At 41.1% G+C, this 143,919-nt stretch overlaps 1 protein-coding gene and 1 long non-coding RNA gene across 2 annotated transcripts in view; both read left to right on the top strand.

Annotated features, from left to right (window-relative positions):
- The first annotated feature begins 983 nt into the window (after nucleotides 1-983).
- Nucleotides 984-65,554, top strand: LOC122780063. The gene is made up of 3 exons (XR_006361647.1): nucleotides 984-1,077; nucleotides 9,752-9,899; nucleotides 65,031-65,554. It is a non-coding gene; the product is annotated as an uncharacterized LOC122780063 (long non-coding RNA).
- A 59,430-nt stretch (nucleotides 65,555-124,984) lies between these two features.
- fstl4 (follistatin-like 4) overlaps nucleotides 124,985-143,919 on the top strand; it is a 178,005-nt gene continuing 159,070 nt past the window's right edge. The window contains exons 1-2 of the mRNA XM_044042396.1: nucleotides 124,985-125,340; nucleotides 142,000-142,144. Coding sequence (XP_043898331.1) covers nucleotides 142,010-142,144 — 135 coding nt within the window. The 5' untranslated portion in view covers nucleotides 124,985-125,340; nucleotides 142,000-142,009. The remainder of the gene's footprint in view (nucleotides 125,341-141,999; nucleotides 142,145-143,919) is intronic.

Below are 143,919 nucleotides of genomic sequence, written 5' to 3' on the forward strand. Positions count from 1 at the left end.
TTAACCTTCACTGTGCCAATGTCAGTCTATTAAACCTCCCCAAAAAATAAGTGAAATCAAGCCTAATTAAATTAAATCTATGTTTCTACAAAAACGCCATTGTCCTAAAGCAGTCAGCTGTTTCCCCATCAAGCACAGCCATGCGCAAAATTAAGGATGGTGTCATTATACGGCCACGGGTGGGATAAGCATCTACCTTTTAATTAGCCAGTGATTTAATGCACCGCCCGGCGAGCATGCCGAGTGACATAAATCAAACATATTAACGACGCCGCGTGACCAACGTGCGCACGTGTGTGTGTGTGTGTGTGCTGGGTCTGGTGGTTAAAGAGCGAATGCATAAAAGCCCCACAAGGTTGCCAGGTCTGTGTGACAAAACCAGCACTAAACAAAAACATAAACGTTTAGTGTGCCGGCATTAAAAGCATTTTATTAAAATAGAACGCTTGTAATTATAGACACAGTGTATTATCATATATAAAACAGAGTTGTGTGGCCATAATGATCTATTCACTGACGTACAAGTTTGCTTTTTCTTCCTCCATCCTGCTTTAAAATGGTTCATGTATGAGTTATGTACAGTATCAGCTGAAATATTTGATTGATTGATTTATTTTTAATGGCGACCCCTAAAGGGAGAAGAAAAAAATTGTGTCATGCTTAGTTTGTGTTCACTAACTATTAATATACTGTAAATCAGAAGTGTCTACTCTACAGTATAAGAGAAATTTCAAATTAAAAGTCCTATATTTGAACTTTTTAATCAAACGTCAAATTTGCTTCAAGATACTTTACTATAGTATTTAAAATGATTAATTTAAGTTCACAATGTCGTCTCAGTTGTCTCCAGAAATGTTTTTTGGGGACAATTTTATTGACGGGTGGTCACGCAACACCCCCGTCCCCGTCACCCGGGATTTACGCCCGTGTCAGTGAGTCAGGCACGTGTGTGTGCGCCACCTTCCGGTTGCGGTTGACGCTGTAACTGCTGAACCTGTGTGGAAAGTTTGTTGAGCACAGACACAGAGAAAAAACCCGAGGTTTAACCTGGAGTTTCACTGTGAACTACACTCGCAGGTGAGTAACATTATTTTAGTGTGTGTGTGTGTGTGCGTGCGCGTGCGTGCGCGAGACACCGATGTTTATACAGTTTATATACAACACAGCAGCTTTGTGACGGTTTATTATCTACTAACGTTAATCTCGTGTATTGTAAACACATATTATTCAGAATATAGGCCACGGGTTATACCTGACGCTGAATTTTAGCGCCCTCCTTACAAAGGTGTTTACGGTAAAAACGCTTGCGATTCAATGGCTGATTTGTGAGGACATTAACGTCAAACGTTCAAAATAAAACTCGGAGAGCACAGTGTCTCTTCGAATTGGATAAAAAACCCTCACAGCTATGTTTTAGAGACCTCATAAATGGACTTTGAGCAAGAGTTCTCTCAAAAGTTCTGAATAAAAATGAAAAGGTTGTGTTGACCACATTGATATCTACTAGTGTTCTGGATATTAGACATGTTTACTATACAGTTTTAGATCAATTTCAAGTTAAAAATCCCATATTTGCAATTTTAAATCGATAAACAAATCTCAACTTTGAGATGTAAACCCCCTCACAATTTTTCATAAGTTCTGGACAAGACTGACAATGTTGTGGTCAGGACATCTATGACTACTAATATACTGCAAATCAGACATTTTTAAAATTAAACGTCCCATATTTGCACTTTTTAATTGAAAAAACAATCTCAACTCTGAGATGTAATAAAAACAAAAATCTACGCAAGTAAAATTATGACTTTATTCTCGTAAAATTATGACTTTTTGTCTCGTTATGTGATGACTTTTTTAACATTACGACTTTATTCTCATAATATTATGACTTTATGACTCGAAAGATGAAATATTTTTTCCTCTTCAGTTTGGCCCTAAAACTCTGTCGTACTCTTTGCCGTGAACCTCCATCTTTTAAAATCAAAATGCGAAAGAGAAGAAGCTTTGCCAGAGGTAATGAGACGGTAATGACTCCTTTTAGTGGAAAAACACAACAATTCATTCAGCACTTCACTGTGGCTGTGTTAATCTTACTTAATCACAGCTAAAAAAAAATAAACTTGACTCAAAAACTGTTATTTGTCATGATTAAAAAATGCATTATTACCAATAGATGTATAGTAAATTAATGAAAGAGTACAATCTACGAGTAAAACTTAATGTATTACAGCAACTCACTTGCCAATTGCTGCAAAGTAACTGTAGATTTCACAGTAATCTCATTGCCCACAGCTCTCCTCTTTACCTTTTATCCCTCCAGCACTGCAGATGCTCTAAAATGTCAAGGGAATGCTCATGAGATGGATAAAAGGCAAAGAGACGACTTTAAAAAAAAAGAAAGAAGAAGAAGATGAGAGCACGGGGTGGAACACTGGGATTGTTCAGGGGCGGAACGTCTGCTGCAGGATGATACAGCAGATTATCTGCTTACATAAAAGAACGCGAGAGTCAGTTGTACTCATAATTGTATAACATGATGCAATTAGTAAACATCAGACACTTTTATAGACAAATTCAGAGGAAGTGTATGACACAAAAGTAGCAAAATCAAAGCTGCAGTGTGTCATATTTGTTTTATTCTAGTTTAATAAAACGCTTTTAATGCCGGCACATTAAACATTTATGTTTTAGTTTAGTGCAGGTTTTGTCACGCAGACCTGGCAACCTTGTGGTTTATTAGCACTTGAACCACGCGGCCCGGCATACACACACATGTTGGTCATGCGGCGCCGTTAATATGTTTGATTTATGTCACTCGGCGTGCTCACGGGGTGGTGCATTAAATCAGCGGCTAATTAAAGACCAAAGTGAAAAATGGGCTCTGTCAAGCGATACTGTCAGACTCTGAGAGAGGCGGTGCTTGTGTGTACACAGTGGCAGCGCAGGGGCGGGAGTTTATCCTGTTAAAATGTGGAACAATCACATTTCTGAGCTGTAGAATTCACTCATGAAACATTGTTTTCAGAGTTTCTTTGTGTTTTCTGTCATCTGACTCCAACCTGCTTGCAGCCATCTTGCTTAACTCGCCGCTTTTCCACTACACGGTCCCAGCACGGCTCGACTCGACCCGTGCATGACACAGCACTTTTTTGCTTTTCCATTAGCGATAGTACCTGGTACTTTTTTTAGTACCTGCTTCCAAGCGAGCTGAGGCGATGCTATGCGTGACGAGACTGCCGGTCACTGATTGGTCATAGAGTGTCTTCAGGAAGAGGCGTGCGTGCGATGTGCGATGTGCGATGTCGGACACAAGAATCAAGCCGAACAATGCCGAACGGTAGGTCACTTAAAAAAGACTTAAAAATCCTGTTAATCTCCAACATTTATCATAGGAGATGTCAAAAATGTCAATATTTATATGTATTTCAGTCCAGTGACTGCGTCAGACGGAGTCTGTGTTCCGTACTGAACAAATCTTTTTAATGAACTGATTCTAATGATTCAGTTACACTGAGAACAACGACTTTACAAGTCACTGGTTACTCGTTTGTGTGTTTGTTTCGCATGTAAAAAGAAACAAAGTCACGGCAGCCGGACTCCGCCCACGTTGAGGAGGTACTATAATAATGGAAAACCAACTAAACCGTGTCGAGTCATGCCGTGCCGGGACTGTGTAGTGGAAAAGTGCCATTATTGTGTGCAGCAATGTAACCGGGAGACATGAGATCTAAACAAAAAACAGAGAGTTGTTGTGTGTCGCTGATAGATTTAGAATCAGCATTGTGTGAACTCATTTGACAACGGCTTAAATCTAATCTTTAAAAGTTTTGAAGCCCCTTTAGACAAGAAGATTAGAATCTGGATCAGATATCGGACAGATAAAAATGTCAAATCTGATACAATCCCATACATCTCGTGCTTCAATTTGCACAGACTGTAAAAATATAAAATAGAAATCAGCAAAGGCGTTTTAGTCGAGTCATGTTTAGGCTGTTTATTTCTTTTTGGGAGATAAAATATTTGTTACACAGTTGCAGAATTATTATTCTCAGCTTCATACGTTCATAAATGGTCTAAAATGACCGTATGCGACTAATATCTGTATGGGTAGATACTCCAGTTTGTGGTGCTGCACCTCGGTCCCTGTAGTTTAAATGTCTGTGTTTGTACAGGAAATGATGAATAACACCAGGCCATGTATTAAACTGTTGGCAAAGCTCCACGGTGCCAGCTGTGGTCGCTGGGAAATCTTTAAAAAAGAAAAAATCCACTCCACAGAAGTCGGTGTCATATTGAGAGCGCAGTAAACCCCCGGAGAGTTTCACTACCTCGGGTCTCTCTCCACTTTAATACTGCAGCTGCGGCGGTGTCATCACATCTCAGTGCCAGCGTGCCTCGCAATTGGTGACCAACAGATGCTAATGAGGGGGAAAAAAAATCAACAGTGGGAGGGGGGTGGAGGGCGTTTGGACGTTTTTTGGGAGATGCGGTGAACGCAGTGGCACAGACACCCAAAGCAGGAACCGAGCCAGTCATTAGATTCATGATGATGGCTATATTAGAGGCAGGCGGCTCGATGGCAGTGCATGAAAGCATTCAGACAGTGGCTGTGACATCAAGGTATTAATGTTTTATTGCTTAACAGCCAAGTGTTCCTGCGTTGGGGGGCTGGAGCTCACATGTGGCGAGTGGGTTTGTTTTATATTGTTCTTTTATAAATATGATGAGCATTTTTAACGCCAGGGGAAATCAAATTTGATCGTGCTTAGTGGCTGAAATCTAAGGGAAATGTCGCTGAAATAGCAATATTCACAGTGTTTTGAGAAAGGGTCAAAGTTCATCGTTAGTGGTTGTGTGGTTATTTTCCTGCGATGATGTTTTGATACGCATCAATACGTGTATAGGCCGCAAGACAATTCAGGGAAAGGTGCATTTATAGTGGAATAATTCACTCTGATAATAATCCTCCATAAAATCCTGGTATAATTTCACCTTTCACTGTATTTACTTTGGTTAGTTAGAAAAAAAATAGAAGCCTAATACATGTTTTAAGCAACCTTTTTGACATTTGTTGTCAATGCTAAGTTAAATCTGTATGGCGCATCCACACCAAGATGCCAAATTGTATAACTGGCCCCAATGTTCAACATTCCCGTGTTGTCTTTTGGTCATGTCTGGATTGAAAATACTTTAATAAAGTATAAAGATCACGTTAAAAGTTGCTGCTATCGCATATTTGCTAATGAATGCATGATTCCGCCTTAATTAATGGCCTCATTAGGATAACTGGTTATGTTTTAATGGTGATTATGGCAGCACATTTGTCAGTTTGTTTGTGGCTGTGCAGGAAACTGACCTACAGGAACGTTGAGGACAAACTTTTGAAGAAACTCTGGTTTCCGGTCAACTTCTGCGTCTTTGAGGTAGCAACTGCAAGATTGAAGCGTGTAGAAATATTGAAACATAAGTACATCCTAGCTCATGATAAAATAGGACAAGTGAAATGTAAATAATTGATGAGTATTGTGTGTAATATTGGCAAAAACTGTAATATTGGCGAGCACCAATACTGGCAGATAGAGTATTTCCCTCACGAGTCCTCCAGTCTTCGGCTGTATCTACATACGTACTGTATAGTGATGTAGGGTAAAACGCAAGATGACAGATAAATTATAAACGTGAGAAGAACAAGAGATGGAAGAAGAGAGGAAAAGGAAAGGGGAGAAGTTGGGAGCGACTGTCAAACGGGTACAAAGATGCAACTGTGGAGAAACATGAGGATGAGAAATGGCTGGAGCTCGAGAGAGAGAGGAAGAGAGAGAGAGAGAGAGAGGGGGAGGAAAAATATAGATGCTATGGCAGTACGTGATGAAGATGAAGTGTGTGTGTGTGTGTGTGTGTGCTGTGACTCTCTGTGGTATTTGAAACACCAGGCGACTGCATGTTCCCATGTTCCAGTCTGCTGCTGTCAAACCCTGCTGGGGCAGAGAAAGTTGTGTTCGAGGCTGTAGCTGTGACTCTACACTGTGTATGTGTGTGTGTATACTGGGCAAATGTAATATTAATGTAACACTTTCATAATTATAATAATATATATATATGATATAATATAATAAATAGTTTGACTAAGATAACGTACAAGCGCAGTATAAGAGAGGAACAATGTGGAGAAAATAATGGTGCTTTTCCACACAGTCCCAGCACGACTCGACTCTACACGGTTTGGTATGGTTTTCCATTGCTATAGTACCTCCCCAACGTGGGCCCAAACTAGGGACTTGTGAAGTCCGTTATTGTCGGTGTAACTGAATCGTTAGAGTCAGTTAATTGTGAAGATTTGTTCACAGAGCTGAAATACAGCAGCAGGGGTTGCGATGCGGCTCGCTGTCTTTGCTAAAAACACATGTTTTCTGTTTTTTTTAAGTCTTTTTTAACTGATCTGCAGTTCAGCATTGTTCAGTTTGGTACTATCACTGATGGAAAAGCAAAAGAAACAACAATTTTTTTTTAATTATTTGAACTTGTCCTTTCTGCATGGAGTTTGCATGTGTGTGTGTTTGTGTGTTTTCTCCAGTTTCCTCCCACAGTCACCTGCACACACATGCAGATTTGGGGTTTTGGCAAATGGGACATATGTGTGAATGTGGTTGTCTCTGACTGGTGACACCTTTCACCCCATACATGGGCTGCGATTGGCACCAGCGACCCTCATGTGAAGGATGAATGAAGAAGAATGAATGAATGGATGAATGAACGAGTTGAATTTCCTAATGATGACAAAGCTGCTGGTGTCAGGCAGTTACGTTTAATGCATTATTTACTCTCCACTCATCACGGCAGAAATAAAAGTGCTTAAAAGTCTGGACACACTCTGCTGGCAGGCGGCTTATGTCACAGCGCTGTCGCCAAGTTAATTGTTAAAGATCTGCAGCTCCTTTGCGACAGTAATGGTTTAAAGAGAAGACCCTGCTCTCTGGTTTTGGTGCAGGAACAGGTACAGGACGGGTCTCTATCACCTGCCTCTGCTCTGTTTTCATTATCTTAACGATAACCTATAAGGGAAAGATGAGGAATGCTGTAGACGCATCTCATATGAAGCTTTTTATGACTCTTTAAACACATTTAATAAACAATGTGGAGTCATTTTGTGTCATTTTGACACAAGTTGCAAACACTCACCGTCAGCCTCATACCACAGCATGACCGTGTTTGGTCAAACGCACCGGGAATGAAATCAGCTTTTGGACAAATGTCCTGTAGAGCGAGGTTTACCCTGACAGTGAGAACATGCATCATACATGTGCTCGTGACACATCGCTGCGAGTACTCTGTGTTTTTTGGTGTCTGGAGGCAGAGAGAGAGAGAGAGAGAGGGAGAGAGTGAGAGAGAGAGAGACAGAGAGACGTGTCCCTTCAGTGGCTCATCCAGGCAGATCCAACTCGCCCGGTGTTGACAGTCGTCTTTCTGTCATCATCTCGCTGCTGTCTGCCGTTTCTGACAGCTGCTCCCATTCACACACCTTTCTGTCATTCGTTTTTTTTCCCCCATCAATTCTTTCTATGTATCATTATCCAACCATTGTATTTGCTTCTTTTGTTAATTTCTTATCTTTTTATCATCCATCCTCACCCTTTTATTTATAGAAACCTCTCTCTCTTCTTTTGTGAAGGACCTGAAGTCCTTCCTCTCGTTATCTCTTCCCTCCCTCAACTCTATGGTCTCGGTTGTCCCTTTGTCACACTATTCTCTCACATCGTGTTGCATGTTCATCATCTTCGCTCATTAGGTGCCCGTACTCCATCTCTCTGTCCCCGTCTTGTTTCCGATTGTGTTCATTTTTCCTTTATTATTATCCCGTCTTTCTCCTCGGCCTCGTTTCTCTTCTTCCTCCCTCTCTGTGGACTTCCCTTCGTCGTCTTCTTCTTCTTCTTCCATCTTCCGTTGTCCTTTTTATATTTCACTTCTTTTTCCCTGCCACTTCTCTTGGGCACTGCTTTGTGTTTCCCCTTTCTCCTCCTCCCTCCCTCTTGCTCCTGTCATCTTCATCAAACGGGAGAAACTGGGTGTAGAGGCAGGTGGGGAGAGCTGTAGGGAGGGTAAATGAGGAGGAGGGGGGGTGGGGATAGAGATGTGACTGTGATTAAGACATTAAAACAGTTGGCTAATTGAATTGACAAGCTGTTAAGTAATTCTCCCTACTTGTTCCCATCCATTATTCAGCTGGTGACGGCTGTTATGACAGCAGCCGGATGCTCATTATAAGTCAGTTTCATGTGATGGCCGTGGTGGTATTTTTTTATTTTTGGCTGGGGATTACAAATGAAGTGATTCAGATATTCCACTGAAACGATAGTTGTTGCTTGTGAACACGTGGCCCGGGAGCAACTTCTCTCCTGGGACCTGACCTGTGGACAAGAGGAGGAACCGGAGATCGAAACGTTGAACGTACGACGCTCTCTCCCTCCTCCTGAGCCACAGCCGCGCTTCCCCTGTATAACATGACCGCAATTTTCCCCTCCCTGATCTTAACTGCACCGCTTTAATTGCCTGAACACGCCTTGAATCAATACACTGCTATAAGTAAACATTAGATCATATGATTACTTATTCACAGTTGTTTGTCACCGCTTTCCGGACAAAAATCTTTCAATTCCTCGACCAAGCACAAAGCGATATGGAAACCAGTTGGTACAGAGTGTTTTGCTGCTCGAGGAGAGTTGACCAGAAACATGGGTTGTATCTGGTCAACTGAGAAAGTATATAATTGCCTTTTATAATGTAGTGTGTAACTATTAAAAATAAATAAATGTAACATTCGAACCAAGTCCACTCTCCAAACACTCGCTGTGTTTCTCAATAATAGCGTGTACAGTACAGTAGATCTGCACACAGGAAGTTATTAAAGCAACATGGCTGCAAACAAGTGGACATGGACAAGTTTGTGCTGCTCAAAAATCCTCTGCAGTTTGATGTGAAGCCAGTTTCCACATGAATGTTCGATTCTTCCTGTTCAACCAGCAGCAACACAAATGTGTGCATTGCAGCTTTAAGTTTTGCCAGAGTTTGAAAAAAAATGTGAAAATTGTGTACCCAAATAGTACGACAGACCTCGAAAATAAGGTCTTAATTTATGAGATTAAAGTCATAAAGGACTTTATTCTCGTAAAAGAAGACTTTATTCTCGTAAATTAAGACTTTATTCTAGTAAATTTAGACTTTATTCTAGTAAATTTATGACTTTATTCTTGTAAATTTACGACTATATTCCTGTAAATTTACAACTATATTCTTGTAAATTAAGACTTTATTCTCGTAAAATTACGACTTTATTCTTGCAAATGTACAACTTTTTTCTTGTAAATTAAATCTTTATTCTCATAAATGTATGACTTTAACCTCGTAAATGTATAACTTTATTCTTGTGAATGACGAATTTATTCTCGTAAATTTACGATGTTATTCTCGTAAATTATGACTGTCTCATAAATTAAGACTTTATTCTCGTATATTTACGACTTTATTCTCGCAAATTTACTAATCTCGTATATTTACAAGAATAAAGTTGTGAATTTAGACTTAAAGGCAAGAAAATTGTTTTTAATACTCCGTCGTACAAATAGATTTTTGTTTTTTTCATTTTTACGAATGTAAATATTACCATTTTGGATGGTTTTCATTGTGAATAACAGCATGTGCTATATGTTGACCATCACCTGTAAAAACGATCCTTTTCTCTTTTTCTCTTAAGATTCCAGTCACTCACACAATCCTAGTGTGGACAGACAATCATGAAAGCTCTGCTTCTTCTACTTCCAGCTGACAATAATGATTGGATGGCTTCCTCTGCAAACTCATCGGCCCCCTCACTGCTCAGCTGTGTGCGACGGCCAAGGCTGGTAAGAACACCAACAACAATAGCTCGCAGGTGTTAAAACACACACACACACACACACACACACACACACACGTCCTTCAGATTTCATGTGCCTGTGTTTGTAGGAACAGGAATTCTGTATTGTGCGTACATACACATTGCAAACACAACAATCTTGCTACAGTTTATTACACTTGCTGACTCTTCATCAACCAAATAAGTGCATTTCTTTTTTCTTTTTTCTTGTATGACTCACAAAAACACTTGGAAAGGTTGATGTGAGTCCGTGTCAGCGCTCACTCCAGATACTCGTCTCTGCTCTAATACAATTATTTTAAATTCAGTGGTGCGTATTCAGCTGTTCCCGAGGTTAAAAGTGAGCGCTTTCACTTTTGCTTTATTACTCGGGATGGGGTTATTAACTGAGGCACATCAGTAAGGGGACGTGTAGTAGAGAGAAGGAAACTGTCTGACTCATTTTAGTTTTTTTTTTCTCTTTGTTTTACATTTAATGAAGGTTTTTTTTTACAAAAACAAGTGCAATTTCAACAATATTATACATACATTTACCACATTACAACTTACAGATCACAGTGGATCTACAAAGGCACAACACATTTAGTCACAGGTATCTGGAGCGGAAAAATGTCGTATTTCACATTATAATTAGATTCTAATCATGTGCAATTTTCACAAATTCATCCTGGGGGCCGGATTTGACCCACTGGTGGGCCGATTCTGGCCCACGGGCCATACATTTGAGTATTCTACAATTCCATTCCATTATAATCTAAGGATTGAAAAAGTGTGTTCACAAGCAGAGTAAAGGATGTGGTGCAAAGTATTGTAAAAAAAAGAAAAGAATATACAGTGAAACTGACTGCGCTTTGTAGAGGGAAGAAAAATCTGTGTTTGAAAATAGTTGAAATAAGTTTGCACATATAAATAATCACATTATTAGGGGCAGTAGTATTTGCAGTAGTCATTTGTGTCAGTGTTTACAAATGAGACGTAGTTGAGACTGTAATGATGCAACACTGTTCAGGTTTATTTTTTATGTATTTGCATCTAAAATGGATCACTTTAAATTGTAAATACTCTTTATTTGAGGCCTTTAAGATGAGGACATTTGTCCTAAACCCCCTGAAATAATGATGTCCCTGCTCTGGGAGATCAGACAGTGAAGCTGTCCATCTGTGAACAGCAGTTGTCATAGATTATTTTGATAAAACATTTGTTCCTCTTGTAGTGTAACCATATTTGTGTGTGTGTGTGTGTGTGTGTTGCTGCCTCCTTTTCTTATACAGAGATTCAGAGAGAGTTTGGGATTAAAAGTTCATGTTTTATGAATAATTTCATTCCAGGAAATCTATTTTTCTAATTTCTCTCGTACGACGAGCAGCAGTAATCAATACTTTGATCATTTAGCCCAAGGACCATTTCAATAGGAGGTGTTGGTCTCTGTTCCAAATACGAAGTTGAGTTCAACATTCACAGTAAATAACTTTTATAACACTTTCACACATTTATATGAGGGATTGAAGAGGAACTATTACAGATTCTCTGTTTCAGCTTATTCACTCCACTGTAGTTTACAATTGAGTTCTCACTCTGTGATTCACTGCCTCAGCGCAGGTCAGAGGTCGCAGGGACTCCGAAGTTACACTCAAGGACACATCAGCAGAATGGATGTGTGTGTGTGTCACTGGGTCATGTGATGAATGATGATCTCTACTCTGGCCCTGATGTTCACAGTTGTCTTCACACGTTTGACCACAGTCGCTGCGAACTGTGGAATACTGTGGAGCTTTTTTTTTTCCACCCACTGTTCAAACACATGTAGGTTAATGGTTGTTTTTTTTTCTACACATGTTGACCCTGTGGTGACCTCTAGATTGAAAAGTTTTGATATTTCAATCAATTCTGATTCTTGAATGGTAGATATTTCTTTAAATCAATTATAAACAAAAAATGACGGGTAAAGTACTTTACTTTATTTTTTTTAAAACACAGAGCAACTTATTTATACACTTATTTATCGTATTTATTCCAAGCACTAGAATAACTCAGAGTCAAAAAGTAAAAAACCCTGTTTTAACTTTGAAATAAAACAAACGAGGCAAATAAAACTGTTAAAATACAAAGCAGGGTGGAATAAAATTAGAAATGGCTAAGGTCGAGAGGTTAAAACCCTGTTTTTAACTTTAAAATAAGCTAAAAATGCAAATAAAACTGTTAAAATACAACGCAGGCTGGAATAAAATAGGAAAAGGCTCGGGTCGAGAGGTTAAAACCCTGTTTTTAACTTTAAAATAAGCTAAAAATGCAAATAAAACACAACACAGGGTGGAATAAAAAGGAGCTAGTTAAAGGCGAGAGTAAAAAGACAAGTTTTAAGTCTTCTTTTAAAAATATCTAGTTAGCTTTAGATCCTTTTGACATTATATTCGTGAACCGAGCGCCGGGCTCTCAAAACACACGTATCTTAATCCACGTCTTCCTCGAGCATCATCACCTCTTGTTGTAACTTCCTGCTCGCACTGTTAGATCACGGTTAAACAGCATGCTGCGTTCTTATTGGCTCAGTGACGCGGAGGAGATTAACATTTGATAGTGAATGGGCAACACATTTTCAATAAATGTTGATACAGAGGAAGAAGTTTGATGCAGGTGATGACCTTGATGATGATACACGGTGTAGATAATGGGTGTTACATACACGGTTAGTTTTTTATTTGTGAGTTTCCCCCTCAACCACTAGTTCTTATAGTTTGCCTGATGCTGACACTGACCCATGGTCATGCTGGGTTAATTGAGATCACCTGTCACTTTTACTCAGGTGTTGATGATTGAGAGGCAAGATAAATAAGTGGACATGGGAAGAAAGTAAATGGCTGACATGATTTCAGACACGAAGGAAGATCCTGGTCGTGAAATAAAAATGTTCTTCTTCTTTCCTTCTTTGCCAGCACATTGCTATGTTTTATGGTGTCATTTTAAGGTTCAGCCAACACAAATAAACATAAAAAACTGAAACATTACATTCTATTTAAGTTTGGAACCCTTTGCTTTTATATACCATTAATGCTGAGCAGCAGACGCGGGTCGGATTTTCTGCTTATGCTTCAGTAAAAAAAAAAAAAAAATCACATCCCTAATTAGCTCTGGACTTTAGCCAAACTCTGTTTGCCATCTGTAGTCTCATCACAAAATACACGGCGCTGAATGTTTCCTGACCCTCTCCCGCTCGGACTGAGTGGTACCCCCCACGCGCTTCAGATTTATGGCTGCATCAGTACTTTTGGCCCACGTGGTTAAGCGCCGCCGCCGTGATAAACGACCGCCTTTCCGTGTCCCAGGGTTTGGTTAAAAAAGAAAAAGAAAAAGGGAGAAGAAATCACAGGAGGGAAAGGACACGTTTTTGGTGTGAGGTGAATGCAGAGATGGAAGGGCGGCAGAAACCACTGAAAGATAGAGAGGGGGACGATGTAATGAGAAGGCAGAAAGCTATACTGTTTGAATAGAAATTGAATGTGGATGGAGACGAAAGGAAAAGAAGCACAATGGAAGTTTGAAAACATTTGAGAGAAAAATAGGAGGCAGAAAAGAGGGAATTACATGTGGTGGTTGACATGTCATGAACGGCTATTGAGGCAGAAATGGAAATATAGGTAGAAGAATATGAAGAAAGGGAGTTTTGGAGCTGTGGAAAGTTAAGCACGATACAGAAAAATACTTGGAGGGGGGAAAAAAAAATGACTTACAGAACAATGGGAAAAAAGTGCTGTATCATTACCCGGCTTTGATTTGATTATCCGCCGTCCGCGGCACCGCGAGCTCGCACAAAGGCGGCGGACATGACTCGGATTTGGGGCTCCTGTGATGTGGGAATCTAAATGTAAATTCAGGGGGAAGAAGTCCATATATTTCACTGAATAAAAGACATGCAAAGTAAAGAGGCAGACAAAGACATGCCACCCCCCCCGTGGAGCAGCACGCTTTTTTATTTTGGGAGGAAATTCACTTTTTCCTGGGATTAGGTGTCCTTAAAAAAAAAAATCCTGTCAGAATAAGCTTTGAGGGTGCAGCTTCTCCGCCGCTGTTAAGACACGAGATTAAGTTGATCTTTGACGTGGTAATGCAGTGGCAGCGTGGGGTTGATCGTTTTTCTATATGTGGCGCTCTCCATGGCTGTCGCGCTAATTCCATATGCTGGGCGCAAAACAGCGTGGGGTCCCTGCCACGGGCGACTCAGTTGTGGACAGATAGTGGAGCTGCAAATAATCTTGTTTCAGTGTAAACAAAGTTTGCAGAGCTAATGGGATTAGATGTTACGCACACCGGTGGACGAACACAGCTCAGTGCATGTGTGACACGACATCACGGAGCAGCAAATCCATCTTTATACTGCGTATTCTCACCCAGGGTTCGAATTATAATCTAGATCTTTGTGGGGGGGGGGTCTCTAAGAGCTGACGTCAAACTAAGACTGAGATGAAAAAATACATGACAAAATGTAGTCAGAATGTTTTTCTCGTTCATGCAAATTATACTCTTTACTTTGAAGTCTAATAAAATAATAATAATTAAAATAGTGTCTTTTTGTCAAGGGAGTATAAGTTTGGACTGGTGGAGACACAATAACATTTGTGTTAAGCAGTAAAGGCCAGGGAGGAATAGATTTACCTGTGTGCTTTAGGTTCGGACCTAAAAACTTAAAAACAATAACGCGATTATTAATCGATTACTAAATGAATCGTCGACCATTTTGATCATCGATTCGTCGGTTTGAAGCTTTTTTCATGATTAAAACAAGATTTCCGATTGTTTCCGCTTCTTAAATCTAAATATTTTCTTCATTTCTTTGCTCCATATATAAACAAAGAAATCCTTAAAAGTGAAAGGTGACTTCATTAATGGAGAAAATAATCGTCAGATTAATCAAGTATGAAAATAATCGTTAGTTGCAGCTCATCACCTGCGCTCTCTTCTCCTCTGTGACTTGCAGCGATATTTCTGCTCGGCTGTGATGCATTCATTGACGCTCGTAAAAAGCTGCTGGCTTACAGCGTCTGCACACACGTACACGTTGCAATATTGTCTCTAACGTCGGCATGGGGACAATCTGGCTTTCTCCAAACATCAGTGGGGACGTGCCACGTCCCATTGGCTCCCACGTAATTCAAATACAGGTTTTACCCACAGACATTTGCATGCATTTAAACTCCATGCACTTGTATGTGAAGACCACCATAGTTTCCTGGAGCACTTAGGGGGGGAAAGTGAGGGTGAGCAAGAGATTCCTCCTTTTGTTATAATCAATTGGTACCTGGTATAAAGTCCAGTTCTCTGCGGCGTGTTCATGAATTATTCTAACAACACTTTTAAATGTAAAAGTCCATTAACTCCCGGCCCTGACATTTTATTCAAATGCACATCATAGTATTTTACAAGGGAACATTTTTTGTCTTTTCTCTCTCTCTTCTCACAGAGGACACTTTGACTTTCAACACAGGTGCAGCTAATAATGTTAGTAATGCCATCCTGGTTCACTGACAAAGCTTAATTGAACTAAATCGTCCCTAATGTCGTTAGTCACACCTGTGCTTGTTCTGCAGCGACACGTCAAAACATCAGCTGCTGCATCGGTTGTCCTCGACTCTTTTCAGATTCTGATTTTTTTTTTTAAATATTAGAAATACCACAAAACGTATTTCTAGTAACAGGAATAAAAATATTTAGCCACCAGTGTCATTATATTTGCGTTTGTTGCAGCGACAGTTCTCGGAGCTCGACTCAGCTGTTGTTATTTAAGCGTTCCTTCAAGAAAAATGTCACGATTTGAAGCCCTAAAAACTGCATTTTTAATTTTTTTTTATGAAATTGCCTCGTATGTCCTTCCCTTTTCCAAGCGCCAACGCTTTGATGTGCTTATGTTAAATATTGAATGTACAGTACATCCATATTTCACTCACTAGGCTCCTGAGAGCAGGGTAATACACATCACTTCTCTGATTGCAGTAATGGAGCTGTTGGATTCTCTCAGGAGGAAAAGATGCACAACGTTGTAAAATATTTCAAGGATATTGACTGTTTCTGTCATCACTTGTATTTTTTCCATGTTTTCTTCTCCAAACATTCATTTTTTTTCTTAAAATATGTTGAATTGTGTTCTGAGTTTGAAGAAATTGGACAAAATTGACTTTAAAAGGTACTTGACTTTGATCAAATGACGCTTACGACACATGAAGCCTGTCCCTAAAACGTTTTCCATTTATAATATTTAAAGATTTCTTTTGGGCAGCCCATAGACGAGCGGAAAGAGAACTTGGTTTGCTGGTTCAATTCCCTGCCAGGTGGAGGGCTGGCCAAATCGAATATGTGTATAATGTGCTGTGGCGACCCCTAGAGAGGGAGAGGACAACACAAATAGAGTTTGTTTTCCTTCCAAAATCATTATTGGAAACCAAAGGATCCTTTTTTACATCATTTTTCATAAATGCAAATGAGCAGATACTTTTCAGGACTTTTAAAATGTGCAGAGCTCATGTAGAATCAGAGAATTCAGATTCAGACTGAAGTACGAGTTAATTAGTTGTTGACATTTTTTTTTTTTTGCAATCTATCGCATCTGTGTGTTAGGACCGGCACAATTTGGCTGCGGTTCAGCGGCGCCCTCATGTATATTCATCTGTAAAAGCTTTAAAGATTTAAAATGATGAATAATATTCTTCTGAATAATAACGACTGACGCCCTCGCTGGTGCCTCGATTCAGAAAAGGAGGAAAAGCATTGCACTGTCCAGCAGATGAATGATGTTTGAGCCTATAACGGGTTAATGACAAACACATTTTTGACGAGCTCTGCTCTGACAGAAAGATCAAGGACGCGGGAATATTCATTTTTCCTGTGGTGATTTATGTTTAAATGATGATATTCAAATAAAGACGTGATGGGATTCAGTTTTTTTGTGCCCACAGTGAGCTCCGAGGTCGGTAGTGATGCACTTTGAAATCTTTCGATCCCTGGCACGGACAAGAGATTGCTGTAAATCTGAATTACAATGTGGAATATTTAGTGTTAATCTGGATTTGTGTTCATTATTCAGCCTGAGTGACACGATGTTTGACTTCATTTGTCTTCCTTGGACTTCAGTTGAAAGTTTAATGAGGGACAAGGCCGTAGAGGCAAGTCGTCAGATGGAAGTTGCAGTTCTCGTACACTAGGAAGAGACTTTGAATGAAGGTCTATGGGAAAATGTGTTTAATGTATAACGCCAATGCACATCTTTCAATTTTGTAAATAATGCTCATTTAGAGGACACTGAGCGGACACTGTCGTTGCACGTGATCCCGTCTTGAACCACCGCTGCTCCCTGCAGCGATGTTGTCCGAGAAGTACTTTCTCGACGTATCCGATGCTTTGGGAAAACCAGCTGTTTTCCCCGAGGAGATTAAAAAGAAATACCCGGCTGTTCTGTAGCCGTACTCTCAGTTCAGCTTTTGTTTACATCTGTGCATGCCGTGGAAAATATAGCCTACAAATATACCAGTTGATACTCATGAGCATGGAACGTCTCTGCTGCATGTACACACTGGCATGATGCTGACAGCAACAACATGCTTGGGTGGATTTCATGTGGTTTGTACAGTCAAATATTGTTATTCTAATGTGCTTGGTACTTACAGTATGTAGTTCTGTTGTAGTTATGGCACAATTATGCAATTACTCGATTATTAATCGATCACTAAATGAATCGTCAGCTATTTTGATAATCGATTCATCGGTTTGAAGCTTTTAAGTTAAGTTAAAACAAGATTTCTGATTGTTTCAGCTTCTTAAATGTGAATATTTTCTAGTTTCTGTCATTTTTCAGCTTCTTAAATGTGAATATTTTCTAGTTTCTGTCATTTTTCAGCTTCTTAAATGTGAATATTTTCTAGTTTCTGTCATTTTTAGTCATCAGTTCACATTAATGTTGTTATGGAGATTTTTGATTATCAGGTGACCACAGATGACCTATGATGGAGTCAAGTTGAAAGATTTTTTTATTGTAAACAGCTCAGATACAGATCAGTCTGATATGTACTGTATAGTTAATAAGCCTTGAGATGGTGTGGACCTTGAAAGATGCCTATTTTATATCTTATCGTAAGTTATGGCTGTTTATATTGAACACCAGGTCTGGTTATAAGACTATGTGAGTAATTAAACTTAAAAAGTTGGACATTTGCAAGTTGTTGGGTGTGTGTGATGTCATGTAAACTGTCTGCCAGCTGATTTGAGTGTTCAGACCTTCAGATTCTTACCTCTCCTCCCCTCATCTCTGTATCTTTTGCTGCTTACATCACGTGAGAAGAGAGAAGAAGAAGCCTTTCAGTGACAATCCTCCCTCCCTCCCTCTCTCAGCACTGCTGCTTGGGGATTCAGCAGGATGGAGGGCAGTTTGCAGCTGACAGCTGCTTGCACTGCCATTCACCTCCAGCTGGATGGATTTGCACAGCTTAGACTGTAAGTTAGTTAAATGAAGCCCTAAAGGAGCGCGGATGAGCCCACCCGCAGCAGCAGCAGCAGCAGCAGCAGCAGCAGCAGCAGCAGCAGCAGCAGCAGCAGCAGCAGCAGCAGCAACTCAAAGGCAGCCAACAGGGGAAACTTATCTTCCATTCAGAGAGTAAAAACCGACAGAGATACTTTCTGCTGTCACCTTTAGGGACAGGGATAGTGCAGTGCCGGAGTGGGGTGGCACAGTGACGGGGACCTGTATGCACAATTAAACAAGCCATTTCTTCAGCAGCACTTTGTGGCCACTAAAGGAGACTTATCTCCAATTGAGAATCTCACAGAAATAGATTCCACTTGTCAGTTTTGGGACAGGGTTGCAGGGTTGGGGCGGAGGGACTTGTACACGCACAATTACACAAAATGTTTCAGACCCGCCGCTCCTCAGATCGCTGCGTTTTCGGGCGTCGAGGAGAATACCAAGCAACAACAAAGGAGTAGCAAAGAAAGACGACATAAAAATGTGATTGATGACATATCACAAATATATCATCCATGCATATATAATGATAAAGATAAAGGTTATGGAATATCCAGAAGGTCATGACGTCTATAGCCTCTTTTTTGAAACAGTGAAGGCCTTTTTTTTTCATCTTTGGCTGAATTTCCCCCAGAAAGCTGCGTTGAGTGATAGCCATAATGGCAGCCGGTGATAATGTTGACATAACAACCGAACAGTAATCATTAGGGCATCATCCTGAGAGGACTAAATCAGCTGTCACTCGTCCTCATTCCACAACTTTAAACAGAAGTGTCACTTTATTGACATAATTTATATGGATAGGGAGCCCCGTACAGTTGGCTGCTGGCTGCAATGAATCAACTAATCTTACACACACACATGCATGCACACACACACACACACACAGTCTCACCTCTAATATCCATTATCATCCTGCGACGCTTTTGAATTATTCATCGGATGCCCTCGCTGTATAGGGAGGAAGTGAAAAGAGGTTGAAAAATGGAAATTAAGTGGGAGGGCGAGCGGGAAAAAGAGATAAAAAAAAAAGAAGAAGAAGAGAATTAGAGGCGATAAAGACAGTAGAAACTAATGAGGAATTAAAAGAAAGAAATGCAAGCAACGGAAGCGCAGACAGGAGGGAGAATCAAAGAGGTGAGGGGATAAAGAGGAGATGGTGAGGACACAGAGGGCGACAGGTAGATCAAAATGTCCCTGTAAATGGATGAATGAAGCAGATGTCTGTCTGTCATCGTGTCAATTGTTCCAAATTAGTAGAGCTTTCATTTAGCATATGCTCGCTCACACTGGAAAATAAAGGATGGGGAGACGGAGAGCACGGTTACAAAGATTTACTTCCCCGTTTTTTTGTTTTTTTATTTCTCTCCTCCTCCACCTCGTCCCCACTGGTCCATGAGATTCTCTCTCTCTCTCTCTCTCTCTCTCTCTCTCTCTCTCTCTCTCTCTCCACCAACTGTAAGCAAGTGCCTCTAAATCTCTAATCTCCAAACAGAGTCCTGTCTGAATATTCATTGGCTTCTCTTTGCGTCGCGCACAGATGGTGAAAACAGATGCTCGTTACGGCAAGTGTCAATTTTCAAAAATTTGCTTTCATGACAAAACAAATAAAGCTATACAGGAGGATGGAGCGGCTCAAAGCCTCCTGGCAGAGCTGCCTCTCTATCTGTGTGTGTGTGTGTGTGTGTGTGTGTGTCACAAAAGAAACTTTGAAGCGTGTCAGTGTGTTCCTGGTGCATACGTCCATGTCTAAATGTGTGCACATTGTTGTATGTCATCACTTTGTTTTCATCCGCATCCGTCAGGGCTGCAGCTAACGATTATTTTCATTATCAATGATTTTCTCTCGTCCCGAAAATGTCAGAAAATGTTGACGTTCACCAAACGTGGAAATGACGATGGCCTCAAATGTCTCGTTTTTTGTCCGCAGAAAAAAATGATTCTGTTGTAATGATTTCTTTGTTATGTGGAGCCAAGAAACCAGGAAATATTCACATTGAAGTTTAAGTTGTGGTAATTCTTTAAAAACACAATAGTTGATTTAGTAATTGATTAATAATCGAATAATCGAGCATCCATTACACATAATAACATTCATGCTGTTCTTTCATAAAACTCTTACTCTGAATGAGTATCAACTATTCTTCTTTGTCATTTTAATCCCATGAAGCTTTGTTTTATGATAATGACAAAAGGATATTTTGTAATATATAAATTGCACGTATTGACCTGCAGACAGTTGTATCTGCACTATACCAGAGACAAAAGATACAGGCAGAAACAAAGCAATAGCAAATCTAAATGGATTAAGACTCCTTTCAGCACTACAGAGTCATCCCTACAGCTGGAATTTATATAATAGATTAATTCTGATTCATCCAGAAGCCTCTGAGATATTTAAAACAAGTGTAAAACAAGTTTTATAGTCAGAGTTGGAATGAAAGTTAGGGAAACACAAGTTATTATGACAAGCTTAAAGTAGGAAGCATAAAAGTTGGTTGTTCCATCCCCCCCAAAAATGGTGAAAAGACATTTCACTAAAACCCCAAAATGTCAACCATGCGTCTGCATTACAGGTAAAATCGTGCAATAACGCAAGGTCAGTGAGATTTATCCTCTGTGGACTATGAAATAAGAAACCCTGTGGTTTTTACCTTGGATTATTACATTTGGTGGGACACATAACTTAGTAATATTCACCTTAATGTATAATCTACAGAATGTGTTATTAGTATCCACTAAATCACTTTACTGAGGCTTGAAACTGTATGTACCCAATGGCACAAAGGAATCATCAATCACATGCAAACATTATTGAGCTTTGTACCTGCTATAACTCTCGACTCATTGTTTCCCTGAGTTTGTTCAGGTTGTTTTTGTGCAATTCATCATATTATATCAGCTTCAAAGATTATAAAAGCTGGCCCCAGGTGGCCAAAAAAAATGGACATTCGGAGAGTTGAATTCAATCTTTTGTGCTGTCGTTTCTCCCGGGCCCGTCCCGTTCCTGTGACATTGCCACAGTTTGTATATTTTCTTTTGAATATTAATCACACAGACGTATGTGTCACTGACCCCTCTGGCGATCCTGCTTAATTAGACCTGAAGAACGCCGGGGGAAGAAAGACACTTGATTGGTTTGTGAAGCACAGATGTGTCATAGGCTGGGAACAACATTGTTGTGCATCTATGTAGTTTGTAGACTTTATCTCTCGTGTGTGTGTGCGTGTGTGTGTGTGTGTGTGTGAGAGCTGTGTTTAAAGTGTCCTCAGGTCTGAGGGAACATCAACAGACTTGACATTAAGGATGTGAATCTGCATCGGTCCGATAAAATCCTTCATATGCACAGAATAACGATCGGCAAAAGCATTTTTCGCTGAGTCGTGTTTCCGCAGTTTGTTTCTTCCTTTTGGGGAGAACAATATTTGTTGCACGGTTGGAGAATTATGTCTTTGGAATGACTCGGCACAAACGTGTTGTTAACGCGCCGTCTCCTCCCTACTTATTTCCTTTACTCGCAGGTGAGAGGCAGACAGGAAACATGGCGATGCTTGTGAAACGTCACACCCTTAATTTACCTACTGTTGAGTTATAATTCCAGACAGATGTGCCAGTGTCTGAAACCTTGGAGTCAAATTTAACAGCAAGTGAATCGACGTGTGAGAACCTGGTGCATCACTTCTACTTTTAAGAACAACTGATGAGCCTCAAATTGCACAAAAAGTGAAATTTTGAGACCGTGCTTAAATGTCACAGCAGCTTCACCAGCTGTCCCCATCTGTTCAGTTCAAACAGGCCACGTCTGTAAAATGCACAGTAATTAGAAACTTCCATTAAGAGGTGAAATCTTGAAATAGAGTCACGAGTGAGCAATAATGTAAAAGTTGTATGCAGTATTTGAAAGCGGCGTCTCTTCATCAGTCAGTGCTACCATCTGTTGAGTTACACCTCCATTTAAAAAAAGAAATAAATGCAAACCTAAACTTTCTAAACATCTGTTTCCTGTGAAAATCACCCAGGACACGACAACACAGTCAAAGAGAGAAGTTTTAACTCAGTTTTTTGTGTGTTTTTAGGGTTTTTTTGTCCGTTAGTCATGAACGTGATATCTCAATCTTGAGGACATCCTTTTAGCGTCCATGAGGACTCAGAGATGGACTGATTAGAGATGGACGGTGACCTCAGACATAATGTAGGGACATTTACATGACGTGAGGGGGAAAAAAAGTCTGACTTTTAATGCTTTAGTCCGCCTGAAATCGTACGTTTCTCACGAAAGTCAGACTAAAGTAACGCAGTTGTGAGTTTAACTGGACTCAAACTGTTCTGCACATGTTCCATAGTTCCCTCTCCAGGGGCTTTGACCTGGTGATAGAAGAAGAAGAAGAAGAAGAAGAAGAAGGTACACAGATGAAGACAACAGTGAGAAAAACATGGCCAAATCCAGACCGAGTTTATTATGCTCTGCCAACTCAAACAATTCAATATTTGATGGATAGAGAGAGAAACATCCAAGCAACTAGTCCCCAGTGGAATTGTCTTGGTTTGTGATTACCAGATCCCAACTAGGTGAATGAGGGACAGAGAGAATTGTTAGGTGGGACAATGTGGGAGCTATTCAAAGAGAACAGCCACTTTTGATATTCTACCTCACAAAACATGTTTTTGGCCTCTTAAACTTTAAATATGAAGTCAATATGTTTGTTTGTACTGTTTATTCCGAATATGCAAATAGTACAAATAGACTTCCCGATTATTACTACTAAACAAATTCTTTGTACGACATAATATAGAGATGAAATTGAGGACGCAGATATTAAAACACAGGAGAAAGAATATAAATGACAGTGAGAAGAAGCATAGCTTGATTTTTTCGTGTGTGTCGTGTAGGTAGTCAGGCCTTTCTTTTTTTCTGGGTTATGGGATTTTGGCTGTCCTTCATTTCACAACAGCCAACTTAACTTCAGAGACAGAGGCAGCAGCGTGAAGCCCAGAGTTCAACTTTTGCCAAAATTTCCTCCACCAGTAGCTCTATTTTCCTCATGTAATCCTCCTCTCCTTTCATTTCCTGCAAGAGGACCACGCCAGCATTTTGGGCACATTTCATATGTTCCCGTGCTGCACCCACCACTTCTTCATTAGAGGAGTTTCTCTGCTCCGATGTGAGGACAGAAGATTTCAGTGCCTATATTTTAAGGCTGTGACAACAGACTCTCGGAATTAACGGAATATTTTTCACAAGACACGAGTTATTAATTAACAGTGTGAAACGTGTGCAAATTGTCAGTGAGAGATGTGTGCAATATCTCCTAAATACAGTCATGTCACAGGTGTGTGCAGGGTTTATATGCACAGGACCAACTGTTTTCATTTTCACCTCCACAGTCGCCGTAGTATTGGCAGACGTAGGTGTAGTGTCGCAGAGAATGGGAGCACCTCGAGTCACGCGGGAGAGGTTTTCTTTAAAACAAAGCAGACTTGAAGATTTGTGCCTCTTTTCAAAGAAAGAAAACGCTCTGTTTGCACAACCTGCCCCAAGTAGATAACGGCGATCATGGGATTTTGGGAGTTTCATAAATAATCTGCACATACTGCACCTTTAACAGCTGCTGAGGTTTTTATCTCTTGTTGTCTTTGTCTTTGAAGTCTTTGAATCCAAATGACAGATGGAATCTACAGTGTAGTGTTGTAATGTAACAAAGCACAAATACTTTGCAACTGTGTTTAAGTACAACATTCAAGTATCTGTACTTTACTATGTATATTTCTAGCAACTTTTACTCCACTTCATTTCCTCAAACTATCTTTGTTGCTCATTACTAAGAGTTAGTATTATGGTCTGTAGTTATATAGAGCTTTTCTAGTCTGGATGAGCTGCTTTATACTACAGTTTTCACCCATTCACATGCTTCATCATGGGGTTAAGTGTCTTTGCTTAGGGATTGAACCCACAAACTTCCAGTTGAAAGACAACTCATCCTACCACTGAGCCACTTTTTTAATACTTTTACTTTTAAAAAAAGTACATTTTATATCAGAAGATTGTTTTGATACTTAAGTACTGTAAATGTCATATACTTTAAGACTTTATTTAAGTAATATTATAATACCAAAGTCACATTTACATACTCAAGTATCCCTTTAAGGTTCTTTATACAAGACTGGGAATTGTGCGTCATGCATTCATGCATCTTTTGTCGGCAACCAGGTAGATTAAGATTAAGATTAAGATCCATCCAGGCAGATAAAATAAACCCCTCCCTTTTGTCGTTTACCGGGCCTTCCCTCTTTAAAATAACAACATGGTGGTGAGATGATGGTGCAGGAAGAGACTCTGCTGACACAAGCCGAGCATCAGGATCAAGCACTGCAGTTTCAGCCGAGACATCTGACATCATCGTCCTATACATGACATTGGTCCTCTCTCTGTCTCCCGTTTTCTATAGGGGCCACGTTACTGGAAAAACAAGTTACTGTAGTGAATTAAAACCTATCCTATACGTTCTTGTGATCGTAAATATTCGACGCACAATAACAGGTTTGACATGGGTTAGTCCAAACAAGCAATGTCCAGGACTGGCCTACAGTCAATGAAATGCACATCTTTAACATATTCAAGACAGAAATTAGCCGTGTTAATGTCTTCATCTAAGTCCGATACTTTACTTTCAATTTAGGTAAAGGTTTCATCAGATTTATGTCATTCTTAATTTTTGGTTTATGATGCAGTGACAGGGGTGGGAGGCCTCGCCAGCTTCTCTATTGCACAGCTGTCTATATCTATTATGCACTGAGTTTAGGAAACATCTGTTAAGTGTGGATACAGGGAAAATAACCTCCCTTTTTCCTGAACTGTAAACTCTCAACTTGTGAAAAACAAGGTGGAAAATCAGTTTTTTCTGCAGTGTGGTTGTGACGCAGGTAAAAAAAACAAAAACAACCTGCGACGCCGCGCCTCCTGTTTTGTGCCTCGAGAGTCTCACATCTTTTTGCTTCCTGTCACACACTCTCCCCTTTGTGAAATGTCACTTTTTCGCATAACTGTGAACAAAAGAGGTATAACTGAAAGCAACACAAGCACTAATGTTGCCTCAGTGGAAAGGCATGACATTTTTTTATTTCTTATTGGCATTTAAGAATGTCGTGAGGGAGCTGGAGACACAGAAAAAAAACCCTTGCTGTTTGTTTAAAGTGATTAAATACTTTTATTTTTTTCCAAATGTAGTCAATCAATATTAGATGAGGGATCTGAAAACCAGTAGTAACACATTTATTTATCTAAAGAAAAATGGGAGCATTGGTAATTGGCTTTTTTAGACTCGTTGCAATAATAGCACGGGGACTGATTTTTCAATACGCGGCCACATTTTCTGACAATGCAAAAACAATTATCCGCCGCTGCAGCGTGGGTGTTGATTTGTCATTATCATCTGTGTGGGGATGGTGCGGAGACGAGTGCAGAGTGTTATTCAGCCTCTCGTGGAGCTGAAGTGCCTTCAAGGTTCAGCTGTTGAAACCTATCAGAAGCTCGGAGAGGGTGCAAACGCACGCGGAGACCGACGCGGTGTTGACTTTTGTGTGGTTTGTGTGGCGCTAAATCAACACTGATTATTCTGCAGAAAAATGCAGAGCGAGAGAAGGAGGCGAAATGTCACACAGAGATCCGAAATAATTCAAAACAATTGAGTGAAATCATTTATCTCTGCGGCGTCTCATGTTTAACGTAATGTTAGACGCAATGTCGTTAAAGCGTTAAAGAACGACAGCTTTGAAGATCCCTGTTTAGCAGAGAATGAGATGACAGCAGCGGAGACAAAACAAACTTTTTGTTTGAAAAGTGTTACTGTGTGTGTGTGTGTGTGTGTGCAGTGTCAGCAGCACATCTGGCAGAGCTGGAGACAACATGTCACCTCTGCGTCCTCAGCTCACCCTGACAGTCAGGGGCTAATGACCTGGAAGGAAACACAGTCCCATTACATATGGATCTGACTGCCTGGGACTCTGTGTTGTGTGTATGATGCATATGTGTGTGTGTGTGTGTGTGTGTGTGTTTGTGTTTGTATGCATAGCTCTGTGAGGACACAACAAACCACACATTTTGCTCGGTCCTCATAACTCTACAGGCCTTTTGGAGGATTAAGACTTGGTTTTAGGGTTAGAATAGGGTTCAGATTAAGGCGCTAGAGAATTCATTATATCTATGAGTGTCCATGCAAGGACTGCTGTACCAGAATGTGTGTGTGTGTGTGTGTGTGTGTGTGTGTGGGCAGTGGCCTGGGACCTTTTCTCCAGCACTCGAGTCCCGGTGCATCTGGGCCAGTGGTCTTCCCTGCTAGCCGAGTAATTAGGACAGGCCATGTTGACGAGTAACACGCTCACCTGGGAGCACCTGGCAGAACAAGGACAAATGAAATAATTATTATATATATATATATTTTTTTTTTTTTCCTTCACGGTGATTTAGTAATTGAAGAGCGAAAGTTTGACCCATTTAAAAGGACAAAATTAGTGTCACAACTCGCCCACGTGGAGTTTTTCCCCCTCAAAAGTGTTTGGTTCAGCTGTGTGAGTGTGGGACTCGGAGGCGACCGTCAATAATGCAGCACGGGGGAAAACTGGTCACTAATGTTACCACAAGCTGTGTTGGGAGGGTCTGACGTCTCAGAACTGAACCCATGCAGAACATTTTGCTACCATAAACCTGAATAAATACTATTATTTATTATTATCTATTCAAGTTTGCTATTAAATAAGCTTAAAACAATTACTAATCATTACTAATGTTACATCCATTTATTGTGGACATAATTAGACCATTAGACCTCAAATCACAGCCATACGACGTGTTTTAATGTCAATACATTTGGGAATGAAATGTGACAGTTTAAAAAGGCCTTCAACAGAAACGGGTTTTTTTGTGCCACTAAGTAACAAACGAGGAATTTAATAAAAAGAAAACTTGATTATTTAGATAGAAATCTGCTTACGTACAGGTCGGTGCAAGGGTTGCGTGTAGGAGTGCAATTATTACACTTTATATTCATCAGTTCTGCAGGATTGTAGCGTTTGTTGCTGTCAATTACGTCTATGAACTTATTTACATTGTTAAATATTCCAATGGATTATATATGTTAATGGAGTCCAACGTGAACACTCATTTATATTTGTTATTGTCAGTCATGCCGGCGCCGCTCATTTGCTAATTCACTGAACAGATGTGCACCATTAGAGTCATTAAGGATCAAGTGAATGAACTTGTGTCGAAAAGGAAGTGCGTGACTTTAGATAACTTTCTATTTCTGTCTTGTCTTGTGTCATCGCTGCTGTTGGTTAAATAAGGTCAAATCTATATTAAAATTAAGAATTCTGTTCATTTTTGTATAATATTTTAGTTTTCCCTTCCTGTCTGCAGAAGTTCTCTTGCCCTAGTATTGCTACTGAGTGTTTTTATGTGCCTTAAGCCGTGTTTCCATCATGGTATGGTTCAAGCCCGAGTTCAGGCTTGAATTTAGACTGAGAACACTACTTTTACTTGGTCTGTGGCTGTTTGTCTCAATGAGACGTCAAGCTTTGTATGAGAATAGACTCACGGGCGCTGAAGAAACACCGGTCGCGAGAGAGTGACGCTTTCCTGTCGCCCAATCACATGACTGTCTTAGGTCAGGCTCCACCCATATACGTACTGTGCCATTACGCTGGTATTCTAAGGGACAAATGGTTGTTTCTTCATGTTGGTGTGGTGGACAGTCAAGCTGTAAGCACTGAAACTTCATGTTTGTATTACACCGTGTGACATCACACGTGTATATTTACGACAGAAATGGGTCATGTAAAGTACCACACTTGACTTAAGCCTATTATGCTAATGTATAGCCACATCAGTAAACTATGCATAAACCAATTAAGGCTCATGACAAAGAAAACACTGTTGTTGTGTTGTGTGTAAGGTGGTGGTGGTGGTGGTGTTCGGCTCCTCGAGGCCTCGGCTGGCTTATCTCAGTGTTCACGTCACGGAGTCCGATGAAGGATCCCAGTGAAGCTCGCCCACTTGACTTAAAACCAGTGATGTGATGATGATCTTGTGCAGAACCAATGTTGGAAGTGGAGAAATCACATCGTAAATGTTGATTATAAGTCATTTTATGATGAGACAACATTTCAGTGTCACTCAGGTGAAATATTAACAATATTTCCATTTACAATTACCCCCTAAAATTGAAATTAAACACGATAAAGTGCTTTATTTTGTGACGTGTGATAATCATAATATGGTGCTACATTCACAACATTCATTCTACCTTATCTCCTTCTTTCTTTCTTTCCTTCTACTGCTTTATTTTCTGCGTATACCACCTTGTTTTGACTCTTCATCAACTCCTATCATCAGAATCAACATTAGGGTTTCCTGTCTCCCAAGTGTGAAGAAGCTTTTGTAATCTGCAGGCTATAATACACTGTATGATGTGGCAAGTGCAACAGTAATCACGGCAGTAACCCCGGAGCATCTACGCAACACCCACAAAGAAAACAAGCGCCGCGCAGACTCCTCTCACGAGCTTTACGTAATTGCTGATGAATCTCGAGTGAGTGTTTTACATCTACCCGGCACGAAATCCCCCCCCCTCCTTGATCTAATATTCATGAGAATTAATCTTGGATTAACACAAAAGCCAGTTTATTGCTTTGCTGCCTTTATTGAATGCCAAGTAAGTAATTGCACATAACCAACGCTAAATTCTCCAGACGATCCCAAATCAACAGAGACCTTTGCTGATGAAGAACAGACATGTTGCTGAAAATTAGAAGTTATTATTATTATTATTATTTTTTTCTTCACCCTTTCTCGCTTTAATGATGTGACAAGTTTGCAGTCGTCCTATTTCCGTCTTCCCCCGCCATGTTTTGATAACCCGCTCTCACCTCGTCCGCGAGTCGGGGTGAAGTGGTAACGAGGAGGCATCGAGCTGACATTTGCGTCGGCCCACTTTCTAAATCTATAAGCGCTATACTGACTGATTTATTGATTTATTTAAGGTGCGTATCAATTGCAGTGTCAGTATAAATGAGGATATTGAAAGTGCACGCTTGCCAGTAAAATGTGGTTGGGATTTTTGGGAAGTTACAGATGGAAGTTACTGTGTGGATACAATACGATTATGATCCTGAGCTTGGTGTCGTCGCGTGATGTCCATGTGACATACACGTATACATAAAAGTGGGAGCGATCATCTTTCAAACCCGTGTCCTTGGACGAGACACTTAACCCCACGTTGCTCCCGACGGCCGTGCCGACAGCATGTGAATGGGAATGAAAGATGAGTGATGGATTATAAAACTGTGCTCCACATACAGTAGATGCACTGTATGAATGGGTGAATGGCAAAACTGTTAGTGTAAAGCAGCTTCCAGAGGTCATCAATACAAACCAGTTTACCAAGAGTGGACTATTCATCATTGTTTTATTATTATAATGATAATAATATGAAGAATAAACTAACTTTGCGCTATTCTTAACAGTTTTTCCATAATTTCAGGTTTAAATCCGGATCGATACGTTATTTGCTGTTTTCTTTAATTGCTTGTTTTGCCCACTCACTCACTCTCTCTCACCCACCCCATTTCCCCTCAAGTTGAGCTCGGCCCCCCCTTCTTACACGTCGTTCCTGAAAAGTTAGCATTTCCAATTCACTGGAGATAATCCGCTCGTCCATTAGCAGCGTCAGGTATTAAAGCATTCCCTTTTATCACTTCCAACGCGCGTGCATCTCGCCTCTGCCTCAGTCTTGTGTTTCTGAGCAGATGTAGTTAACCACCGGGCGCCTATTTTCTCCCGTGTCGTGGTGAAGAAGTGCTTCACACCGCCGAGAGCATGCTTTCCTTGAGTGCTAAGTATGATAAATTGCGGTTTCCGCGGTCTGTACCATATGCGGCATACGGCACACAGGAGAAGCAAATGAACCGTATTTTTCCATTGTTTGCTTCTTCCATGCGATGGTCCTTCTTCTTCTTCTTCTTCTTCTGCTACAGTGAGAGAATAATCTGTGATTAAATATGTGCACATATCTCACGAGTGTGTAGAGTGTGAAGCCCTCTGGATTAAGTCCATTCCTTTCAACTGGGATTTGTTTAAAGAGATGCTGTGATGGAGGATTAGCATTAACGCACGTCCATATATCCTCTTCTCTGAGATGAGACCCCCCACTTTGCTGCACTTGATGAAGTTGCAGACCTGTTTCCCATCTTTCATGTGACTCTATATGAGATCTCGCTTTAGTGAAGTTGAACGCACCGTCAGTGAGGAGGTCATGCTGTACGTACACTCGCACCAGTTTTTCAAGAGCACGCGGCAATGAAATAAAGACGGGATTAGTATTATTTCTTCCATACACTTAAGCTGAATTAGATTGGACTGACATGTAACGTCTTGCTGGCAGTCGTGGAATATTTTTGCAGCGCTGCACTTACTTTTACGGCTTCGTATACATTTGTACATCATTCTCTTAATCCTTCAAAACCGAGCGTATCGCTGACGACACGTTTGCACAACTGCACTTTGCGTTACCGTAATTCCAACGGTTTCTGAGAGCTGAGAAGTTGATGTGTGGTTATTACGGTAATTTCAGCGTAAAATCAGCGTCTTTGTCGCCAGAGAGGAGAGCGTTGGAAAATCACCTGCACATAAATTCTGTTTTTTTGGCCTGTTTTTTTGCACATTGATTGAGAGACAAAGAAAAATCTATTTTAAATGTGTTAGACTGTTCAAATTTCAAACTTTAACACACAGTCTGTTGTTCGTGCACAACTGCAGTGCTTTTCTAAATAAACCATTTTGTTTTTCTTCATTTTAATTTTTTAATACGCTACTTTAACATGCAGTGAATTGTAAATAACTGCCAGATATTGGAAGTTATTCTGGAAAAAACCCTTTTATGGTTAAAATAAGCCAAAAAAAAATTATTTTGAGGCTAATGTTAAATAAAAATTGTTTCATACATGTCATGAACACTGATAAATTGGTGTACTCTAGTTTTTATCCAATCCAATCCAACTTTATTTACAAAGCACTTTAAAAAACAGCAACAGCTGAATCAAAGTGCTGTACATCAGAGATAAATAAAACTAACAAAATATAAAAATGTGTGACCTAATAGACCTAAGAACAAACAATAAAACAATAAAATTAGTATTAAAGTATAAAAACAACACATCTAAACATGTCATACAATAAATGTAGTTTATTTAGTTGCAGTAAACCTAAAGCCCTTCAACGTCTTTGGACTTAATAGACTTTAAAGCGGGATGGTTAATTTGGTTGACAATGGAAATGGAATAAATTGTGTGACATACCAAACTGAACTAAACTGTATTGTGTGGTGGAATCAGGCTCTCTATCATGTCACTCCAACCCATTTAAATATAAACACTCGACAAGACCACAGAGTATTGGTTTGGGTAGAAAAACGAGGTTTAACGTAATGTTCACTATGTAGTAGATTTAAAATGTGACCACACATCACAATCAAAACACAATCCACAGCTAATTGCATTGTTTCAAATTCAATTTCAATTTGAAAGTGATTCATTGTTCATTCCTGAGTGAAAACATCGACGTTACTTCAGTTGGAAGCTGGATTTGTCCAAGTTTAAATAATGAACTTTTCAACCGTACATCTGTCGTGGATTTTGGACAGTGCCAGATCAAATCATTGGCTTTGTAATCATTGCCTTTGAATTTGGAGATAGTAACTAAAACACACACAAACACACACACACAAGGACAAAATAAAATAACACACTCAATGGCTGAGAAAAACAAACAGTTTTATTGACACCGGGGATGGAAATTGCTCATCGGAGGAAACCACAGCTACAGGAACTCTGATGAGTCATCGCTGTAAATGATAAACACACTGGGTTTGACTCAGTCTGAGGTTAATCTGACCCAGACTGTACTAAAGGTACACTAAAACGTTATAAAATGATATTTTACCGCCGAACCTTCTGTAGAATTACAAGGAGATACTTCATTAAGCCACTGTTTAATAGGCACATCATTCTAATTCATACATGTGGTTTAACGGTTATTATTCATATTTGATATGGAGGGTTTAAATGTGCGCGGTCGCTGACCTGTGCTAAATGTGACGAGGTGGCCTTTGAAATAAAACGCTCACCGCTCTCTGTCTGCGGTTTTAGTGGAGATTATTAAAATTTAATCATCGCTGCTGCAGAGATTTTTTTCATTTTCACCTAATCAGGAACCAACATTGATTGTGAGATTTAAGATTTAAGATTTAAGTGTGTGTGTGTGTGTGTGTGGGTGGGGGTGCAAGTGGTTCATGTTTGACTGCTTTCCCCGAACGTCGTTGCCAAATTATTCTCCACACATCTCTTTTAATAGAACGATGTCAGAGACTTTTAAGGTGGAAAATTGCATCTTTCTTTTTCCTTACTTCAAAAGCCAACTTTTGTCAAGTTGGCACGAGTAACTAGGTAAGGAAAAAAAATTGGCCGACTTATTTTTTAAGGTTGGTGCTATTTCTGCTCTAATAGTGATCGTGGAAAAAAAAAAAGTTTTTATTTTATTATTTTTGTCTCGACTTCCGCTGACAGATAAAACAAGTTTGTTCAGCGACTTCCTACATTTGTTTAGGAGTTTCCTATTTATAGCCATAAAAACCCCTGTTATTATTGCTGCTTTTCCCACACATATCTGGTGTTGCTGCCAACAGTTTTCCTCCGTTCTTTTCTCATCTCACTTTTTTCCCTTTGGGGACACTTTTTTTTTTTTTTCTTTTGTACATTTCAGCTTTGATTTTCCTCATTTAGACTTAATTTTTTTTAAGTTGATTGCTTGATTGCATTTCATAATCCACAATACAGTGATTGCAATTAGAGGTCCTGCTCGATTATAAGAATAGCCAGTGATTGAAAGTTTTAATCTATTAATTTCATCTCATACAGTAGATTTTGTCTCAAGATCATAAACTGCATTGTTGTTTGCTTATTAGAAACATTTGTACTACAATCAATGACATTTCAATAAAAGTGTAATTAAACTACAGCAATTATAATTATTGTTATTATTTACAGTGCTGTAGCTTTTTTAAATGTCAAATTATGTGATCGTTACTGTTTGGATTGGAATTCACAGCTGGTGTTGACATGAAATAATTGGACAAACACAGGTTTTCCAGTAACGTTAATTTGTTTTGAGAGAGTCAGAGCTGTGCAATTGTCCAAGTGTAAGGAAAAAGTATTTCTGGAGTGTGATGGCTTGTGGGTATAGGAGGGAAGAGAAGCTCGGCGGCGGCGGCGGCTGAGATTGCTGTGGGTCAGAGAGGCTCTTCCTCTCCTGTGCTGGCTGTAAACGTCCTGAAGGGTGGGCGCCTCGCGATGTGCCGTCCTTATTTTAACCACCCTCTGCAGTGCTTTTGCTTTGTGTTCCATCCAGACAGTAAAAAGTTCTTTTTGAGAGTATCCGTCTCAGCCAAACCTTCTCAGTTTGCCGCAGTCTTGCAGTCTTTGTGATGACATCAGTGCTGGCAGAGCCACCTGAGACCCTCGCTGATGTTGATTCCCCTGCGATGTGTTTTGGGGCTTTGTCCTCCACCCCGAAGCCTCCACAATCATCTCCTTTTGTCTTGCTGACACTGAATAGGAGGTGGTGGTGTCTGACTCCTAGGATTCCACGACATCAGCTCTGTAAGAATTGAGTTAATAGCTTTTAGACTAAATTTGCACATGTCATTGTCCAGTCCATGAAAAGGTCAGAGCACGTGCAACAGTTCAACAGTCTCACTCTCCCTGACAATCAATAGCAAAGTGACTCTGTGTTAAATGAACCTCCCTCTCTGACCGGTGAAATGCCACAGCCATCACCGTATGTATCACAGATGAATTCATAATTGTTCATTCATTTGCATTCCGTGGCGTCATTTATCGGCGAAATAAATAAACTTCAAAGATCCAGGTTCTGAAGGGCAGTGGCAGCTCTCCATTCATCACTGCAACAGGAGCACGGCGGCGTTACACCGAGGGATTTCTCCCTTACATTTCCTGCAAATTATTTCCTGTCCGCGGCCGCGATTTATTGCCGCGCACCAGAAAGATCACATTCCGCCTCCATCTTCATCAATTCTGACCTGACATCGATTTAGTTTGCCTCCAATATGTGTCAGTGTGTGTCTCCAAAATGTACAGCGGTGATGGCACGAGCACCGATACTGCAGTGTATTGATTCTTCCTCACCTTAGCGCCAACAGGACATTGCATGTGTCATGCATGTATTTTAACTGCAGTGTTTTTTTATTGACAAAACTAGTATTATTATTATTATTATTAGTAGTACTACTACTGTAAGCGGTAATGCTTGTTCAAATGCTACAGAAAAAGCTGAATTTTCCAGTGTTCATATGAATATTAACACTTTTTCTTACACTAATGAGAAGTTTTGCTCAAACAGTGTTAATTGGGGCAAAAAAATGTACCCAGAAAATCTGTTCTCAGCGTGACAGAGACGAGGCCAATTATCTGTGTGCAGCTTTCACAGAACACTTGTCACGTTCCTTAATTCAAATAATGGAAGTTGTTAACGTCCTACGTCACATGATGTGTTTAAAACTTACAGCAGCAGAGGTGGGATTTCTGATCACCAAAATAATTGGTAATGTTAAATCTGTTGTTCAAATCACACAAATAAATCACATTTTGTTCTTTGCAGTAATTATATATAATTTTATAAGATCTCAGACTAGCAGTGGGTTAATAATTGGACTGAGACCATGTAGAAATGCAGATAAATGATGTTTATTAGTGGGAAACTGCAGAGAACTGAATCAGTGGATGAATTATAATGCAGATATTTAAAACAAAGTGTGATAACATTTCCTCCAGTTGTGTTTGTAAAAGCTGTGCTGACAGGTTTACACTTCTCCCGTTTGTCTGTTTCTTTTTCTCTGACCTGTAATCAAACTAAAATCTCTCCACTGTGTTCACCAGCCGCTGATTAACTTTGCCGTTTGGTCCTTTTGGCGTCAAGCTTTCTCACTTCATTACTGCTTGAAAAAACAAAAACAAACAAAAAAAACGCAGTGTTTTACTTGACATTTTAGTAAATCTGTAATTTCCTGATATTAGATTTAACCGCAGTTTGGCTGTCTGGTAGATAAAGCTTCTCAACACAGGGAATTGAGTCCGAATTCCCTGAAAGATGAAGATTGTAGGTGGTAATTTAGCAGCTTTTGTTCCCACAGTGCGACGAGTGTTGTGTCATATGCAGTTTTTGTGTGGCGAGGCTATTTTCAGTCTGGAACAACTCTCTGAAGTGAAGCCGGTGAAGTTTTTTAAACGTCAACATATTTTTTAATGCCCCCTGAAATCATAAAAGACGTTAAAACGCGGCCGTATAATTCTATTAATTCATTAATATAACATTATGGCGTGGTGAAGTAGGTGTGTACAAGTGATAAAAGTGTAGATTCATCGCCATCTAATCTGTGTTTAAGAGCCCGTTTTATGCACGACCATCTGTTTCAGGGCAGGAGTTACGGCCCGGCGCTCTAAAAAAAGTTATTCCACTGACCTCAGACGCTATAGAGACGCTTTTAAAAGACAGTTCAGAAAGTCAAAAATGTCGAGTCCTTTCTCCTGAACTCGTCTCTCCTTGTTTTTCACGTGCAGCAGCAGCAGCAGCAGCAGCAGCAGCAGCAGCAGTGATTCACGTTTGCGTTTGTGACGTGGAGTCTGCCGCCCTGAAGGCGTGTTACATCAACGTGCTGACAGAAATAACCCAGAGTTTATCAAACTGAAGTGACTCGCTCGTGTCCCGGCTCGCACATAAAAGAGTCTGTGTTTTACTTCCCTGCACTTCTGTGTGTGTGTGTGTGTGTGTGTGTGTGTGTGTGTGTGTGTGTGTGTGTGCGGGACTCTTGTTAAATGGAAAAACCCACGTTTGGCTCAGCAGTGCAGTGCAGAAAGCTTCTCAGGTCTTTTTTCCAGGTGCAACTTGCCCCCATTCATATACTCTGTATATAGATTAGCTGAATGCAGCACTTAGATATCTGTGGCTCGCTCGCCTTGTTGAGAGGACGGCGCACACGGAGATGGAGATCTGTTTTGTCGTTCCTGTGTGAGATACTCAAACAAACCAGAGAAATACGTGTAGTTTGTTTGAGGAGTGCAGCCAGGACGGAAAAAAAAACAAAAAACAAAGTGGAAGTAGAATGAAATGAGAGTAAATTACGTCCATCGCTCTATTAATAGGACGGAACACGTGGTCACACTGGACGCTGGCAATCAGTGCTCGCGAGTCCCGCTCGCCACTCCGCGTCAACCCTGTTCGCCTCCTCTTTTGAAGACAGATGGTCAGCGAAACCAATTAACCTTTCTTCTCGTCTCAGTCTTTCACCTTCAACACGGTTCTCTTCTCCATTCAGGTGCCGCCTCTCTGGAGGGACTGTGGCACACTGTGAGCTGTTTCACCGCAAAACAAATGGCACAAAAACGATGAACAACGAGCATGAATTAGATGAGTTTCCCCCCCCCCGGAGATATTGGCATCCCATAAAAAAGAGGAAGCCAAACAGTTCTACGAACGAGAGCCAAAACATCTCAGGAGCAGTGCCGTTAACTGTGGTAAATATTAGAGTAGTGAATTAAAGAGTTACTTTGAGGCCAGGAAAAAGATAAACACATTTAGTGCACAAGCACTAAACACGGTCGATTTGAAACAAAGTCAATAGTAAGAGAATCTGTGTCGTGCCTATAAGTCAAATCAACAATGAAGGATAAACGAGTACACATGTATTCTTCTTCTCAGAACTCTCTCAACGTGAAACCTTTTAATTGAATGAAAATAATATGTGATATAATTATTTGGTAGCTGCACACCCACTTTAATTGCCTCCATTTTATGGACCAATTTCACGTGCGTTCAAACATGACAGCTCAGGAATGTGTATCCTTGCTTATGCTGCTAAATTTATTAAAATCAATATTCATTGAGAGACTTTACTCCTTAACTAAAACAAATACACTGTATTACACTGTTCAAATCCAACCAAATACAGAATAGTAGTTTATAAAGACTCGTAAAAGACAGTTTGTTATTAGACATTATGACAACAAAGCAGCAGAAGGAAACACTGCGTTATTAATAACTGTAAGTTTATTTTCATGATATTTTATCCATTTACCAACCTATTAATATAATTAATCATCAATGCAGTAATAAAAATCAATAGACATTTGGCCTAAAGGTGCTTTAATCTAGTAAAACAGAAGCCCTCTGAAGTCCATCGGGTGGATGTCGCCCTGGGGTTCAGTCCTGTTTGACCTCTGACCCTAAAACACCACAAGCATGTGTAAGCGGCGTAGTGTTGCGGTCTGTGTTGTGATGAATCCGCCATACGGCGAATGTCTTATGAATGAGGCAAATAAAAGAAACTGTCGTCAGATTAGTTTCATAATCGATTCATCTGTTGATTATTTTCACCAAAACCAAAATGATTCACTTGGTGAATCAGTGGTTTCTTTGTTATTTGGAGCAAAGAAATGAAGAAAATATTCACATTTAAGAAGCGGAAACAATCAGAAATCTTGTTTTGATCATGAAAAAAGCTTCAAACCGATGAATCACCGATTAATTTAGTAGGGTATTTAGTAATAACAACTTTACATACATTTTGTGTAATAATAAAAAATAAAAAATATCAGGTGTGATAAATTGCAGCATGTTACAAATATGCTCCAGTAATTGACCCTGTTACACGTGTATATAGAGTGATTCGATGGACTGGGTCATGTTTAAATAAGTATGTGCCTCAGACTATATGATGTGCGTGTTTAAGGAAAAAGTGTCACACCGGATTTGTGCGTTTTTTATTATGCACGATTGTCGCAGATGCAGAAGCAGAGAGAGGCACAGTAATGGATTAAAAATTGTGTTTTTCTCAAGATGACGTCGGAGCCCGGTGATTGTTTTCAGTATGTCGCAGGAGCACGGCAGATCCCATTGATCTCTGTCCCCCTGTTTGTTTCTCCCAGTGCTGTGATAAAGGGCCAGACATGACTGATGGTGACTGGCACACGTGGATATTGCTTTTTTTTGGGCAGAGGAAGAATGTTGACACACACACACACACGTTGACACTGACACACACACACACACACACACACGTGCGCGGCACAAGAGTGAGTGTGAGAACGAGTCTAAGATGAGAGGAGGCTAATAGTGTCGCACCTTTCAGCAGCCGATAAAAGGGGCTCAGTGGGCTCAAAAATATCAACATCAAACATAAACCTGCAATTAGAGGGTGTGTAAAACTGAACAGAATTATGGGTTCAATGGCAGATGTTTCCATGGTGAATCTCCATCTTCTTCTCTTTCATTCAAGTAATATTCCAGGTTCATGTTTGTTTAATTCAAATCAGCTACTTACTATTTAAACATTAGGGAAACATTTACTACTACTCGACTGCATTGATGACGCCGAAGCCTAAAAATACATAGAATAAAATTCAAACACTCAGGAGGTGTCATAATCCTCGGCTGATAACAAAAAAACCAACAGAGATTTTTTCAAAATGAGGCCAAGAGGAAAAAGCATAAACTAATGGAGAGTGAAGACATGTGCTTAGTGCATCATGGGAGTTCCTGCAGCACATTTTGGTTTCGCTGGTTCCACAAGAGAAGAGAAGAGAAAACTCTGCCTCCTATTCTATTTTAGAGACTTTAGGCAGTGATAAGGGATCTGGATCTGTTATATCGTGGTTCGATATTAGTTTTCTGTAAAATCATTTGTATAGACTTATTGTGGCATGCTGATAATAAGGAATCTTTCAAGTCTAGAGGTAAAATAGTTTTTCCACAATCCTTCTGAGACTGACAAACTCTCGCACTCATCTCAAGCGACACCCCTGTTATTGTGCCCAATGTTTTTAAAATACGAAAATACTATTCTCCAAATATCCAAATAACCCAGAAGAACAAGAACTGAATCAAAGTTAAAGCAGCAAAACTGTGATAGAAATAAAAGCTGTAGCTTTTTTTTGTTTATTTTAACCATTAAAGTGCCAGAAAATGTCCTGTAACTAAAAAACAAACAAACACCAGATTTGGCGTGTTAAATTTGAAATTTGAACAGGTATTACCGTAATAACCACACAAACTGTTGTGTAATGACGGTAATGCAAAGCTACGCAAACGTGTTAGAGGGGTTGCGGCAGCCATGTGGCCCCGAGGACTGAGTTTCATGTGGACCTCCACACTTTATTAAGCAAGTTCAAGTTGTGCTTTGTAGCAGCGTTTGTCATCTTTTAAAGTTGCTGTGTCCTTGTCATCGGTATCAGGACTTTAAAAAAGTATAGACAAGCAAATGCCTGGTTCTTTTCCTGTGGAGGAAATGGCTGCGTTTGTGGAGGGGGAAATAGCTGGAACTGGTCGACTGCAGGGTTATAAGTGATGAGTCCGCAACTCTCCTCTTCTAAAGCAACAGGATAGAATATTACGACTTTAATCTCGTAAAATGTACGACTTTATTCTCGTAGATTTACGACTTTATTCGCAAAGTCTGTGAATTATTATTTTTTCTCAATGTGGACGTAATACTCCGTCGTAATATCCCAATGAACCATTGATTTTTTTATTTTTAATATGTCACTGAAAATAAAATTGCTATTGTAGGTCAATGTGATTTTGTTTTATCTCCCCCACATCATGTTTTACCACTCACGAGGACACTTTAGTGCGCGTCTTGTGAGTCAAGAGGACACTTTATCACGCAGTGTCTTTGTCCATTAGGGACAAATTCATTCATGTCCGGAAATGAACCCGTGCCTTTTCTAGAACTGAACGCCCAACTGTGCACGAGGAGCTGCCGTCTGCTGTGAATGTGTCCACTGGGTCACGGCCCTGAAATGAAAGTTTGCATTAAACCATAACCAAACCTAATAACTACACTAATAAATCTTCTGTTCTGGACGCTCCTTGGTCCCAGTGATGTGCAGTTTATATATTAAAAATAAAAACACTAAGTGCTACTTGAACAGGAACCTTATTTACTGAGATTATTTGTAGGGGTGTTCAAATTATGGCATTAATTGCGATGAATTAATTACAGTCATATTTAGCGTGTTATGTTAATTTTTAATTTTTTTTTTTTTAAATTTGTTGGGCTTCTTGTGCTTGAGTTGCGACCGACATTATTTGGAGTTTGACAAAAGAACACAGCAGAATGTAAATGGCTGCATCTGTTCAAGTTTGTTAAAACCATACATGACTTTATAAAGCCACTTATTTTTGTTATCTATCAATCTTTTGATCTGCCACAATAATGTGATAATGAATTAAAATGAAAATACTGCTTTTCTTACAAATGTTTAAGTGAGATTAAAAAAACTGATCAATTAGATCAATGAATTACAGATTATAACGAATGAATCGCTCGATTTTTTTAAATCTCTTGACAGCACTAATTATTTGCGGTGATGGGAAAGTAAGTTTGTGTGAAACATGATAATAAAATACTAGTTTTTAATGAATTATCTCCAACAAAATCAAAGTCGGCACTGGTGCACTGGTGCCCTCGGTGAGTCACCTGCTAAGTTCAGAGCCTGCATTTATAGATAATGGTTTATTTCACCTTCTCTGACTGAAGTATGTTTTTGTTTCCGTCTATGAACACAGTCAGAGAATATGGTTTCTGTACTTTCTGTAGAAATACAACGTTTTCTTGTTTGTGATCAACAGTTGCACTCTGCTGTCAGAGCACACACACACACAGAGTAAACACATCAGTTCACTCACACTCGCTCATGAACACACTACGCACTCTCACGTCGCCGTCATTATCAGACGCTGTGTCACAGTGGCAGTGCACACTCGGAAAAGACAGAGGAATCGTTTGATAGACTTTCAGACAATGTGCCGCCGCCGCCGCCGCTGCTCCTACCATTTTCCTACCTTTTTTTTTTTTTTTTTTTACCGATATGCTCGCTCAACCTCGGCAGGAGCCAATAGCTTTCCTGAGAGGAACCGCTGCCTATCTTGTCTCCCTGGCTCACTGGAAGAGCTTGATTGATATGGCTGTGTGTGTGTGTGTGTGTGAGTGTGTCAGTGGAAGAGAAATAAAAGAAAGGACAAAACTATTGCTCTAGCTTCAGTGATGTATAGTAAAATCTCTCAGTGTCGTCAAAACCTCATTGTTTTTGTCTTTTCTTCTTATTGGTTGTTGTCAAAAACACCCAGATGACTACGGCAGCAGTACTGAATGTACAGTGCAGCACATGTACGTTGTGATAAAGCTGGAGGTCTGTGTGTTGTTGTGCTTTTGCCTCCGTGTGAATTGTAAAGCGCCCGTATCGTACGTCAGGGGAAAGAACTATATGATGTGCATTTAGTTCTAACCATAACGGCTGAGTTTTTAGGTGTTTTTAAACCCCCGTCATTTACAGATGGAAGCAGCCATGAAAACAGGCATTAAAGTGCTTTCTCAACATTTCCACCATTAAAATCCACGTGGGCACGAGAGGCGATGATTTCTTAAGCGGGGTGGACTCAACAAAACAGTATATCGCTTGTATTTAATCTGAACAATGTGGAGGGATTATTGGTTTACACAGCGTGGGCAACCGCAATGAGTCAGATAATATTACTCTTTTTTACCTTCCTGCTTTACAAAATATAAGATGGAACCATGAGGAAATAAAGACATCTCAAACCTATTCATTAGCTTTTACTGGGAATATTAGCTTTTACATTGATGCTATTGATTTACTCTCATCCCCGTATTTGGAGACACAGTCATCACAGTTGATGGAAAATAAAGTCTTGTTATTGTATTCTGTTCTGCTATCTTTTCTGACAGAAAATTATCTTTTACTTTAATGTCTGCAAATGGAATAATTGGAGAAAGAAGCAAGAGAAAAATAGCTATTCTAATGGATTTAAAATGTCAGAAATAATCATTAATTGCAGCACAAAAGCTGTGCATGTTACAAAACCACATTTTATAATAATATTTATTTATATACAGTTATTATCTTCAAAGTTGGTCCCATCATGAAGATATAGTTCAACACTGTCCCTGTCATTCGTTACCAAGTTATTTAAAATCTACTAGACACCATTTTAACCGCTTTAAAATGACTTAACTATAGTTATCAGCGTAGATAAAAAGGTTATACTAAGTATTCATCCCACTTGAACTGCCCAGTTAAGTCAGACCAAGTCGACGCATGTTTTTAGACTGATGGAGGGAGCGTGTGCACCCAAAAACGTGCAGAAGTTAATGGTGAAGAGTGACTCTATGTTAACCCTGCGATGGACTGGCGACCTTTTACACTAGGTCAGCTGGGATTGGCACCAGCAGCCCCACGACTCTCTTGTGGAGGATAAAGCGGTAGATAATGGATGGATGGGTTTTAGGTGATGTGTGATTAGAAATGAGCATATTCAGGTTGAATGGTTTGGAAATAGCCGAAGTTGAGATGGTTTAATGCAGAGAAGGTATTTGGTTATTATACTGGGCAAAGGATGTTGATGAAGATGGAGAAATTCTACCCAGAAGGAGGACATGAGGGCAGTTGGTGCAACAGAGGAGGAGATGATGGATAAAATGAGATGGAGGCAGAAGATCAACTGTGGCAACCACAAGGAGAGAAGGGAGAAGCTGAAAAACTGGAAAAACAAACTGGAAATGAAAAGACTTAAGAGAAGAGGAAAAAGGTTAAATGATGCCAAATCCTGCATCCAGGACAGAGTGTTGATAAAATTGATATTCGTAAAATAAATGAAAATTCCTTCAACATTTTTGCTGAGAAGAAAAAAAAGAAAAACAATTTCATTTGTAACCTTGTGAATGTGGTTTTCCCTTTTGCCCTGGAAATGTTTTCAGACATGTTTGGAGCAAAGCTCGAGACAAGCATGGCGTTGGGTAATGGCAGTAATGTGTTAATTGCTTTGGGAGACTCCAGCAGCAGCAGCAGCAGCAGCAGCAGCAGCAGCAGCCGCACGACGACTGTTGAGTGCGACAGTTTTATATCAAGCTGCTCTCTTTAAGCTTTTTCTTTTACACGTGGCTCTGTCTGTGTTCGTTTTAGTCATAAGTAGAAGAATCTTCTCCTTCTCCTTATCTTAACCATTGGTGTCTGGTCTGAACTTTACCGTATTCTCTTCCTCTTTCTCCTCCCAACACCAATTTTGGCCTGTGAACTGTGTCAGAGACGAGACGCTCGCTGGCAAACGGCGCTCGCGCTGTCACTAAGCGCTGATTAGCTTCGCTAGACTCGCGTGTCACCGGCGCAGCACAGTGCCCGCCGAGTAATTGGGTGATTTACAGCCCGTCATTAAATGTGAATTGTTTAAACCAATGAAATGTGTCGATGGGCCATGCCAGTTGGCCAGTCAGGAGCTGCAGTTCTGTTCAAAAATGATGAAAGAAAATCTACCTGCAGATTATCGGCTCATTGAGACAGTGTCTGTCTCTCCAGATGGTGGTAGAAGATGAATGATTGATGAGTGCAGAAAAAACACCCGTGCTTGATGTAGGTGGTCTAATTTTTGGTGATTTAATTTTAGATATTTACGGTGATGGATGGCCAGAGTTGTTGGTGCTGACGGAAAGGTGACGGTAACTCAGAAGTGGGCTTCTCTGGAACTGCTCAACACAGAACAGTAACTTTAAAGTGCATCACCGACAGTACAACAACACAGGATCACGGCAGGTTCCAGACCTGTCAGTCAAAGAGAGAGGGAGAGGGCTGCAGTGGGTTCACCAACCCTGCATAGATGGTGGCCTGGGTTTCTGGTGAGGCAGATGGCCAGGTCAGAATTTGGCATAAAAATTATGGAAGGAATGGACCCAAGCTGCTGGCTACCAACTGTGCAGGTCAGTGTTGGGAATGATTTCTTGGCAAAACTTGTGTCCCCCTTGATAGTCTTCAGTCATTGTTGAAATACCACTGCTTAATGTGACCATGTGTCTCCCTCTTATAATAAACCAAAGTTATCTTTTGTTATCTGTACAATGAACGCCTCATACGTGAATTGCAGAGCAGTAAAAACGATGGAATGGAATGGATGTGCAGTGTCAATGTGTTTTTAAACAGTGAATGACTTAATGAATGAATGAATGAATGAATGACTGCAGTACGTTTTATTGGAAAAAACATTAGAACTGGGACGGATAAGATGCAAAAAGGACGAGCAGCAGAGAGAGAGAGAGAGAGAGGTCATGTTTTTGTGAGCTCAGCTTTGTTGAGATGCCGCAAACCTGCACATCCGCTTGATGCCGTGTGACGCCACAGATGAGTCTTAACACCGCTCATAAATTCTTTAGAGGACACAGTGGACACACTGACCCTTTTCTTTCCCTTATTCCCACCCCTCTCTCTCTCCCTATCCCCCACACACACACACAGCCACTCAATCTTGCTCACTCATTAACTCTATAACACTTCATTTTTCACTTTCCCTCTCCTTACTTTCCACCCTCTGTGTAATCTCCTCCTTTTTTTCTTTTCTTTTTTTTTTTTTTACCCCATTTCAGTCCCTCACTGTTGCCCCAGCAACTATACGCAGTGTCGGTGACTGACACTCGGCGATGTTGGTCATTTTGACATCTTTTTTTTTCTCAAGTGACCCCCGATGGATAAAAGCCTGAAGCTGTCCATCCAATCGCTCCCGCTTTCACTTTCTCTATGGGGCCAATTTAGCTCCTCGCCACTAGACTTCCCACAAAATGTGTGGCAGGCAGCTGGAGACTGGACTCATCATTATCACCCCAGCAACTAAACCAGAGCGGACCACATTTCACCTGCTGCTTCAGGCCGAAGCTGTTTTCCACAGTCCTCCTCTTCCTACGACTGAGAAACGGGAAGTAGCGCCCGTGAAAAAGTTTCAGAAGTGAAAACTACTGTCGCTCAGCAGTTGTGTTCTCCGGGTGCTTTCTCCTCTCACAGTCCAAAAACATGAGTGTGAGAGTGAGTGAATGGTTGTTTGACCCTGTGATGGACTGGCGATCCATCTGGGCTGTGACCCCGCCTATCTATGACGCCCTACGTCAGCTGTGACTGGCACAGGATAAAGTGGCAGAAAATGTATCTAAGGATGGAAACGGCATACAAATAATCGTACGTATACCAAAAATCACCAAAGAAGTAAAGTACTATACAAGTTACTTAGGTTTCTCATAACAGGTTACTTACTGTGCTTAAACCTCACCACATTCTAACAACATATTGATCATTTCTGCCACAAACATTGCCGTGGAGACGCACACGTCCATATCCATTTAAATAATTTAGCTCACGCATGTCTGTGGTTTGCAGAAATGTACAATAGCAGCATCTGAGCCTGATGACTGGTTCTCTTGTGGCTGTGTTGTGGTCAGTTTTATTGATGGAGCGATTGCATACACGGTCAATGGAAAGACACACCTCATCCTAAAATACAAATTTGCACAAGGAAATGAGACAAACATACATCAAAAGCTAAAACACAGACATCATTTAGCTATTTCCAATCAAATCCAGATTTATTTGGGGCAATTCTATGTTCAGATATTCTCTCAAATAATGTCAAGTTAGCTGGAATTCAACTAATGACACAGAATGACTTCAAAACAACGTGTGCAGTCATTGCAGTAGTTTAAACAAATCCACACATAGCTAGTTTTGTCGCGTTGATCTGATCGGTTGTCACTCACTCACTCGTTTACATACATTTACACACACACACACATGCACATTATTCCTCCTGCCGCCGCCTGTGCCCAGACTCTGCCGAGTACGTGTTTATCTAGACATGCATAATCAAACACATGTGCATCCAGGCAGAATAACAACATCTGTGCATATGACAAGTAAGAGTGCGGTAGAGCTCACCTACAAATGTTGCAGCAGCGTTGCATTGTTCCCCGCGCGTTTGTTTGTGTTATTTTCTGAGCGCTCGTCTGAAAGTCGCCGCAGAGTAACAGAGATTGAGCGACGCAGGGGGAAAGAAGGTTACACAGATATGAGGAGGGGGAGGGAAAAAAAGGAAGAGGCCAGAGTGGTTTGTGCAGCGAGTTGAGTTTGATAAAGATCATGTTCTTATCTCTTCCTCACCATGTTGTGAGCCACGAGCATCAAAGACGGCGGCGGCACAGGGCAACAAGCTGCTGCAGTGTTTCTGCGATAGAGTGGGAAATATACAACCACTGTCACCAGGATTTTGTTTCTTCAGTTCACAGCACGCTGTGACCTTCACCTGTATGGATCATCAGTGCAAAGCTCCACTACTCTGACACACAAACACGAAACATGATACAATCCCTGTCAAGATGTCATTTTATATATGGCAGCATAAGACGAATAATCAAAATTCCACTTATAATGTGGTTACATAGTCACGTTCTCATCCGGAGAGGATGCACCCTGGCATACTGTCATGTCATGCACATGGTTCACTTCCATGTCAGGGGTGTCAAACTCAAATGACCTGGGGGCCAATGAGCATCTAGTCTGGTCAAGCGGGGGCCGACATAGAGGAAAACAAGTGGAAAAAAACAACTATTTAGTAGCCGATGGGCAATATAAGATATTTATTATGATATTAAACAGAATTGCAAAGTAAAAGTTCTTGTTTTGATATAAAATGATTCACAATAAAACATATTTATGATGCACAAAAATGGAGAATTACATTTAAAACTTTGTAAATAATGACAAAGATAATTGTGATTAAAACAGCTTAAATATATGAAATTTCATGTTGAGTGTAATACATTTAATAAAGCAATGATTACAACCAAATGTCTTATAGATCTTAAAGTCTTATATTCTGTCTCTATTCCATCACCTTGCACAGTGGTGGGCGGGCCACATGTAATCGATTGGAGGACCACATGGGGCCCCCGGGCCACTGGTTTGACACATGTGATCTAGACTATGAGGTTAAGGTTACTGACCAGGACAGGACTGAGGTTATCGAGAAAAGAAGAAAGTAATGATAAGGTGAGGATTTGGGCCAAGAAAAGGACTGAAGTTAGGGTTAGGATAAATATCCAGGGTTCACTCAGACAGACTTTTATTTCATTAATATCATCAGCATTTCCATGACCAATAATACAATCATAAATAATTATAAACAATATTATCCTTGACAGTGATTGCTTAGAGCCGGATTCATGCTCTCAGTCACATTAAAGTGTGTGTGGACAGTTGCTGTGAGCGTGTGAATGTGCTGCCCGCTACCTTGTGCATAATATGTGTGACAGAGCGGCAGAATATGACGTTCTTGTGCTTTTGTAGGGCCGGATCCCGTGTTTTTACATAAAATAAATAGTTCCTGGTTAAAGTAACATAATAATCTCCTCAGCATTTAACTCAAGACCATTGTAATCTTCATGCTGTTTGTGAAATCATGATAATGTACCGCTAAATTAAAGCCTGTAATTATTGTTCTATTTAGCAGAATTTATTATAACTCCACACGTTTGAAATGACCTGCATTTGCACATGCTTGTGTTTTTAATCGTTCTGATTCACGTTTTGCTTCATTCATTAAAAGAAAGAAAGTTAATAATTCGCTGCCGTGTTTAATGTAAATTAGAAACCAGACTCTGGACATAACTTTATATGCTATGATACATACATCAATTCTTCATGTAAGGATTCTGGGGCAGCTGGAACTGGAGCCAATCCCAGGTGACGTTGGGCGAGAGGCATTATACACCCTGGACCAGCGGCCGGCCAATCACAGATAGACAAACCTCTGTTCACTTAAAAACCTACAGGCAATTCAGATTCCCTAATTACCTCATGTATGCATATAGACTGCAAACGAGAGGACTTAGAAGACAATACTCGGGCCGAAAGAAGTTTGTCAAACTGGTCTTTGTCCAATCTGAAATTAAACTCTGAACCTTCATCATCCAAATTTGGTTATAATAGTATTAACCTTTGTTATTTTTGTATTTCTTAGCACACGCATTAAACGGTGTAGCTAGAGTGGGGGGCAGGGGGGGGTTAGTAAAGACGCTGCATGAGAACGATCCCTAATTAGTCTCAATGTTTCTAAAGGAAATAGCAATAGAGGTCAAAAACATAGCATTTTATGTTATATTGTTATTGTATTGACCAAAAAGCAAACACTCTAGCACTTCTTGAGCACTGAGCACCTCTTGCTCTGACAAATATGAAGGTGTTGTGTTGTGTCTGCAGTTTAATATATTCACTGCCCAACCTGGGTGGAAATTTCCCATGTGGAACACAACCTGGCCAAGCTGCCCCCCCCACACACACACACACAGTCAGTCACAGGTTCACCTACCACGAGGCAGAATAAGGAAAAGGTGCAATTATCAGCAAAAACCTGTCGACAAGATTTATGGCCCACTACTTTTTTTTTAAAGTTGAGATTTAAACTTTGAGACTCGGTACAATAACATCCGTGCGACCTGTGCAGGGTGTACCCGCCTTTTGCCCCGTGTCAGCAGGGATTGACACCAGCAGCATGTGGAGGATAAAGTGGTAGACGACGGAAGGATGGAAAGTTTTATATCAGCAACAAGTGATGCACACAACACTGAATTGAACCTATAATATGAATTATTAACCCTTTAAAGGGCACTGGATGTTCCTTGCCTCTATGTATTAGAATATACAAGAAAAACTAAACAAATTAAGTGAAAGGACCATTATTTTAGAATATTAAAGAACATTTTAAACTGCTCCCAAAACACACCTGATTGATTTCATCAACTAACCATCATTAGTTTTTGAGATATTACCGTAGATGCAGGAAAAGACAAAGCCGGATGTAGGTGGGTCTATCGGCAGAAATAAATAAACCCATAAGTATGTTTGTTTACAGTTGCTTTAAAATGAATTTGGTTTTTGAAACCTTAGAATTTACATGGACTTTAATATGTGTTTTAATCAAGCGCTGTCATGTTTGAAGTGGAAACGGCTCCTCCCACATAAACCTTGAGCATAAACCAGTGGAAGATAATCTATGGAAGCTCATTAGCTGTGAGGTAATTCCACATGCTTGCTGACAAACGCCACCGTAGCTCCCTGACATGCTTTGAGAAGAAAAGAGGATTTTTTTTTTTTTTTTGCAATCTGCCTTCTCACTAGCGCCAATTCATTCACGCTGGACCTTGAAAACCTTTAAAAGTCTCCAAATGACTGAAGTTGTAGGATGAAGGAACCTGAGGATGAGCGGTGCACACATCATCATTCAGTTTACTTCCTTTCTTCCGTTTGTCACTTTCTTCTTGGCACCTCATTTCTCATATATGTCCTTCCTTCTACATGTAGGTCTTCATTTACGTGTTTTAAAAATCTAACTTCTCCTACAGCGATCAATACTGCAGCTTCCTTAATGACACATGACATGGATTGTAATTTGAGAGCTTCAGGTTCTGAGATGGATAAGTCTATTTCAAGCTCTTCCTTTTTTCCCTTAAACACTCCCCCCCCCCTGTCTGTTGGTGATGAAAGACCACCTTCAGACTTCCCCCACAAAATATCCTATTTGTTGTCCTGTTTTGTGGCGTGAGCCGTCTTTGTTTGAAAGTGGTCTTTCCATCAGCGCCGGCACAAAGGACTTTCACAATGCGGTAAAGGAAGATGATGGAGGTTTAAGGGGGAAACAGAAGAGAATGTGCTGAAGAGAAACAGACAGAGGTGAAGACAGGGGTGCGGAGGGGTGAGGAAAGCGTGGATTAAAAAAATGCAAGTTGCGAGATTGGGGCCCAGTGGCACTCCCATCACAAACCGCTTTCTAATATCTTTGGTGTTGGTCTGAACAAAGGGATGGGGAGAAAGGCTGGCTCCAGACCCCAGGGTGATTTAATGCAGAGCTTGAATCAGAGTCTGTAGATCAATGACCACACTGGGGAATAGGATGTGTGACGGGTTTGTTTTTTTCCCCCCTCTCTTTCTCCACATGAGGCAATAGTTTCTCTGTTTTTCTCTGTTTTCTCAGCCTTCATGCAAGTGAGTCTCTGATGGATTTACCAGCTCCATGAAGGCTCCTCTGTGAGAGGTCCTCTGCCTCTGCTGAGCAAACTCTTGCTCCTGAGATGCATAAAAACGAGTTTTGTAACTATTTCTGCATCCTGAAATAGAGCTCCCCCGAGTGCTTCAAAACCACTTTGTGTTCACCTGTTGATCGGTGTGTGTGTGTGTGTGACGGATGATTTCCATTTGAGTTTGAAAGTGTTAACAGTTTCATTCCTCCACATTTTAAGTCATCACTGGGTGTGATTTAATCCCCCAGTAAACCCAGTCTAAGACTGCTCATAGAGTTATGGAATTAGAAAAACTAAAAATGATCTATCTTTCTGAGTTGAATCAATTTTTAGGTATTTGAAAATGTTTCCTTTTTGTGGTTTAAATGAATGTTTGACAATCAGTGCGTTGACACGCGTGCTTAAAGTCCAATTTTAGTCCAAAACCCTTTCACGCTGCTCTTAGTGGGGGGGGAATGAACTAAATGTGTATTTGCCAACCTGTTACTGTCGACTACTATTGCATCGCTGAGCTGCGTTGCCTTTGCTGAATCGAACCCTGAATGCAGATTGTTCTCAACAAGTGCTCGTCAATGAAATCATGTACATGCATTTGAGACGAGGCTGCTCTCTCTGCTGTTGACGTCTCTGCCGCAGGCACAGCCGCCGTCAGGCTTTACAAGCACGTACGTATACATGTCAGCGCCGTGTTAGGGCTTCATACTTGAAAGGTTTTGTACGAGTAATTCATTTCAGTTCCTCTACAATGAAGTGCAAAGTGATTCTATCATTGCCCTTGCATTTCAGTCACAACTACATTTGTTTCTGTCCTTTAAATGTAAAGTTACCTTTATTCATCAGCCATTAGGATAATTATATTTCCAGTCAAGTAAACAAACAGAGGAAAGCTCCTTTTTGAGCCTTCAATAAAGGGCATCTTTCAAATTTACTCTAATGACTTTGCCTTTCTTAGTGTTAAATCTCTGTGTGTAATCAATGACGGGACTCTTAATACACTACAATGGCCTATGGATTAGTGGACGTATTTAAACATTGGTTTTAATTAGAGCTGCACTTAAACAGCTTCAGTTGCGAATGGAGCTGGTCAATCCAGAGAGGACGAGGGGGTGGGGGGGGGGAAACGAGCGAAAGGGAAGTCCTGCGGTGATGACTCAAAGTCACCTTGTGGAGGTCTGACCGCTCATTAGGCTGAAAGAAAATAACACGCTGGCCCGTGACCTCTCATCACTGTCACGCCTTTTAAATGAATAAAACAAAAACCTGTATGAAGTGGAACAAATCGTACAACATAAACGTCCTCGGCAGAGAAACGGCTGCTCCCGACACGTCGTGGTGAGAATGTTTGTTTCCTGTAGTCAGTGCTGGACCCCCTTGGACCGTGCTGCTGATATGACCCGCTGTGCCCCTGCTCTTTTCACTCGATCGCCCGGTCTCCTCTCTGCTTTGGGGCTCTGCTGGCCATTGATTGGCGACTGTCTGCACCTGTGAAGAAGAGCACAAAGGCCACGTTTCCTCAGTGTTCCGCCGCTCCTCGTCTCCCTGTGCAGACGGGCGAGTTGCACCCTCTGGTTTTGTTTTTTTTTTTTTTAATCTTTTTGTTTTTGCACTGCTCACACAAACATACACACACACACACACACACACAGATGGCTCTCCATTTATTCCCCACTGCAACCTCACACTAACGAAAAAAAAAAAAAAACTGCATTCACACGTGCACTAAAAGTGCAATTCATATCATTTAAAAAGTTTAAATGTTGATTCAATCACAGCTGCTAAACTAAGCCACGTTCACACTGCATGACTTACTGGTGTGACGCGATCAAAAGTAGCCTCTGGCTATTCTTGTCTCCAGAACCACATTTGGAGAAGAGACACATGCAACAGGATTTAGTCTTACTTGGTCTCCAGGTTGTCTCTGCCTGTGAGTGTCTCGAGCCCAACGCCGTCCTCTGTCCCGGTGTCTGATTGGTTGCAGTGTTGTCCAAATATATAAATAACGACGGTTGAAATTCTCGCGTACAGATCATCATTCAGTACATTTCCATGCAGATACTTTATTGTATGGTTCATGTAATTATGTGTGTATTCATCTGACTGGACTACTGGCCTTGACCTAGTATACTGTACGTACCAAGCACCACTGGGAAATGGATTTATTGAATGAAGTGCGCGTGCTTTCAGCTCGTTATTGTTAGGTTCTAGCATGTCGAGTGCCATTTCAGTCTTCCTACCATCCATGAAATTAAAAACAGTCTTTAAGTGAGATCAGTCTCAAAAAATCCTAATTGCATTATCTGGGTGTAATATTGATTTAGTACAATTTCAATCTGTATCACAAATATTTCAAATAATATCAAATCTTTGAGTACGGGAGATTTACCGTAAGATTTAACGTGACTTTACTCAATGGTGCAGTACACGCATACATAGGTTATAATATAATATAATCCCTATATATCTCAACACTCCTTCATATATTGGTTTTTAAGAAAAACTTTCTTTTTTCCCCCAAAACAAAGTTTCAACACAACATTATCTCACAACATACTTAATTATTTATAATAACTTCATTATTTATCACGATTCACGCACATTTATCTCTCATCACAGTCGTTTTTTCTTTCTTCTTCTTCTTTCTTTTCTTTTAAACAACGCCAAAATATTCCTAGCAACATCTGAAAATAGAAAAGAACACTGGGTCTTGAGTCAGAATAGACTTTATTTTTGTATTCACTGTTAAACATGGTCTTTGTAGTGAGCTGGTTTGTGTACTGTGCGCCGGCTCAGGGTGTTTTGGGTCTGCTGCATTAGAGTCAGGTCCACGAGGTGTCACTGACCCTCCTGTGTCTGTGTATCGTCTTATCTCATTTTCCATTCGCCGCTTTAACAACGTAACTCCGTATGACGACTGCAGGGCGCCGTGTTCCGCTCTCCTTGTCCAACACAGTCACACGCTGTCCAGGGTGAAGGTGAGGTGGGTGAGTTCTCTGCGGCAGCTGCGGGGTCGCGGTGTTTCTTCGTCACGCAGCTGCTCTGCGATCCAGGTGCTGTCCGTGTCCCTCTTTACCTGCGCGTGCTCGGCTTGGCGGTAGAAGGTGGTGACGGGTCTCTGCCAAAGATCAGTTCTGCGGGTGGACGGGTGTTTCGTGTCAGTAGGTGCCGCTCTGGCTTGCAGTAAAGCTACGTGCAGGTCGGGCTCTATTCTGCTGTGTTTTCATCACCGTAGATATATTACCTGTGGGGTGGTGGGGTGAACTGGTGATTAGTTTTATTCCCTGATCTTCCATGAATGTTGTAAAAGCTTGCACCGTGCATTGTGGGACATTGCATGTACTTCATTACTGGATATTTTGGGTCTGTCTCTCTACACTTTATGTACAGTTCCGTTCACTTTATGTACAGTTCTTATTTTTACACTTATTTTATGCATATATGTTATTTTAGTCTCTTTGTAATATTTATATTTTTCTTATGTATATTTATACTTTTTTTTTACAAAAGCATCTCTTTTACTTTTTACTTTATGCTGGTGTTTTTGAGTGGACCGCAAAGTAAGAATTTCATTGTACAGGGAAACGTGTTTCTTTACTGTGCATATGACAATAAACACTTTGAATCTTGAATCTTGAATCTTGAATCTTGAATCTACAGTTAACAGGTCATGGCAACCATAGATATTGAAAAGATCAGAGGCTATGGTCATTTATCTTTGTCCAATAGACACTTCCTCTTGCACCCTGGAGTGTTTTTCTATGCCCTGATAGCCAATGTGTTCAGGACCAGTATGCACATAGGTTTTGTATATTTCCTGGCCCTCCCTGGTGAATGACTTCTTTTAATGCTCACAGAGTGTCTTGTTTTTCAGGTGAGAAGTGTATTATGGCAATGGTGTGCCTCTCTGGATCCTTGATCTCTGCATCGATTCCATCTACATGCTCATCCAACTCCATTTTCAGGGTTTGGTAACCAGCAGGGAGTGTTTGCCTGAACCATTTCTATTCTGTGTACGCACTTGACTTTATAGTCGCATCCCTGTGCCTTAATCAGCATGCGTTGGAGTCTTGGTGTTTGCTGTTTGCGGTGCTTTTTGCACAGATGGCCACCACCAAGTGCTGTGTGGTCTGTTATCACACTGAATGATTTCCCATAAAGGGAAGTGTGATATTGCTGCATTCCATATACTATAGCAAGCATTTCACGTTCTGTGTTGCTGTATCTTAAGTGGCAGTGAAAAGTGATGTGTTGATGTGAAAGTGAATGGACCTTTTTTTTTTGTGAGGCAGGGGGTGTATTAGCATTGTATTACTTCAAACATGCATCCTTCTGTGATTGCTCATTTTGGTAAATATTCTGAAGCCATTTTTCAGCAGTCTTCTCAAGGTGTGACAGTGTATTCAGAACTTCACATTCAGCTTTAACCGGCTTTCTCTTGTCTTCCTCACTCCGTCCACTTGTATTCGGTTGTTTTGGACCTTCATCTCCAAGGCCACGACAGATTCCCGCCTAGTATCGTTCCTCTAAATCAGGGGTCTCAAACTCAAATGACCTGTGGGCCAATGACTGTCTCGTCTGGTCAGTCGGGGGCCAGTCAAGTAAAAAAAAAATATGCCCAACATTTTTGGGAAAAGCAACAGTTGTGGTGGATGTTATGAGCTCAAAATAACATGTCAATATGCCATATTAATTACTTCTTTTGCACTCTATTCCCTCGTGTGAGCTTTTCCCGTCTTTCACTTCTTCTGTCTTTTATCCATTATTCTGTACGGCACTTGTTTTAAAGTGCTTTACAAATAAAGTTGGATTGGATCATTTCAAAATACAAGTGGTTGTTTTAATATGCAACAATAAAAAACACACATTTATGATGCAAAATGAATCTATTCATTTAAAAATAAATACATATAGAAATGACTCGTTACAACTTGATATTGTTTGGAGGGCCACATGAAATCGATTGGAGGGCCACATGTGGCCCCCGGGACGCAACTTTGAGACCACTGCTCTAAATGTATCGCAACAACATTCGAGTAGATATGGTTTAAATCAGAATCACTATTCATGTTAAGCAACTATTATGTTTTCCCAGGTTTGTTAAGTGAGATGAATAACAGAAACTCCACTTGCGATAGTTTCAAGTGACCAATTGCAGCATCTTGGTCCAATATTTCACGACAAGTCTCAGAGATGCACGCGGGAGAAACGGCTTTCAATTGATGAAAACTGTCGCGGTGAAAAGTGGAAAAAGGATCCAGCTATTGGAATATCATGAACACGGTTTATGACCATTTATCATACTTGGTCTTGCTCTGTTTAACACGCTGCCATAATGTAATCAGCATTGTCCTAGAAACATCGCCTGTGCAGCAGTAGATGTTTGCTTGACGTGTTGTCCGGAGCGTTGTGGTGAAAGGATGGAGGTTCAGTCTTATAGCTCTGGATTTTGCGTCGTCCCAATTCTTTTTTTTTTTTCAAATGTAACAGATGAAACATAAAGTATTTATTTCGTGCATATCTTTAGGCCAGTAAGTAGAGCATAAAAAAATGTTCTTCTTCTTTCACGGTTGACGCCGTGTCTGTTGGTTTTGAGTCTTTAAACTACTTAACCACAGAAATGTGAACTGTGCAATATTAACCCCCGGAGGATCAGTGAATGTTTAAGCTGCCTAATCTTTTCTGCATTGCATCGTCAGGCCAGAATATCCACAATGTGCCACTTTAATCCCTAAAAGGATGAAGTTTATCCATTTCGATAGATGGTTCAAGTGATCTCTCAAGGTTAATGTCAAAATGTACTCGCCACAAAAAAAACACTGATCCTTTTAACCTTGCATAAGGTGTACGTGTCGCACGAATCTGAGTTAATAAGTTAAATCATAATTTAGATAAGTTATTAAATAAATGCAAAAATAATGAGTTAATGGGGAATGCTGTTTATTTCACGCTCTAAGCCGCTCTAAAACTCTGTTTAAAGTAAAAGTGAAAAAAAAAACTGTTTCTCACTCAAGGTGATGAGACCTAGTAATGACTTGTGCACCCGCAGGAGATTAGATCAGTCGTTGGGTTGAGGTCAAACAGAAAATGGACTTAACTTGAAAGAGTTGCCCCTTGTGTTCACTCGCTGTTAATTAACAGGCTTTGCTAAAAAAGTGCGGCGTCCCTTCAAAGTGCCACAGGACCACATGCAGGTACTCCCCCAACAGCAGCATATTGATCTCATCATCAACCCAGACCTTCCCCCCGCTGGCCCGTCTGCCTTCAATTAAATGACTTCTATAAAGCATCTACATCTAATCTTAATTAGATATTGAAGTCCGTTAATTAAAACATTATCTCTGGCCAAACACAGCTGGTCAGTCTGACGAATGAATCAATGAGGATGAGAGGATGCCATCGGAAGACGCCAAAGCGCACACTCGCGGCTCGAGTGTGTGTCAAATTAGACCGTGAAGAGGATTTGAGTTTCATGTCCTGCATTTTTGATCCAAATTTAGATCGTTGTTGAATGTCCTCAAACTAAGTTATACACACATTTAACACATTTGATTTCAAATGTATATTCTGCATCGCTATAGCACATTATCCCATGAACACGTCAACATCAAAATATTGTTCCATCATTCCTCTCACCGTCGAACTTACTTAAGTCATGATGAGATTAAATGAACCATCGCTTTCTTACCTTCTCATTCATTTGCACTCACTTGTCATATAATGCTCCATGAACAGGGAACACATGAAGAATTCATTACTTATTATTAATAATAATAATGTAACTATTTTTCTATCATGCTGAGAGAGAGACGTGTTAAATGATGCAGTCCAATCGCTGTCGTACCGCTGAAGCGTCTCATTCCCACACACTGATTTGATTGGATCTTCGAGCTCATTTGTACAGTGGCAATCTCTGAGACATGTCCGCCCCTGGAAATGAAACCAATCAGCCAAAATAAAGCCATTGTTTCGCTCTGCCTTGTATTCTTTAAAGCCAGGTGAATTGACTAAGAAACTAATTAAAATCACGTTGCTCTTTGTACTCATGTGCCAGGAAAGTTTAGAATTCGGATTGTGGTAGTTGCATGTGTTGTGTCAGACAGTATCAACTTAGATCATGAAATCATACTATAAACTAATAAAGTGTACCCTTTTCCACCCATGGTCCCAGCTCGCCATGGCACGGCACGGTTTAGGTTGGGCGGAATTACAGCGGCGGGGATCACGATCAACAGTGCTGTCGCTAAATACACCAGACTCCACTGTTAAATATTGATGTTTTAGACGTTTGCCGTGGTAATTGTTGGAGATTAACCCACGTTTTTAGGACCGTTGTGTCTTTTTAACTGATCTACAGTTCGGCATTGTTCGGCTTAATTCTTGTGTCGGGCGTCTCTTCCTGTGACGCGTTCCGATCAATCAGTGGCCGGCAGTCTGGCGACAATATCGCCTCAGCTTGCTTGGGAAAAAAAAAAAGTAAAGTTATTATGCTAGTTGGAATGCATCTTAGCTGTGCCGTGCCGTGCCGTGCCGTGCCGTGTTGCAGCGAAGCGAGGCGGTGGAAGCACACCATAGATCCCTAAACCAGGAGAGCTGTCGCTTCATCACCTTTGTCTCCATCTCCACCGTTTCCTACCTGGACTTGACACCTATTACATAGTGAGAACCATACACTGATACACACAGTCACAGTCACTGGAGACACAATAAAAATGGTTACACTACACATTTATTAAAGCTTTGTGGTTTATTGACCACTGCAATTAGACTTTAATACTCTACACTGGAAGATCAGAGCATTGTAAAAGGCAGTGATGTCATTATAGTTTTTATTTAGTATTGTTTGTTTTTTTTTATTTGATGTCGGCTTGAAACCTTGTCCTTTTATATCTGGAAGTAGGCGGTGCATCTTGTGACTAATCAAGCTGTCAGCCTTGAAATGAGGTGAACTGAGTGTCTGTAAAGGCAGCACTGGTGACCCTGACCCTGACACTGACTGCAGCAGTTCATGTTTGTTATATGTTTTATTGATGAGGGCACAACATATAACATATACATCCTACAATGTATGCACTGCAGAAAAGTCAGGAACTGTACTGACAACTGGAAATCATATGATTTAGGTGCAGGATGGAAAATAAATAACAATATTTACTGAAATGTGTTCACACTCATAAACACTAGTATTTCCACAATTTAAGAGCTTAACTATTTGGCTTCCATATCTCTTTTTGAAACCACCTGGTAATGAAAGCGTAGATTGTGTTGCCCTGTCTCCCTTTTATCCTTTTGCCCAGATGGGAAAGGGAAATTTTCTTTAAAAGCACTCATCTTTGAAGTGATCAGAGTCCATCTGCGTCTCGACGGAGCTGCTCAGGTGCTGCGCTCCTTTTTTTCTGGAAAATTATTGCCCGTCGTACTATTCGGCAATTTGTCTTTCGCGGCTACGTGACGAGTGTGCTTGCTCTGCTTTTATATTTATATTTGGACTGTGTTTGCAGTGTGACTTCAGAAGATCTCTGCACCATATTTGCTATTTTTAATTCCACGTTTCTCTATACCATGAGCTTTGTAAGTGCAGTAGCTTAAGAACTTTTTCCTTTTTGATGTGCACTCGTCTGAGCTTTGGCGCGTCCTAATCTTGTCTCACAAATCAGTGGATGTTGTGTGCGATTTGCACGTAGACTGCTGTCGTTTTATTAAAGAGAAGTCAGAAGTGACTCTTTTTTACAAACTGTAAAAGTGTGAAAATCTCAACACCTGCTGTCTTTTCCCGGTGTGTCCTGTGACCCTCACTTGCTCGCTGCCAGGTGGTTGAACGCCCATTAGTCGTCTCGCTGTCTTCAGGCTCAACAGGCTCTACAGAGAGAATAAATTATTATCCACCCACAGGCGATTGGCCTTCTCCGGCCCCGGACCCACCTATTTACACTAGCCTTGCACTCTTTCGCAAATTGCATTTCCCCTTCAAATATTTGCCTTTATTAATGTTGTGCAGCGTGGTAATTAATCTCCTCAACAAAGGTACCATCTGCCTGACCCCAAAAAATGGAATTATGCTTTTGTATCCTGTGATTAAGATGAATATCAAACGCGTGGACTGTGAAAACAGCTTTAACAGAGGGGGGGGGAAAAAAACAAGAGAAAAGATGAACTGTGTTTGTCCTCCCACTCCGACACCCTGCCCCGCCCCCCACTGATTCACTACCTGGCCGCAGCTCTGCACTGCAGCTTGGTGCGATCGCGGTGGAAACTGATGAACCTGTGCTAATGAAAATGAATGTTCCCACTTGGTACCCGATAGAGTACCATTATGAGGTTTATTTGTCGGGGGGGGGGGCCGGATGCCAGACTCCAGGGCCAGTTTTGCTTGGCTCTCTTGGATGAAAACTCCCTGGAACTCGTAGACAAGTCTCTACGCCCCTTACTGCCTTTGTGTTGCCATTGGGACGTCTATTATGTTTTAATGTTCCTCTCCCTGTCAGCATCTGTGTCGCTGTTCTTTCAGCACCAGAATGTCATCATGAATTTGTTAATTTGTCTCACCTCGTAATTTGTGCTGCGCGGTCACAGTTCTGGGAAACGATCCCTCTGAGTCTGCGCTGACTCGAGGTGTAAATCACTGTGTTGTCTTTTTGTCCATCGACAAATAAACGGGTTGCATTTCTTAATGAAATGCCAGCAAGTGTGAAGAGAGTGGAAGTGCGCAGGAATATCTTCATGGACTGACAGTATACTCGCGCGTCGAATGTTGGCGTCAGCACCTTGTTGACATGGGCAGGTGATGAAATGTACATCCCTCACGGACACTCTTGTGAATAATACATTTGGCTTCATGGTTAGAACATAAAGACAGATCCGTAATGTGCACTCGGCCTCGGCATCCTGTGTTTTCAGACGGGGATAACCCAGAGAACTTCACAGATATTATCAACCTTGGGTGCTTTGTCCAAGCACTGACAAGGCTCGACTGTAATATCCGAAACAAGCCTCATCCATGGCCCGGAGAAGGTGAACATAAATATAGGCGTCTCAGTCATAAACATGCCACCATTTTAGAATTGAAAAATGTTCTCCTACAGGCTTTAGGGAGGGGCAGTATTCACGTAGACAGATGTTGCTGAATCCTTTGGAAAGGCCAGTGTGGTCCTCTGTTTATCTGTGTTAGCCGTGGCTCACTCTCATGCCGGCAGTGAACTTTATCATGGATTTTAATAACATATAATCATTTTGAAATTGCTGAAATTGATGTTAATTTCCCCAAGGGAACCTCCCAAAGGGATCAATAAAGTCGTCTGTCTGTCTGTCTGTCTGTCTGTCTGATTGTCGCTATGTTGTCACTACGCACACACACAAGTGTGAGTAATGTTTTGGTATTCAGTGGACGACACGCGTCGCTTGTCTGTCTTTAAAGATCATTCCTTATTCCATAACTATGGACGTACCTTGCCTGAGTGGTCTCAGGTTCTGTGACTGTTCTGTATAATCACCTCCACCCCTCACTGCAACTCACTCTTGGATTCTTGTGAGCTGTAACTCTGGGCTTATAGAACTTGTCCTTCAGTGTCTGGATTGGGATTTGTGTACGTCCACATCAGCGATTTATGCCCAACGCGCCGTTTGTCCGACGCTCTCATGAATATGGAAGTCCTGAACTGTGTCCCACAACCAGAAAAGTTACTCTAAAACTTCACTCAGTGACAGAGCAGTGTTTATATTGCTTCCTCTCTTGATTCCTCTCTGGATTTAAAAGGCCACTGGTGAATTCAATCCCACTCTTTACCCAGCTTTTGTTATTGACACTCCGCGGACAAGGACACGCACCTGAAAACGATCGGTCTTCTTTTTAATCTTCCACCTCTTCTCCACGCGTCGTCCTCCGTTACCTTACGCTCTTTGTCTTTGTAGATCCACTTTGTTTCCGGAAAACAATGGGTTCCACTTGACTCATGGGCCTTTTATCCACGCTCGTGCATTCGGTCAGGACAGCCTGACGAAGATGAAACTGTGTCAGAATGTGGAAGAAAAGGGGATTTCAGTGAATATGAATGTTGCATGTTAAGGGATTTAATAGGACAGAAAACAATGACCAATGACTGGTTTGAGATGATAGAAAATAATAATGCAGGCGACCAAGAGCCTCTCCTTTCACTGTATTAGGTGCACGTGTACATAATACAGGCCGGAACATCTGTATTGTCTGAATTGAATTCCAGTGCTTTCAGTTTTATACGAAGGAATTTGTGAGCAGAGCTTTTTCCACACTGACGCTTTCATCTTTCGTCTCGTTTTAAAGAGGATTTCAATCGTGCTCGAGTTCAAAAGTCACACTCACTTTTCCCACCGTGTTATTTTCACGCACACGCACAAGAACAGAAAATGAGATGCACCTTTTTTTTTCCCACTTTGCCTCTTACAACACTCCACCTCTGTTACCTGCAGTTCTTCTTTATCTCCTTTTGTTCCACTTGTGACATTTATTTCCCCCGTTTATTGTGCACTTGGCAAAAAAAAGAAAAGAAAAATATGTCTCTCTGCTTCTTTCACTTTCCATTTTCTTCTTCACCTCCCCTTTCATCTCCCCCTCCCTGTGTCTCAGCTCTCCCTCATTCAAACCCCCTTTTAAACAGCTGGGGATCTGAGGAAGCTCCTGTTACAGCTGTTTATCCAATAAAAACCATTCAGAGTGGTAGCGGAAACATCAAAGTTTGCAAATATAATAAAAGCCCCGAAGGTATTGAACAGATGATTTCCAACCGTATTTTATTTATGAATAGAATTCATATTTTACACTTCTGCGAGGCGCAGGGTTTAAACCCACAGGTAATGATGTAAACCAATTAGACAACTTTATGTAGAACAGTGGAGGCGCAGCATGGTTATAACGATCCTCGTGCAAACACGCGCACATCTTGATGCTAATCACATGCAAAGAACTTCTTTAATTAATCACGTTTAGTAGAGTGATACAGTCTCTCCCGCCTTGAGCTACATTACAGGTCCACACACACACACACACACATACTCACATCTTATTACCAGCTGTGATTTCATCATGCATCAGCCACAGTGTGTGTGGGGGGGGGACATTTGTGCATTTACTGGTATGCAAATGTTGCCATCTAATTTCTGGAAACGATCCATGCCGCCACCGCCTCAGCGGCGTCTCACCCACCGGCTCCAAGGGCCTCATCAGATCGCACGGGCCCCCGTCAATAATTGAGCGCTCGCAAATCATTCATAAGGCAAGTTGCTCGCGTGAGGCACACGGCTGCACTGCTTACTCCTACCTTCATTTTTCTTAAAAAAAAAATAAGCAAAAGCCTTCCCATTTGTTTTTCTATCTTGTCACTTAATAAGAAATCATGCTCGACAGAGCTGTTGACAGAGAAGGATGTAGTGATCAGCGCGGGGGTGAGCAGCTAACCTGGGTTTGAACTCAGTTGGGAAAGTGCAGTTGCTGTGCAACGCAGAGAGAGAGAGAGAGAGAGAGTGTGAGAGGGTGTTGTGTCTTATGCCATGAGCAATGGCTCAAACAGCATGAGTGTGTGTGTGGAGGAGAGGAAGGGAATGTCTGCTCGGAGAAGCCAGGTCTCACACTTGGATGCGTCCAGCTGTGATGGTAATAGGAACGGGCAGAAATCTGAGGCACACTCTGCTAATGGTTCTCTCAAACTGGAAAGGATGGTGACCCTCGACCCCAGTGTTTGTTGTCTCCCTTCCAGGAGCCACACGGTCACGGAAATATGTACACACACGTTCTGACTCTCTGTTCAACCAAAGCCTCCAGTCAATCTGTCAGTGCATTTATTTTGGACCTATCACCTTCACACACAGATATTGTCATTTTAAAGATTATCAATTGTCAAACAATACATTTAAATTAAAGAATGTAATGTATTCATGAATTAACCTCGAAATTATATTAAATTAACACTTCTGTATTATTTAAAAGGAAATGTCAGAGCTTTCAGAAATAACAGTCTTGTTTTTTTTTCTAAAAGGCCACTTTCATAGGGGACTTTTGCAATTTTGCATAGCTGGAAAGTCACAGATGGGAAGAGTTTCATTAATTAAGCCTCTGTTCCATCAAGTGTCCTGGGAAGCCTGTCCGGTATGACAGCATGTACTAAACCAAACCCTGGAGCTTCACTCAGGAAAAAAAGTGCATCTTACTCTTGTGCTTTTTCCTGCTCTGGCAACGTCAAAATGTCAGCTGTGAAAAATGTCTATGACAAGTTTAATGTTGACGTTGAACATAAAAATCAGAATACCCACACGTCGCTGATGCAGCTGTAACCTGCGCGACTACGGCAAGCAAGGATGACAAGTGCAACGTTCTGAATTTAGCTTTAGCTTCACCAGTATTTTCTTTTCTACTTTTCAGATTGTACATCTGCATTACTGCTTTATTGTCATATCACCTCTCTATGTCTCAAACTGTCCTATGATGCCACTTTGAGGCTTTGGGGCGGTGTTTAAAAACACATTAACATTAAACTGTAGCTCGTTTCAGAGATCCTCAAATGTCAGAGAATCTGCAACGTGCAAGTTCTCAAATGTCTCAAATTTCCAGATAATCTCCTGTCGCTTTTTGCTCATACGTGACCGGCGAACTCTCCGTTTTACAGACTTTACTGTTCACTGTATGGCACTAAAAGGTGAAAACAAGCTCCTTATTCCTCAATGGAGGCAGTAATATAGCACATAAAATGTTTGACAACTCCAGGCAGACGCATATGACCAGATGGACCAACTTAAATTATGCACCTTAATCAACTTTTGAGAAGATGCACAAGAAATTGATTTGTTTGTCCCAATCAATGCACGTTTGAGAATCCTGCCAGAGCAGGGAAGGACCGAGGCGAATCAATCTGCTGAGGTGAGTGGAATATCAAAGCGAGTTTGTGCGGTCACAAGTGACTGATAAATGCCACCACCTCCAGCCAGAATTCAACTCATTGAGAAACTCAAATGAGATTTGTCGACAACTGCGGCGTCGCCAGCGCAGGCAGCTCCATCATGAATGATGGAGCAAAACAAACGGACACTGGCACACTATAATATTGGTTTAATGCAAATGAAATGTGCAGCAGACAGAGAGAAGGGTTGCAAGACAAGAGCTGTTCATTTCTTCTCTTTTTTGCCTTATTCGTTTGCATACATGCGCGGCGTATTCTTGGCCAGACGTTGAGTTTTGTGCATGTGTTCGTTAACTGCACCGTGTGACATTTTTGCAAAAGGCCTGCTTTTATCTCAAGGTAGTGGTCAACAAAGAAAGAGGCTAATTTTGTTTTAATATCCTCCCCGCTTATTGTCTTGTGTACACGGCGGGCAGGCGCGAGGCGACGGGATGAATTATTATTCCTCTCCGTCCATATTAAGGCCTGCAAATATAAACATTTAATTAATTTTATCTGATGAATTCATTTTTTTTTATTTCGCTCAGCTCACTCCCCTGACGTTTTATTCATCCGTCACGTGTCCTCGTCTCTCTGATGTTGTCGATGACAGTTGTTTTTGCACAAAACGCAGGGACTGCACATTTCCACTTAGGAGAGAAGTTTGAATGTGTGTCTTTGTTTCTTCTTTTCCGCAGGCAGCACAGGATATACTTTCAACTGAAGGAGGAACAAGGTAAGAATACACAGTGAGCGCAGAGGACTACATTATTATTCCCGAGCATTAGATTTCCAAGCTCGTACTCCAGGAGACATGAAGACGCAAACAGAGTTGATAATGGAAACAGATTAGATTCAGGCCTTTAAATTTAGGACGTCTGCCGTTGCTTTATCGCTAACCTAAGACATGTTGTGATTTTATTGCTTGATTCCTAATGACTGGGAGGGAAACCCTCCACATGTGCAGCATCAATTATCCATTTATTTAACATACTTTGATGTCAGTTCATGAGGAAAAACATGGGGAACAAAAACAAGCACGGATGGCATCAAAACAGAGGGAAGAGACCACGTATTAAGTTATATCCACAGCATGATCTTTACCTGAACCCAAGAAACATGTTTGTGTGTGAGAGAGAGAGGGATTGACAACATGAAACTCCAACTACTGCAACTTTCTTTAATTCATACCAATATTTTATTTGCTGAATATCACCAAGAAAACAACACATCCACAGGAAAAGGAAAAAAAAAACAATACACAGTACCTCATGAGCCAATGTCTTCTAGAATTAAACATTAATACAAAGTAGAAGACGATGAAGAAGAACACAAATAAAAATTCCCGTTCACTCGGCCTGACCTCCTGCCTGCATGGACTTCCCTTTTTTTGATATTGTGTTGTTTTGTGTAGCTGAACTTGCTGAAATAACCCATACTGTTGAGGACACTCTTTGTGCCACAGCACAGGTCCAGGTCCAGGTCCAGGTCCTGAACCAGTTTGAAGCAGCCAGTGCATTCACACCAAGAATAAATTGGTTCGGGACCTTTAAAAAAAAGTAGTTTCCCGGCGGGAACCAAAGAAATACTTGTTTTTTCTTCTTCTATCTACCGCTTTATCCTCCACCGGAGGGTCGCGGGGGTTGCTGTGCCAATCTCAGCTGACATAGGGCAATAGACGGGGGGGGTCACACCCTGGACAGATCACCAGTCCATCACAGGGACAAACAACCATTTACCTGTATTGCACATTTTTGGACAGCGGGGGCCTTGAACCCGGGTCTTCCTGCTGCAAAGGCAAGAGCGCGAACCACGACACAGATAAAAAAGAAAAAAAGTTCCTTTTCAAAACCCAACTTTCGCTCTTCACCTGCTCGTCCCTGTGTGAAAAGACACCTGCTAAATTATCAAACAGTGTCCTCTCCGCTCCACATGGCTGCCCCTGGATTACATATCCGGCTCTCCCTGCAGGCCTATTAAACACCACCCAAGTCATGGTCACTGCCTGACTAGCTCCACATTCATAATGGTCATTAACTCAGTGACCGAAAATGAACGGTGGAACAATCCAATTCGGGGCAGATCTGAAATGCCTCTTACCAAGGGGCCCTCACATTGATAGTAGGCAATTTCACATCTCATTCGCCAAAAGTGGGTTTATTGAATATGAGAAGACTGGAGAATTGCAATGGGTTTTCTTTACGTTTAATCTGCGTAGAGGGGGGAAAAAAAAGGGCCGCGATATCTTTCAAGTCTTTGCAATCCTCGTGTATCACACATTGCCTCGGGTAGATCCATTATCTGCTATAATCTGTTTTTAAAAGAGTTCCTTTTCACTTGGCCTGACAACCGGATTCCCTATTCAGTGCGAGTCCTCATAGGTCCCCGCCGATGACGCAGCCACATTATTTTATTCTTTCGCAGAGATCTGCAGCAGCGTTCCGACACTCATTTCTTTCCCTCCAATGAAGACGAACGGGAGTTTTGTTTCCATCAATAAAAACAGGGTGGGAAAACAGTGTGTACTAATCCTTTCAATCCTCCCCTGATCTTATCTCGTGTATTCAAATGTGAGCCCAGGGGCAGCAACCAGGGGTTTGGAGCCCCATGAAAAGACACGGTATAACATTTGGCTTTCCCGCTCCATGCCACGACACACCAGCCCTGAAATAACAACATTCTGCAGAGTGTGCTTCACTTAATAAGACTCATATCCTTCATGAGGACACTGATCAATGAATAACCTCAATGCAAAGTACGTGCAGTTTAAATAAATACTCATCTTTGATGTCAATAAATACATATTATGACTCATATATTACATTTTATTGTGAAGGAGATTGAGACAGGATCTTATGGTCCCAGCTCGCCTCGACTCAACGCGGTTTAAGTTGGTTTTCCACTACAAACGTGGGCGGAGTCATCACTGCATGGTTGCATGAAACTGCAGACACACATACGAGTGACTGGTAACTGAATCATTAGAATCAGTGAATTAAAAAATGGAGATTAACCAACGTTTTTTAGGATTGTTAAGTCTTTTTAACTGATCTACAGTTCCGCATGAGTCTCGTGTCGGACGTCTCTTCCTGTGACGTCTCTTCCTGTAACCGTGCCGTGCCGTGCCGTGCCGTGCCGAAGCGAGTTGAGTTGAATCGAGCCGGTGGAAACACGCCATTAGTGTCTGCATTCATTTAGTGATGCAATACAGTTTGAGCTGAACAGGTGAGTTGATTTCCACTGGTATGACATTTATTATCCTTGAATGATGCTTTAGGCTTTGCCAAACCAGCTCACTCAAAAGAAAGCCTGGCTTTGTTGAACATGCCTCACAGCACATGTCTCTGGAAGAGTGAGACGAACCTGTTAAGCTGTGAGACCTAAACAATGAGTCAAATCCCAATCTGAACCCACAGTGTGCATCAGATGTCGTCTGCTGCTGCTGCATTGACCCGCGTGTCCTTGCCTCTCTCTCCCTCTCTCCCTCCCTCTCTCCCTCCCTCTCTCTCTGCTCTCCAAGTCATCTTTTTCTTTTTTCTTGTACCGTTCCCGCTCAGATGTGCCGCAGGCGAGTCTGGTCAGTGTTCCCTCTGATACGACGCTCATCAATGTTTCTGGTGTTTCTGCAGCAAACCACCTTACCCAGGCAATTCACTGACCTTTGTATCCGCTCTCTCTCCCCACATCAGGTAAAATGGGTTCTCATTAATAGTTCATGACTCCTTCTTTCACCCTGTTTGTTCCATTGATTCACCTTCCCTTTTCCCCTTTTCCCTTTTTCCCCTTTTCTTATAGTTTTCAGGTAGCTGCCCCCAGTGCTGTGCACTCATTTACACCAGAGCTTTTCTATTAACCTGGGGAGGAGTCTCTATTCTCTCACCCTCGTTCCCTTCATTTCCTTCTCCCTACTTATCGTGTCCTCACTGGCATCTTACCTACCTGCCATTTGTAGACTCTTTCTTTCACCACCTTGTCCTTGCTTCACATGATTTTGCATAATATGCGAGTAAGCAGGTAATAGACTAATAGTGAAAGATTGAAAATATAAAGAAGTACAGGGATAAAGGTCCTGTTGTGTATGTGTGTGAGTGTCCTTATAGTGTTATTCTTATTCTTTTCGGTGTGCTTTTCATGTTATTTACCCAAACTCATTATTTGTTTTATTGATTTTTTTCCCCCTTAAATAAATAAACAAACTATTGCTGTCTGAGTCCAGGTTATTGTTTCAGTAATTCAAGTGTAGAATAAATGATTTGAGGAAAGAACAACAGAAAACAGAGCAGAAGTACTTGTACTCATTGTTGACAAGAAATTCAACATTTTTATTGTTTTCATATTTTGAGATCTGCCACTGCACAGACAAAGAAGTGCATCATTTGTCCTCTCCTTTACAATGGTGATAAAAGGGACAGTGTTCACAGACCCTGTAAAACTGTAATACTTTGTCAGTGACACGATGAGATAGTTTGAATCTCTGACTGTCAAAACGAAGACGAAACGCTGAATCTTAGTTACATTTTCTTGTGCTCTAATTATTTTTGACACGTTTTCACAAAGAGGAAATTAGAAGACGACACTTATAACAAGTCTGGGACTGTGCTTCACCCTGTCATTTGATTTCATCAGCGGTAAAAATCTTCTCATATCAAAGGAGTTCTAAATGATTTGAGGAAACAGGTTTCACTCTTCAGGACGCTGGGCTCTGATGTTTGGCTGCCCTCTGCACTATTTCTTTAACCTTAAAATTTATCTCAAAGGTTGATGTTGCTGACCGTGCGTTTCCTTTATCCATTCCACACTTTATTGCATTAATTTCCTCCCACCTGAGACATTAATTTCACCAAAGTCTTAAAGTGTTGGCAGTGAAGCAGCGGCACTGGAATTATTCAGTATCGAGTGCCTTGCAAACAAGAGCTGGCATCTAAAGTAAGTTTTCAGCGGGTAACTTTCTGAGGTGTCTTTTTTAAAGCGTTCCATCATTTTTGTCAGAGAAGAGGTTTGTCAGTGTTAAGAAGATTGACTTTTTCCCTCTTAAATATTCTGCATTTATTTAGAGACTGAGGTTGTTGACATGCGGTTTGTTCTAATATTCTTTAAAACATGGTTCTAGAATAATTCTCATGCACTCAAATGGGTACACTTGTATTTTCCATTTAGAAGAATGGGACATAAGAACTGGAGCGGGGCCATTCTCAAAAAAATAAGTCAGTAAGCCATCTGCCTCGATAGATTACGCAGAAACAGTTGAATTATAGGCTTTAAGGGCTTGTTTATTTTGTATAAAGTTATGGGTTTTGTGTTTTTTCAGGTTATTATTAATGTTTTTTAAATATATATTTGAGTTTCCCTTTTAGTCAGAGGTGGAAAGAGTACTGAAACATTATACTCAAGTAAAAGTACCACTATTTAGTAAAAGTAGTGGTCGAAAAATGTACTTGTACTTGTAGAGTAAAGGTTACTTAGTTACTTTTTAAGTAGATGTAATTCATTACTTTCCATTTTTAGCTTCCCTTGACTTGAATTCCCTTGTGATTTGAAACAATCTGACCCGAGATAAGCGTGTAACCATGAGCCGCAGAAAACACAGAATTCCAGGCATTTCTCACTCCTTGAAGTGACACTAAGTTAATTATTTTTGCCACTGTTAATTGCTTTTTCAATCTGATAGATTGCCGTTTGAATATGATGGATGACAGACGGTCGACAATCGTTAATGAAAGTGGTCGCACACTTTGGAAAATCATCAAACAGGCTGGCGTTCTTCCTGCCCCTCATCTCCACTTCAACTTTGCTGCCGTGTGATGATTAATCAATCCAGTCTGCAAACTCATTTGATTTAGGTATAGCTGTACGTAAAATAACACCTCCTATGGTGCATTTTATTCCATGTGACTATAGTAGAGTATAGGTTTTTTAAAGTCGTCTTTTTTTTTTTAATATTTTCCCCTTTGACTTAGTGGAAACATTTAAGTGTAGTTGATGCATGAAGATGGAACACTCACTTCTTTTGCTCTGGGGTGAGATTTAAACACACCAGTATTATCTGTCCTTCACTGGGATGTGACAAGCGGAAACCTGATCATGAATTATTTGAATTAATTGTTCAAATCAACGGCACCACATGAGAACTGCTATTTTCTCTTTTTCAGACCATTCTCTGTAAACTCTAGAGCTGGTTGTGTGTTGAAATCCCAGTAGATCAACAGTTTCTGATATAGATCAACAATAACGCCACATTCAATGTCACTTAAATCACATCATCTGGACCATGTCTACACTCCATAGTGGAGAGGAGGTCAATTGAAGGTATAGAGATATACAGCAAGTCTTTAAGCCAAGATGTGGAACTTTGTTAAGTCTGACAAATATTGTTGGATACGTGGTTAAATCCAAAATAATCTATATTTAAATATGAGAGTCAGTGTCTGTGTAAAATGTGGCAGTTATCAATGATCTTGACCTGTGCCCCATTGAGTTGCAGCAAGAAACGTCTGCACATGGATTTATGAATATTGGTGGCTGTTGGTGACAGATTTTTTATGTCGACGTCACATCCGCAAATATATTTTTAAAATAGCATGCTTTTGATTTTTGTGTCTGTGGCTGATGTGATGTTTGCATTACCTGTGTTTGCACAGTTGGACAGGTGTAGCTAATAAAGAGGCCGGTATAAATGTATACTTTTCAGCTATGTATAGTATACAGTATAGTGATGATTGGATAATGATATGTTGTATAATATTACTTTCCGTGCTCAAACTGCCCCTCTTCAAAGTCTGGCACCTCTATCACGTCGAGATGGGAAGACGGCGACAACATGAGGCGCTGTGGAGGAGATCAGTCGACGCAGACGCAGTATAATTACACATTATTATAAGCTGCAGCTGCTGAATGAGCTGTGATATAACGATAAAAAAAATGTGTCATTATAGAGCAAATGCACACAGACACATAGAGATACACAGGATGATAAACAGAGACATTGACTGAGTTGTAGAAGTCAAACCACACCCCAGGACCACCCAGGACAACCTAAATTCACCCAATCCCTCAATTGCCACCTCCGTTATCACCCAGTCAATAAACTCTGGCCCTCGTTCAATTTGACAAGCATCTACATGGGGAGGAAAAGCAATCGCTTAGCAGCGGCAGGTATATGATATTGACCGGGGGAGATAACACTTAGCCTATTCAATCATGCAGGGGAGATTGGGCCGGTGAGGTTTAGGACCGGAGCCAATCCTGAGTGTCTGCACAGCCACTCAAGCAAAAGGCTGCGATAATGGAGGGCACGGAAGAGCCGAACAGCAAACAGACACATTTGTCCTTTCTGTTACGACGAAGGAATGATGAGAGGACTAATGTGTTTGTGTGTGTGTGTGTTTTTTTTTGTTTTTTTTATCAAGGAATAATATAGATGTGACCTTGTATCACATTACTGATGAATTATTGTTTATTTATTTATTTAACCTGTTTTTACTCTCTGTAACCTTTGTTCATAAACTTTGGTAACTTTGCACGTCTGCTCACTTTTTCACCTTTTTTCTCTAGGTGAGCTCCCCCTACTTTTTTCCCCCCTACAGTCTCACTGCTGATGCTTCCAGAATTTGTGCATTTGTTTCCAACAAAGGTTGTGGAGCCACGTCCAGCAGTCCGTGGCCCTGATCTTGCGACTCTGAAGCTGTTAAATTGGGGTCAAAATCATGCACAGTTCTGCTTTAAGTTGTGGAAATGTTATCAACACAATTACACTGACGTGATTGCAGATTATTACTAGTCCGAAATGTTTAACAACCACCCACATCCATGCATCAGGGAGTCAGACCAAAAATAGTTGAGCAGTGAGGAAATTACTGAAACTGCAATTTTCCATTTACCTGGAACAATCTATTTAGCCACTATGAGTTGCCATATTTGTGTGTGTTTTAAATAAAAAAAGTTTGCTGTTGCATTAAAGATGATAATGTGGTGAATAATTTATAATTTATCTGTGAGATGAATAAAGTATCTGTCCATCTATCTATCTATCTGTCTATATCTATAATGATCTTTTCATCCCCTTTCAACTCTATTATACAATGTTGAATAATAGTCATAAGTAGACTATTTAGAGGTTTCAGATGTTACAGGATGAGAATGTCTGTTGAGTTTTAAATGTAATTCTCAGTGGTTCAGGTAAGTGTTGGCTATTAAGAGATTAAGGCGCCCGGTCCTTTTTTGAAGGAGTTATTCGCCATAAACATAAGTAATAGCTGAGCTCGGCTAAGTAGAGGATTGTGTAATTGTTCCAGACATTAAGCTGGGAGAAAAAAAAGAAAAAGGTGCATCATTTCTGGAACTTTCTGATTCATACTTCATTTATTTTTCAACGTCTTTATATATATATATATATTTTTTACATATTTCATATCATATTTAGACTGTACTTTGCATGCCTCTTATGTATCTATTTTGTAACATATTCTTTGAGCTGCTGAACTGTGAATTTCTCTGTGAGATGAATAAAGTATCTATCTATCTAAGAACAGAATTCGTACTGTTTCCAGCTGAGTAAAATTTTATTCTGAAAACCAGCAGCAGTAGAGCAGTGACCTGAGTGAAAAACAACACATTTTATTTGATATTAGGGCAATAAAATAATAAAACAGCATGAATTCTGTAATCTCAGAATCTCAGACTCTTCCATACAGGTTAAAAGGAACATCTTGGGAGATACCAAAAGACTTTAATGATACCATAATAGTAAAAATAACAATAATAAAGAATATAATTATGAATGGTTTCAATGTACACACGTATTTGCTCTAAATAGTAAAATAAATTATAATGCCCCCCGTTTTTTTTTTTGTTTTTTTTTCAGGTGGTTTGGACCTACCCGGAAGTGTTGGTCAACTATCGCGATAGTTCGTGAGACAGGCGAGAAACAAACAACTGTGCCGTCGTTTACCGGTAAGTGTACATATTTAACATAGGGCGAAATCGCGTTTATTTTAGCAATCTAACGTTCCTTACGCTTTAATACGTGAAGTATATATTCCCATGTCGTTATTTTTTTTATTGTATTAAGTGATTTTCAGTCATGTAACTGTACAGCTCTGCTTTACAGTTAAACCACGTGCTAACTTCAGCTACAGGTGCGTCACATTAACCCGTGGTTTTAACAGTAGTGGCTGCTAAAGCTACATGATTGGTAGATGGTTGATTAAAAATAAAACTTCTTAAATCCCATCAAGATTGCCTACACATTCATCAGAGACTGCAAGTATGAGTACTAATGTGCAGATAGTTTGAAGTAATAACATTTGTATAACATGCACCAAATGCTGTCATGTTAATGTGGCCAAAATAATGTTCCATGAAGGTTGTGACAAAGAAACGTTAGGGGAACGTTCTGGGAACCAAATGTGCAACCAAAAACTAACATTAGGTTTGGAAAAACTTCCATATCAACCACAGGAGAACCCAGGGGGAACCTTCAGGGAACGTCCCTGCAAATAAAAGGTACCAACATAGCTGTCGTGTACTACGACTAACTATCGTAAATCTACTGTATTCTGTTTGATTTCTGTTGCTATGGTGATTAACTCTGCTTGTACTGTTTATGCTCATTCATATTCCTTATGTTTTCACATTGTTGCAGTGCTCACTGTTCAGACGCGTGCATGGAGGACCAAAGGACTCAGAGGAAGATACTGACCATCAACCATCAACCAGCAGGAGTATGAGAGTGTGGTGTATATGAGAGTGAGGAACAGAACTCAGCAACCATCAACCACAAACTCAGGTCAGTTCTATCCTGCTGTTGTGTGATTCTGGGTCTCTCACTCATATACTGTAGGTTTCACTGATAATATGTGTTTAAATATTGCATTTCCATGAGTAGCAGTTGCTGGTCTTTGAAACAGGGGAAGCTCATTTATACGTAAATCCTTACATAAGTTCTGCAAACGAACAACTAAAAGAGAACGTGATGATTACGTGAAAGTGAAATGCTATAATAGTGTTGTATATGTACAGATGAGAATGGGTTGTATCGCCAAGTATATAAAGCTATATGTCGTCAGACTTCCCTCGGAGAATTCACACAGGACTGAGGCAGAACAGGCTCCACTGTCGTGTTTGTTTTTTGCAATAGCTGTCAATCGAAAAGTGGTTCCGCCTTTCAGACAGTTCCTCCAATCAGCATGCGGGAGCCCAGCGTCCACGTCCGCCCACTGCTCCTTTGACTCCGAGAGAAGCTGGGCTTCCGTGGAAGTACAAACAGCTGATTCTGCACAAACCAGTGACGCGTTCTAATCACGTTCCAGTGCACCTCGAAGCCAAGCTTCCCATGCTGTTTTAGAGCAGTCGCCACTGATTGGCATTGGCGCCGGTGCCCTTTGACAAAAATGAGCAAAGCGTTTATTGTGTTGACATTCCTTTAGTCCTTTAGTGAGGAACGTTCTTTCTGACTTGCTGTATCACATTAATTCACCTCCCCCCCCGCCCACCTCTCGTGCCTCTCTCTTATTTCCCTCGCTCTTATTTCCCTCTCTCTCTCTTATCTTACTGATTTCTGACAGCAGAACATGACCTGCAGTCATCCCAGCAGGGCCCAATCAATACCAAGTTAATGAGTCACTTTTAGGTTGAACGAGAATTTGGTGTGTGTGTGAATGAGTGTGTGTGTGTAAAGAACACCCAGACTGCCGTAACAACCATTTTGGACATTTTATTATATCCATTAAGACAGTGGGAAGACTGAAGTCCGATGTTGCCTTGGCTTTTATTTTCTGTCGTAAACTGTCAGTGTAGTTTAAAGGTCAGAGAGGTCACGAGACTTAAAGATAGGTTTGTTCTGATGTCATTGATTTCACTTCTAGGTCCTATTTGTCAAAGCATTGTCTTCACACGAGACACGAGAGGGGCCTGAAGTGTGAAAAGAAGTGTGAAGAACAGATTTCCTAATGCTTTAATGATTAAGAGTTACGTTTTTTGTCATTGAATGAGTTTTCTTTGGACACAGACACCTGAACATGAATTACAGTAGTAGTGGCTTAGGTGTATCAATACCTTGCTTTTATGCTTATTTACGATTTAATTTGAAAGGAAAGGAAGTGTGAAAAGTTGACGTATTAATATGGAAATAGTTTTAGCGAACAAAAAAAACACAACATTCCTCCACTTACTGCACAAAAACAAATCAATAGCTGTTAGCGCTCATTATTTACTTTATCAAGTTGTTATCGTTGTGTGGCGACCGGTGACACAGGCTCTGGCGCCACCTACTGCTTTCTCGGCTGATGGTGGCGCACATAAATGCTGGTTTTCTTTTAAAAGACATTTGCGAAATTCTGTTTTAATCGAAGTCTACATTCATGAGCATATTCAGGATAACTTAATCAGACAAAGCTTCTACACGACAGTGTCCGATTCAGACTATCTGCACTTTTATTTGTCTGCAATGAAAATGGCCCATTGTCTCAATTAAATTAATATTGAAAAGGTGTTTTTCACACCAGATGCTTTTATTTTGTCAGAGTCGGAAACTGATAATGTTAATGTGGAAATAATTGTATTATTATATAGGTCAATACCTGTGGCAACATTAAAAGCCTGCGTAGTATGTTGCCTGTAAATGGGAAACATGATTAACTTAATATGGAGGTTTTATTTAAATGTAACACTGAAGAAAGTGTTCAGTATCAACAGGAGACATAAATATTGATCTGGCGCTCCAGTCGATTCTTAAACAACTTTATGGATCATACACCGAGGCCAGTTCATTTATTTTTATTGCCATGCTTTTAGTATTTAGTGTGTTGTGTTGCTCTGAGGAATATTCTACAGAACACATGAGCTTCAGGATCTTTATGCAGGTCATTGTCCAGATAAACATTCTCCGTCATAACTCCTGACAGTTCAACGTCGCCTGTAATGGAACATATTCGCCCGTCTGCGACTGTCACTTCAGCTCAATCACCTCCATTTTTTTTAATTTTTTTTTGCCACCTGACATATCGAGCCATTCCCTCTTCATCTCTGTCATCGCGTGGCACCGCGGTGACACATCACTGACAGTTGTTGTCACATTTTTCTTATTTCCTGTGTGCCCTTGTATGACTTCTGACATTGAGAGGTGTGCCCCGCGTTTTCTGCCTGCTTGTGTCTGACAACGGGAAATTCTTTAAAGTTCTTGTTACGACTGGGGGACATTTCGTGAATGAGACTTGACAGGAATGGAGTGGAACAGGCAGCTGTGGAGCACTGTGATGTAAATGTGCTTAAAGGGTGACATTCATGTTTTGCAATTTGTAAGGTAAGGAAATAAAACGACAAGGGAAACAACTGAATTGGTGTCATTTACAATCATTACTATAATTTACTCTTAAAGTAAACAGTTTAAACTACACATCAAGTATTCTTTCATAAAAATCACTTACCACCTACTGCCACTTGAGGCCACCACATAGTGAAGTTGGCAGTTTTGATGTGTGTGAGGATGTGAAAGAACACTGTGGCTCAGTTTAAATAATAAGCTTCATATTCACTTTTTTTCTGTGGTTGTGCTCGTTGGAGGTTTCCCGCTAAGGTCCTTGAGTTTTTAAAAGCATCATTTGTGAAGTGGATCTGCCACAGCTGCCAAAGATGCCCTCTCTTCTTCAAAAGTTTGACTCCGGACAAGTGAACTGGAGCAAAGCCAGACACTCATTAAGGGTCATTTGTTTAAACGAGACAGTGAAACAGCTGAACGGTTAGTTAGACAATGATCTGGGATATGACCCTGCTCACTCGCTGTAGAATTAACTGGAATGCATGGCGATAAAAGCAGATGATGCGCACTGACTTCTGCTGGTGATTCATCTATTCCTGTTGTACTGCAGTTTATATTTGCAAACACATGCGTCCATAATTAAGAAAAATGAATCAGATAATTGGAAATATTTAAACATGAAAAAATAGGTTTATATCAAAATATGGTAATAGCCAAATAAGACTTTTCTGAACTCATTGTAAAGTTGTACTTTTAATTGAGCAGCACTGGGGATGGCCATAAATCCTCATTGCGGAAAAATGAACTTTTCATTTTTTAAATATCAGTTTTTATTAGTCAGCTCGTGTGTCTCTGGACAGCTGGAGAGACCGCGTCCTCGTATGCATTATGGATGAGAAGGAGCCTCGTTATGCCGCACGTCAGGCAGAGTTCATACAGGAGAGGCTTTAAGTGCAGACTCAGGAAAACAAGTGTCGTCAAGACCTTTCATTCGCTATAAAAAGAAAAGCCCGAGTTCACCATCTGTAGCTCTTTTTTCATCAGTGGCAGGTATCCCCGTTTCATCCGTCATGTTGTGCCCTTTTTAAGTCACGATATAAAACCGAGGGGAATGTTTTCCTTTTGCGACAAACTGGTAAAAATAATCACCTTTTTTTCCCCCCAATTTATCTGCAACTGTCAGAAATTCACAACGTCTGAATCTACTTAGAAATAAACCTGTTTTTCTTTGACATAAAGTCGGCAGCAAACACAGGGGATACTAATAACATTAATGAAGCTGCAGTTCTATTTAAATATGGAGCCTTAATTAATGTCATTAGCAACACTTTGGTTCACCTGCTTTCAAAGCTGCCGTGGAGAGTCTTTTGATCGTCTTTGATTCATTTTCGATTGGCTTGGTTGTTGTTTGGTGAGTGTTTTGACCTTGGGTTTATATTACTGTATATCCAAGGTCGTGACTCATCTTTGAGTCTAGACACACCATATTGTCTGCGTCTCCTAACAATCTGCTGTTAAATGTGCGTATGTGTAGTTTAGGGTAAGGCTATTATATATTATATACACACAAAAGAGAGCGATATCACAATATGTCGAGGCTCCATGTTGCGTTAGGTTCACATTGTCAGTGAAACTGGTCTCTCTCCCTGGATGAACTTCATCCCCGTTTCACACCAGACATTTTTACTTGTCTTAGCAGGAAAAAAAACACACAATGGCACCAATTTATTCAAGTGGCCCAGTAAGTCATCACAGTGTGACAGTGATTCAGCATGCACGATACCAGGACCCTGCAAGCAACTCAACACACAGACACAGTTATTTTTGTTTTTTTACCCGTGTCTCTTGCCGTGATGTGTTAAATGTCTAATTGATTAAGGAAGTCGTATGCTTTTATTTGCATAGTTCTCATTACTGTAACTCCTAGTGATTTGTGATATCGAGAAAATTCAAAAAACGATGTCAGCTGAGATTGACACAGTAGCCCCGCGTGACCTTGCATGGATGGATGGAGGGATACTGGAAAGCAGAGAAATAGAGCTTTGCACCCATATACTTGTCATTACGGTAGCTCTCAGGACTTCTGTGGAGCGACCGTCCAATCACAGGCCAGATCCACCAGCGCGTCACACGTCTTCTTCTGTCAAAAGTGAAAATGATCTTGAAAGAAGGGGCAGAAGCAAAATAAGTCCTGATTATCATGTCGGTCATAACAAGGTTAAAGAAGGCTTTGTATTTTTGTGAGAGCAGCACAAATACAGATTAAATGGAGACAATTAAAGTGTTTAAATCACTGCTGATAAACATGATAAATCATCTAAAAGTTAAGTAATGTAGTCCCTACCAACCAGCAGCAACGAGTCTGCCAAAAACACCATCGACTGTCAGATGAGCACTGATTGTACACAAGGTTCTCAACAGGATGTTTTCACGTCATAGGATGTTTTTGAGGGCCAAAATTTAAACAGGTAAAGCTATTATTTCGACGGTACCCAGTTAAAAAAAGGTAAAAAAAGCAACAGAAAAGCCCCCCTACGCCGGTTGCGCCAGCGAGAACCCTGGTACAATAGTTTCTGCATCTTGTATACTGAATGTGAACAAACATATCCACAGTATTCTACTGTGAAAGTGTTGAGCACAGCAGGAACACACAGGGGTTATAGAGGTTGTTTACCACCACAAGGCGGAGGCATAGCTTTGGACTCGGTTGAGTTTGAAACAGTTTGTAATGCTTTCATCTTAAATGCCGAAAGTTAAGCCTCAAAAGCAGAGTAGCCAGAGGAAGGTGAGAGCGTTTTTTAAAATCCGAGTCAGAGTGATGGACTGTGGCTATTTCCTGGAAGCACTTGGTATGAGTGCAGCTCCAGTTCCTACCGAGCTGAGAAAATATTCCCACTTCCAGCGCTCTGACAGCGAAACCTGACATACAGTGAATGAAACTTGAGATTTCTGTCAAAACACTTTATCTGTTACTTGAAAGTCACCTGAGACGAGGAGTATAAATGAGTTGTAATCATGTGTTGCCAAGCTCCTTTCTAAATTACCCATATTAGCGCGAGCAGCTTGGACTGGTCCCAGATAATTACTGTTATCAATAACTCATGCTATTTTGCCTCATTTCCTGTGACTCTGCGCTGTTAGGCAGTCAACAATCTGTTCGTCACCGCATGGACTTTCAAGGAGACTTAATCACATTGTTGGAGGCTTTTGTCAAAGTAATGTGATTAGATGAGATGAGGAGCAGCGTTGATTCTGAGGTAACAGACATGAGACTTTACTTCATGTTGACTGCAGATCAAGTTTAGCTCATCGTGTCACTTTGATGTCTCGTCGTCATCTGTCAATTATGACGCGTGTAGGATTTAATGTATAACATGTCATTCATTATATGTCACGAGGGAGAACAAAACAAGAGTGTAGTGACGTCATGAGGTAGTGTTCTTCTCTATCATTGAAGTCAGTCCACCACCTGGCTTGTCATTTATTTATTTATTTATTTATTTATTCAGTGATTCATCAGCAGAGGTCATTCACTCTCACTTGAAAAATGTGTCCCAAAAAGGTTCTGCAAGCTAAGCTGCTGCTGATGACTCCTCAGTTTGTTTTTTCTCATATGATCCTGACACCCAAGATGAGAAAAAGGCTGCTAAACCCTTCTGTTCTCATTACCGTAACTCCTAGACTGTTTGTGGTATCCAGAAAATTCAAAAAACTGCGTACTGGCGGTCTGTCCAGGGTGTGACCCCGCCTTTTGCCCTTTGTCAGCTCAGATTGACACAGCACCCCCCCGTGCGACCCCTCATGTGGAGGATAAAGCGGTAGAAGACAGATGGATAGGTTCTGTGAAGACGTGAAATAGCGCTTTGTGCGCATATACTTGTCATTACGGTAGCACCTCAGGACTTCTGCAGATATCGAAAGTGAAAGTTATCTTGGAAGACGTAGCAGAAGATTTTTTGACAATACTACAGCCATTAAATCAAAATAAATCAAGGCAGCCTGATTATCTTGATGGCCAGTATCTGTCCCATACTGGTCAAAATCCCTGCATCAGATATTGGACAGATTAAAATCTATATATATCACATGCTTCACTGTGCACAGATTGTAAAAAAATGTCAATTAAAATCAGCAAAAGTATTATAGCTGAGTCATGTTTGGGCTGTTTGATTCTTCATTATGGGAGTTGTCTTTGAAATGACTCAGCACTTATGTCTTGTGAACAGCTTCATACGTTCATCGGACTAATATCGGTGTCTGTAGATACTTGAGTTTGTTATATATCGGTATTGGACACTAAAAGTTGTATCATCCCATACTTAATTAGTACTAAAAGGTACATTTGACTATTTCTGGCAGATTATTGGTACACGGGTATAATTGAAACAGCTTGAATGAGACTTCACATTTCTCTCGGTGTGAAATTTTGGGATAATATAAGCGCACACACCTCAGCCAAATATGTATCTTGTCAGTTTGTTAAACCTTATTTTGTGCTTTATTTAGCCCACTTATATTCACACACACTGTAAAGTACATGCAAATGACAATCTGTGAATTGGTTTTCTTCAATTGACCTGGGGGGGGTAGTAAAAGTGAGATGATAATCTTAAATCTCTTTGATATGTCAGACCTGCACAGATTCCTGTTCGTGCCTCGTTCCATTCAGCTCAGTCTAGCCCTCAGGACTGTCTCATAGATAACAGACACGGGGATTTAACCTCCAGAGACGCTGTCCAGGAATTCCCATTTGCATTAATGTGCATCATCTACGCACGTCTACGCAGAGTTTCACTCTCTTATTGTATGAGGACAGAGGCTTTTCAGTGAGGCAGCAGCTCGTCACCACGTGCTGCACTGACGTGATCACAGTATCCTACGTATGTACTGTTGTTGGCTCTGTCGAGCAAAACTCCTTTGAGAATTTTGGATAAATCCTTTAAGATGACACACAGTCGAGGATAAACATGAAAGTAGACAGACTACACCTTCATCTTACAGTTATTTATTATCACATCACCTATGCTTGTAAACTAGAATTTACCCATTTTAAGGGAACCGCGGCTTAATTGCTGTGAGAATAGCGGAAAAGGTTGGTAAGTGTAAAGATTCATCCAGCGGACAGTTAAGCACAGCATTAAGACTGAAAACATTAGGAAATTTCTAGGTTCAGGTTGACTTATCACATGTTATTGAGGTGGTGCGTTGAAGTCTAATTACAAAGCCTCCCGTGCTACAATTATCCATGTTTTAGAGGTTTTATTTTGGGTGAAAACCCTGCAGCACAATCTTTTTTTAGGAATAATAGAAACCCGAGCCATGGCACAGAACCCGGCAGAAGCACACATAAGCACTCTGTGTCACACAGTTGATGTAGTGTAGGGACCGACTCTACAGTATCTACATGATGCATGAGGTGGCACTTGGACTGGGATTAAGGTTTGACCCATTTTTTGTGTCATGTCTGCAATCAACAACAAAACAACAATAAAAAAAACCAAACACATGTAAAGAAGTTCATGCCACACTTGACCACCAATGTTCATACTCGGGCTTCTTTTAATAATAACGCTGCTTCAGTGTACAGTGAAGGTCTTTCCACTGCTCTTGAAGGAATCTTCAAATAGAAAGGTCAAGGTAGAGATCAAAACATTGAAAATATAAATTGTTAATTGTTAAGTGTTGGGCTCTTTTTGGAGTTTACTCATTGACCATGAAATTGTGAGTGCATGTGGAGGGAAAGCTATTAATGACCAGACTTGAAAGGGAAATCAAATCAATTCCACACTGAAGAAAAAGGTGAAAACTTTGCTGTGGGCTTGTGTCAAAAAAACCGTTCCCCAAGGTTAGAATTACATTTGCAGATTATCATTTTTGATCCTTGATCTCTGGCTCGACTAATTATTTTGCAATCATCAAAAAAATAATTGAAGCTTTGAGAGGTAACCTTGAATTTCTTTTGTTAGTCAATCTAATCCGGTGGTGACTTGATGTATCTCTGACTGAACCTCATGAAGAGCACAGTCACAGTCTCATATTTTATTTAGACAAAAGTGTGTTCTGGACTCTGGACGGTATGTTGTCCTGCTTTGTCCCCCATCAGTCTGCCTCAGGAGGAGCGGGGACGACTTGACGCACAAGTCCTTGACTCGCGCTCCACTGTGCAACTTTCTCTACGAGTCAAAATGTTCCTCGTGCGTCACAGTGATGCACGGTTTGGGGTTTGTCGCCGTAGCGCGAAAGCACAGGGATTTCTGAGGGTAAACATTTTTCTTTTTGCTGTGTGCTGTAGGAAAAAGGGGGGAATTAAGCTGTGCGGTAAGCGGGCGAAAACAAACGCCGACACCGCCACAGACGCACACACGTCTGCATTTTAAATTATTGATTGTGTGCATTGTTTGCCGAATGCAATTAATATTACATTAAATATCACAAATAGCACGGATCCCAACATCGGTAGCTGGATTTGTTGTTGCAGCAGAACGCTCGGTCAAACCATGGAAGATAATTTAAACTTAGTTTTTGGTATCCTAACTATACTGTGTGTGTACCACTGAGACTCCTTCACACCAGGCACGCTAAATAATAATCATATTTATATAATGTTATATTTTAATACAAATTGTTATGAATTGCTTCTCTGGGATACAATTTTATTAAAAAAAGGCGACTCACAGATAAAGATATGGCCAATGTTGATGTATTATGTTACGTTATGTTACTGCTACGCAGAAACATGGAGTTAAAAACTTGTGATCCAGTATAAGGATGGTGGGATTGCAACGCAGAAGTGATCAGTGCATCAGTGGAATAAAAAAAAAAAAGCCCCCGAATCTCTATTTTCGTTCCGTCTGAATCAGCAGCTTTTAACTGGGGCTCGTTAGTGGTGACCCGGAGCGCCGTCGTCGGCGCAGCAATAACTCGACAAATCAATTAAACTTATGAGCAGTGCTTGCGTAGGTTAGTTTTTCAATGAACTGAACCTGAACTACTGACCTGAAACTGAGCCCGAGTAACAGTGATTTATTCATTTACTGACATGCAGTACATCTCGTGAGGGTCAGCCGTTTTCCCAGTCGGTCTTTATTCACATGTAATAGCCTCAACATCATGTTAATGATGTATATTTATTGATTTATGCCAGAACCGTTGTTTAAAACTACCCTAAACTGTAATATTTCCATCAAATTTGTGCGCCTTTCCTCTCTTTACCACTTCCACTCCCATTCATTAGTCCCTCACTTGAGTTTTTTCTCCTCCTCTTGCCTCTTAATTCACTCATTATCTTCATCTCTCTACTGTACCTGCGGTGAGGCCTCGTGCTGAGGAGCTTAAGTGTTCCGGTCTTGAGCGGACACGCGTCAGCTCATCGCTCCTCCTCCTTCATCCCAATGTCACCATGGTTGATCAACACACTGGATACTTTCTATCTCTTCCTCTGTGCTTCTTTTACCATATCTTCCTCCGGTAATATTATAATACAGTATTTTCATTGTCAACATCATTGTCTCACCAGTTTGCTGTCACTTATTTCCTCAGCTGTAATTGCCTGCATCACTTTCTCTCTCTCACACACACACACACACACACACACACCACTGATTAGTCCCATGACCTTGATAGTATACAAACAATTACTGAGTCAGCGTCATGCTAATTATCTGTTTACAACATTGCCTGGTGTGAATAATATTCCAACAGCGTCACCTCCGTATCCTCCGTTAAAGGACGGATGGTGCAAGACTGCTGCATACGCAGTCATGCATGCTATGATAGTCAGTACACGGGTCTATTCTACACAGATCGTCTCATAATTAATAGAGTTTGACTGCAAAAAGTATGCGTGGATGTATTTATTTTCCTCCCAACGATGCACAGACATGATTGCCCTGCAAGATCGGTACACGTGATGTTACAAATCTTGCGAAATAATATCTGAAATAAACTCCAATGGCAGAAGCCTGTTGCTGAGAACCACCGGGAGGCTGTTTGTATATATAGCAGAAAGAAGATAAGCTGTTCGAGCTTTGTTCTTTTCCAGCAGTATGGTTGTGCTCTATAGATTTAATTGCAAACTTAAAACTGTTTTGTAAGTTAAATATGTGTTCAAATATTTTCTTGTAAAAAGGTTTCTGTAGCAGCATGTCTTCTCAGATGAGTATTTTGGATTTTTGGTAACTGGTAAATGTAGTTATTAGCTGTGGTCATGGTTTTAACCCTGGACCCTTTAATGACCTTCATTTATTTTTTGCTGTGTCATCTTCAGCTTGTTGATTTCTGACTTTTACAATCGTTAAATCTCTGCACGCTTTTCTTTGATTGCATTTGTCAAGTGTGTAGTGACTTGGAGCAGGCTCGTTGTGAGGGTCGGCACTCGACGGCTCACATTTATTTTCACTCTAGAAATACTACAGTATGAAGAAAGGGCTCACGCCTTATCTCCAGTCCAGCGTGTTGTGCATGCTTCATGTGTGACATCCCGCACAAGCACATATCCTTTCACTTCAAACAACAAAGGACACGCCAGAGAGCTAATCAGACACCTGCTGCAGATAAATGTCGGAGCCTCTTTTCTCTGGAAATGTGATTAAACTGTGCAGAGGGGCCCGAAGCTGAGGACGGAGGAACACATCTGTTTACACATCTACGTGTCACAGTGGTCACAGCATGGATTTCTATAGATGTGCCACACTAGATATAGCATATCCAATCTATAAAGGGGATTAGATTCTAGGCTCTGTGTGTATGCACAGCAGGAACCATAACAATGCTGTTAAAGTCAGGTAAGATGAAAACCCAGCACGGTATCATATGTGGATAATGAGTTTGACGTGGAGGGAGATTTTGCCGAGGCATGAGTGGACATTTTTTGTTATATCTCAGGATTAGTCTCATATTATTGATCAGCAGCTCAGGTTACGAGGTAATTTTTAAATGCATGGGGGTTTTCTGATAAAGAAGCATCAGATAAATACAGATAAAGATTCAAAGATTGAATCCTGGTATCTTGAATGTGAAAAGTTATATCAACATTTCCCACTCATGTGCTGCAGGCGACTTTGTTTTTACCTTCTTTCAAGTTCATCCCAAACCACCTCCACATCCCTAATACTAATCATTTAAAAACATCATTCTTTGTACATTTTAGGTGTGTTAGGAGTGTGGATTCTGCAGTTATTCCATCCTGTGTGTGTGGACAGCTTTTTACACCAGTAATTACATCCAATGCCACCGTTTTATTTGAGCTATTATTTCTGAGTTGAGGTGAGCGCGGGTGCACAACCCTCTTGTTTGTTACAGCCTCTCCTTTTGTTTGAGGCCGATAAGTTGAGCATGTTTTTATGCATTTGCCCATAAAACGTTGAAAGCAACATCCTCTCTCACGCAGCGACCTCCTTGACCCCTCCTCCTCCCCGCTTATTCATCTCTCCTCCTCACCCACTCTCAATTTCCCTCTCGTTGCCTCATCCCCCCCCTCGTCTCTCCACTCTCTCCCTCCTCACGCGCCATCTGCGGCGGCAAACTCCTCTGTGGTTAACCAGCGCCATCAGGTTGTGTTACTTTTCATTGTCTGCTAATTGGATTTAGGTGTTGTTAATTGTGTTCAGTGTTGTATCTGCTCACAGCTGCGCTGGCAGAGCCAGAGACCTGTGATTACTCTCATGTCACTAATTGCGCTGATGAGCTTTGCCAAAGCTCAGGCGAGCCTTTGGTAATGACGGTAAACACATTTTCAATTTATATGTCAGAGTAACGTGTGTACAAATTAAAGAGGGACAATTGTATGTGTGTGTGTGTGTGAGTAGTTCAGTAAATGTGTTACAAATAATAATAGTCTGCAAAACAAAAACATTTGTAATGATAGCTTGTTTGAAAAGTGCCGTATGTGCTTGTTTTATTTAAAAAAAGTTATGAATGAACAATACCTGTTGATCACCGATATATAAAGTGACTGGTTTTCATAATATCTATTATTAAACAAGAGGATTGTATCACTCTGGTACACTCTGCAGTAAAATAATTGAAGTGGTCTGAATAGATCTTTGTGACTGTTGTTGCTGGTTTAAATATGTTTATAACTCTTAATTCCTGCTTTTTATTCAGTCAAGTTTGAAGGCCCATTGTACTTTTAAACTTTATGAATTCATGTCTATGTCTAAACTGCGAAATAACTTAAAGTTTGCACTTTAAATCATTCCAAAGCTTCATCGAGTATGTCAGGTTTACATGTTTTTATGTGGGGGTCAAGTGTTAGCCATAGAGAATGTGTGGCCATTTCATTAAAAATCTACGTCCTGATATGAAAGTGGATTCCCTCATAATGCCTCTCTGACCGTGCATAATGGTGTTTGGGCAGTCATGAAACTGTTTTGACAGCTTAATTAATGCTGTCATCTCCGAGACTGACACACTAATTACACAACGTGACACAAATAATTATGATCTTTGACGCTTTCAGCTGACGCAGGGAGACCTTTGGTGTCTGAGAACCCCGCCGCCGTTTAAAGATCTCTATCCGTATCGTACTCTGACTCCTCCACCTGAAACAATTGCACGTTTGTCAAATAAACTGCCCGCACGCAGACCTCTCAACCCTTGTATGTAATGGATTTCCTTTCGTTGCGAAGGCAACACACCTGACATATGGGGAGATTGTTCCAGGGTGGACGATTAAATAGTGACGTAAAATAAGCTTCATTTATCAAGCAAGTTACAAGTTGATGAGCCACTGCAGTGCTGCCTGGATTCTGTGGTTGTTGCACCTGTGTGGTCCACTGATGATATTAAAAGTACTAATTACAGACACTTAAATCCCTTCCGGGTCACACCAGCCTTTTTGATAACACATTTTATTTGGTGGATTTCATGGCGACACCAAGGCAAATGACAACCGCGTCCCACTAAATGATCAAATCACTGGTGGAAAAGTATGGAATTAGATTGGTGGCAATATTTTCTTCTTTTTTTTTAAATTTTAAATTTTTGTTTTGTGAGAGCATTACAATACAGCTATTACTTTAATTTCAAGTAACATATTTCCGCTGGTGGCAATATTTTCAAGCAACACTTTTTAAGAAGCAAATAAAATATCGATTTAATCATTCAAAAATACTGTATTTTATTGCCAATATGACCACCAGAGGCCGACAGAGGCTTGTTGCATGAATGGGGTGAAGTCTGCCATCTCTGATTGCCTTGTTTGTTCTTTGTGCCATGGTTTTTTGTTTGTGGGCGGGCCTTAAGAAGCTGCCTGCTGAATGGACCGGAAGTCGTCACAGGCTTGGATTCACTGTCCGTCTGGAACCCGTTCTCCAAGTTTTCCCCCCGTCGACATCCGACAAAATAATTGTAAATATCTAACGTTTGTCAGATTTTATAAACGTTTGATATTTGTTTGTCGGATATTGACGAGGAATGAGATCTCTGACTACTTTCCATCCTTTGAGCTGTCGTGTCAACATTCAGTAGCCAATCAGCAGGCAGCTTCATAAGGCCCACAAATGTTTTTTCAAGCAATAAAATCCAATATTTTTGAATGGTTAAATCAACTTTCTATCTGCTTCTTACAAAGTATTGTTTGAAAATATTGACACAAATCTAATGCCATAGAAAACCAACCAGTCACAGACTGCAAAACCAAAATGAAGGGGAAAAAAAAGGAGAATTTGTAGCATAAGCAGAAAAACAAGTCCAAATATTGGTCCCCATGTGTCCCCAGTGTAAAATTTACAACTTTCTTCTACAATATGGACTACATGTCAACCATAATGATTTGTTTAACCAATGGTGGGAGGGAGCTCCCAAGATACTATAGAAAACATAATCTGTTATCCCAGCCAGAGAATGTTTTAGAAAGCATAAGATGCAGAGAAAAGCAGTGCTTTTGTGAAATAAAACAAATAGTGTTTACAGTATGACAAAAATCTGTATGTCCATCTGTTCATTTGTCTGTCCTTCCTTTACTCCACTCTCCTTTTTGTTTTCCTCAGTCCTTTCACAGACTCTTGGGAACAAATAAAACCAAGCTCTGCATTACAGCGCTCTAATTACTCATTTGAACGCACTGCCTCTCACAGTTTACAGGCCAAACACAAATAAAGTGGAGGGCAGAAAATGTCCCACGTAACATAAACCACAAGTGCAAACATCACATCCATCTTGGGCACCGCGTGATGTCTGATATAACTCATGTGTTTGTGTAAGTGAGTGCGTGTAAAACTGCATCTGCGTGTGCAGTATATTGTGCATTTGCACATTTGTGTGTGTGTGTGTGTGATGCACTGACTTTGTCGGAGTGTGAACACATGGATGTGTCCATTTGTCTGTCTCACTGGGAATGTTTTAGTGTGTGTGTGTGTGTGAATCACAGAGTCTAACTAATGTGTAAATGCATGCGGGGGGTAAAGCCACATCAGCATTTACATCACGGTAACTATCACTGCAACTGTCACCCCATATAAGTCTGTACGAATTCGTGTAATGCATTTTGTGGCATTCTTTATTAAGGGAGAATGTAATGGTAATGGCATATGTCCACTGGGGTTGCCATGCTTCTTAGCCTCGCATGCTTCATGGGTGTCATCTGATAGATGGTTATAAGGAATACCGCCTATGGGCCGACACACGCCCGCTACAACCGTGGATTGTCTGCTGCCAGAGGTTCAAAATGGTCACTGTGAATAATTTGTGATGAGAAATAAGGCTTAAGAAGTTGCTCTTTTACTTTTAGAACTAGTAGTTGCACAAACTTGAGTATCTACCAATACCGATATCAGTCTGATACAGTCATTTTAGACCATTTATGAACTTGGAAAGTGTAAATAACACACATGTATGCTGAGTTATTTCAAAGACTTAATTCTCCAACCGTGTAACAAATATTGTTCAGCTGCCACTAACGATTATTTTCGTAATCGATTGATCTGTCGATTATCTTCTCGATTACTCGAATAAACGTTTGGTCCATAAAATGTCAGAAAACTGAAATGAAGAAAATATTCACATTTAAGAAGCTGTCAACAATCAGAAATCTTGTTTTAATGAAAAACCGATTATCAAAATAGTTGACGATTCATTTAGTAATCGATTAATAGTCGATGAATGGAGTAATTGTTTCAGCTCTAAAATATTGTTGTAATAAACAGCCCAAACGTGCCTCGGCTACATTCCTTGCTGATTTTTATTTACATTTCTAAAGTCTCAGTGAACAGTCAAGCGTGGGACGTGTATGATTTTTACATTTTTATCTGTCCGATATCCGATCCAGTGATTTTGATACCGATTCCAATCCCTGTTCTCGTGACTTTTCTCTGTTCTTTGCTCACTTTCCTCTCCGCTCGACTCGATCTTTTTGGGGCAGCGGCTGCTCTCTAAACCTCGACGCCGCGACTCCCCAGCGCTCGTTTAAGGATTAGACGTTTTTTATGTAGTGTAGCCAATCGATACCTCCTGCAAGTGATTTGGAATAGGTTATGCAACGCACTCCAAACTGGCTGAGGCTCTCGGTGCTGTTGTGAATTAATGCTGAACTGGTCACATACTGAAGATAATCACAGGAGCTGCTGTTTGGAAGCGGTTGTAGCACAAAATGTCAAACCTATAACATTCATGAGTGATTCTGGAGCCCGTCTGAAGCTTCATCAGCAGTCAGAGAGCAGACAATGGAAAATAAGATTTAGCACAAACAGGCAAAGGTGTGATGCTACTGTGCTCGTTCAGGTGCCTGGATTTGTTTCACCTTTTCAGCCACTTGTGCATTATTGTTATAATCTCATAATATGAGATGAGCATGATGTCCTTGATTATTTTATTTCATTTACTCCTTTTTTATTGTCTTATGTCAAAACAAAAATAAAGAGTTAGATATGTTGTAACAAATCTGAGAGAAAAGTTTCTCCGTCATCATTACAGCTCGGATGTTGACTTGAACAACAAGTCAAGAAGTGGTAATTAGAGTGTCAGTGGTGAGGTGGTAAGATTCCCTTATGGTGTGGACCCACATCTGCAGATTATTAGTTAGTCACAGTTACTTGTAATCAGCGACAAACCCGTGTAAAGTATTCTTGCTTAGAATTGAGATCCCGATTCTCCGGCACGATTTTTTTTCACAAATCGAAACGTGTATCCTGGAGCTGCAGCTAACGATTATTTTCATAATTGATTAATCTGTTGTGTATTTTCTCCATTCATCGAGATCGCTTGGTCCGTCAAATGTCAGAAAGCGTTAAAAAATGTTGATAAGTGTTTGTCGAACCACAAATGATTTCTTTACTCACATTTGAGGAGCTGAAACAATCAGAAATCTTGTTTTAATAATGAAAAAAAGCTTCAAACCGAATAATTGATTATTGAGATCACGTGTCGATTCTTTCAGGGTTTATCACGCAGCTCTCTTACATAGTGTCATGTCATTGTTTGAGTTCTGTGACGGCGTGTGCTCATTGTGAGGTTAAACGCTAAATTACAGTCTGAAAATGAAAGCGTTTGCACTTGTCACGATGTTCCCATCGGAATCACCGCGTTGCCGTTCTAAATTGTTAAACTGAGTAAATTGGAGTCGTGCGCTCACTTTCACTCTCACTTCCTGCCACATTCTTACTTTTCCAGCCCGTCTCATTTTCCTCCATTGTTTCCCAAGAAATTAAAAATATGCAAAATAGGACGGCGGCGAAAACAGTTGCCACAATCACGCACACGGTGAGATTATTAGTGCTTGTTGCCGTGGCTCTGGCTAATTAGCCTGATTTGATTGTTAATGCGCTGTGAATTAGAGGTGGCAGGTGTCACTATGGCTCGGCGTGACAGCCCTCATTTAGAGGGTGAGCGAGCAGCTCGGTGCAGGACGAGCTTTGGCTGAGACAGACTGTCTTACTCACTTAGCATTTCAGTGTGTGTGTGTGTGTGTGCAGAGTTTATCGTGAACTATTTTGTTGGACCGCGTGTGCGTCTGTGTTCGTATGTGCTTCCATGTGTGTGATTTAGTTTCAGCCTCTCTGTGTCCGTGCCTGTGCTTTCACATGCTAAGAACCAATTACCTGTGTTTTAATAATGCTCTTACTGTATGCGAGACACTGCATGCTCCGAGTCTCTCGGATTGCCGTCTCACTTTTTTATCTTGTTCTATATTTTTTGGGTATCTTATCTTCTCAGTGGAAAATGCCTGTGCTGTGCTGCCATATCTTACGCTGCTGCATAATACATGCTTTACTTTTTAGATTCCGGCATTTGAGGTTGCTGGAGTTTCTAAAATATGAGTGTGTGTGAAAACTTCCGCACCGTGGTTCAGTGGAATGTCACCAGTGTGCGACGCTCAGTGGCTTGTAGGATTTATTTTATTTTCCTGTGACATCTGATCATCAGCCGGAGCCCCACGGGCACACGTCCTGTGATTTTCGAAAAATTCATGAGACGTATTAATATATCAGAATATTTAGATTTAGAATATCAAACATTTCCTCACCGAGTTTGCAGCAATCGCAGATACGAAAATCTTTGGTGACATGATTTGGTGAACGTTAGGACAGGAGTGAGATTCTTGATTCGACTCTGCAGACCCTGGATTTTCCCGATCATGTCAGGATATAATGTCACCAGTGTGTTTCCCTGTCAGCGCAAGTATCAAGTAACAAATCTTCTCCATCAAAATATCTGACAAAAACTGACAACTGGTGGGCTTTCAGTAGAAAAATGAAAACCAAAAACCATTGTTTTTCTAATCAAATTGTTTTGTTATGGCTGGGACTAATCGTCTTTATGAAGATGAGGAGTACAGTCGTGATGAAGTGCAGGGGATCCAAGTACATCTTAGTGAAACGTGTTGACGGACTCTTAAGAGTGCACTTTCCATTGTTTTCACGCCATGGTCTTTTCTCAACCTTTTGTGTAAGAAGACACTTTTAGAGCTGCAATTAAGGGAATAACGGATCCATCAGATGAGCTGATCTCTTTCGTTAACTGCTCAAACGGGGTGAGAAGAAAGAGGACGTTCTCTGGGGTGAAGTGAATGTCGCGGGGAGTTCGTAATCGGCGCGTTACGCCACCAAAAGACTATCCAGCATTTAGTAGGTGCTGTTCCTTATTGGTGTTGGACACAGTTTTTGCATGCATCATCACAACATCCAATCATGTTGCTTTGGTGTTAAAATTCTTTCGAAATGTTTTGGTGGCCACATTTTTGGTGCATCTCTAGTTTTCAGTGATACTTCTTGTGCTTCTATGACCTGGACAGCGCTTAAATCAGACTTGAAACAAGACAGTCCCTTTGAGGTATTATAATATTATTATATATATATATATGTATGTATTATATTACATATATTATATTATTATTACTTCTTATTATGATATTTAAGTCCCCACAGCATCTTAAGGCAGAACTAGTGACTGAAACCTGCTCTACAAGATACCGGTACAGTCTTTCTCCTGAAATACCTATTTCTAAATTTGCATTGGAATTTACAGCAATTCAGTGTGATATTCAATAGGATTCACTATTGTATTTTTCCGCAGATGTCGCCCTAAATAGAAAAATGCGTTATGAAAGAAAGAGTTCTGACACGTAGAGAAGAGAATGAGAAAAGATCTGAATATATTGCTTCTTGGTCGAGTGTCTCGTGAAGTAATTTGTCTGGTTATATATAAAATGAGTGTCTAACATTCAGGTTTAAAACCTTCTTGATGACACAAGAAAACACATGACAGATAATAAGAAATATGAACCAGGATGTGTTTGCATGTTCCAGCGCTACCTGCTATGAGGAAGCACGCGGCGCCAGTCTGTGATTAACGGTGCATGTGATGCCTCACAGTCGATTCTCGGGGAAACTCAAGATGAAGATGATGGCATGAAGAAGCTCTGGGATTAATGCTTCGCCTCGTGTGCAGCATATGCATGTAGAAGCACAGCTTGCATGAGCAAGCTTTTCATAGATGACGTTATTTCACTCTAAAGTAACTGTACTGAAAGCCACTTAGCTCCCCTTCACCATTTGTATGGTAATCGTATAATAAAGCTCGTGTGCCGTTGGAGGTACATCAGCTGTAAAAGCATGAGGCGGTTGCAGACGTTAAGTTTCGCTCTGATGTATATTCTCTCTCTTTTTTTTTTTTTTTCCACACTTTGCCCTAATCTCTGAATGCACATCTTGTTTTGTCAGCCAGAATTTGTTCTGTCATAAATGATGAATGATGAGCGCGAGACGACGCCTGCAGCCGGCGTTATCTGCAGAAATCCTCCGTCTGCACTAAATCAAGTATCCGTCTGTTAAAGCGTTCCATTCATTCACCTGAATTATGGCTAAAAACCCACTTTCACAAAATGGAGGTGGAGAGAGAGCGTGTATGAAACTATGGTCTAACCAGACCAGAACCCGGTGCTGCCCGCAGGCCCATTCGGTCAATCATAGTCGATCACTTTTGCTCATTCCCCATCACCTGTATGAAAGAAATGACTCGTGGAAAACAGACAGGGAGTCTGTTGCTCTGCGGTATCTTCAGGTGGATGGAAACATCTCACAAAGGCTCAGCTATCTATCGCTATCTCTGCAATCTCAGGGCCAGACCAGGGCTTTGCTGAATGGACTGTATCTCCCAGGTGTCCTGTGATTTGCCAAGGGGATGATATGTGGAATACTTGTTGTGATCACAACCCTGATACCGATACTATAGTGGCAAGAGTCCTTATATGATAGAGTCTGGTGGGGTTTCGTTTTGTCCTGAAATTAACCTTGGATTGGGCTCTAAATTGTAAATACCAGATGTTTGTATATTTGTATTTTCTGTGTGATTAACAATCTGAACAGCCCCAAACACATTTATGATGATCCTTTTGGACCATTAAACATGAGTCATTACATTCCTTTAGCTGACATTTTTTCTGGATCTTATCTACACATATCAACATCTGTGTTTCTAATTCGCGCAGTAGATTAAAATAGCAGATGTGCTCTTGGTATTTTACCTGAGATTTTACCATGAGATTATTTATGTCAGTCACTTAGTTTTTTGCAAAATACTGTGATAATAAGATGAGAATTATTGTGACAGGATCAAGGGTTGCATCACCTGTGTGTGTGTGTGTGTGTAGTGAATATTCTGTGTGTCACATTGTGACATCGTGTCGATTATTTTCTCGATAAATCGAGTAATCGTTTGTCCCTTAAAATGTCAGAAAACGTTAAAAAATGTTGATCAAACCTGGAAATGATGATGTTCTCAAGTTGTCCACAAACCATAATGATTCACTGATTTCTTTGTAATATGGAGCAAAGACATGAAGAAATTCATAGTTTTAAAAGGTCTAAAATGACGGTATCGGACAGATATCTGCGTCCGAGACAAAAAATATGTCATTGTGCCTAAAAATAACGCAAATCAGAATGCATTTAGCTTTTCATGCTCTGAGGAAACCTCTGCATTGAAAATCCCGTGCAGTCTCACTGTGTTGTATCAGTGACTGAGCTCAGAGACTCATTGGCTGCCGTTGATCAATCCTCTGGGCTGTGCTGTTGCTGTCAGTACTGTAACTGTTTATATTGTGCTATACTTGACGACAATAAAAAGTCTCATTTACATTTCCAAAGCTGATCTTTGAAAGGTGACGCTCACCTTATTTCTTTCATTCTTTTATCTTTCTATAGCGACAGCGTTTCATTCATGCTACACAAACTGTTGGACGACTCGTTTTTCAAACTGCCCCTGTGGCCTACACTTTCATTATAGCAGTAATAAAATGACACCTGAAGCAAAAAGATAGGCCCCGGGCTCTCCCAGCCTCAGGCAACATTACTATATTTAATCAACAGCCTTCTAATTACAGAGCATTACAAACAGTACGTTTATTAGAATAAGGAGCGCCTAGTTTTGCTTGATCTTCATTTTGAAATAAATATGAAATAAATGCAGCATTTAAGTTTGCCACCAAAAATGCTCATTTGCTTTTTTTTTTTAAATAATGCACTCTGAAACCTCACTCCCTTTATTATGGGACCTTATATTTGTTAGCGCTAAGCGAGAAGCAGTTTTAATTAAGGTTGATGTAGTTTCCTAGAAAATGAATGTAAGTCAGTGTAATGTCCTCTGTTGTGTGTGTGTGTGTGTGTGGCCATGGCTGTGCAGGCGTTAGATTTGTGTATTATTGTGTAGTCTGATTGAATTTTGGGTCTGTTCTGCCCGGAGAGGAATCTTTATTTAACAGTGTGTGTTCGGGAGGCACTTAAGATAACGGAGGGAACTCAGAAGAGAGGGAGATAAAGGAAAGACAGTGAGAGAGAGGCAGTTTAGGGATACACAAGATTGGGAGCGCAACAGCCGTCTCTAATGAGAAGGATGGGCGAAGCCTCCAAGTGCTTTGTAGTGTGTGTGTGTGTGTGTGGGGGGGGGGTGAACATGTTGAACAACAGGGGGCCAGAAATAATTAGCTGACACTGGTGGCTGAACGGAACCGCGTCGTCCGAGAGACACAAGCTCAGGGGAAGTTATCATAACAAGTTAACGGACTGAAGGCCTTTGCCGCTCAGACGCCTTCAGGACAAATGCTAATTGTCATTTAGGCTGACATTTACCAACATCGGTTCAAATCCCCGGTCGGGATCTCTACATGAAGTATAACAACAAGCGGCGGCAACACTCGCAGTGAGACGTAAGGGAACAAGAGGGCAAGAGGCAGCGATGTGTTGCCGGCTAAATTAATAATGATGAGGTATCGTTGTAATTATAAGAAGGAATTGACCTCTGGTGAATGAAGCTGTGCAAGCACACGTACACCCAACACGCAGATCCACACAAAAATGATGTCTCCTTTCCCTCTTGGCCAGAAACAAAATCACAGTCACATTTCAAAAAGGATTGTTTACTTTTTCACCGCAGCCAATTGCATGGGAGCAGACTTTCTACAGGTGTGGATGGAAATTTAATTTGGACCGCAAATGCAGTGTGACTATGAATCATTGCAGTATGTCTGCATAAATTAAAGAAAACTAATGATTTTTCCTCCCATATTGACTGGAGCACAGATGAATGGTTGAATATAAAACAGTATGTTTCTTGACTCCAACCTACTGTTATCTAATAATCCCGTGCTTGATATTATTGTAACCACTGTGATGGATGTCCTCCAACTTTTATTATGTAGTCATTTTTATCTCAAACTAGGGTTTATTTTTTTTACCAAAATCGTCTGCAGGCCTAGACTTTACCACACCTTAACAACAGCGTCCGGCCAGGTTTTAGAGAACCCAACGGCACTTGTTTGCCATATAAAGGTTGTATTTTCCTGCGATCATAGGGACAAGATGTTTCCAGAAGAGAAAAACGTTGGGGTTGGTTAATAAGCTGAGTGGTCCATACAGTCGTAACTCTACGTCTGAGTAAAAGAGGCAGAATAATAGCAAGAGAGATGGAAGAAAAACATGGACATTGTGACACTGAAAATAACATAGGAAATGGAGTGTACTGTAGTGATCACTGGGCACAGGATGCTCCTGTTTTCTGTTGCCAACTCCTGGAGCTGATGCAGTTAATGCCTTTTATTTTTTTAACACCTGTGTAGAGTGGAAACTCTGGTGCGTAGCCACACTCAGTATTCTGTGCTGTGTCCATCGATCTTACCTTTGCACAGTGGTTCCCAAAGTGGGTTTTTTTTGCAGGCACTTATATACAAAAAAAAAATGCACCATCACAGCTTACAGAGACTGAACAATCATCATTTGATGTCTGAGCCACTGAAAAATGTAAATTTAACCTGCGTGGCGAGATTAGGAGGATGTGCCAGTGATAGTTTATACCATTCCTCCTCCATAAGGTGACAGAAAGATCTGAGAGGAGTTTCAGTGATTAGAACGACTACAGTATGGCCCCAGAGTACAGCTGTACAAACAGTAAACGGAGCATGAACAGTAGTTCCTGAAATAGAAGCATCAAGCTCCACACTTTGCAGCAGCAAAGTCTGTTCGTTGGAGGTTTTCTTCCAGTTTGTCACCACATGCAGAATCTAAACCCGACGCCATGTGCACGGGCTCACTTCAGTGGCCCGAGCCCTCCGTTGTTCATCCTGCCAGCTCGCAACTCGCATTGGCACCTGAGATAAAGCGGCATATAGTGGAGAGGCGGAGCACCCTGGCATCCTCGTCCTCAATGTCAATAAAGGTGATGTTAATTGATTCCGGCGTCGTCCACTTGCAACATCACCCACTCACTGCTGCCGACCACTGGCTCATGGGCCTCATCAATCTGACCCGAGCTCATCAGTCAACACCGCAGCCATTGTTCGGGTGGCTCTGCAGTAGCTCGACCCAGACTAAAGTAAGAAAGGTTCCAAATCCCAGCTCTGGTTTCCTTTTTATTGCTATTATGAAAGTGTTCTGACCCGGGTTTCATTTCAAACTGCAAAAGACACAAACTGTACAGGACAGTAAACACGGGGGCAGATCAGTGGCTCTCCTCTCTCTGTTGCAGACGTTGGGGGATGCACCATCAGGCCCCGTTTTCTTCCTGCCATCTGGGAGGACATACAGGTGTATTATAACCTGAACAATAAAACAGATCCTTCCACCAGGCTCTCAGCAGCATGAACATATTGTGTTGTCAGGAAAACACAACCTCATCCTCCACCTTTCCTGTCAAAAAAAAACCTGAACTCAAACTGAATTAAAGCACTTAAAAAATATTCCTGTACTCCATTCATGCATTTTATTATTTCTAAGCCCCTGAGACTGGATAACTTTAACATATTGAACTGGATATTTTATTCTGACTATTCCGGTACTTACTATTGTAACTCTATTGGAGACATGTTTACTTTGCTCCCGCATACTTTTCATTGGGGGAGCATTTTTGTGTATGCAAGTACACAAAAATGACAAATGAAGGATGGTTGACTCATTTCTTCTCCCCGTTCCTATTCGTCACTGCCAGCTCCGATGTTCGCCCTGAGGAGGTTTTTACCTGCTGCAGAGCTTAATGTGGATGGCGGGAAGGGTGACGCATAGCTCTGTGTGGCCACAGAGATACCGTTACGAAGAAGAGGGATTGTGATTGGACGTGGAGGACCACTTGTGTTTTCTCCTACAGGTTTACGATGCAGATAAAGACAGCAATAAGTGAGTTGATTAAAGACTCGCTTTCCAGGGATACACACTCAGCAAAGCCGTCCCCCACTTTAAACCAGTTTACCACAGTTACCAAATGGTACTGCAGGACTCTCATATTCACTGATTAGCCAGGGGGAAATTAAAGTTACCAAGGAAAGTTCAAAAAGTTTTTATATTAGGACTAGGGCTGAACAATTCATTGAAATTTTACTACTGGAATTTTAAATCGCAGGAGGCGCAGTATCTGTTAAAGCCCAAATGTGATGAATTATTGGCCGAATCTATACACATCTTATTCTACAGACTGAAGAGAACATATTTGTTTCTCACAGATCTGAACAAATATCACACATTAATATAATAATTATAAATAATAATTAAAATAATAATATAATAATTAATCATCGCAATTCCTGTCAAAATAATTGCAATTAGATATTTATTCAAAATCGCTCAGCCCTCATTAGTACTCAGTAAAATATGATTGATATTGATGATAGAAACTGTAATTATTGTGAGGCGTAAGCTCTGTAATTCGTTTCTAAACTATTGAGTGCTTATAATTCAATATTTTAATTTAAATCCATACTGTCAGTCTCAAAAAGGTTGATGACCGCTGCCTTATACAGGAAACACCTTTATGTATTGGATTTTAGTGCTTTATACTAGTGTATACTTCATTTTACATATATTTAATTTAATTTTATGAATTTACCTTTAACATTTTACGAATATTAATATAAAAATATAATTTTTTAAGCGCTTCCATGTCATGTAAGAGTACATGAGAATATCAGCAGTGTTCTTCTGTCATTTAATGTAAAAAATGATGAATGAAAAAATAATATTGTGACTTTTCCCACATTTTCCGTCGTTTTTTAACCGATGAAGTTAAATGATTAACTTCCCTGCACGTACTTCACACTGTTTTCACCTCTACTGTATAGTTCAGTATTCAGTACAGTTGCACACCATCATAGATAATCATACAGGTTCATCAGCCCCTCTACATCGCCTGTTCTCTTTAACAGCGGCGAGATAAAATGGAGTAAGAGTTGATATCCATCAGGGGATGGGACCCACGGTGACTTTACTAGACTCTGCGGGATCATTAGGGCCTTTACACTTGATGTGATATTGTGTTTTTATGAGCTCTGTGCAGTAATCCATTAATAGGGCTGACACGCCATTAGGCTTTATTGATGTCCAATGCATGGTCTCACATGAAAACACCATTATTTGTCATGATCAAAGTTTTTACACTGACACTCGGTGATTTAATGGCGCCGCGGGCCACTGAGACCTCGGTCTTTACCCTTCAAGGACGACCAGGTCGACGGAATACAGAGAATACAGAGAATACAGAGTTGTACAGTTAAACTGACGCAGCTTCGCTCCACTCCACTTTTTTTTTCGGGTTAGATGTCACAGTTCCAGCACTGTGCAAAAAAAAAAAATCACCGTTGGATTTGATGTTTTATGTCTTTATTGGAGAATATCCAGAAAATACAGGTAACATGGATGCAGCAGTAAAATAACCCATTTAGTATTTAGTGTGACCTCACCGTAAACTTTTATAGAGCATGACCCCGGCTCTCTTAAACCTGGACTATAACCCTAATTAACGTTATTGATAAAAGCTGTGTTTGTCCTGTTAGTTCATGTTGACAAACACCTGTGAAAAAGGTTCATTACACCAGGTTTATTCAAGATTACGCCTGAATGTTACATGCAGTTCACATGTCGTACTCAATAGCTGTTTGTGTTTATTCCCTCCTCCTCTTAATAAAGTAACAATTATTATTTATTGCCAAATTTTGGGTCAAAACGGATTTTTTTTTAAAAGCAAAATCCCTACAATAAAACCATGTTTCTTTCACGGTGAACATGGACAAATTAAAGAGCCTTATTATTACTCCTGCCTGCAGTACTTACCCCGCTTTAAGAGATCATTTTTTCCCCTCAGGTTTGTGATTGCTGCAGCCTCATTTATTAAAGGGAGATATATCTCTCTTTATTTGTTTTGTGGTTTTTTTTTGTAATGCTGAGTTCATACATTTTCCTGCAGTGCCGCCGCAGAACAACTCGCTTGTTCAGACTTTGTTCTCCGGCCTCGAGGGAAATCGAATATGTATTTGCCGTTCTCAAAGGATTCAAATAGCTTTAACTACATTAATAATTTCCAATAACATAAAAGAGAGAATGTGGGTTTTCTGATGTGTTCTAAGTACTTCTGCCAGATAAGCATTTGGATGAATTCAGAAGTGGAAGAGGTTTAGAACTTTAATTGATCTTAAAGCAAGGTTTTACGTATACTCGGAGGCAATAACATCTTTGTAAATGATTGCATGTAAACAGCTAATCCAGATTAATCCCGACTAGATACTTGTATGTTATGCGTATTTTGAAATACCTGGACAAACCTGAAACTGGTTGTGTCATGTCAAGTCTTCTTAGTAAAAACTAATAATGGAAAAGTTAGATTAGAGATTAGAAAGATGACTAGTCTTTCCATTCAGATTATCTATTGTTCTCTATTCTTTATAATGTAATACATACTTGCAGTACATGCAGAACAAAAATTTCCCCCTTTTTTGTGTTCTCGTGTCACTGGCCACAAGGACCAAATAAAGGACAAAATAATAATTTAATCTCTGTCATTCATGAATTGAAGGTCATATATGTTATATATCACCCCCTTAGCTTAATAAATTACTGGAATTCCGGCAGTATGTTCATATTATTTGCCATTTTTTCCCCCCTTTTCTAATTTACTTTATCACATAAAAAGATAATCACGAAAGCGGACGCCTGGTATCAATCATCCATCTGCAGTCGTGTCAGGTTGCTGAGGGCATCCAGATGACACTGAAGCATGCTGGGACTTGTATGTTGTGTGGCTGTTCTGCGCGGCAAAGCCCCGTTGGTCAGGGTTAACGTCCAGGCGCCCTGATGATGAATGACAGTTATCTATTTTTATGGCCCGATATAGATCCGTCAGCTTCCTCCGGAGAGTCCTCAGCGTCTCGCTGCCCTTTTTGGAGGAGATTTTCCAGGTCACCGAACCAAGGTGAAAAACAACGCTCGCCCGGCTCACAGTTAACGAAACAAACACACACACACACACACACACACACCTCTGCCTCCCCTCTCTACTGGACATATGGAAATGCCAGCGCCTCCCAAGAGATGTTCGCTAATGTCAGGACATGTGGCTGTAATGGACCCAGGCCACACGTACACTCCAGCTGTCCAGCTGTGTCAGGGAACCAGCCAAGGCTGTTACCCGTGTACCTACCTCTGCCTCCACCCCCAGGAGGGAAACTAATTGTGAGCATTATTGATTGCCACAGCAGATCTGCGCTGTCCAGCGGGTAAATAAGACGGATGGAGTTGTCAGGTTGTCGTCAGGCGAGGTTTTTTTGACAGCATGCCTCAGGGTGTGTACACCGAGCGGTGAGCGCAGCGCAGTGCAGGGCTGCAGCTTTGACTTTGCCTACCTTCCTACTTTGTGCACTAATAAGTACTCAAAGCGGTGACAAATGACATTTTAAAAATTCAACATGTCTTTTCCAGAAACAGCCTCCTTGTTACTCTGGGGCCCATTTGGCTGAAGTGATTTGCAGGCACTGCTTACGTGCACCTTGCAAATGATATCGGTCATACGCAAATTGCTAATAAATGTGTGCGTTCTAGAGTGGCTCCAACAGTGTTGGGTAGTAATGTATAATATAATGTAAACAGCAGTTCAAATACACTTTTTCCCCTATTTGCTTATGGGGGGAAAACAGAAGGCAGCCCTTTGTCTTGTGCTATTTTTATTTTAAGATTACGAGTAGCACGACAACAAAGTGAAGACAGGAAGTTCTCTAAAGTTAAAGTGCGCTCATTTGCATTTTGTTTACTTTATTTGCACTGGAGTGTAATGTTGTGGTTTTCATCTCTGCCGGTGCTGCAGTTGTTGGCCGTTTTATGTAGGCCACTCCTGAAGTGATGCGAAATATTTCAAATATCCAACAATTACAATTCAAGGTAATACAGTTTGTTATCGGGAGGGCGATGCGTTTCAAAAGTGTCTCTCCCCAGCATTAACAAGCACCGCATGCATGTTCATCGACGCGTTTCAAATGCAAATGATTTCCCAATTCCTTCCACAAATGTTTTCATGGAGCGATCAACAGACTTCAACAGAGCATTTGTGTCGATCAAAACACATTACCGACGGCAAGCTTATACACTATTGTTGTGCCTTTAGTATGTGTATAGAGGTTTTACTGCTTTATTAGGATTCATAAGGTCCCTCTCAGTGCAGCAGAGAGAACTGAATATGAAGCAGGCCTGTCAGTATTCCTGTGCCTCCTCTCTTCTCAGCACACTTTCCAGATTGTATGAAAAGTAAACACTTCTTTAGGCAAGGATTGCTTTCTAAATACTGTTGAGGATTTGGATGATTATGAAGGAAATAGATATAAAGGAACCAGTGGAGGTTTAGATATCCATCTCACCTCCATCTTTACGACAAAGCAGTTTTTTCCCCCGATGCATTTTAATTATTTGGACGACAAATAGTTGCTATTTTGAGTACGGGATGCGATTAATGGATAAGTTTCAATACTCGTCTCATCTATCGATAAACAATGACAGCTATGTGGTCGCTTCTTTCTGACTTTAATTCTCCCTGACCAACCAAGTTGTTTTCCAATAGCATCTTTTCACATTTATTCATACAGCGGAGCAGCATTGTGATGTGACAGGGGAGAGCTTGTTAATCGCTGGACGGATGCCGCAGCTGCTGTGCGGCTGCTCAACCCACATTGCTGCATCATGCTCGTGTCCATTTAGCTTATCTGTGTAGTTGTTGCATCGTCTCTGCTGCACTCAATTGTACGATTAGGGACTTTGGCACTTTAGTGAAACGAACCAAACCTTCTGAATAACGTATTCCCCTCCTCGCCTGAGGCGGCGCTGCATCAAGAGCTACTGAAGGAGATGACAAAACTATAATGAACAAGAAAACCCTCTCATCTATTGTTTAGCGCTTTCGCTTCCTGCAGACCCATGTTTTTAATCAGGGTTCGGTTGCGTAACAGCTACATAACGCGAGGAAAGAGTTGGAATATGGCTGAAAATGCCAAGTCCTCATAGTCCTGACTCCTGCAGAATGCCAGGGGGAAATATAAGGTCCCGGTAGTTACTCGGACTTCCTCTTGGTGGCAACAACAGGATTTAAATTTAGCTCGTGTAAATTGAGCTTTAATGGCTCGAAAACAGCTGAATAACATTTTAGCTTCTTCCACTGCGAAAATACCTGAAGAAAGTCTCCTGTCCCTCCTGGACGAGCGGGTGGTACTTTACGTGATCTTTTCCTCTTCCCGTCCAAGTTTAATTTTGACATAAAGGGTTTAACAGCAAACACGTTGTGCAATGAACCTGTTGCGTGTTGAGGCTTTAATCCATTTGCAAAGTGCACTGCTGCACTTACTAACTGATGATGTTATCCACTGCAATGCAGCACAAATGCACACACAAAAAAAAAATGAAGATATCAAGTGACATTCTTCATCGTGCATCGCCGAGGCCTTGACTTTGGCGGGGCTTTGAATCTTTTGACTTAATGGGCCTTTCTGTTGTATTTTACCCTGTAGAAGAATTCCCCTAATGGTATCTGTGTAATGCAGCATTAACTCACAGGTGTCTGTAAATGATTCCTGGTAAGTACTCCTGGATCCTGTCAGGTGGCGTTATGAGTCACAGCTACTCAGAGACACAGTGGTAATGGAAAGGTAAAGACAGCAGGCGTTTATGTCAAGCCCGGTGACAATGAACTGGAGGCACTTTGGCGAGTTTGTCATCTGGAAAATGTTACGTGGAAGAAAAGAGGAAGAAGGTATTTACATGTTGAACTCGCTCACCAGCTTCCAGAGGGCCCCCGCATTGCATGGCTCCACACGACAACAGCCCATTTACAGCAGAATGCTTCATCCTCAACTATCATTGGTGGTGTGACAAAAGAATTGAAAGTCAACAGATTATGTTTACTTCCAGAACAGAGCTTATCAAAGTGTCATTAGGCTGCTGTGATGCTCCCTTTTTATATTTGTGGCTAATGATCCGTGTAATATCCGTCCTTTCCCCCCGGATGTGCTGTTTTCCATCAAGAAAAGGCTATTAGGTATACTGTGCGTGGGCTATATGTGTGTGGGGGGCTTTTTGTGTGTGTGTGATCTATTTTTCGAATGATATGAATGACCCTTTCAAAAGAAAGGGACACAGTCTTGGCACACAAGGGCACCAACTCTTTGCTTTTTTTGTGTCTTTGAACAGAGCAGAATTCTCTGTTTGAACAGAATTCACATGCCTGATTGGTAGACTAATGCACGGGCTCATCTGTTATTATAATATCTAATTAAAATAACCAAGTGGATACATAATTTTCCTCCTTTTAAAATGGAGTAATCAGGGGAAAGCTATGATCCCATATTTGCTGAATTTATATAAGTGTGATGCAAAAGAAAGAAATGAAGATTTTTATTTTTTTTTCGCCTTCTCACAATGTGGGAGATATGCTGCGAAGTGAAGAGGTTGCATTTATTTAAAAGTGAGATTAAGCTGTCATTTCTCAGCTTTTGAGAAAAAAACGGTGAATTACACACACACAGCCTCTGAAGCGCGATTAAAAATGTAGTATTTAAAGCTGCTTACGAAAGGTCTTTTCATCAACGACAAACCCACAGAATCTCATGACCCCCAAAGCAGTTTTATTTTATCATTTTTATTGTCTTTCAGTGCCTTCATTCATTTGTTACCTTGATTTCACCGCTGCTGTTTTCCAGATGCAGCAGAAGTCACTTAATGAATGCAAAAGCTCTGGTCGGCCAACTGAACACCAACTGCCCACAGTGCCAGGTCGTTCACAGAAAAACCTTTCCCAAAATGAATTGGTGGACATAGTGGAGCACTTAACTGCTAAACAGCCAAACACTTCCCCACAGGAGTACTCGGGCCAAAAGGAGAATGAATATTGGATCTGTTGGTGTTGCTATAATAGTGTGATTGACAGCAGATATCGCCCCTTGTTGGCCTGCCAGTCCTTGCCTCTTATCCAAATGTGAGCTGTTTTGGTTTAGAATAAAATCTATTAATGCTATTTCCTTAATAGATACAGGTACTTGAAGTCACTTAACAATAACATATTAACATTTTTGCTTTAATAAGACATCTTGGTGCCACCATATTCATTTTATGAGGATAATATCTCAATATTTTGTTTTTTTTGTTTGTTTTTTTGACAACAGGAAGTTTTCCTTTACCCTGTTAATCAGTTCCAGTGTGTATTTTCCACCTTCCTCAGAACTGTCACCCGATATTAGATGGTGATGTGCCTTATCAGCTGTTGATGCGATGATGTTTTCATGCACAGAAAAAAGAACACCCGAAAGAATGCGAAAAAAGAAATGGAAAAGAGACACACCAGATCCGAAAGAAGAAAAATCATACCAGGAAAACCTAAAATCAGCGGCATGGGGCGTGGTTGACTCGTCAAATCTGCCCGGAAGATCACGCCTCCATAACAGCTGATAAGGTACATCATCACCTAACATCAGTTGACAGTTCTGAGGTAGATACACGCGGAAACTTAGGTTAACTAGGTAAATAAAAACTTCCTGTTGTCTAAAAAAACAAACCAAAAAACTAAGTTCAATCAGCAGTTTAAGCAAAAGACATGGACCTGTTCAAATGTATTGATTCTCTAAATGTGTGTAAGATTTTTCTTATCAGAAAATTAAAACCACTGCACCATGCGTTCAATAGACAATAACAGATTGAAATGACACTTATCTTAGCAAAGAAAATGAACCCGCCATAATTTCACACAGACAATCAGGCTTGTGAAAAGACGTGTGCAAGGGAAGGGTTTTAAGTTTCTCTTTCATTTCTATTCGCCACTTTGCTTGTGACGATCGAGATTCACCTTGACCCACTTCGCTGGTCTGTACCCGCTGACGGAGGCGGCTGGGCTCATGTGGGACGCTGACTGCGCGGCGGGCTCAAGGATGTGTGTAGTGGTAGATTAACATGACGGCAGGCTGTACATATGGCAGAGATCAAACAATTAACCTGCTAGTGATTGGCCCTGCCATCGGGGTGCAGTAATTAGAGCTAAGTGGCCCGGAGACCAGACTGCAGTAATAGGAACGCTCGCCACAGGGACGAGGCAGCCTCTCAACGTCTGTCCGTCTCGTCATGCGTCCTGACACTCGGGGCGCTCTGCTGTTTGGTGCTTGTAATTACACATTTAAGTTTCTCCTACGCTTTGACCTTTTATACCACATGTATGATATGCCACTTGAATGCATGTAGTCTCATAGATTTTCATTATCACTCGCAAATATGCAGTATGTATTACATGCGTGCCCTCGTACACGGTCGGTCTGTTTGCATTTGTCTCGTGGACAAATCCACCCTGCTTCACTGCACTCTGCGAGGAAAGTGATTCTTCATCTGATTCAGTTATTGATTTTTTTCTTTTTTTGGGGGGTGGGGAGCTACAAGTGTAGCTGTTTTGTGTTCAAAGTTGTGCATTAGAGAGTGAGTAGGTGAGTTGTTTAATCCCGTCGTAGCCCAGGGACTGTAATTGATGGACGCGTGCTCGTGAAATTAACAGCGTTAAAAGGATTCAAAGGCACTCGGTGCTGCCCTGAAGACTGTAACGATCCATCGGCCACACACCGCGCTTTGCATGTGTGCATGCACCATGTGGCCTTCTTGTAGCCTTGGTGTTGCATTGTTACCTGAGATTCTTCCATATTTCATCAAGGTTGCGTGTGAGCTACGCAAGCGTGGAAGATAATGTTTGACCTTTTGAGTCACAAATGGGACATCAAGGGACATATTTAGGAAAATGGATCCGAAACGATTGGTTGACGACATTAGATGGAGACTTTGTCGAGTTCTCAGTATCAATACATACATTTTCTTCGCACTACAGTGATACTGTGCTGCAAAATGAGGCTGTAAAGGTCCCTGAATATCCAGTGGCTGGGAGGAGTCTCTCATGGTGGAGAAGGGAGTGCTCGAGAACACCAGCTGAGCTTAGGTGAGCGCCGTCCCATCTCATGGGTGTCGAGGAAATGATGCGACGCCTCCCATCCCAAGGTCATCCCATGCTACAGTGCTCCCCGCAAACAGTTCCCAGCATCAGAAATAACCGGGTTGCATGGTGAGCCCGGGATGCCGGGTGATTTCAGAACCAAGTGGTGGCTGTAATTCCGTCATTTGTGCCTGAAGGAAGTCATCTGTGCAGCCGTGCTTCGATGCTGGAAAATCTCTCATTGCAACGTTTCGTATGTTAGTCAATTTATTTTTTTTTATCTTAACTCTCAATGTTTTTTTATTTCTTCTCAGCGTACACTAATAACATTTTTCACAGTGCGTGACTATTTCACAACCCATTCGTCATCCTGCTGTCTATCTTCCACTGATCGATATCTGCATCTACTGTACATGCATTCAAAAGTGTGTGTCATTGTAATTAGAAATATTAAGTGTATGGTTTTTATAAAAACAGATGATTCCATCCATCATGTGGTCTGCTTACCTTTTCAGGTTTCTGAAGATTAAGCTTGGGCAAGAGGCCGATGACGTGCTGAACATGTCACTTGTTCACCGCAAACACAATCAACCGCTCATGGTCACAATCAAAGGTAAGATCAATTCCACTGTCTGCATTTGTGTCCATTTCGTTTCGCAGGATTTTGAGTTTGTTCGACCACCACTTTATACAAAGCTAGGAAAAGGCGCCGCTCGCCCCCTGCCAAGAAAAGCATTTATCAGTGTCACTGTCACCAAATCGCACACATTTAGGCTACACTATGTGATCTCCTTTTCATAACCAGCGTAATAAAACCAGCCCTGACTCTGTTTGGAGTCCCCTCGGGGAGACCTACTCTGAAAACCTCTGCTGTAGAAACATTTCATTTTCTGTTCGTGGATCTTTTTTTTAAATTCTCTATCATGCCCTCATTTTTAAGAGGGGGAAAAAAGTCCTTTAATTTCCCCCATTGTGTTAGATGGCGGTTATCGATACGCACTAATAGTACAGGTGACTAAATAGCCAATGTCTAATAACGTATAACAGATTGAACCCCAAAAATGCACAGCTCAGAAAAAAGTCTCAAGGTTTAATTAAGCAAACAATTACACAAAAAAACGTAAACAATAGGCAGAAAGTAGTTCTTAATACACAAGGACATTTCACAAAGAATAGTAATGCTTGTACACTTGTATCACTTGTATGACATTGGGACAGGTGCATGTATTCGAATGGGCGTGAACCACAGGAGGACAGGAAGTGAAGACAACAATGACCTTAAATGTGGAAACTTAATGAGACAGACATGACAGTGAAGTGTGCGTCTTTCATTACAAATACTGCAGCTCAGTAAAGTTACAATGACTTTTTGGGAGTTTTCAGTGTGTGTGCATGACGGGGATCTCACACCTCAAACAGCTGTCAGTTAATATTAGGTGGATGTAATGCACGTGGCCGTCAAAGGAAATGGGGAATTAGCTTTTACTGTGCTGTGTGTTATTGGACCAAATTGAGCAGAAGCAGCTATAAAGCTCTTCAGTTTTGCCTAACGTGTGGGCGTTATTACACATATTCTGATGTGTGATGATTGTGAGTGGAAATGCCAGGGATTTAATTATCTATTCTTTAAATTATTCATTTATAACTCCAATGACGTTATGAGCTAATTTGGTTTACATTTACCAAATGTAACTTGATATACTGTCTGTCTGGGCCTAAGAAACACATTTAATCCTCCAAAGCTTTTTCTAAAAAAAAATAACCCTTTTTTTTTCTTTATTTTTCACCTTAATTGTGACACCAATTTTCTCACTTTGTTAACTTTCCCTCTCACATCCTCTCAACCTTCCCCTCACCTGTCCCTTCCTCTCAACCCGAGGACACGTCCTCTCATATCGTACGAGTCAATGTTTACTGTCGGCTATAATGCAACTCCCTCCGTAGACGGGTTTCTCACACCAGCAGTGTTTTATCGTTTGCACTTGTCTCTGGTGCCTTTTACCTCAAAGAGTGGCCATAGATTTATGTCAACGCTGCAGCTGATTGCAGGTTTAGAGCCGTATCAGCCAGCTGGCTGCTTCACTCTGCAAATAAACCCCCAACCACCGGGAGGGATCGGTTTGGGAGGCAGGAGAGCTGCCACGTGAACGCCTTCCCAAACATTTCACTGTCTTGTCATTTGTCACCACGTAACGACTTGAGTTTTAACGTTATCGCCTTTTGAAGACGAGAGTTTCCTCTTCAATCGTGATGCACGACTGTGTTGAATAGAGTTTGGCCGTGTCCAAGTAACAAGTGCAGTTTTTAGGATTTGGAAAGAAATGAGTTTTCTTTCTTAAGTTTCACAACATCAAAGTGACTGTCCAGCATCAGCAGCGACTTAATGCTGAACTCATCAATGCATGTTTCTCAAGCGATATTTTGTCATTGAAAAATATTTAGTTTAAAAGTTAATCCTTGACCCCTGGAAAAAAGTAGTGTCACTCGTCAATTTCGACTCCAGTTTAATAGAATGTTTTTCAAAGGAGGCTGACAAGGTCTTCCTAAATAGAATGCTAACAGTGACTGGGCCTGCATGTCAAAGATCCTCCCTTTGCGACCGCTTGGCAAAAGTCTTATTCACTGAATGGACCGTTAATTGTGAGAGTTCGATTTGGCAAATATGAAAATGAGAAACGTGAATGTGATGGAAACTAACCCGAACCCTAACCCTGCTCACTTCAGGTCCACGCAGCTTCTAAGCGGTGCTCTGATCCCCCAGCTCCTTCTCCACTTTGTATGCCAGAGGGTCTCGGAGCCAAGACCCTGTACGCTATATTGCTCCTGTCTTCTGTTCCAGCGGAATATGTGATATGACATACTGTAATGTTGCATATGGATGTGCATTCACCGTCAAAGCAAGTGTGATATCGTATAGAGGCTTTGGAAGGTTAGTTAATATTAAAAACCTTAAATATAACAAATTGACCTTATTTTGCCATAGTTGTAGCTTACACTGTTTGCTAGGAACAGTACTTGGACATGGTTCATTTTCTCTCATTTTGGTGAAATTGTACTCATAATTTAACTCTGTTTGGTGGTAATACGGCTTAATGTGCACATTTTTTCTCATTTTTCCGGATAAAAGTCGCTCGGCATGTCCCTACTTTCTTTTCTAGCACAATCCGAGAGTAAAAATTCCGCCAGTACTTTTATCACTGCTTCGACGAAACGTGCATTTACAGAGGACCAGTTTCGTCCTTGGCTCCTCCATTTATCCCACTGCACCTTTTTATATGACACGGCCTTCTCCTGCTTATGGTATGGAGCTATAACACAGCAGAGGGAAGGACAGGTGGCGGAAAAACCTCTCACACAGGCCTTTGTCCAATCTCCGATAAAGCCCGAATAATCCATGTTGGATTATTAGAACTGCGTAGTTCTAGTGGGCGTAGAAGGCGGAGTCATGGCAACATTTCACGTCGGGTACCGTCGTTAATCACGACGATGAAGTTCGCATCCCGATTGACAGCTCCCCAGTCGGCAGTTGAGAGTAAATTTAAAGGAAAACATCATTTCTGTACACTTTTGGAGACACTGAGATTAAGGTTATGGACAAGATTGTCGTTTTTCCGTAAGACTTTGACGCTAATTAACTTAAATATCTCGTTGCTCTCTGGCGTAGAATGAGGGGAGTGTTTATCAGAAAGTTCAGGATGTGATGCTGCAGGTCTGGAATAATCTGTCATAATCTGGACTAACAATCCTGGGGTATTTTTTTTCCAGTGGATTTAAAGTGTGCATTGAACTCTCGAAAGCTTGAAACTGGCACTGGTTGCTGTTCGTTTGTTGTGAGCAAAACTGAGTCACACGTTGTCCGGAGCTCTGTGGAATATTTATGCGTTCTTATAGTGTCTCTGTTGTATAGAGATCCATTTTTGAATAGAGCAGGAGCCTCTGCAGTAATAAAACTACTGATATACTACTGGTGCAGTCACCAAGAGCTGGAAAAGTACTCGTACGTTTGTGCCCCCCTACTATTTTAAAGTATTTCATACATTTTTTAAACTGACCCACAAGCGATGCTCAAGCGTCATCCCACTGTTTCTTCCTCCTTGTTTTTCTCCCTCTTCTCTGCCTCAGACTCACTGTTACTGCTGATGGAAACAAGGGAGGGGGTTATTTTTGTTATTTTAGTTGTTTATCTTAAATTCATCAGTATCAGTGTATGAGTGACGTCTGCAGTGAGCTGTCGTTCAGCAACAGTTGTCTTTAAAAACCACCTCCACCCTCTTGATGCGGTCGCACGCTCCCGGTGATTAACGGAGACAGCGTCATGGATTCTCATCCGTCTCGCTCGGTGAAATGCGCTGCACTTTGTTGCCGCTCGGAGGGACAGCAGTGGTGTGTTTAAGTACGTGGGAGGAGGTGGGCCTGCGTATATATACGGCTCATTGTTTCGTAGTCGTTACAACTTTTCGCCGTAATTACCCGGTCTGTGGAAGAGACAGATTTACACCACAAATAAAAGGTTATCACGAAGATCTGGGGAAAAAGTGAGAACATGCCTTTCAGAGCCGAGCACAGGGCTCTCAAACGCACTGTCTACTGTTCAGTTAAGGGTGTGTGATATCAGATTACGATATTCCATCACGCTTTGTGACAATATTTCACAGAATTTCAAAATAAAAGCGTTTCTATCAAAAACGGGCAGTCCATAGCTGTACAAAAAGAGAACTTGGCTTGTATTTGAAGGGGTTGCCGGTCCAAGACCTCCCAAGTACCAAATCCCCATTGCTCCTTGTTAATTGGACACTCTACATTGACCCCCCCCAGCCACAGGGGGTGCATCCTGTGTCAGGAAAACCATCCGGTGTAAAGATGCCTAATCTAATATGCGGCTCAGCTTCTGCGGCGCCCCCTAAGGAGGGACAAGCTGAAAGAGCGATAAATAAATAAATCCATAAATATCAAAAGCAGACATTTTAAGGTGATATTAAGTGGATTTAAGTGGATTTAAGTGGATTTGAGACCTCTGATAACCGTTATACACAACACATGAATATTGAACTGGTTTCTCTGTGCGTCCAGTAAACCTGTCGACACTTTCATGGATAATTTGTGTCCTATCGAGGGATCTGTGCAGCTTTAAAAACACATGAAATATGGCAGCGGCTGCACATAATCCACATGCGTGAATGTACAGTTACAGTGTGTGTGTGAGGGAGTTGTGATTGGTCATGCGCTGTCACAGAGGGAGGAAGAGCCATTTTCAGAGGATGACCATTTTATGGCCGAGTGGATGGCACCACTGACTGCACACGGTCTCATTTCTTGGAGTAGACTGACCATTTCAATGTGAGTAAAAAGTACTGATCCTTTTATTAAATTAATCTGTTAAATAGGCTTCTTTAATGGAGAGAGAAATAGTCTATAAATTACATGGAGGGAGATGTTGTTAAAGAAGATGAGATGACGAGATGTGAAATGGATTTTTCCAAAAGACGGGCTTGGAATCTGTTAGTTGGAGGTTCTGACACTCAAGGACATCGCGTGAGGGTAATTCCTACTGCTGATGGTATGTGTGGTTGGATTGTTGCAGGGAATGAAAGTACCGCGTTAGAGTTAAAGGAAGCACATTTTGAACTGCTCATCGCTCCATGGAAAAGATTATTTCTCACAAGTCAGAGCAGAATCATCATCATAAACAATTTTAGACTCGCCGCGCTTCTTTGAAGGTTCCTAAAAATTGATCATGGCAAGGAACAAGAATGAGAGATGAGTTGGGGCGCACACAAGCACACACGCACACGCACACGCACACACTTTATACTCAAAATGGATTCGGCACATGCAAAAGAATAGCAGAGCTGTGACGCCTTGTTCAAAAATGTATGATGAGATAAATAAGAAAGCACACACAGTTCCATGTGTGAGCGGGGGACACAAAGGCAAAGGCGTGATATACATATGCGCGCGCTTCATCTGTCTCTCTCTCACGTTCGCTTGTCTGTGTCACTCCATTGTCTGCCTCTTTCATGGAGGTCTGCGTTTGTTCCTGAAATAGCGACAGAGAACAGACACCATGGTGCAACCTGGAAAATCTGAGACGCAGACAGAGATGATGACATCGGACTTGTTTACCCGCGCAAAATATTCCAGATGAAAGCGCACATCTGCGCAGGTGAGATTCAAAATGAAGTGTTTATGCGTTTCCCATCCTCTCCTAATCTAAAACGGCAAAACACAGCAAAACAAGACGCCTCGTTCTTCAGAATTCAAAACTGTAAGCAGTCCAGCGTTGTGCTTAGTATTGTCTTAGATTTCTAAAGTTAAAATAAAAGCATTCCAAACCATGTGTTACACTTATCCCAGCAATCAAAACTCAGAGTTTAAAGCATTTAAAGCTACACAAATAACCGGGTAAATGTCACCCCTGTCATCGTCTGCATTGGCACTCTGTAACTTCTGCTTTTGGGTCCGGGCCACGAAAAAGAACTACAACATTCTGCTTTATGGCACACGCCTGAGTTATGGATCCAACCTGCGTAAAACTCACTCGTCCCATAAACATTAGTACTGGGGCGCAGCGCTTTGAACGGCAATATCTGGCCAGACGAGTAATGGAAATAAATTTGCTCCTCCTCCTCTCCATCTTTGTCCACTCCATCCGCGAAGACGCGGGTGACAGTGGAGGTAAACGACATTTTGACATCATGCTGGGAGCAGCGCTGATAACGAAGAGTAACAATGGCATCGTTTGAGTAAACCATGTCAGCGTGACCGCGAGAGAGCGTGGACCGTACCGCCGCTCTGAAACTGTCGCTGCAACACAGAACTTAATTATTTTTTCATGTGACATGTCAAAATGTTGCCTTGTTGCCTGTGACCTACATTTGAACAGATACTCCAGTCCCTGACACACATATGGAAAAGAGTCTTGCTTTTGCTGTTTCAGCTCACTTACGCTCACTTCCTGTTGTTCCCCGCAACATAAAATGTGTTTAAATAAATAAGCAGCCTTTTATTTTTTTGTGCTGTCTCGGCTGTCAGCTGGTGCTGTTGTCTCTGTGAAGAGGAGACTAAATCTCCGCTCTGTGAACCGCACAATAAACGACATCAGACTGGTTTTATGCGTCGGTTATCGTCGCCACTTTACCCGTTTGAACTCTCACTTAACTCTCTCATTAAGTCTTTCCCAGAGAGAAGCGAGGGACGATTATCAAATGTACATGTCACTCGATAGGATACGAAAGTAAACACGCCGCAGACGCAGAACAAACCGAGGTGTTTAGCCTGAGCGTGGCTTCAGAATAATAATAAAAAAGACAAAAATCAAATGCAATTTGGCCTTTTCGATAGGATCTCGCGAATGATATTGAAATGACACGTCAGAGCGGAACAGTTGCTTTTCATCTTAGCATATTAATTACGCCGAGGGAGTGACAACAACTAATGAGGATCGTTGCAGAAACCAGTCCCTCTGTGCCAAGCTGGCTCTCGGTCAACCATAATGACTAAGATTCACATCTACAGTATTGATCGGTCTCTGGGCTTTGGCAGGGCCAGCAGTCATTTATAATCCCTCTGTGTGGCTGCTCCTGATCTTTTGCTCCTCGCGGTTAAATAGTTTTTTCGTCTCTGCACAATCTGCGAAGGGGGGAGGCGCAGGATTATTAACTCTCGCCATAAATATTAAGTAAATAAAATGGTTTTCTTTTGCATGTCTGTGTACGAAGAAAACAGAATAATGCAATTTTTGCATTTCCCAAATGAGTCCCCATGGAATCCCGTGTGTGTTGGAATGAAGGAGCAACACATTCATTTGTAGTTTGATGTGCGAAATAGGAAAATCCTAATTTACTGCATGATTGAAAATACCACTCTCAGCACAGTGTACAGTAGACCGTAGAGTCTCAACTGTATGTGGCAAAATATTGGCCACTACATCACCTGAATCATAATGTAAAGCATCACTACGCTTTGTGTTTGGATGACAATATGTTCACTCGCTGCAAAATTCCCTCCGATAAGCTGTTTAAGTTACAGTATTTATGTAAATGTAATAGGATTTAGTCAAAGCTTGATAAGGATGGACAAAGCTAGCACTAATAGAAAATAAATACTTTGTTTTTTGACTTTTGGATTACATTTTGAACAAGAAATGTTCCCCTGAATGCATTAAATAATATTTACCTGCTTGGTTAACGTTGAAAGCAAAAATAATGCAGTGTATTATGCAAAAACACTGCAATATAGTGCAAACATAGTTTAAATTACTGTAAATGATATTTAAAAAGACCTCTTTCCCCTGATAACTTTAATATTTTTGTTTAAAATGTCAGAAGTTTGGTGCATTGAAGCCCTTGAAGTGATCTATCCAGTCTTTATTTAATAAAAAAATAATAAAATGGATATCTTGTATCGTTGTATCATTTTAGTTCCAATCATGTGACGGCGACAGCTGCAGCAGAAAAGGCTCCGAGCCTGATGGTTGGCAACAATGTTCCCTTTTTAGTTTCTGCACTGCTGTGAATGAGGTTTATTAAGATAATCAAATATAATCATTTCATAAAGTCAACCTCCACATTGTTTTGCACAGTGGAATGATTTCAACTGAATTTTAGCGTGTTATTGATTTATTTCCAGACTTTCCATGGACTGGACTCTGTTATCCGTCTGAACCTTTGATCCCGTATGAGTCTGCTGGGCCCTGTTGACTCTTGGCCTCTATTAATTTGAATCCCTCTTGTACTGTCTGAGTGTTTTATTCGTTTTTTTTTAGCCCATTGTGTCGATTATTCATTTATTTGTCAGTGGTTTATTTTCCCCACAGAGTCTTTTGTTTTTAAAGGCACAACCGTCTATAAAATTCACTTTATTTATCCCAAGGCTTAAAAACCCACTTCCATGGCTTGTGATGTGATTATAAATCAAACGGATATAATAAGAGCAATAATTAATAGACCATAGTAAACTACCACATTTGGGTTTTATGGAAGAATCTTGCGTTGTTAGCGTTTAGTTGCTTTGAACTCGTCAGCAGTGTGTTTGTCTGCTGCAGTCAGAGCTCATTAGGTCTGATTTTGATTTGACGGAAAGTTGAGTCTCCCTAACCACTTGGTGGTTAGGGAGTCACATCGCATTTTATTTAACTAATTAGAGCCCGAGCATGAATGTGCCAGGGCCAGTCGTCAAAGTGGCCAAACTTTTTGGAAGATTTTTTTCTATCTTGTCGCATTCGTACATAGTTCCTAGTTCCGATTTTAGCCAAACTTGGTACACTTGCTCTCATGATTCCAAACAAATTTCTAATGTACTCCCATTAGCTCCGCCCACCCAGAAGTCAGCCATTTTGGCAAAAAAACAAAAATGGCTAGCATATGTGAGCTCGCCGTGTCACACTTGGTCGATATATTATATATTATATCCCTTTATATATCCCTTTCCACAAGTCAAGTTCCCTTTCCACTTGGCCACGGCAGTCCGTGGCCAAGTGGAAAGGGAACTTGGCAGTCCGTGGACAAGTGGAAAGGGAACTTGACTTGTAACCAGAGGGTCGCCGGTTCACATCCCCACCCGGCCAAAAAGGGCTGGGGTACCCCTGAGCAAGGTACCCAACCCCCCAATGCTCCCCGGGCGCTACTCAGTGTGGCTGCTCCTAATTCTAGGATGGGTCAAAATGCAGAGGAATACTTTCCCTAAGGGGATTAATAAAAACTAATATACGTATAGATTTGAAGTTATCAAAGTATTATCTCTACATCAAAAGGTGTGGCCTCAGCACTCTGGCAGGAAAACTACTTTAAAATTCCACTTTTTGAAAGCTTTAACGTAAACGGAACTTCATGACATTTCTCACAGTCATCTGTGGATATGACATGGGCCAAGGAATCAGGGAGCAAGCTCATATTACCCTGACATTCAAAATAATGAGGACACACTAATGCTGGATAGAACCTTTGCTTTCAAATGCAGCCTCAAATGTTTGTTGCATGGATTCTACAAGAGGTTGGAATCCTTCTGCTCTGCGATGACAGGATGGCACCCGATCATTCCTGCGCTCATGTCAGCTGCACATTGATGCTGCCAGTCTTCTGTTCCTCCACATCCCAACAGTGTTTTACTGGATTCAGATGTGGCATCTGGGGAGAGACACCGATGCCACATTAAACTCACCGTTGTCCTGTTCATCATACCAGTTTTCAAGATGTCTTTCTCTTTGTGGTCGTAAAAACGTTCTCATTTCTGGATGCAGCGTTTAGAAAAATGGCTAATTATGCGGTTGGTTAAGGATGTCAGACGGTCAGCAGTGATAATGAGTTTAATCTGTGCCATTCAAACAAAGACTGAATGGTGTGAAGGGGCCCGAAATTTGCCAAGAAAACATTCCACCACACCATTAAACCACAATCACTTGTCTGGACTTGGAGCTGGTTGGGTCCATTGATTTTTTGCCCCGATGCCAAATTCTGACCCCGACCATCTGCCTCAACAGAAGCTACATTTTCATCGTGCAGTGTTTGTGAGCCTGTGTTCATTGCAGCCTCAGATTTATTTTGCTTTCTTCACTGACCAGACTGGAAGTCAATGTGATATTCTGCAACTGACATGTTGACATCACGCTTGTAAAGAGTAGTTATCTTAAGCCCCTTTTCCACGTATGGTCCCAGCTTCCACTCAACATGGGCGGAGTCGTCACTGCACGGCTGCATGAGACTGCCGTGACCTGTAACTTCACCCCACGGAGTGGGTGTGGAGTGTTGTTTTTCGTGGACTGTCTGCGTTTCCGCACTTGCACTTGTCAATATGACCAACAGAGGCCGCCAGAGGCTTGTTGCGTGAATGGGGTGAAGTCTTCCATCTCTGATTGCCTTGTTTTTAGAGTAACTGAATCATTAGAATCAGTTCATTATAAATATTTGTTCAGTACTTCCTCCTACTGCAGTGCGGTGCTAGATACACCAACCTTTTATATATTTCCCTGGTTATTGTTGGAGATTAACCCAGGTTTTTGAGGATTGTTAAGTCTCTTTAGCTGATCTACAATTCCGCATAGTCCGGCTTTTTTGTCGGACATCTCGAAGCGCGAAATAACTGTGCCGTGCCGTGCCAAGGCAAGCTTCTCTGACCCATGTCACTCTTTTGTGTTTTGTTTTTTTTCTCCCCAAAAAAAATCCATATTTTATGAGGAGTGTAAGTCCTGGTGGGGGTGACTCTGGCAGCCCGGTGACTGATTGGGATGAAAGTGTGAGGACATCCAGTGGGAGGATGGGGAGTGGCGGTGGACGGAGGCCAAAATAAACTGGACCGAGACGGGAGTCGTGATCGACGTGATGCTGTGTCCAGAAGAGGGAATAAGAGACCTTAAATATGAAGCACAACCGTGTAGTTGTTTCCACCCAACAGCCTGAAAGCAAATACACCGATATTAGTCCACACACACTGCGACATTGCACATTTTTTTCCCCATAGGCATCGTCACCATCACTGTGTCAGTATATTCAACCTTGTTCAGCCATGTTCAGACCTCACTGTCTGGTATTATCCTCCCCTAACTTTGTTTAATGTGCCAAATCCCATCAGACAGATCATCTCTTTGAGGGAATTACACTGCTAAATGACAGGAACACATTTAGGCCTCATAATCTTAATCATAATCACAAATAATAGCGACACTGTTATGGCAGCTTCCCTTGAGGATCCCGGTGCCTTTCTATCTTTTTTTTAAAAAAAAGATAAATTTTCCTCTGAAGAGACATCATTGGATTTTCCGACTAACAAATTGTATAAAGATTCATAGCTTTCTATTTCTGTAATCATGTTCCACCAGCCTATCCGGAAATTAGCATTTAATGAAATGAAATGAAAGCTTGACGACTGTGCAGTTTGTTACAGCGAGAAATAAACAATGGCATTTGTTGTCTTTAACAGTTTTACTCATCAGATCAGCAGATGACATTTGTAAGAGAAAATTGTTCTTATCCAGGATGGTAATGGATGCTCAGGACCATGAAAGACAGTAAATCCAATGTGGTCTGAAGTCAAATGAAGTGTTTTGGACTGACTTTTGGATTATATTTTGTCCTGTATTACAAGAAATGTTCTCCTGAATGCATTATATAATATTTACCTGCTTGGTTAACGTTGAAAGCAAAAATAATGCAGCGTATTATGCAAAAATAGCTGTAATGCACACCGCGCCACTTGTTAACAGGATAGACAGAGGCACATTCAAACACAGAAGGGCATTATCTCGAGAGTAATTTAACTTAAAATTTAATTTAAAGTGTGACTCTTGGAAAATGAGAACGAAAGTGTGAGCACAGGAGGCTGAAGATGCCAAATGTGATTCAACGACACAGAAATGAGGTGATTAAAGAAAGAAAGAAAGAAAGCTTTAAAGTGAGAATGACACGCGGTGATGTTTAGTGATGGAGAGAAACACAGAGATCATAACTTGGATCACGGCTCTGTGAGATTTGCCGCCACAAAGCTGTCGCGGTAATCCATAAATGTTTTTGTTATATTACTCATATTATACAGCAGCCGAAGGGTTTTACACTTAATTTTTTAATTATTATTAAAGTTCACAAGGTGGATTTCTTTTTAGCCACCACAAAAAAACTATAAATACTGTACATGGTGTTATATCTAACCTTTAAGAACATGACCAATAACATTAATTACACAATAATATTACAAAACTATTTTACTAGTTTATTCTCAATCTGCTCATACAAAAAAAAAACAGGTGTTTGACTGTAGTGTGTGTGTGCGTGCGTATGAGAGACTGACTTGAATGAATGAAGGAATATATAATATATAAAATCCCATTTGTGGATGCTTTTAATTGTGCTCAACACGTTAATTATTTAGTTGAATTCTCCAAAGGGGAAGAAATTAATAAAAGGGCAAACCATTTCGCATGCTTTGCCGGCAGTGCCTCATTTGCATATGGCCTCCCTGCACGCCCTCTGTTATACCTCCACTTTCCCCTTGGGGGAGCACCTCCCAACTGTTTAGCTATTTTTAGCTTTAACTGGTCAAGCACTGCTTGACTTGCTTTTCCCCGGTGGCAGACGAGGGGGTTATTAAGCAGGCATATTAAGTGTATTTAATCAGAAGAGGAATTAGAAGATGAACTCAAAGTGTGTGGGTTCATTTTACGTCCTTGTGTGTGTGTGTGAGAGATCCTACCTCTCTGTTGCTAACAACTCCTCCAAGCAGCTCACTCCTGCAGGTGTCACGGGGAGTCAGGGCAGCGAAGCCATCAGAGAGAAATATGGGCTTTAAGTTGGAGCTGAAGCACCATTACCGCCAGCGTCTTACTGCTGCTTTCATCTGTTAGCTCTATCTCAACGGTCATCTGGGGAACCTGGTGGCTCGGCTGCCATCGTATTAAAGGTGTTCGGGAGGAGGCGAAAACAGTGACCATTAAGTAAGGGTATAGGGGGTGAGACGCTGCGGGTGTTGCACCAACACGGGGGCCAAGGCTGACAAATGCAGCTCTGTGTGTGGGAGCGAGAGAAAGATGCTGCAGAACTTATCAAAAGCCCTGGTTTGTCCAGAAGAAACATCAAATGTCAGGAGTCATCGAACCGATGTACTGTACCTGATACTGTTCAGGTTTCTCTGAGCTCTGTGTCATCGAGTACTGGGTGAAGTGTGTGCATGTGTGTCGCTGAGGTGCGTTTAAAGTAAATAATAGAAGCTGCTTGTTTGTGTTTATTGTTATTTAAAGTTTTCCCAAACTAAAGCTGACCAAGGTAAAAGTATCCTCCAGCCAGGACGGGAGACGAGGAGGGAGTTGCCGCTCTTTATGCTGCAGCTGCACGAGCCCATATTCCACACAACATTAATTTTTCAACTGGTGGTGCAGAACAAATTCAACCTGATGATTGATGTGCTTTATTTAACACTTTGCAGTTCACTAAATTGCTCTAAACCTCAAAAGGTAGAGAGTGAAATATGTAGAAAAGACAGTTTTTTTCACTTTTGTTGTTGAAACACATACAGAAACTATTTTATATTCCTAAATAATGAATATATAACATTTGATATTGCTGTTTGGTATTGCTGTCCTTATCCCCTGCTTATTTTAACCACTAAGTGGTTTTGCACAGTTTTCCAGAATGACTTTCGATATCTAACTACTTACAGTTTACTGCATGTAAAAACGAAGAAGAACAAAAAGGTTTATTTAAAAAAACACATGAATATTTGAACACTATATCACATATTTAAAATAACATTAGTTTAGTGAAATTACCGTAATAACCACACTTCTGTGATACTCTGCGTGTTAAAGGGTCAAATGGCAAACTGCAAAGATTGAGGAATGACAATTAGCGAGCAGAGAGATGGGGAATGATGTGAAACAGTTCTCCAGTGCAGAAAACAGTGTGTTCTTTACGTAACAAGTTGGAAAAGCTGGGGACAATAATGTTGTACAGTTACAGTGATAGTTTTAGTTGTAGTTATGTGTGTGTGTGTGTGAGAGCTGCATCACTATACTTAAAGGAGAGTTATGGTTCCATCTCGTGCCGTGTCTCTGTGTCTCTGTGTCTCTTAGGGAGCAGCTCAGTGTGAGGAACCTTTTAGTGCTGACACATGCCTCAGTGCCCTGAAGGTTGAAGGGAGATGATCTTATATTTCAGATGTATTACTGGAAAAACTAATTATGACTGCTGTGCATTCTTTATCCACCAAAAAGCTAAATTCACTTTGACCCGTCGTGGACATAGCTGTAGGTAAAATGCACGTAATGGTGCTGTGGCAATGCGATTCATGGGCTGAGGTCTGCGTGGGCCCCTCGGGTCGATTCATATTTGTACCATTTAGGTGTGATTGATTTGCCACTCGGGGCACGCCTACAGCAGTCAGATCGTCTCCGCGTTGCCCAGAGAGCTGTTGGTTTTATGAAGAGATGTGATATGCATTTGTCAATAATATGGATCGGAACATTTCCACCGCAATGTCCCAGAGACAGGTGACGGAATGTGTGTTTGTGTCTGTGTCTTCTGAAGTTGTCCTTGTAAAAATGTATTATGGAAAGCGCGTTGAAGCGGTGCGTGTGTTTTCGGGGCGAGACCCCGACGAGAAATTAGATGGAAGTGGGTCAGTGACACATTTAGCGCCACATTGCCAAGTTTTGGTGGAGACTTGAGTGTAAATAAGAAGTGTGATGTCATGCTTTATGCGTTCGGGTGTGCACAGAGGAGATTTAAGTCGGTGTATAACCCAAGGCACACCATGATGATAATGATTATACTCTTACTTATAATAATAATTTAGGAAACAACAATAAAACCACTCTATAAGAAGTCAGAGGATTGTTCTGAATCCCACACTAGATGATCTTCCTATCGCTCTTTGACTTCGATAACTCTCAGATTAACAGATGTTTGGGCTGAAAATCACTAAGTTTGAAAAATAGCAACCAAAACCAACAACGTATAGGCCTGTAATGCATTTACATGCATGGCAAAAGTCTGATTTTACTCGGACAAAGACCATTTGTTTTCTTACCGTCATTTAAACACATTAGTCCGACTAAAATCGAGCCACTCTTAGTCAGACTAACATATCCTGATAATGCAATTCGTAGTCCAATTGCTCCTGCATGTATACACATAGTCGGATGAGAGCTGGACTCAAAATGTCCTCCCTAATCTTTGACATAAGTAGAAGACTTATAAACTGCAATACTGTTGCTGGAAATCATCATTTATTTAAACCCTTATTTATCCAGGTTGGTCCCATTGAGATCAAAGGATATCTTTTGCAACAACAAACAACAGATAACATTAAAGTTACGCAGCCAGACTGAAACGATTCAACCAGAGCTTTGAACTCGTTCAATGTAACGAGGGCTTGACTTTGAAACTCACGTTGTAATTTTGTATGTAAACGTACTGACTCTATAGCAGCCAAGAATAGCATCACCTTAGCCCCACCTCCTGCAGCTGTAGTCCTATAGGGCACATACGTTTTCAGGAAATGTGCTTAGTATTATTTTTTTCCTCTCTTCCTCTCCCTCTCTTCTTCTTCTTTGTGCCACATCAGCCCCCACCACCATTTTAACTGACTTCCTTATCTATACCTCCCTGCCACTCTTTATGTGTCCAATTAATTTAAAAGCAGATATTTGAAATACAACCATAAACTGGCATTTGTGAATTAGTAATAAAAGTGAGTATTTGAGGAGACTTTCTTTCTTTCTTTGCCTGTTATTTTTTTTTTCATTATCTTGATAAATGTTACATTGAGCATCAATCTTTTAGTGCCACATGCAATTTTGATGTTGGGGGGGTGTGTCTTTTGAGTATGGTATGTAGGCCTAATTGTGCCGTGCACAGTTATCCCATGTCCCACTTGAAACCAAAGGGAAGAGGAGGAGGAGGAAGAAGGAGTGAAAGTGCTTGATGCACGTTTCTGGATTAAAGCCAGTGTCAGGATTACGATTGATTTCAACTTTGAAAAACACGTGTTGCCTTAATTCTAAAACTTGCCCATCTACAGTGTGTATGTATGTATGTAATTATAATAATACCATCTCTCCTGTTTGTGAACACCATTCATGGTTCATTAGTCAGTGACGCCAAATAAAATATGGATTAAGATATTTGACTGTTGAGTATTCTCGCAGACACAAGCCACATGTTTTTGTTCTCCTCTTATCTATATAGTAGTAGTTATAGTTGAAGTCAAATTTTGTCAACTATGATCTATTTTTCAGTTGTCAATGTTAGACAAATGCGTTGGAAGTGCGTCTGGGGCCGTGTTGTCGTTTATATTGTTGACTGCAGTAAATTAAAAAAAAAAAACACTTTACATTGTATTTTGTGCCTGCATGTTTAGGATTTCACATCAGCTCTAACTTCCAAAAACCTTATCAAAATCATGCAATTTGAGCAAAAACCTACATTTATTAACACATTATAATAATGTTCCATCCCTCAAATGAAGAAAGGAACCTTAAACATCTGCAAATACGATTTGGATTTCCTCCAGTCTTTGGTCTCTGCTGTAGTGTCTTGTATCACTCACACCAACACTTGCACGCAGGCTGTTTCTGCACACACACACACACGCACACACGCACGCATATGTCGCTTTCCAGTGCGATGAATCTGCAGATGCTGCCTCGCCGCATGTTGGCGTGCAGCGGCTGACGTCAGTAGGGGAGAGAGAGAGAGAGAGAGAGAGAGAGTGAGAGAGGAGTTGAAATAGGGCAGAGCAGGAGCGGAGCGCAGCGCTGTGAACAAACCCGGAGCCGGACGAGCCGGAGGATGGCAAACCGCCGCCGCTGCTGCAGCTGCTGAGAGTTGGGACGCGCTATTGTAACCCGTCGCTACTGACGAACACAGCTGCCACTGACACATCCGTCCACATTTCTACCTGAAGCCTCTTCTTTCAAAGCCCGAGCGAGACGAGAGGGAGAGAGAGAGAGAGCGAGAGAGAGAGAGAGAGAGAGGGGAGCTGTGGAACTAAAGGAGCGCAGTTTGGACGCGTCGCTGCGAGGAAACGCTGTGGCACGTTTTGCGCGAATTCCCGTTTCTTTTCTGTCCCCTTTTTGCCTCAGAATAACGCAGGTAAGAAGAGAGACGTGTTTGCCCACGCTGGCTCTCATTTGTGTGTCGTGAAGATATATTTGTTGTTTTTGTTTAAACAAGTTTGGCTCTTTTTTGGGGGCACGACGTTGCGTCGTGTGTGTGTGTGTGTGTGTGTGTGCGTGCGTCAGGAGTGAACGCAGACACGGAGGTTGTTGACGGCGACTTACTCATTTTGAATGAGTTTTGTGGGTAAAGCTGAGCAGAAATGTGTCATTAAATAAGATGGGGAGCTCTCGGGTTTGCAGCCGTGGAGATACCAGTGTATGCATGCATGCATGTGTGTGTGTGTGTGTGTGTTGCTGCGTTATAGCGCAGGTCCATGTCAGTGACAGCCTGTGATGCTGTTTAACCACACTCGCTCTGGTTTTCCGTCTATTAGAGGTTTATCATGCACTATAAGCAGATGTCAGGTTTAAATCGAGGCTCTGCGTCCTCGAAAACAACAACGTAGTGTTTTAACATAATGGCTCCAGAAGAAGTCTCCGCTGCCCGGATGCGCCAGGTTTGCTCACGCAGCAGAGGCACCACTGGCAGTGATAACACGGAGAGTCACGCACATTCCGCACTTGGCTTTGAGTCTTAATAGGGCTCCTCTGTGCCCACCTTTCACCTGCTCTCATGCCCGTCACCTCATTTCTTTGGCAGGCTGTAGGAAAGACTTCATCTCTTACCAATCAGTGTCTTTTTAGAGCACTATACTCCCTTCATCTAGTGCAGAAACTCTCATGAATAGCAGGGTTCTTGACAGAATGAGATTTTCCCTCCTCTAAATATGTTAAATGAGCTGCTCCATCGCTCTCTCTCTCTCACGGGGAAATCCTGTCATTGCACCCCAGCAGCTGAGGCTCCGCTGCGGCCGAGCAGCATAGTTGAGCCGCTGGAGCTCTCCATGGTGCTGAAAAGAGCTCTCCATGGTGCTGAACAGGCGCCAGCTCTTCTCACCCTCACTGCTCCACTATTTCCCCCCGTCGCACTCCATCCTTTCTGGGTTAGGTGACCCCCTCACACCACCACCACCCTGAACAACATAATCATAACTATTCATCAGTGTGTTATCTGATGAAAAAGAGAATAAAGGTTGTAAATTCTGCCCTTCAACTCGGACACATTTTCTCACACGTGAACGCACATGCACATGCACATGCACATACACATACACATACACATACACATACACATACAACTACAACACGCTTACTTGCAAGCTCACGCAGAGAGACCTGGATCAATATCTTCCCTCTTGCTCCTGTATAAGATTATTAACGGGCAGCGGTTCTCTGCTGGATCTGTTTGTTACGGCAACCTCTTGGCTCCCACTCGTAAATTTATTGTGACACACATCCGATAGTTTTAATTAGCCTATAGTCGCTCGCTCTTTGCCAGAGCCAAGCAAGCGAGATACAGAGGCACAAGCATAATGTACTGTATGATTCCTGCCATGAAAAGGTAGGGATGATTTATGGATTAATTGGTTTTCAAGTCGTCTGTTGTGCTCGTGACTCACTCAGTGATACTGCAATTTTGAAAAAGGGGGAAATAGTAAGGATGAATCATTGTCAAATTCATATCATTTCATTTCAGACATAATTATGAACTCATAGTCCAGTTAAAGAATAATACTTAAAGAATAAAATTGAATAATGATCCATAGCAAATGCAGCTCAATACATAGAAGAGTACACACAATGGCATACATAAATGCATAATAATACAGTGTCTTAAAAGGTATATACATATCTATACACTTCAAAGCAGGGATCTGTACCAATGTCTCCACAAACAGTAGTGAATCTGAAATTGGACAGGACCAAAATGATGTCATTAGTGATGCACAAACAATTATCTTGTGAGATTCTCAGTACATCACCACCTGTAGTCTAGGCAAGCTACATTTTCTGTGATATGTTCACATGTGTGCAGCATGCAGAGGTGTACAAGATGCTTTAAAGAGTAATCTTCACATAAACACTTTTTTAACCTTTACATATGTTAGTTTTAATATACAACTTCTAACGTATTGGGTCTACGGTTTCGTAAAAGAAGGTTAAAGAAGACTTCATCCTTACTTGGTGAGAACAAGAGTGGCTCAGAAAGCACTTTCTTCTTCCAGGGGCCACATCATGTCCTCAACCCTTCAGAGCGGTTTTGCAGCCCACCCCGGGGTCACAGTCAGCGGGGTTGAGAAATAATGATGTGGCCCAGAATAGTGACTCAGTTGGGCTTATTGCAGTTTGCAATCTGGCGTGTAACTTATTAGCTGTCTCGCAGAGAGCCATTACAGTGCAGTGTCCAGCAGATTATGGCTGCTTGTTGTGCTTCAGAGACAGTCTAATAGTGGGATGAGTCACACACTTACAGATAGTATGTGTCTGTGTCTGTATGTGTACGACACGTGTTTTATGGAAGCACACAGACTGAAAATTCTTCACTGTAACATTTCAGTCACAGGAGTTGAATTAGCATAAGCCCGTTTTCTATCCCTGCAAAAATAGAGTCAAACCTGCACTTTTGTGGTTGTTCTTGAGGGAAAATGAGATTTGTTTAGTTGCCAGTAATTTTTTGTGTGGCTTGCAGTGTTGATGTTTAATTAGAATAGACACCGTTTTGTTTGTGCACCAAGGAACCAAGCAGGCAGTGCTGAAATTAATATATGCCAATATAGAGGATCTTAACCCTGCAGATTGTCCTTTAATAATAAACGGGACACGTATTGATCCAAGTGGAGAATTACTCTTTGCGTTGCTCCTCGAAGGCATGAGGTCAGATCCTGAGACAGGATTGCAGGTTCTGAGTTCAGTGTCTCGCCCCGGGACATTTTCACTGAGTGAAATGCTTGCAGACATAAGAGGGTTAAGACGGGTTGTTTCGGGGGGGAAAAGCACCACTTGACTTCTCTGCTGCTTGTGTTCCTAAATCCAAGGAAAGAGGGAAGTCTGAGTGTGGCAGATACAGTAGATACGTACACTGATGAGCCACATTGTTTTGGCAAGCTGAGATATATAGTAGAAACAGAGCTTGTTTTTAATTTTGTAGTTTATTCTATTCCGCCATTCATCACCCATCAGCTCCGATTATTAGAAACCCATTAGATAGAACATTAGATGTACACATATTATATAACTATTAAAAAATGCCTTTAAATGACTTAAAGACTAACGGTCTGTAGATTTCCATTAGTTTAATAGGAGGCTGTAGGACATGTAGAACTTTGTCTGATTTGGTTAGCATTTTAAAGCCCATCGTCTTTTTTTTATTTATTATTATTTAACCTTTATTTAACCAGATAAAAGACCCATTGAGATCAAGACTTGGCCAGGTCACCGCAAGGGTGACCTGGCCAAGTAAGGCAGCAGCACACGTCATAGTTAATAAAAACAGGGAGATAACAGTTACAAAACAAACAAAAGTAAATAGACAAATAAAGTGCAGGAGTTTAAGAACGCAGGCACTGTTCAATGGATTCCTGTTGTCGGTCTTTTCAGATAAATTATCATTTTAGTTCAGTTTGGAGGGTATTCCAAGCAAACGGGGCAGAGGAACTGTACGTTTTTTTTCCCATTTCGGTGGGAGCAGACGGGTACAAAATGTCTAACGTAAGGCATAATGGTTCTATGAAGAAAAGTGCATAAATAAGCAGGAACCAAGCCAAGAAGAGCCTTATAAACCAAAGTCATCCAGTGTGTGTAGCGTCTTACATTCAAAGAAGGCATGGTAGCTTTAGCATGGATCAGCTGTTAATGCAAGAAAGGATAGGCCAAGATTTGAGATCCCAAAACACACAATGGCAGTGATGGATGATAAGACGGCTGTTGTTGAAGAGATAGAGCCAGGTCATCCACTTGTCCTTGTGTTCCCGGGCCAAGACCCAAATTGTTCCCACAAGTGTAAGACGTACAAGTGCTTCATAATTGGCTGGATGTGACTTGTAAACATGAAAACCATTAAACAATGATGTTGTTTTGTACTTCACACAGTATAAAAAATCAAGGTAAGCACATTTGTTACATGACGCCCTGGACGGCAATTCCGCGTCTACTTTTAATTAGAACGAATGAAATTTGTCAGATGAGTTTTAATGTCCCACTCTTCCGCGGTTTAATTGCTCGGCATCACGTCGCCTTGCCCCCATGCAGAGCTTGTCTAATAAGGAGCAGGATTTATTTCCACACAACTAAGCAATCCCCCCTTGGGTAAACCAACCCCACTTACTTCTGTTCTTTTTTTATGCCTAGTGATTTGTTAGGGTTTGTGAATTTTTCCAAAAGAATTATATCGAGCCCTCCTCCAAACCAAACATAAGCACAAAAAATGCATTACAGATGGCGACTCCCACTTTTGCTACAAAGTCCCTCTTGTGATGGCACTGCGGCTAAGATTAGTATTAAATTGAACCTCGTGGGTTTAGCACACTGACACCCTGATTTGAATGAGACCTTTGACAATAGGAAGCACTTAATAGCAATAAAGCTGGAAGTGAGAACGATCACTAACTTGCCCCATTAGATTCTGCACTTCTTTATTCCAGAGACAGATTACGGTCGGCTCACCTCATAAATCCCCGCGTTCTCCCCGTTGAGCGCGCGACTACCAAAATGTGAACAACACTTGAAATTCCGCTCACTAATGTTGAACTATCGAGAAACGACCTTTACCGCTGCGTTCCCATATGAACGCCGCTGCGGCTCAGCTCAGACCATCAGCTTGCGTGACTGTTGGGCAAATAGTGCTTTCTGCCTCCTTTTCGTCTGAATGCAGGGAAACTGATGAAAGAGTCAGCAGAGACATCGAATTGCATAGAGGGGTTATGGAAAGGTTACTGGCAGATGGGTTCTTTCTGCAGTGAGTTTAGTCACCAATCTGCCAGTCCCTTTTATGCAGTCATCCCTCATTCCATCCATGGACTCTGACAAAGCTTTTCCCCCTCAAAGTTATTTTGTTATTGTCCGAGCCATTGTCTAAATCCAATGCCAATTAGTAGTGATCATCCTGCTTTGTGATGAAAATGGCTCGGAGAGCAGCGGATGTCTGTGAGAGGCAGCTTATTCTCTTATTGTGCTAAAAGGAAAATGATTAAAGGTGAATTTGGTTATTTGGAACTGATAAATCTCAATTCGGAATCTTTTGAGGGTTTGATGGAGCTGCCGAAGGAAACGACCACGGCAGTCGTCAGAAAGAGACACCAACAAACAAATCAAACAAGCAGACAAACAAAAACCCCTTTGGGAACATTAAGAACTTTCTTCTGAATGTCCAAATGCTTACGAGTGAAGTGCATCAACTCTGGATTCGACTCAGGTACACCGAGCGTTACATTAGCGAGCCTTTGTCATACAAATGATACTTCTAGACTGCAGCAGCAGATGCTTTTGTAGGAAATGTAAGGCAGTGTTTTCGTTGGATTAATGGAGCCGAACGTTTTGTTTGTGGTGGCAACAGAGACAGTGCAAGGTGGTCTGACTAAATGCAAATGAGCACGTAATATTTCCTTTATTTTCTGTTTTATATGAGGCCAAAATATGTGCCTCACCTTAACCAAGTGCTGCGACCGTAACAAGATTAAATTAAGGTGGAAATTGTCTGGACGAGACTCATGTTTAGGAGACAACGTTGTATATTAAAGATGAATCCTTTTCCTCTTCACATATATTGATTTCTGGTTGCTGCAGCCCAGAGCAAGGCTTCAGACCACAACAAGCAACTATTACTGTGTTGTAGTGGTTCTCCGGTCAGTGATGATGATGTATACAAACCATATATTTCTCCAGAAATGCCTCTGTAGAGCTATTTATCCTTTTTTTTCATGTTGTTTGCACTCGCCACCGCTGCTTTGTTTCTGCTCTATAATTAGATGGAGTCTGTTAACCAGGGAAACCACTCTGTCAAGGCACCGCAAGTCCCCCGACATCTCTATTTTTTTTTACGTCATATTATTGTTTTTCTTGCCCTTACAGTCAACATCATACAGCTTAGCGGGGATATCGGGAAGTAAATCCCAGTTTCGAGCACGATTCAGGCTTTAACTCACGTGGACTGCTGATGTGGTCACACAAGAATGTCAGAGGAAAAAAGCCAAACGTCGTTATCGTGGAAGAGTAACAAAGGTAAAGAGGGAGATGATGAGAACAGAAAAAAGGGGCCTCCATTCTTTCCCCCCCTCGTTCCCTCGTCGTCTCCGGATTGAGGCTTATAACTACCTCACACAACCTGAAGCTTCTGCTTCTTCAAAGTGACAGAAAGAGACAAAGAGAGAGTGTCAGCCAACAATTAATCCTTAGGTAACAGAGAAGCCAAGCTGATAAGGATATGTGGCCTTCCCAAAAAAACATCACAGCCTCTGGATTCTTTTCTCTCCAGAGTCTCTGAGCCGTTCTCACGCGCGCTGTGGGTGCAACTGAGCACAATCTAAAAGCACACATGTGCAGATGTTTCTCGGCAAAATGAATATATTAACTTTTCTTTTTTTTTTTGACATGTTGTAATTGCTTTAATTGTGTCCCTTTTGTTGCAGGTTTTTGTTTTAATTTCCTGCCTTTTGTGTCTCTCAAACTCCTATTGTGTCTGTTTTTTCTTCCACAAATGACTGCATGTTTGTACCGTCTCTCAATTTTAGTGAATTGTTTATTACCTCAGTTCTCAGTACTATTGTGACGTTATTGCGGCTAAAATTTCCTCCGCTTATATACTTTTATGACTTGGAAGGAGCATGTTTTAGCCACGTTACTACACATGAAATAGAGATCAGTTTCCCTTTAGATAAAGGTGTAAGACATGGAGCCATGTTGAATTTTTTAGTCGAAATTGCAACGTGTGTGTCAAAATATCATTTTTCGATTGATTAATTGTCTTGATCTATACACATCTCATTCTACAGAGTGAACAAAACATCTTTGTTTCTCACAGGTCTGCACAGATATCACACCGTAATCATTTCAAATGTTTTTCGAATGAAAAAATGAGGAATAAAAATGACCTTTCCCTCTCATATCGCGAATCATATCGCAATCGCAATTTGATTTTATTCAAAATCCCTCAGCCCCGGTGTCGTTCCCCGCAGCTGTGTCCGTGGACATATTCAGTGTCCCTCTGATTGTCAACAAATCATACTGTGCCATAGACCTTCACTGTTCTTCTAACACCTTTAAAACCTTCATTACCACAGACACACATACTGTAGTTTATTCATAGTCAGGGGTTGAAAAGAGGCAACGCAACTGTTTACTACTGTGCGTTAGAAAACTCCACTTTCTTGCTATATGAGGCAAAACATGCGAGAGCGAGTTCAGAGACGTCCTCATCGCTCACTTCCACGCATATCCCCCCACACACACCCTTTTCATCTTGTCCGTGCACTTAAACTGTCACCGCTGAGGCTCATTTTTTATTTTTTATTTTTTTTGCCTACATGCCTGCTGCTGACTCCACTCACCTGAAATCTATGCCACTGCTGCCGCTCCCGCCGCCGCTGCAGCTTTTTAAAAAAAAGGCTCCAGTCCCCCCAGCTTACAGTCGCACATCTCAGAGGGAGCTCGAGGAGAGAGTAACGAGGTCAGAGCCCAGACACCCAAAATTAATCTAGTAGATTTTTACATTTACATACTGCAAATGTATTTATGACACATTTATGTCATATGAAGTCTCCTCTACTGCTGGAAGGTTTGGGTATAGTGTCTAATTGCGATTGTGAGCAGTATTTCAGTGTTTGCTGTGTTGTGGCTTTAAAGGCGGCAAAATGTGAGCCCCTGTACTGAAGAATGAGAACATAATGATATAAATGATAGCTTAAATTGCATTGTTTTTTATTGGGTTTGAACAAATAACGATCAAAAACAGGACAAGTTTCCAATTCCGTTATTTCATATTGCAATTTAGATTTGAAAACTATACTCTGTTCTCCTTTCCTGTCCTGCCACCAGTCTCCATAATTATGTCGTTTTGTATGTTGGAGTTAAAGGAATACTTGCATTTAGCTTTGGTTTAGTTTAGCTACTGGTGGACACATAACAAAACAAAAGAATGAAGTTATTTCTCAGAACTCTGGGGAAACTGGGGTTGGGAAGCGCACATTTTCAAAAATACTACCCCTATGCTAGTAATACAAAGCTAAATATATTCCTTTAAGCAATTTTAAATACTAGCTGTGTGTGTGTGTGTGTGTGCCCTGTCAATCCCCTGTCTCCTGTCCAAGCAGCAGTGTTTATGAGTCCTTTACAGTGCAGTGAATGACAGGTCATAACCTTATCTTTCCCACACTACTGTGCTGTATTAATCCTCTGTGGGGGACGCCACTCCAGAGCATCCTGAGATTTATTACCATTCTTGTCATAAAGTATATCAATAAAAGTGAGGGAGAAAGATAAATAAAAAAAAACAACAACTTTAAAGGATGCATATCTTGTTCACTACACACTTGGGTGTGTGTAGAAGATAACGTGCACTGATCCTGATGCGTAGTTGAAAGATAGACCGCGACAGTGACACCTTTGGCATCTTCAGTATGTTCTCCAAGCCCACGGTAATAAAAAAAATGACACTCGGATGAGTGGAGTCGCTGTTGCAGGCACATTTTTGGGCAAACGTGATTCCCTGGGCGGGTGCTGTGTTTCATACTCGGGACTTAGTAAGTGAAACGTGGAAGCAGCCACGGATAGAACAGCACATGCAGGATGAGATTCAGCTGAAGAGGGTTTCAGCGTCAGTGTCACACACAGTGGTTTTCCTCCATGCAGCAATTGGAGAAAAAGCAGTGACTTACAAAATAAGAGCGTGCAGTATGCTGTATGCTTTAAAGGTGAGTAGGCTAACCCAATCGTCAATATTCTCTCTCTTCCTATTAATCAGAGGATATTTTCTACAGGGTAAATATGCAGAGAGTCCTGGAAAAAAATCTGTATGCACCACAGTCGTAAAATTAGCTTATTACAATGCTTCATATGCAAAATATTTCACTTCAGGGCGGTGAACTACAAACCTTACAGTTTCAGCATATGCTGTTCACCGTTCGCAGATGTTATTTCTTCTGTCCCCTCCCCTCCCTCCCCTCCCTCCCTCCCCTCCGCTCCTTTTGTAATATTTTTTTAAATGCTCAGCACTTTGCAGGGAGGAAGCACGCTGTGTGGGGACTGGTTGTCTTACTGGAACTGAACGTGTCATTTTTAACTGTGACAGCAAAACCTACCTGGGGCGCGTAGCTGGGACAGAGAGCAGGAAGGAGAGAGCTCAGGCTGATCACTCGGATTTGTCTGAGAGCTCAGCTGGAGGCCGTCCCTGGCTTCCGTTACAGAGAAGGGGGCGGTTCTGCTTCTATCTGGCTGTTTACTGGCTTCTTTCACTCCTGCTTATTTTGGTCACATTTTGCAGAGGTCACATTAGCTGGTTCGTTCATTGTCTAATTCTCATCCGTAGAGGGTCACAGAGGAGCTGGAGATAATCCCACCTAATTTGGGCAAGAGGCAGAGTGACGAGAACTGGGTTTTGCATATATCACCATACGATATATATATTATTGCAATTTCACATCATTTACAGCAACACTGCTCCACGGCCACGTGCTGCTGCATTGATTCAGTACAGGGTTCACACCGGATCAGTCGCCACTTTATCATTTTGCTCACATGTATCGACAGGCGACCACGCTGCACGCTCACAGTCGCACATTCTCATTAAACGAACTTTAACCCTTAGAAATGTACACAGAAATGCACAGTATATATAGAGATTATAAGAATGAGTGTCTTATCTTCTTTTTTTCAGCACCTGATGAAAAAATAATTTCATTTTCACCAACTATATAAACACGCCTGAGCAAAAAGTACTGAAAATGTTTAAAATCGGATTGAATTGGTGAAACTTGGAAACAGGTCACAGTTCACTTGGCTTGTTTTTATGAACACAAATAAAATAAAAACGATCTATTTATATGACGCCTGCAGAATCATTGCTACTTTATATCACCACTAAAAATGCGTTGTATAAAATCAATCATAGCTTTGACTCAACAACACATGAGAAGACAAAAAGAACTTTTTTAAAGCCTGAATATGTGATCTATAAACACACACCCAGAGTTGTGTATTGTGCATGTGGGAGCAAACCCGTGTACACTTGGGGGAGTTCATGTAATTACTGGGATTCAAACAGGCTGTGAGGTTACAGGACTAACCAGCTCACCACCGTGAACCCGCATAACAGGTCTCAAGAACCCATAGTCCACAATCAACCACAGTTTTAAACTACATTACATATTTTTGACTCAAAAGTACTGTATATGTACACGTACAAGGGATTTTACTGTACTTGTTCATATTGTTGCTGCTGCTATTGTAGTTATACGCGGTTCATATAATTTACAGCGAAAAATGCTGTAAATAGGGGGAAAAAAGTTGACTCCAACGAAACAGGAAACATCAGTTTGCATCAGCGCCACAGAACGTTCTGCTCTCTCGGATCCATACATGATATTGCTGACACACATCACCATTAGCCACCGTGTGACAGTTTGTGTGCACTCCTCTGAGCACAGACAGATGTTTTTTTTTGTAGTTTCTCACACTGAAAGATGTTTTTGATCCATAAATAATCACACGCGCACGCAATCTTCCTTGAGTATCGGCACAGAGACTTAATTCCCCCCTGACTCAAGGTCATAATTGGATCCAATTTAGTTCAAATTATTCTCTTGGTGCCTGTTTTGCATGTGTGTAATTAGATTTGCTTGAAATATATAACACATACTCCATACACCAAATTGTGTGCTCTTATTAAAATAAATTATATCTTAAACTTGTTAAAAGCAACTTTTGCAACACTGAGATCAAGATTGACAACTACAGGCAGAAGGAGCTGTATTTATGATGTATCCCCTCTATTTTTATAGTTAAGTTAAATTAAGCAGTGAGTAATATGAATGAATATGAATCATATTTAGAGCTGAATTATTAGTATTTAACAGCTCAATGTTTGAGTGATGCTTTAAATGCCTTTTTTTAAAGTGTGATGGCTACCAGATGGCTCTGCTGCTGTACCTAAACACTGCATATTATAGACACTTAGACGGCTATTTTTGAGATTTAGTTTCTGGTCTGTCTGCGTCACAAACAACCAGAGGCATCTAAAATCCAGCGAAGTGGTTTTGTTTTCCAATTATTTTCCTGCGTGCGGTAATATTTCAGTGACGGAAGTGCTTTTGTGGCAATTAAATGTCCAGTGTGTGACACTGACGAGGGTTCACTGGATATACTACCTTTTATACCTTACACTACTGCCACCGTCTTGCACCACCATGTTTCCACAGCAGCCTGAACAGACGGAGCAGCATGAGTTAGTGCATTTTGCATTGTGGAACAGAAGCTTGAACGTCCTTTCTGTCATGCACAGGCTACTGTACTTCCCTGATGAGTCCCTAGTTCACAATTAGATGTCGCCAATTCTTTTACACACTGGACCTTTAAACTTAGCTTGGCGAGCTACTGCTTCAGTTATTACTATAGCTTTTTTTTTTTCGTAAGAGCCACCACACACTTTTTAAAGTTTTCCCATCCTTGTTTTCATTGATCTTTAGCCAGGCCTGGTGTGGCGGAGCGTATGAATGGAGGCTTCTTTTCCGTTGGATGGTGCAGTGGCATTCATGGTCAAATGTCAGGTGTCACATGACATTAAAAATGCAGGTGTTTATGCCCATGCGCTCCCCGTTTGCTTTTTCTCTGTCCAAATCCGTTCCTGACGAATCCTGGCTTTGCGTCGCACTCATGTGTTAGAGGAAGTCTGTTCCCCCCGTGGCCCTGTTTCGTCCGCCTTTTTTTTTAATTTTTCACCTTTCTTTTTAAAATCCATTATTACAAGCTTGTGATTCAACTAATAACATGCTGGTTCAGTTGCTAATTTAAAAAAGCCCTTCAACCATTTTCCCCGCAAAAACTCATGTAGAGAAAATGAGTATGAAATTTCGGAAGTGACTGAAAATGGAGATTAGCTCTGCAGTGTGCTTTAATCATCAAACAATACTTTTGTTGGCAGAAAATGAGTAGTTGTGAGGGGGGCAGATAGGGAGAGACAGTGGGCTGGGATGACGTGCGTCTTTTAGTCCCTCGCTGAGGAAGCCTGATCTGAGCAGAGCTGCCTCTGGGTGTGCCCATTTTAAAGACTATGTCTCTTTAAGCTTTTTAATATTCTGGTCAAACAATGGCTTCCTCTTAGACTTTCTCCAAAAAGGGACCATTCATTCTGCACCATTCGTCTGCCCTGTTTGTGTGACTTACGTGTACTGATGTGTGTAGTCCTGTGTGTGTGTGTGTGTGTGTGAGGGCCAGGCGCCACATTAAGACAGTGACTGGCAGATCTCATTTGGTGTTTAATTTCACAAGGGTGAGTTCTCATCTATGAGCGGCCCTTTAGCCCCGGGCTAGGTGGCTAAATGATGTCGGTGGTTCCTTGTCGAGTGATGTTTACACCGACAGGATCTTTCCCACATGATTAGTGGCGTTGGCTAATAACTAAGTGATGTCTGTTCCAAAGCAGAGGTCACAAACTCAAATGACCTCAGGGCCTCCGAGCATCTCATCTTTCCAATCGGGGGCCAGTGATATGAACTCTTTTTTTCTTTTTTTTTCCCCAGTAGTAAAATAGACATTTCACAGAATTTCAAAAGAAAAGTGTCTGTGCTCATGTGGAATGAGATATAGTTCACAATGAAAAGAGTGTTTATGACCCAAAAATGAATCTATTACTTGCAAAAATAAGTTTATAACTTGACATTAAGTGGCAGGAAACATACAATGGATTGGAGAGTCACATGTGGGCTGTGGGCCACGAGTTTGAGACTTCATACTTCTTATCCAAAATAATGCTGTGACCAGATGTTAACACCTGGAGCGGAACCCGATTATTTTTATGTTGAGAAATTAAGTTACACGTTTTAACTACATTCACTCTCACACCTACGGTCAATTTAGATGCGAGACTGTGGGAGGAAGCCGGGATAAAGTCACTGTACTCACACGTGCATTCCCTTCGATAGGGCAAGATGTCATGTGTTGTGGATGCGTCGGCTTTGCTTGTGCTGTGTGTGCTGTGCGGTTGAAAGAAGCTCAGCTTTGCGGTGACTGTGTAAGACTCCATTTACACTCTGCCGGCGAAAATGCATTTTAATGTGTTTAAAGTGTAAATTGACTTTCCTTTGTAATGGATTTTTACCACTGAATACAATAAGGTTTTAAGAAGTGGTTTTAAGAAAAAAATCTTTATTTATCGGAAAATGAAAAATGTAAAGCAGAGAATCCAATTGCTGCGAGAGGGAGCTTAGCATGATAGGTCAAGGTGAATCACGGTACAGTTGCCGTGTTCTGTATTCTCCTGAAGAACTGCTGCAGATGTTAAACGCCGCCCATAAACGCTGTTTGAGATGCACTGCGTTGTTTTTGTGCCCTTGTTTCAGTTCGGTTGGACATTTTATGGCTCCCCACAAGGGAGGGAGGTTTGTTTTCCCGACCGATTCTGCACTAACACACACAATAAAGTCACATTATAAAAGTATAAGATGGCAATAAAAACAATAAACACATTACCTGAACGCATCTAACGGACTGCCGTGTCACAATGTCCACCCATAAACACCGTCGAGACGAGAGTAAATACATGAAGTCATTTGTTGTCTTCTGCTACAGTACATGTCAGAGATGGCGTGTATTATGTTTTTTGCAGCACATTAGTAATTGCTATAGATACCAGGAAGACATATGCAAAACATGCAGACACACAGACGGCCGTGACAAGAGGACAAACGCACAAAAGAGAAGAAGAGACAGCAGGAGGAAAAAGACAAACAGCCTCATCCTATCAGCCCACAGCCGTTTGCTGTCCGTTCGCACGACTGAAATTTCCTGGAGATTTGTGTACGTGCGTCTCGATGTGTCACGAGTGTGTGTCGCGGGAGTGAAATTGATCAGAGGAGTTTGTACTTCAAGCGTCCGCGCCGCACACTCCGCCGTTTGCAACTTCAGAGGGGCTGTCTCTTCAAACGAGTCAAGGATTCAAGGCTTTATTGTCATGTGCAAAAAAAACCAACATGTTAGCCCTGCAAGGAAATTCACTACCTGATCAAGAATAACAAAAGGAAAAGAGAAAGGATGTATATATATTTAGAATATACAACACTAAAAGGAAAGGATGAAAAAGTAGTATATGAATTAGTGCAAACATTGTTATATAAAGTGCTGATAGTGGTATTAAGTCATTTGTTGATTATTTGGGGTTGGGTTTGTGGCTGTTGTGTCTTTCAGCCTCGGTGTTCCACGTTACACACTCCTGCATTGTCTTCTCGGCGGCATGAGTGTGGAGAGGTGGTGCTGAAGGGGTGTGTGGAGTGTCTGAGGACTCTTCTGCTGGTCAATGTCCTGCAGAGAGGACGCGGCCGCTCCTGTGATCTCTCTGTGCGTCGGGCGCCTGCCTGCCCGCGTGCTGTTGCCATACAGCGCAGTGATGCTGCGAGTGAAGAGGGACGGTGTCAAGTTGTTATTTTGACCCTAATTGTTGCTGATGAGACTCAAGACTGTGGTGTCATCAGCAAATTTAAGGATGGTGATATCCTCGTGTGAGGAGGTGCAGCCATGTGTGTAGAGTGTGTACAGAATGGGGCTTAGTACACAGCCCTGGGGTACTGGTGTTAGTGGTTACGGTCCTGGAAGTGGTCCCACTCCTGATGGCTGTAAATCCAGGCAGGTTTATCCCGGGATTGAGTCGTTTGAGCGAGGTTGGTGGGGATGACTGTGTTGAATGCTGAGCTATAGTCTGTAAACAGCATCCTGATGTAAGTGTCCTTGTTTTACAGGTGGGAAAGGCCAGTGTACCTGGGATTTTCTGTGGTACTAGAATTATGGCAGTGGCTTTGAAGCAGGTTGGAACTGTGTCTTGGGTGAGGGACCGGTTAAAGATGGAGGTGAAGACATCAGCAAGTTCTTGAGGCCCCGTCCAGGGATGTTCTTGGGACCTGCAGCCTTACAGTGGTTGATTTTCCTCAGGGTTTTGCAAATGTCTGCTGATGACACGATGGGTCGTGGGTGTAGTGATCCATGCTTGCAGGTGGGAGGGGTCTGTGAGCTATTTGACTGCCGAAAAGCGAGCGTAGAATGTGTCATTCGGTAGGAAAGTGTTATTGTTTATGATGATTTATCATTTTTTGTTGGTCTGCTGAGGTCAGTGATGTGTCTCCTGCTTTGCCACATTTGTCTGGAGTCAGCTGCAGAGTAGAAACATTGCAGCGTCTGTCTCGACTGTCCTGATTTATCCGGGGTTTCTGGGTTGGACAAATCTGAATCTGTTGGCATCACAGTTTCAATGCAAGTAATGATGTAATCCGTTACAGGACCATACCTTAATCGTCTTATTAACAGGGGCATTATGTGCTGCCTGTAGCCTGGATACAGGCATTAGAATATGTGGAATATGTTAGAATACGTTAGAGATGTGGTCTGAGAGTCGGAAGTGGGGACAGGGCATTGCAAGCATTGCCTACGTTTGTACACACGTGATTAAGTGTTTGTTTTTTTTTTGCTCTTGTTGGAATATTAACGGTAAATACTTCAAAATCAACATTTCCACGCCTGCTGAGCAATTCTTGGACACAGTCTGTACATCCACATACCGTGAGTTGTTGATATAAATACACCTTCCTCCTCCTCCTCCTCCTCCTTTGGTCTTACTGGTGTCAGCTCTGCGGTCACCTCTGTAGACGGAGTGTGTCTGCAGCTGGAGCGCAGAGTCGGGGTCAACCAAGTCCCTGTGAACAGCGACAGCACAGCGGTCTTCTGGTTTCACGTTGAGGTTGAAGTCTTTGAGGGGTTCTAGTTTGTCCAACTGGCTTTCCAACGTCCAGAAGTGTCTCTCTGTCTGTCTGTCGAGCCTCTACTCAATCAGCAAGAATACAGTTTAAAAAAGTACAGAAAAACAGAGGCACGGAGACGTCTGCCACTGTGTTCGCCATCTTACATCTCCACATTCTCTTTGTTGACATCATTTATGTGTTCCCTTTTGATGTTTATACGACTGCATTACACTCCTGTGCACTCATGCATGAATATGATTTTAGGCATTTATTTATGCACCCATCGCGTGGAAGTATTTAACGACTCAACTGTGTCCTCTGTAGTTGCTGTCAGCAACAAAGTCCCTGAGTTTGAGGCGTCACAATTGAGTCTGTCCATGTTTGTCTTTGTTAGGTCACGATGTTCCCACTTGTATGTCATAAATAGCTTCTGAAAACGAGGCTCTGTTATTTTGGGAAAAGCTGCTTTCGCAATGAAACCTGTACATCAATGGCACATCCTCCCTAAACAGATAAATGGTCTCATTTGTCTTTATCTTCGGAGAACAGTTTGAGGTGGATGATGGTGCACTCTTAATCACAATTAAATCTCAGTAAATGACGGCAATTTGCATACAATGAGGATTATGACGGATTGCAGTCACAGCTATGGTGTTGGAAGATTTACAGGTGCATTTACAGAATAAGTCACAAGCGAACCACTTTGACGTGGTTAATCTAATACAATTAGAAGATGTGAAGTAGATTTCGCCTCAGCCTGATGCACAGGTACAGAATAGATCAACACAGTCTAAGGATTTTGTGTTTTTATTGTCTCACTCCAGGTCGACACTCATGGGAAGCCTGGGTGTTTGGGCCGTGGCTGTGGCCACACTGCTGGGAACGTGGGGCTGCTGGCTGGCGGAAGGACACAAAGGCAGCCGGCGAGACGGCGTGTCCCGCTCCTCCTCTCAGGAAACACATTTCATGGTATGTATCCTAACAGCGTCCCGCCGAGGCCATCACCTTCACTCTCTATCAAGCAGGAGAAACACTCGCGGGAGTGTGAATCAATCATATCGCACGTAAATCAAATCACAGTTACACAGAAAGATGAAGTGAGCCAAAACATAGCGTGTTTAGTTCAATCTCCTGATATGCCCCATTTTAAAAAACACTTTGACTAACTGATGCACACCCAGGGATCATTAAGGAAATATTTGGAATGCAACTTTGTGCGGCAGGACTCATACGTTGATAAATCTGATTTTTAGACGTCCCTATGGCACTCGGATTAGTCTTACGAAGTGCAGTCAACACCTTTTTGCCCAAAGTATGGTCAGCCCACGGATCAATAAGTCACGCCAAAGCACTGAATACAAATTAGACTCAACACACATTTGGAAACACTGTGTGTAGCTGAAAGTTCAAATGATTAGCAGAAATTTAATGATGTATCTACTGTAACATATCGAAACGTGAGGATAAAACCTGTTTTTCCCTGTAAGGAGGTTGAGTTGGGTTTGGTTAGCTACTTTATGCCAAATGATATGAAAATCTTTACTCTGTCTCAGAAACGTGTCTCTGCACATAACAGTATGTTCGGTGTTGATATACACGGCCGGTTGCCAGCTCGCCTAATTCTTGGCAGTGTCTGAATAGCTGTGTTTTTTTCCAGCATTAGCCAAAAGAAAAAAAAAAATATAATTAAAAAAAGAATTCCAAGGATTTTTGATCAATGCATGTGTTTCCTGATTTATTTTGCTTTGAAAGCTGATCAAGGCCACTGAACTGTTATTGTAGAAGTAGAATATCTTAGAACAACTTAAATAAGAGTGAGTACAAAGAAAGACTTCAATTAAATCTCATCCATGTCCTTTAAAGCATCAGTATACAGTATGTCGTGTGTGTGTGTGAGCTTATTCGCTGGTGTAAAACCTTGGATTTAAGCATTTAGTGGTTATTCATAGTGTTAACAAATCATTTAAATTATTAAAGAATAAGGCCTTAGTGTGGCGCATTGACTCATGACACCATGTAGACAATCGAAATGGGAATTAAATGGGAATTAAATGAGTTATCGTGACATAAAACCAATGAAAGAAACCGAATCGTGACACCTGTCATAGTAACATAGTTAGTTCTGTTATGTCACCCATAACCAGCGATGAGCCAGGCTAAATTAGCATCTCCAGTTCTGGAACCTGACGAGCAGTGAATGTAAAACAGCAACAAAGTGCCACTGGAGTAATGAGCGCACGCACATTATTAACCCAAATAATGTGAGATCTGAAAAGCGAAACGGATTGATCGTTCGACATCAGTCCGTGTTTGTTCTCCCTCGTCTTGCAACTGAATGAAAGCAGACGTGTACTTTTGTACAACAACGCTCTAGTTCATTTAACATTTAATTGCATTTAATTAACATTTAATTATTTAATGACATTTAATTACGTATAGCCGTGCTTCTGTGGGCGTCAGTTTTGTGAGACTTTGCCATTGCGTGTTTTTTTTGCGCACACTTCATTTTAAACATTTCTTTTATTTTTTTTGAGGCATCATTTGTTGAGATAATTACTCAATAACACTTACGGGCCAGTTTCTGAATGAGCCAGCCTCAGCGTGCCTCTGCGTGTGCACGCGCAACGATTCATGGGTTAAAGGGAAAAAAGACGCGCCCTGCGAGCAAACCGTTTCTTGCCAGCTTTGAATGAGCCCTTTAACAAATGTTGTCTGCATAACACAAACATAAAGCCCGAGCAGAT

This window comes from Solea senegalensis, linkage group LG13 (genome assembly GCF_019176455.1).
Source record: "Solea senegalensis isolate Sse05_10M linkage group LG13, IFAPA_SoseM_1, whole genome shotgun sequence".
In the NCBI taxonomy this organism is placed as follows: Eukaryota; Metazoa; Chordata; class Actinopteri; order Pleuronectiformes; family Soleidae; genus Solea; species Solea senegalensis.